The sequence below is a fragment of the Lontra canadensis genome, unplaced genomic scaffold (genome assembly GCF_010015895.1).
Source record: "Lontra canadensis isolate GAN:19392208 unplaced genomic scaffold, GSC_riverotter_1.0 scaffold14, whole genome shotgun sequence".
In the NCBI taxonomy this organism is placed as follows: domain Eukaryota; kingdom Metazoa; phylum Chordata; class Mammalia; order Carnivora; family Mustelidae; genus Lontra; species Lontra canadensis.
The window spans coordinates 13,249,380-13,393,558 of NW_022631008.1; the positions used below are offsets into that span (position 1 = coordinate 13,249,380).

General features: G+C 35.4%; 2 protein-coding genes across 3 annotated transcripts; both read left to right on the forward strand.

Annotated features, from left to right (window-relative positions):
* The first annotated feature begins 15,463 nt into the window (after positions 1 to 15,463).
* Positions 15,464 to 96,054, forward strand: MANEA (mannosidase endo-alpha). 2 transcript variants are annotated; one of them, XM_032858148.1, is made up of 5 exons: positions 15,464 to 15,639; positions 29,154 to 29,732; positions 67,371 to 67,480; positions 94,492 to 94,568; positions 95,323 to 96,054. In XM_032858148.1, the coding sequence occupies exons 2-5, from the start codon at positions 29,192 to 29,194 to the stop codon at positions 95,978 to 95,980; spliced, it is 1,386 nt and encodes a 461-aa protein (XP_032714039.1). In that variant the 5' UTR covers positions 15,464 to 15,639; positions 29,154 to 29,191; the 3' UTR covers positions 95,981 to 96,054. The 2 variants fall into 2 exon arrangements, with proteins under 2 accessions (XP_032714039.1, XP_032714040.1); XM_032858149.1 differs by having other exon boundaries at positions 15,539 to 15,639; positions 29,515 to 29,732.
* An 18,560-nt stretch (positions 96,055 to 114,614) lies between these two features.
* Positions 114,615 to 115,342, forward strand: LOC116868097 (ubiquitin-conjugating enzyme E2 N-like). The gene has a single exon (XM_032858151.1). The coding sequence runs from the start codon at positions 114,647 to 114,649 to the stop codon at positions 115,103 to 115,105; it is 459 nt and encodes a 152-aa protein (XP_032714042.1). The 5' UTR covers positions 114,615 to 114,646; the 3' UTR covers positions 115,106 to 115,342.
* Positions 115,343 to 144,179: the final 28,837 nt, after the last annotated feature.

Sequence of the window (144,179 nt, forward strand, 5' to 3'; positions counted from 1 at the left end):
ATGTCCTTGCCTGAACTGGATATTATCAGTCATTTTAATGCCATGTCGCTTGTCCTTTGCAGAAATGAACATTGCTTTTGTGACCATTGAGTGCTATTATTTTTACTTTGTCTGAATCTCACATGGATTCTAGTGTGACATATAAGAAGCCCACACATGATTTTATAAGACTAGCCTCTTCACCTAATATATTTTCTTAGTGTCTATGAGGAATTAGCAGGATAAAATTCATTATTAACTCAGAAAATATTTAGACAACTTTGAATAAAATGTCCATACCCCCTGACTCCCAAAGCTTTGTGTTTGGACTTAACTGAAAGGTACCTAACTGTCTACATTCAATCAGATACTTTATGTACCTCAGTTCATGATGTTTTCAGCACTTACCAGATTCCAATGTCACTCTCCAGTCTCTTCCTACCACCACAACCCTTTTCACCCCAAGTTCTGAGAGTATTAATTCCTAAATAACTTAAAAATAAACATAGGAAGTGTCTTGGTATATTTTCTGAATGCACAACAGCTTATATGCAGTGAGATTAAGGTAAGTCTTTAATCAGTGGGGAATTCATAAAAAAAATAGAATAGCTCAGACAAAGAGTAGACATGCTTTATCAGAGAAGAGTTTCATAAGAAACCTATTTCAAATTATACTTGCTTTGGGAGGTTGGGAAGATGGCAGAGTAGGAGGACCCTAAGTTCACCTCGTCCCATGGATACAACTAGATAACTCTTACATCAGTGTAAATAATCAGAAAATGGCCCAACAACGGGTAGAATAAACTATACAACTAAAAGAAGAGAAGAAGCCATATCAGAGAAAGTAGGAAAGTTGAAGACATTGTTTGGGAGTAAAGAGAACCATGGCTGTCTGTGAAGGGTAGGGAGCTACCCCACAAGATTTGGAGAAGGATGGGAAAACAGACTATCATACTCAGGAGTCCACATAGGGAAAACAAATCCCTATAATATTTGGCTTTGAAAGTGAGGGGACCTAATCTTGTGAGTTCTTACAACCAGTGAGACTTAAAGTCTAGAATTTTAAAAATCAGAGGGTCTGGCTCTGAGAAAGCCCTGAGGGTATTAGAATGATAAGCATTAGGTGTTATACTCAACTAATGAATCATTGAACATTATATCAAAAACTAATGATGTACTATACCTTGGCTAATTGAATTTAAATTAAAAAATGAAAGTTAATTAATTAATTAAAAAAAAAAGTGGAGTCCTCAACTTTAAAGAGACAGCATGACAAATAGCCTGCAGGGATATAGCCTGGAAACAGCACTTGGAAAAATGCCACGGCCAGAGGGGAGGGAAGTACCCATCCTAGAGCTTTGCCTAGGAGGTGGGGATCATGGGAAGACCTTGCAGGAACAAAGGAGCTGGCAGGTGTCTTTCCTACCCCAACCACCCATCATGAATACATAGCCACCTGCGAGAACCAGTGTAGATTCCACACTTTTTACCTAACTTGCTTATTCCAACCCCCACCCAAATCTTGCTTCAGGGAGTCCATCCTTCCAAGCCATGCTTGCCTCAATTCTGGCGATATGGGCCCCATTCCCTAGAAGACTGGTGCACCCTCACCAATACCTCATCTCCCAGCCTGTGCCTTTCATGGGACCTCAGTTCCAGTAACAGTAGCAGCAGCAGGGCAGGTCTCATTTTGTAAGCTGGCCAGTGCACACCATCTTAAAATGCACCCCACCCAGCCAGAGACCAAGCACTGTGCACAACAGGCAGAGACAGCCTCTGCAGACAATCGGACTGAAGGGAAAAGTGGCCAGAACTTAATAGTAGGGCACATGTAACATATGGAGGAGACTCTTCTGGAAGCACAGGCTCTGGCGAACAGGGGACACTGTTCTTCAGGGCACTAGGGGACCTCTTCTTCATAAGGTTATTATTTTTAAGAGCAGGAGATGTAATTGAGTTTCCTAACATGCATAAACAGATACATAGAGTTAGACAAAATGAGGAGAAAGAGAAATGTCTTGCAAATGAAAGAACAGGACCAACCACCGTAAGAGACCTCAGGAAACAGAGATAAGTAATATGCCAGATAGAGAATTTAAAGTAATGATCATGAGGATACTCACTGGGCTTGAGAAAAGAGTGGAAGACATCAGTGAGACCCTTAATAATGAGTAAAAAAAAGAGCCAATCAGAGATGAGACACAATAAATTAATTTAGAAATACACTTGATAGAATAAATAGGCAAGAAGAAGCAGAGGAACGGATTAGTGACCTGGAAGACAGAGTAATGGGAAGTAATCAAGCTGAGCATAAGGAGAAGAAAGAATTATGCAGAATGAGAATGGACTTACAGAACTCAGTGTCTCCACCAAGCATAATGACATTTGCATTATAGGGATCCCAGAAGATGAAAAGAGAAAAAAGGGGACAGATAATTTATTTAAAGAAAAATAGCTGAAAAATTCCCTAATCTGGAAAAGGAAACAGACATCAAGATTCAGGAGGCACAGAAATCCACCAACACAATCAACCCAAGGAGATACACACCATAACACATAGTAATTAAAATGGCAAAAAGTAGTGATAAAGGAAAAAAAAAAAAGCCTATAAAGCAACAAGAGAAAAGAAGATAGTTATATATAAGAAAATCCCATGAAGCTATCAGAGAGTTTTGGCAGTAACTTTGCAGCCAAGAAGAGAATGGTATGATATGATCGAAGTGCTGAAAGGAAAAAAACTGCATCCAAGAATACTCTATACATCAAGACTATCATTTAAAATAAAAAGAGAAATAAAGAGTTTCTCAAACAAAAACAAAAGGAGTTCATGACCATTAAAGCAGCCCTACAAGAAATGTTAAAGGGGACTCTTTAAGTGGAAAGGAAAGATCATAAGTGAGAGTATAAAAAGTTGGAAGCACAAAACCAGTAAAAATAAGTGTATCTGTAAAAATCAGTCAAGGGATTCAGAAAATTTAAAAAAAATATAAAATATGACACCATGTACCTAAAATGGGGGAGGTGGAGGAGTTAAGAATGAATTCAAATTTAAGTGACCATCAACTTCATATAGACTGCTATATTTAGAAGATGTTATATACAAACCTAATTGTAACCACAAAACAAAAACAAGTAACACATATGCAAAGAATAAAGAAAAAGGTATTCAGGCCTACCACTAAAGAAAGCCAACAAACCATGAAAGAGAGAAAGAGAAGAAAGAATCAGAGGAAAACTAAAAATAACCATAAAATTAAAAAGTAAAAAATGGCAATAAATATGTATTTATCAATAATTACTATGAATATAAATGGACTAAATGCTCCAATCAAAAATCATAGGGTGACAGTAAATAAAAAAACAAGACTCATCTATATGTTGCCTACAAGAGACTCATTTCAGACCTAAAAACATGTGCAGATTGAAAATGAGGGACTAGAGAGACATTTATCATGCAAATGAATTTCAAAAGAAAGCTAGAGTGGCAAAACTTCTATCAGACAAAATAGACTTTAAAACAAAGTTTGTAACAAGAAACAAAGAAGTACACTAATCATTCAGGGGACAATGCAACAAGAGGTTATAACAATTGCAAATATTTATGCACCCAACATGGAAGCACCAAATACATAAAATGGTTAATAACAAATATAAATGAGGTAATCTATAGTAATACAATAATAGTAGGGGACTTTAACACCCAAATTATATCAATGGAAAAATCATCCAAACAGAAGATCAACAAAGAATCAGTGACTTTGAATGACATACTGGATCAGATACACTTAACAGGTATAAATTCAGAACATTCCATCCTTAAACAGTAGAATACACATTCTTTTCAACTGCACATGGTGCATTCTCCAGAATAGACAACATATTAGGCCACAACACAAGTCTCAACAAATTAAAAAAGATATAACTCATACCATACAACTTTTTTGACCACAGTGGCATGAAACTAGAAATCATCCACCCAGAAAAAAATCTGGAAAGAGCATAAATATAAGGAGGTTAACTAACATGCTACCAAACAATGAATGGGTCAAACAAGAAATCAAAGAAGAAATAAAATAAAATACATGGAAACAAATGAAAATGAAAACACAACAATCCAAAATCTTCGAAATTACAAAAGCATTTGTAAGAGGAGAGTTTATAGCAATGTAGGCCTACCTCAAAAAGCAAGAAAAATCTCAAATAAACAACCTAACCTTACACCTATAGGAGCTGGAAAAAGAACAAACAAACCAAAATGCAGCAAAAGGGAGGAAATAATAAAGATTAAAGCAGAAATAAATGATATAGAAACAAAAAACAAAAAGAACAGATCAGTGAAACCAGGAGCTTGTTCTTTGAAAAGATCAACAAAATTGATAAACATCTAGCCAGACACATGAAAGAGAGAGAGAGACAGGATTCAAACAAAGTCACAAATGAAAGAGGAGAAATGACAACTCCACCACAGAAATACAAACAATTGTAAGAGAATATTGTAAAAAACTATATGCTAACAAATTGGAAAACCTAGAAGAAATGCATAAATTCCTAGCATATAACCTACCAAAACTGAAGCAAGAAGAAATAGAAAATTTGAAAAGAACGATTAACAGCAATGAAATTGAATCAATAATAAAAAAACTCCCAACAAACAAAAGTCCAGGGCCAGAGGGCTTCACAGGTGAATTCTACCAAACATTTAAAGAGTTACTACCTATTCTTCTCATACTATTCCAAGAAAATAGAAGGAAAACTTCCAAATTCATTCTTTGAGGTCAGTATTACCCTGAAACCAAAGCCAGTTAAAGACACCACCAAATAAATAAATAAATAAACGCATATAAAATAAAAAAAAGAGAGATAAATACATGCCAATATGTTTGATGAACATAGATGTGAAAATCCTCAATAGAAGACTAGCAGAAAAATCCAACAATACATTAAAAAAAAATCATTCATTACAATCAAGTGGGATTTATTCCTGTGATGCAAAGGTGATTTAATCTTCATCAATCAATCAATAGAATGTGTCACATCAATAGGAAAAAGGATAAAACCCATATGATTATTTCAATAGATGCGGAAAAAGCATTTGACAAAGTACAACATCCATTCATGATAAAAACCCTCAACAAAGTAGGTTTACAGGGAACGTATCTCAAATAATAAAGGCCATATATGAAAAACCCATAGCTAGCATTATCCTCAGTGGATATCCTCTGATTTTCCCAGCTTGCAGCTTTTCCCCTAAGGTGGGAACAAGGCAAGGACGTTCACTCTTACAACTTTTATTTAACATAGTACTGGAAGTCCAAGCCACAGCACTTAGACAAAAAGAAATAAAAAAGCATTCAAATTAATAAGGTAGTAGTAAAACTTTAACTATCTGCACATGACATTTTACTATGTATAGAAAGCCCTAAATACCAAAAGACTACTGCAACTGATAAATGAATTCAGTAATGTTTCAGGATATAAAAATAATGTGCAGAAATCTATCACATTCCATATATTAATAATGGATCAGCAGGAAGAAATTAAGAAAACAATCCCATTTAACTGATAGAAGCAGCCCAAGTGTTCATTGATAGAGGAATGGATAAAGAAAGTATGATGTGTGTGTGTGTGTTTGTGTGCACGCGGGCACTTGTGTGTGTGCAATGGAATATTATTCAGTCATAAAAAATGAAATCTTGCCACCTGCAACAACATGCGTGGAGCTAAAGAGTGTAATGCTGAGTGTAATGCTAAATGAAATAAGTTAGAGAAAGACATATACCACATAATTTCACTAATATGTGGGATTTAAGAAACAAATGAGCAAAAGAGAATAAAAGAAAAGAAGAGAAACCAGGAAACAGACTTAACTACAGAACTGATGGTTACCAGAGTAGTGATGGGTAGGAGGATGGGTAAACTAAGTGAAGGTATAATTAAGAGTATAGATTAAAAGTATATTTTAAGAGGTATATTTATATATATATATAAATACATATATTTAAGGTATAGATTAAGAGTATTATGATGAGTGCTGAGTAATGTATAGAATTGTTGACTTACTATATTGTACACCTGAAACTAATATAACACTATTAACTATAATAGATTTTAAAATAAAAACTTAATAATAAAATATTTAAAAAGCCAAAATTACACCTGCTTCAGCTGCTTGCCAAGTTTCCCCAGATTCCTCTCAGATTCTCCTTATATTATTTTTTTTTAAGATTTTGTTTATTTATTTGAGAGAGTGAGTGAGGGAGAAAGAGAAAGAGCAGGGGGAGGGGCAGAAGCAGACTCCCGGCTGAGCAGGGAGCCTAGCCACAGAGGGCTGGATCCTGGGACTCTGGGATCATGACCTGAGCCAAAGGCAGATGCTTAACTGATTGAGCCACCCAGGTGACCCAAAATTAAGTGTGGAGTTCTCCTTAGATTTTTGTTGTGTTTTGAAGTGTTTCAACTTTAACATTTTGAATGACTATATAAACTCACTTTTGTATAATGCACAGTACTAAAAAAGTACAAAATGTTTACCATAAACACATGGTCATGAAACTCAGTACCCACAATGGTTGCGTCATTAACTCAACTAAGCACTTTTGTTCATTTCACTTTTTCTTGAAAGCTTGTGGCACATTACAGCTGCTCTACATCTTGAACTGGTTCAGGTTGCTCAGCACATATACAGCAACTATCCTCAAGAAGGTTGTAAAAATCTTCTTGTTTCTTTGAACAGTTTTCAGTGGCTCTTCTAAAACTGCCTGTTGTCTAATGGGTTGTTGCTGTTATTAATTGTATTGTTGCCTTTGTTGTTTGGCTTCAAATTCGCTTTGTTTTTGACACTTGAAAGTATTCTCTCTCTCTCTCTCTCTCTTTCTCTGCTTTGTTATATATTAAAACCAAATAGTTTGGAATTACATTTTGCTCAGTATTTTTATGTATTTGGGAAGGGGGCTATGAACATTGGTTGGTTTACCCAGTACTGTGTTCATCAGAAACTTGATATTTAAAGTAAGCTGATAGGAGAAATTAGAGCTTTCCTTTTCCTCTTGATACTGACTTCTCAGGCTAAATTGACGGGAAAATAGAGTATTTTCTGCACTGGCAACTCAGTTCTTTATTCTGGCTACAAAGTCACAGAGAATTTTTAAAGAAGTCAAATACTTCTCTCTAAAAAAACTTGGAAAGAAAATTAGAAGCATATTTGTATATTTTTAGGGCTTTCTTGTGGAAGAGGGATTATAGTATTTTCTGTGGCTCCTAAAACCTAGGATCAATGTATGGAAGGGATAGGCTTAGTTTTGGCTTAGTTTGAGGGAAACTTTGTAGCAAGTTATTCTGACTTTGTGGGCATCAGTTGCCTATTTTTGGTTGTTGCCAAGCAAACTATAGTAACCATGTGTTTGGAGTGTTGTAGAAGACATTGTTCTACTAAGAGAAATGCTGTCCTGCTGAACATTAATATCCTGTCACACTCTAAAATTCTATGAGTTGCCATAACTCCAACAAAGCCCCAGTAGATGCAAGCCTGAATTAATCTAAGGGGAGCCAATGAACCCAAACAAGGTACCTCCAGTCAGAATTTTCAGAACTACAAAGCTGCCACAGTAAGAGCTCAAGGGAAAAGAAATCTCAGGCTTAGAGACAAAAATACCCCCAGGGAGAATGAGGAAGATAACAATCATCTGGGGTGCTTGGACACATATAGGAGAGAATCAAAACTGAACCAGAAATGTTGGAGAAAAATTTGGGAGAGACCAATATATTCTGTTTCTTGGTAAACCCAATCTAAAATTTCCTTATCTTGTTTTTTTAAATGGACTAAATATCATTGACACTCACTTGAAAAATATTTTTTAAAGTCAATATTTTCTCATTCTTTTGATATTTTCTTTTATACTTTTCCTGAACAAGTTGTATAAAATAGAAAAATTAATATTGCAAAATAAAGATATTTCATACCTTAGAACAAGTTCTAAACATATAAAAGCAGTTAAAATATATGCGTAAAACTATTTCTAATCTTTCTGGGAGCACATTATATTTTTCTAATGAATCATAAAATATTAAGAGAGTATTTAGAAAATATATGTGTATTTCTTTTCTCTGTTATGAAATCATAAATGGTAATTTGGTAAATTCTGCTTTTATTGTTGCATTTTTTTTTATTCTAAAAGATGATTAAGCATCCTACTCAGAGAATTTATTTTGAAAGAAGCAGGAACATAAAAATGTTACCACCAAGTTATCACATACATGAATGAACATGCATACACACACAGATGCACAGTACTTGATTCCTTATTTAGTCAATAAAGATTGAATTTCTGGCCATTAGACACATTCAATTAAAGAAACATATTTGAAGACTTGCTATGCGAAAGTCATTGGGCCAGGTGCTATAAAAATATAAGGATGAATGAAGGAAAGCCCACCTTCGGGAACACAAACTCTTGAAAATATAGACATCTACAAATATAATTGAAGTAGCCCATACAGTGGTAAATGGATAATTATTATAAACCACACAATGTGTGTCTCTGTATTTTCTAGATACCAAGCTCCTAGAAGGCAGACGTTTCTTCTGAGCTGATGTATTCTGACAGTAGGCAGCCCCCCAAAATTGTTAATAAATGCATAACCAAAACCAATTATAAAATTAACATATTGAGCAATCTCAACAAAACAAAACTTCCAAAACAACCAGAATAATATTTGATGAATGAAAAACCCAGTTCAGGTTAGTGACAATTAGTGACAATTCTCTCACATCCAAAAAAACATTTTAATGTCCACAATAAAAAGAAGAGTAAATGGTACATCTACCGTTTTTCTTTTCACACACTATTTTTAGACCAACCTGCTGTCTCGTAATTAATGTAACATTTACTGAAGCCCTACTGTTCATTGCTTTATTTATTCAACACATTTTTTGAGCGCCATGTTAGTTTCCTTTAGTTGCTGGAAGCAATTAGTATAGACTTGGTAGGTTAAAAAAGCATTCATTTATTTTCTTGCAGTTCCGGAATTCCGAAGGCTGAAGTTAATTTCACTGGGCTGAAATCAAGGTGTTAGCTTGGTTGGTAGCTCTCCCTTTTGAGGCTTAGGGGAGAATTTGTTGTTTTGCCTTTTCTAGCTTCTAGAGCTGCATTCCTTTCCTTCCTTTTCTTGCAGCCCCTTCCCCAATCTTTAAAGTTGGCAACATAGCATTTTGCTTCAGCTGCCACGTTGCCTTCTTTTTCAAATTTCCCTTTCCCTGCCTCTGATCAGGACATTTGTGATGATAGTTAGGGCCCACGCAGACAGTCTTCATCTCAAGATACTTAATCATATCTGCAAAGTCTCTTTTGCCATGTAAAGTAACATTCACATTTTCAGAAGATTTGGAGTTAGTTCTCTTAGGGGACCATCGCTCATCCTACCACATGCACCTACTTACATGCTGGATATAGGAGACCCAGCAGTGAATTAGACATCTTTGTATCTGTGCTCATGGATCTTGACATTATGTGAGGTAAAAAAGATGTACAAGGCACAGACCTGTTTTTTAATTGGGTTCTCTAATAGAGGGATATTTTATCAGAGAATAAGTACATGTTCTTTCCTTTACACTTTTAGCAAGAGAAACTGCTAGCAGCTACTTAGAATAAGAAGCCACAGAAAATCACCTTGCAGCACACTGTTGAGAAAAATTACTTGTGTTCTGTCTTATATAAATAGAGGATGAGTGGGCTCATCTATCTTAAGCAATAACAGACTTTTTTTTTTTTTTTTTAGTAACTTTGCAAACTGCTCTCTTTTTTTTTTTAATGTTAGGAGATGATGGTTTTGTGGCAGAAGAAAGGTTAGGTCAATTTGGTTAAGGAATCTATGTTTCATTCAGGAAAGGAAAAAACAAAATAAAACAAAACCTAATGCCTTAGAAGATAACTATAAAATCTGAACTTCAGGTAGTACAAAATTTGGGAGTTGACTAATTAGGCATAAAATTAATGCTTGATCCCAATACATGAAACTTCCTTCCCTCAAAACACTGACGGGCTATGTATCAACCTGTGGAGTAGTTGCCCCACTCAGGAAGTGCCATATCCTTCTGCTGGCCCAAGTTTCAATTAAAGACAAGCATCTGTCTCACTGCCCCATGGAACAGGGTCTTGCCAGGAGAGATGGCCCATATCCAGTCAACAGTGCATTTAATCTACCAGCACCAATTAGCCAGAGGTTAATGTTCTGCCACCTCTATGTGGAACAGTAATGACACTGGAATTCTCCCCCATCTCCATCACTTGCAGTGCCATGACCTGGCCCAGTGCTTCAATCAGAAATGAAAAGAGCTTTGGTCAAAGGGACTTGGCCTGTTTAGTTGGTTTCTCAGTCTGCTTAAGGCCGCTATAACAAAATATGTTAACCAGATGATTTATAAACATGAAGCATTTATTTCTCCCAGTTCTGGAGGCTGGAAGTTCAAGGTTAGGGTGCTAGCATGGTCAGGTGAAAGCCCTCTTTTGGGTCATAGATTTCTTATTTTATCCTCAGATGGCAGAAAAGAAACAGGGTCTCTCTGGATCCTCTTTTCTAAAGGCACTATACCATTCATGATGGCTCTGCTTTCATAACCTAATCACCTCAAAAGTCCCCACCTCTAAAAGTCTCCACCTCCTGGTACCATCACCCGAGTAGTTTTATTTCAACATATTTTGAAGGGATGCAAACATTGAGACTGTAGCAGTTGAGAATTACCTACATTGAGTTTAATACTAGGGTGTGAATAAATCCTAAATCAGTCTCTACTAATTAGTAAAGAAGGCACCTTAGCCCCTATGGCCACTACAAGGTCAGAGAATTTACACAGCTCTGAGTTAGAGACATGACCTGCCAACACCAGTTTCTTCTTTGACCCATGTCACAAGTAATTAATTTATGTACGATAGAGTTAGACTGGATTCTTTGTTGTCAAGACTGGTAGGTACTCAAGAACTCTGGGTACACGTGGTGAAAAATCAGAGCAGTAAGGTGATGGGTAAGAGTTTGTATTTCTGAATTATCTGCTGCTATCAGCTGGTAGAGGCTTTGGTGTTATATTCAGGGGATTTCTTGGGAGTTACAGTCTTTGCATCCCAAGTGATGTCAAGAGATAGCCTAGTTACATCTTTATATAGGAAAATATGATGTAAAGAATGGTATGACAATTTAATTAATGAAGAAATTATTGCTGTTCTATCATATTGTCTATAATGTAATAGTGATTCATGTATGTATGTAGTAATAATTACATTGTACATATTACAATAGCATTAGAGAAGGCAGACTTGACATGGACATTGAAACATAATGTAGTAGATAACTGAACTTTTGTTTTGAGATTTACTGTATTTGTTTGTTTGTTTGTTGGCTATAGAATCCAAAAATCCTGGTTTGGGAGGAAAACCATAGCGTGTGTCTTGTACCTGACTTCTCATTATGGAAGCCGAAAGAACTGACTTCCATTTTAAGGAAGCTAAGGAGATACAGACATATAACTTGGGCTTAGCTCATCAAATTTTTCCAACCAAAGATTTGAATCTTGAAGAACTAAGGCAAACAATACAGGCAGAATGGAGAGATTCTTCATGGTGGTGTCACAAACATTGAGAGCTCAGTGCACACTTGAAATTATCAGTGCCTTAATCCGTACCATTGCATGAGGCTGTCATCGCAGTTGTCCGGCCCTTCTGTGTTCCCACCCATTGCCTTATTTACTAGACTTCACCTTTCTGCTATTCTCTGTAACCTTTCACATAAGGTCTATTTGTGCTTCAGTGTGCCAAATTCAGTTTCTATTGCTTGCAAAAAAGAACTCTAACTTGAATGGAGGGGGAATAGACAGGAAGTGAGAAGATATGTCAGGTAAGTGGAGTGATGAACAAAGATATGAAATGACATAATATGTCTAGAAAATTCTAATGAAACTGCAGGAACTGGATGGGAGAAAAGACAAAGTATTCAGATGACAGTAAGGACAGTTCTAGGACTAGAGCAAACAATACATATCAGAAAGTAGGATTATATAATAATGAGTAAGTAACCTCTTAGTCTTTTATTCTTTTATCCCCTGAATAAATTGTTTGTTGCATTCTTGTTATGTCAACAACTTTTGCTGACTCTGAACATATAAAAAGGGCAAAATCCGTGCCATCAAGGAGACACTAATCTTTTACAGTGCAGTAGGGAATTTCAGGACACAATTCCTTTTTTGCTTTAATTTAAACATTTAGGTAACTTTCTCTCTCATGACAATTATTGTCACCAATTTACCAATTTTAAAAATTGACAGAAATAGAAATTCTAAAGTAAGATTTCAGTATTATAGAATCCTAATAAATCAAAGTAAAAGAGTACCAGTCCTGAGGGCCTAGTTTTTTTCCTGCATTTTTTGAAATAATCATTATTCCTGACTCTAATATGTTTATGGAAGTTATTAATAAATATTCTGATGTTGAATGAAAGAAAGGGTATTTTATTTTATATCAGTGTATGCCTACTTCTTAAAAACTGTTTGATTATGCCTGCCAGCATAAATAAATTAGGGTAAATAGATTCTCATTGAATGATTTTTTTCTAACCATCAGATTCAATGCAAAATGGTATTTATAAATTGGATTGGGATTGCATCTAATGCTCCATCCTATAACTCTGACTGTTCTGTTGGTCCCTTCCTAATGGCAAGAAATATTGAAATATCACTAACAGAGACAATGTCGTCATTGTCCAAAGTGTTTTTGTGTGGATTTCTTGATTATTGGGAGGTATGGGAATGATGTTTTGTTGTAATGATCACAAATATTTTTACACACTAAATCCTGACATTTTTCAAATATAGGATGGCTATAATTTGTGGCAAATTCAACTGTCTATTTTTTACATGTATTTCAACTAAAAACTAGCACTGAAGGAATATGCCATTCATCTAATAGAGGGATTCCCAGAAGGAAAAAAGTGGGAGCTGCATATAAATTGATTTTATGTAGTAAATGGACATTTCAAATATGTTACATCAGGGTGGTCACTGAGCTCCCAAAGGGGAGAAAAAAAAAAATCCAAACAGGGAAGAATGGGGAAAAAATACAAATTTTGTTCATCGAATTCTTGTTGAGAACTGTTCTAATGCATTAAACTAATAGTAGCCTTTGTGTTCTCCTAATTACTTATTATAATAGTCTCTACCCCACAAGATCCTTGGGGTTGATCTTGTCTTACTACTAGCAAAACCGTTTCCATTTCTTTTTTGGCATTAGCAATAAAGATCCTTCTCCTTATTTCCCAGGCCCGTGGATAAAATAATCAATAAAGTCAAATTCATTCCACTCAATATCCAAATAGGGTTTTTTATGGATCTTGGCTGAATCATCCTAAAGTTTATATGAAAGAACAAACAGCCAAGAGTAATTAAGGCAATTTTTTTAAATAAAGATTTTTATTTGTTTATTTGACAGACAGAGATCACAAGTAGGCAGAGAGGCAGGCAGAGAGAGGAGGAAGCAGGCTCCCCGCTGAGCAGAGAGCCCTATTTGGGGCTTGATCCCAGCAGAAAGGCAGAGGTTTTAACCCACTGAGCCACCCAGGCGCCCCTAATTAAGGAAATTTTAGAGAAGAATCATAAGAGGGGCGCCTGGGTGGCTCAGTGGGTTAAGCCTCTGCCTTTGGCTCACATCATGATCTCAGGGTCCTGGGATTGAGCCCCAAATTGGGCTCTCTGGTCAGCAGGGAGCCTGCTTCCCCCTCTCTCTCTGCCTGCCTCTCTGCCTACTTAGGATCTCACTCTCTGTCAAATAAATAAATAAAATCTTAAAAAAAAAGAATCATAAGAAAGAGGGTCTTGCTGAATTTTTCAATATGCAGAGTTGAGTGCATATAACCAACAAGAGAAGTACTTAAACTTTAAAAATATATAAAGGTTATCTATAAATTAATTTCCAAAAACAACAAAGCCTATAACATACTCATTATTTTATTTATACTTTTCTGTGTGTAAAAATATTTCATAATTAAACTTTAAAGCTTTTAGAAAATAAACAAGAATATCCTATGGTTTCAGGTTTGAAGACTGTTACAAACAAGAAAGCAAAATGGATGAAATTATAATGTAAAAATTTGTTACAACTAGCAGTACTTAAAATATACAGCTTTTGGTTATCAAAAGATACCATAGAAAGTTAAAGGACAATCCATAAACTAAAAGAAGCTATTTGAAACACATAACCAACAAGAGATAAGTATTTAAGCTTTAAAAATATATAAAGATCATCTACAAATTAATTTCCAAAAGCAACAAGCCTATAAAAAGTGAGTTAAAATTGAGAACAGGCATTGCACAGAAAACCAAATAGCCACTAAGCATTTATAAAGATACACAAGCTCATTGGCAAGGGGATTAATGTAAATTAAAGGAGCAAATTAAGAGTTGCTATTGGCAGACAAAAATTTTAAAATCTAACAATAACAGGTGTTATGGTGATGTGCCCGCCTATGTGAAATGTATCTGTGTATAGATGAATCTCAAAACACAAATGTGTAGTGAAGAAAAGAAATTGGAGGGGAAAATGCTGTGTGACTCATTATAAAAAATAAGGATAACATATTTTTAGGGAATCATACATATATAACTATGTTCAAAATGCAAGAAAATAAGTAATACAAAATTTAGCATAATGGTTATTTCTGTCTGGGAGCGAGATGGAGAAGACTTTTGAGAAGGCTTCAAAAATACTGGTATTCTCCATCTTCAGCTCCGTAGTGAGTACGAGGGTATTCTTTTTATTATTCTTTAAAATGTGCACATACAGGATACATTCATATATGCATATTTCACAACTAAAATTTCTACTAAAAATCTAGTGTGATTTTAAGGACGCCCTTACAAAATTGTTCACATCAGCAAGTTCTAGGCTGTGAGCCAGGATTTCCTTGTTACTATGTAACCAAACAAAACAATTCTCTTGGCTTCTCAGGCTGATGTAAAATGGAATCCTTCAGCAGAAACCCCTATTTCTAAAGTTCTTGTTCTTTATACCTGTCTCATTGTTCTCAATTATTTCTATAATCCACTACAAAGGTGATTTTATATATTTGCTAATTAAATGTCATCTTTATCAGGGCCTTCAAAAAAAGTTCCAGTTTTTTCAAAAAAGATAAAACTCGTCCTTAAAGAGTTTGAAAACAACCCGCGGACTCGAGTTAAAGCAACTTCGTAAAGCCTCCCATCAAAACCAGCTGTCCTTTTTAGTGAGAGCTTCCCAGAGGAACTTCAGAACAGTTTCTAAGAGAGGGGTGGGTCACCTCTAATCAGAGAGAGAGTCTGGGAGTCCCGCCAGAGTCGGCTCCGCCCCTTTTCTCTGCGCGGGACACCCGGGAAAACTCTCCCTTCCTTCATTCACGCCCCTCTTCACGCTCGCAGATAAAGGGAGCCCGGGCCCGTAAAGCCAGCGCCATGCCCCCTTCCAGAGTCCGGCGTCAGGCCCCGCCCACCGGAGGCTGCAGGAACGCTCTGCGCGCGCCTTTTGGGAGGCGGGGCTGGATGGGTTCGCTGCGGTGAGGCCGCAGGGTGTCGGCTTCCGCTCTCCCTCTGCTTTCAACCCCCACGGCTCTGGCTGAAGCCTCTGCCTGTGGCCGGAATCCCAGACCCTGGTGAGTAGCTGGAGAATTCAGGGCACCGCAGACGCCGCTGCGGCGAATTCGGAACCCACCTCCCAGCGCCTGCGCGCCTGTCCCCTAGCCAATGTGCTTGCAGCTTCTGCAGATGGCCTTTGACCCCGCGCCCCTTGGGCGGGCGAGAGGCGGCGAGCTGCGTTTTGGGGACCCGGGGGTCCCCCCACCCCCGTAACTGTTAGCTCTCTGGGTTAGTTTTACTGCTAGCTTTTAGAGAGCCTGCGGGCTTTGTGTCGGCAGCTTCTTCGCGGCGGAACCTCCCGTCGTCTCCTCAGTTTTCCCTCCTCTCCCCAGCAAGTTGGGAATTCCGGGAGTGACGGAAGACGTTCAGTGCCCCGTCCTTTTTGTATCCAAACTGTATTTGCGCCTTGAGTCTGCGGGGAGAGGCGGGAGGATCGAGGCCTCCAGCGCTTGGGTTGTCGCTGGAGGGTCGCGGCCGCCTGCCTCCCGGCGCCTTTGGGCCTCTGGCGAGGAGAGTAGGGATGGGGAAGCCACCCCAGAGATGGTTTTTCCCATTCATTTGTCAACGTGTTTGGCTCTATCAGCATTGACATTTATCTTTTGCTAAGTTTCAGGATACAGCTGTGCCGGACGAATTTCTTTTTCCATTCCACAGGAGCAAACTGAAATTCAGGCATTTGTGATGGTTTTCGTTTTATATATTGTTAAGACCCTATGGATGAATGTTAAGAGAAAACGGGGAACTATTTAAAGATGAGTAAAACAAGGGAGGATAATATAGGACTTCAAAAAAGACAAATAGGACGTGAATGAGTTGTTTATGTTAAAGTATTTTCAATAGTAGTTTAAGAGAAAAATACAAAATAAAATCCAGGTTGGTTAATACTGTCGCATTACAGAGTATTTTCATGACAATGTCGTTTTTCCTCTTTTTAGGCTATATGTAAACTTAGAAAAAAACAATGGGGCGCACTCTTGTAGACTTTGAGGCTCTGTGCATAAAACATTAACAGACTAATTTCTGGTAGTCACGTGATTAAATACTGTGTGTAAGATCGAAAATAAACTGTCCTCAGATTAAAGTTAAGTTGCAGTTTATGAGTAGGTAACAGATTTTCTAAGCCCATTCTATTTAAATGAAAACATGACACGTGTCAGCAGTTTTCATCTGCTTAAAAAAAAAAAAAAATATCTAAACCTAATTTGTGTGGTAGAGTTTTAGAGCCAAACTTGTTTTGCTTCTTGCTGGTGCTTAACCTCAGAGTGTTACTTAGCCTTTCACTAAGCCCTCTGAAAACTACCTCTGTTACATCTATCATCTGTAAAATGTTGTTAAAAAAAAGTTTTACTTATTAAGTTGTTTCAAAGACTAAAATGGAAGGATAAGATTATGTGGAACTGAATTTCCGTTAGCCAGAGGGTGTAAATGTTTACACTAAAACCACCTGAGCAAGGAAACCTTGGTATAGAAACTGATTTTGAAAGTTCCAGGTGTATCTTCTATTAATAGTTGTCTATCTGTAATGGCTTCTTAGAAAATAAAATTAGAAAACAATACTAAAAAACACTCTTAAGTCTGTATAATTTAGTAATAGGTAACTAAAAGGTGAAATCTTTTGACGTTTCTAACTGGATTGACAGCAGATACTTTCTGAAATAAGTTGATGTCACAATGCTCTGGATCTTTTAGACCTCTTAAGTCAAAAACTAGCATTTCGAAGATTAAAAGCATAAAACACAAAAGTAGAAACCATAGAGTTTCAAGAGAACCTATTAGGTATAACTTCTGTGTGTTATGTAATGTCAGCTGCCCTTTGAAGAAAACAGGTCTTCAATAGCCAATTCCTTGAGTAGGTTCCTATTTTGGGAATCCATACATCTGCAATTAACTTATAATTTTATTTTCTCAGGTGATTTCTGAATCTTCTTTTGTTGAAGACAAATAGTTTCTCCATTCCTTTCTTCTTAGATAATTAGAACTGCTAGCTTCTCAACAGTCATTATGGTTTTGCTATCTTGAAGATAATTTTTATTAAAATGAATTTTTAAAATTATTGGATGTTTCTTGCTATATAATATGTTCAGTATAGATTGTAAAAAGGTCAACCATCTGTATAGTCAGTAGAATCTATACATATACATACTGCCCAAATATATACTAATGTCAAAAACAAAAGGGCCTGAAATTAAATTGTTCAAGCTGAACACTTAATGGCCACTATGTATAAGATGTGTGGAGCTCTTCTGCAGTGTAAATACAAGAACTCCATTTTTTGACCTCAAGGAGCAATCCAGTAGTGGATCTAATGCATGTAAGTAAATAGCATAATGCAGTATGTAAAGAAATGCCACTTTAGTAAGTAGGCAAAGCTGTAACAATAGAATGTATGAGAAAATGAATACTTTTCACTCTGGAATCAATAGGGAAGGTATCAAGAAGAGGCAACATTCCAGCTTTGTCTTGAGGGATGAGTAGCATTTTAAAAGTTAGCCATGTAGAGAATAGACTTTTAGATAGAATTAACGATGTTATTAATTGCTTGCCAAATGCCCATCTTTAATAATCATCATAATATTCATTTTTATTCAATGTTACTCTAAACAGGAAATGATTCTAAAAGTTTTATAATAATTTATGCTCAAATATCTGTGAATTAGAAAATAACTCATTGTATAGATGAGAAAAGCAGAGAAAGATGAGGTCATTTGAATAGGCAAAATAGCTTTAAAAGGCACTGCCTTTAACCACAGTGCTCAGGCTTTAAGTTGCGGTGACTTACTGTTAATAGAGATGTGGAGCTTGGGATAGAGCCAGTGAATCATCTATAATGATGTAATAAGTGAACATTCTAAGTGAGTGAATTAAGTAATTAAAAAAGAGGGACCAACTTAAACTCCCATTTATAGGCAAGAGTGGGGTGGTGGGGCACTTGGGTGACTCAGCTGGTTAAGCAACTGCCTTTGGCTCAGGTCATGATCCTGGGATTTTGGATGAGTCCCTTATCAGGCTCCGGGCTCCATGGGGAGTCTGCTTCTCCCTCTGGCCATATCCCCAGCCCCCACTCATGCTCTCTCTAACTGTCCCTCTATCAAATAAATAAATTAAAATCTTAAAAAGCAAAGGTGGGGTGGCGGGACAAGGCAGTTTCTTCACCTTTATTTTTAAATCTAATTGATATTTACCATATGAATAAAATATTATCTTTTTACACTTTCATGTACATTATCTTGCATGATTCACAGAATAGCTTTGTCAGAAAACACAATAGGTAATATGTTCATTCGTTCTTTTTTTTAAAGAGGTAAACATGGCTGATTTGGGACTTTGGTTTTTAGATTGCAAGGCCAATATTTTGTTCTATATCTTGACTCTTCCACACATTTTAGCACTCACGCTCTCAAAAAGCAAGGTCTTTCTACTTTTTATATCCTATAGTCATTGCTCCTGTTCTCAGTGTCTTGACAATGTTCATTACTATTATTTCCTAAACTTTTCTTATGAAGTGTTACGTTCTAATTTTAGAAGGTAGAGTAGGAAAATAATCACTATATTTTATCACCTAGAGGCAATCATTTTACATGTGTTAGGGCTTTTCTTTGTGTATTTTTAATGTAGTTGAGATCTTGTTATATCCAGGATTCCTTTTTTTTTTTTTTTTCTTTTTCTATTTTTTACTTCACGGCTCGTCAAATTTCTTTTTCTTTAAGGGAAGGATTTGTTTTCATCTTGATATTTTGGAATTTTCAGGACAAGAAATGATAGAGGCAGGCCAAAATTGTTGTATCATCTCTTTATTCTTCTCTGTAGGGCTGCCACACTCCATACATTAGAATTTTACTCCCTGCAGTCCTGTATTACAGAGCTTGAAGGATGGTATTAATTGGCACTTCCCAGAAATGAGCATTAGGTTACCAGCTTATGTCCTCCAATTTGCTGGTAGGATTGGGATTGATTCTTTCTTTCTTTCTTTCTTTCTTTCTTTTTTGCTTTCTTTCTTTCTTGAATTTTCAAATTTATACTTCTAGAAATGTTTCAAAAACAGTACAAACAACTCAGTTACTGTTTATTTTTCTTGTATATTCACCAAATGGTAATATTTTACTATATTTGCTTTATCATTATACACATGTACACACGTTTTACATTATATATAGTTATATACATTACATGTAATATGTATGTGCATATGTATGAGTGTCTAATACATTGTCTGATGTTTCCTCATGTTTAGATCCAAGTTAAATTTTGACAAATACTATAGCAGTGATTCTGTTTCCTTCTTGGGTCGTCTTCAAAGTTCATTTTGATCACTTGTTTAAAGTGTTGTCTGATAGGTTTTGCACTGAGTTACTGTTGTTTCCTTTGTATTAATTAGGTGTCTTTTGGGGAGATTGTTTGGTAATATATGGGTATCCTGTTTCTCATCAAACTTTTATTTCCTCATTTAATATCCGTAGATGATTTTTGACTACTACGGTTGTTATGGTAGTTTCCAAATAGTGATATTCCATTAGTCCATCTAAATTTATTAGTTGGCATTCTAATATGAGTCTTCTTTATTCCTTTTATTTTTGCATTAAAAAGAAGTATGAAAAAATACCTGTATGGATTCATTAATTCTTATTTTAATACCTATTATTTATGACTCCTTCTGTTATTGCTGAAATTGTTCGGGATTTAGCCAGTGGTTGCCCCTTCAGGCTGGCTCCTGTATCCAGTGGACATGTCCCCGACACCTTCTGAGTACTTCTTACTTTCTGATAAGATGATCAAGGCTCATTTTGTACTTTCCCAGCCACAGTCTGGGAATCAGCATTTCTCTAAGGAACTTGGTTCTTCTAAGCAGAGAAGGATATTTAAAAACCAATATCTTGGACCAGATGTGTTCCTTGCTGCTGGGGTTTCTTTGATTCTATACTCTTAGTGTACAGAACTAGGAAATAATATGAATATATTAATGTGTATATACACACAAACACACCCCTGTTTACTGATAAAAGCCACACATTCATACAGATACTAATTACAATCTGACAACACGAGTTTCATTCTAGCCTCCCACTTTTTACATAGCTTTTTGTCCGTGAAAATCCTGAGCCCCAGTTTCCAGCATACATTTGCTTACGTGTAGAATACACATTAAGGATTACAGGACACCCGGGTGGCTCAGTCAGTTAAGCGTCATCTGTCTTTGGCCCAGGTCATGATCCTAGGGTCCTGTGATCTAGTCCCACATTGGTCTTCTTGCTCAGCGGGGAGCCTGCTTCTCCTTCAGCCTGCCACTCTCCCTGCTTGTGCTCTCTCTCTCTGACAAATAAAATCTTAAAAAAAAAAAAAATTTGCTAACATGTACCATTGCAAAAACAGCTTACTGACTGGAATTTAACATTTAATGCTTGTTTTTTGAGTATGTGAAATATGACAGGGCTCAAAAAGCCAAAGCTGTACAAAAAGGTAGACTCCCTTCTGTTCTCCAACCCTTCTACCCATTCTCTTCCTCCCACATTCTCTGTCCTCTTTGTTTTTACCCCCATACATAATCAACCTCCTTAAGATTCTTGTTTATTCTTCCTGTGTTTTTGTGCACTTGAGAAAATATTTTTTGAGACAATGTATATTTTATTTGTACTTTCCTTCTTTCACATATCAGTATATCCAGAAAATCAATTTATGTAATTTCAAAGAGCTGTTCCTCCTTTTATTTAGCTTAACATCCCAGTATTTTATAATTAAAGTGCTATATATGGATTTATGTGCTATTTATGTGCTTTTTATTTTTAAGGTAATTTCCATGAAGTAGGACTTCTGAGTCCAAGGATAAATGGATGTGTAATTTTGTTAGCTATTGCCAAATTTACAAAAAGACTACCAATTTGCATTCAGCTAGCGATGTTTGGAAGTACTTGTTTTCCCGTCTTCTTACCAACAAGATATATTTTTGTTTTTGTTTTCTTAGTCTCCTAGATAAGGAATGATATCTTTATGTAGTTTTATTCTGCATTATTTTATAGATTTATTTTAGAGGGGGAAGGGGCAGAGAGAATCTCAAATAAGCTCCATCTCCCAACCCTGAGACTGTCCATTGGAGCCAAAAATCAAGAGTTGAATACTTAGCTGACTGAGCCACCCAGGAACAGCTTTAATTTGCATTTTTAAAAATTTTGAGTGAGGTAGAAGAACTTGCCAGTATTTTCACTGTTAATAGTGTTTTGTTAATAGTGTTTTCAGATATGCATATCTTTAAATTTATGTAGCTAATTTGCCTTTTCATTTATTGCATATGACTTTTGAGTCATTGTTATAGTCTTCCATTACACTCTGGTTATAAGGGAATTCAGATGGAATTCCTTAGTCATTTCAACATGCATTATTTTTTGGGAGACTGTGGAGGAAATAGGGGAGGATTGTTTAAAACTCCTGATTTTAAAATAGCAGAAAAGCTAATAACATAAGTAGAAAATAGAAAGTGGCAGGATCTTGTTAAAACCCATGACTTTAAATTCAGTATCCATGCATGTAAGTGAGTAAGATTAATCAGAAATAGTTGAGATATTTACAAAGACTTAAAACCAGGTTTGAAGATTTTACTGATTGGATTAAGATAATCTTCCTCTACCCTAACAGTCCTCAAGAAGCAAACACAGGTTTTCTCTGGAAAAAAATAATGTATAGAGCTTAATTGTCTCTAAAAATTTTCATTACAATGGCTGACATTCAATTAAAAAAAAAATGTCCAGCATGCCTAAAAAGTGACCAGATGTTGAGAAAGAACAAAAACAGGCAAAAGAAGCAGAATCCCTAAGATCCAATTAGGGTTAATAGAGGTGGACTTTAAATAAGTGGAATTAACATATTCAGAGAATTAGAAATTGGAAAATTTTAGCAGAGAACTGATGGCTTTGAAAAGAGTTAAATGAAAATTCTAAGAGTAAAATAACATTAGATCACAGCTAAAGAGAATTAGGAAACTGGAAGAGTTCAGAAGTACTCAGACTGAGACATGGAGAGATGAGGGAAATTTTAAAATGTTTAAAAAACAGTGAAATTCTAACGAGTAATGTATTCCAACAGGAGAAATGAATGAGAAAGCAATAATGGGCAAAAGCAGTATTTGAAGAGATTGTGGTCAAGAATTTTACAAAGCTAAGGAAAGATATCATCCCACAGACTGAAGAAGCATGTTGGGCCCATAAGCAGGATAAATACTAAGAAAACCATATTCCATAGCAAAACTGCTAAAAGCCAAAGATGAGAAAAATAATAAAAGGAGTCAGAGAAAAAGAAAACATTCTTAAAGTCTTTAAAAAGTTAAGGAAAAGAACCAGAAAACAATAGTTGTTTTCAACAGAAACAAAGGCAGAAGATAATGGGTTGTGCTGAAAGAAAATTGCCAATATAGAAGTCTATAGATCCATGTTACGGTGAAGGCAAAATATATTTTCAAACAAATTAACATGGAATTTATTAGCAGCGGGCTGATACTAAAAGCCTTATTAAAGGGAGTAATTTCTTCACCATAAGGAAAATTGTTTTGAATGGAAGTAGGGGGATGCAGGAGGAAGTGAAGAGCAAAGGAAAGGGTAAATGCAATGAACATTGACTGTGTAAAACAATATTCCATCTGGTGGGGTTTAAGATTTGTGTAAAAAGTAAAGTACACCAAACAGGAGCACAAAATTGGGGGAGGGATAAAGGAAATAAAGTCTTCTAAGTGTGCTTTTATTGTTGAGGCATAGTAAAGTTCTAATTCATCCTGGATTTTGATGAGAATGTATGCTGTAATCAAAGATAAAAATAAAAGCAAAGAATGTAAATGTAAAATTAGCAAATAGGGAAAAATAAAAAGGTAAGAGAAAAAATGAAACTTGAAAGGAGGCCAAAAGAAAAAGCAAGGGTGTAAGAAGTAGATTTAAATATCTATATTTGCAGAATTGTAAATGTACTGCATACTACAATTACTGGACAGTCTGTCAGATTAGATTAAAAACAGCAACAATAATAAAGTGATGTCCTATTTGAAAAAAGCTAACTAAGGTGACAAAAAATGATGAAAATGATACTCTGGTCCAGCATGAACCAAATGAAATCCATTATAGCTATATTAATATTGGAGTCGAATGTAAGACAAAACCCATCAGTGGAGAAGGAAAGGACATTTCATTGTAAAGTAAGATTCAATACTTTAGGAAAACAGTCTGCAAATTTGTCTCTACATAACATTAAAATTATGCAAATTATAGGTATAAATACGGTAATGGGGGATTTTTAACACAGAAGATGAGTGAGGATATGAAAAATATAAACAAAACGGTTAGCATATTTGGTGTGCCTGGGTGGCTCAATGGGTTAAGCCTCTGCCTTCAGCTCAGGTCATGATCTCAGGGTTCTAGGATGAAGACCCACATCAGGCTCTCTGCTCAGCAGGGAGCCTGCTTCCCCCTCTCTGCCTGTCTCTCTGCCTACTTGTGTCTCTCTCTCTGTGTTAAATTAATAAATAAAATCTTTAAAAAAAAATGGTTAGCATATTTGGTTTGGTAGACACAAGTAGATTCCTGTAACCACTATCTATGGAATATGTATCCTTTTGAAGTGTATATGGGACACTTAACAGAACTGGCCATTGGTTAAGCCTTAAAGCAAGTCTCAACATATTTCAAAGGACTGAAATCATACAGGGGATGTTTTCAGTGGATTCACACTATAAATCAGCAACAAAAAAAATCTAGAAAGTCTCCCAAATATAACACACTTATAGTCATCGGATGAACAATAATGGAAATTTGAGTATATTTTGAGCTAACTGGTCATAAAAATACAGGGTACAAAACTCATAAGATACTGCTAAAGATGTGATGGCAAGAGCAGTGGTATAGTGTTTGAATCATTCTGAGATCCTAAAAACAGACCATTAAATAGTAAAATCAAAACAAATAACCTGTAACAAAACTGAAATAACAGATTATCCCCATAGACCTCAAGGTATGAGTGGAAGGGGACAGCTCACTCACAGCTATAAGACTTCTAACTCCGTTTGTGCTGGAAGAAGGAGAAGAAAGCAATAGTGCATCTGCTTCAATTGATAACACGGATAAATATAGATGTTCTATTTATGGAATATATTAAATATATAGATATTAATTTGAAAGGAGGATAGCCCAGTCTGAATAATAGCTGCAAGGGGGGAAGGGGAACTTTGAAATCTTCTATCCAAAGAGGCTAGAGCATCTTGGTTTTCAGGACAAACCCCATATGCAAGGGTAACTTCCGGAAATAACTTTCAAATTGAGCAGAATAACAAAATAGAAGCCAAGAAATAAAAACATCCAGAAAAATGTGGGAATGGAAGAAAACCCAGCTGATCTCAGATAAAACTCAAGGCCATAGAAAGATTTCACAAAAACAGTAGAAGTTCACTAGAACATTAGGTTGGAAAAACTACCATGATAAAACACTCCTAAAAATTGAGAGAAAATTATTTCATGTAATATTCAGTAACAGAAAAAGATCAGTCAAATCTCATACAAAGTCCTTATAGGCAAAAAGTTTGAACATACTTGTAAACACTGAAGGCATGCCAGAGAGGCATGTTTACAAAATGTGACAACTGTAACCTGATATTTAGATAGAAATATAATAGTTACAAGATATGAATAAGCACATTACAACTAAGAAAAGTCAGAAATGAGCTAATTATTTCATAAATGACTACAAGATAACAGATCAGGCCTTATAAGAGGGTAAAGAAACTTAGAAAATGCAGTTTAAGAAGTTGAGCAAAATTCAAAAAATTAAGATTTTCTATAGAAGAAAAAAGAGTGAAGCAGAACAAATATTATAATTGGAAACATTTGCTGACAAAAGTTGATGCCAGGAGGTTAGTTAATTTCTTATTGGGAACATAAGGGAGTTCCTGTATGATTGTATGAAGTACTATTGACTCTTAAGTGGTGGAGGTTAGGGATGCTGACTCCTGTGCAGTTGGAAATCTGCATATAACTTTTGACTCTGGAAAAATTTAACAACCAATTACCCACTGTTGACTGGAAGCCTTCCTGGTAACAAACAGTTCATTAACATATGCTTTGTATGTCCTACATATTATATTCTTAAAGTAAGCTAGAGAAAAGAAATGGTATTAAAATAATAAGAAAGAGAAAATGCATTTTTAGTACTGTGCCATATTTATCAGAAAAAAAATCCACATATAAATGAATCTGCACGGTTCAAACCCACATTGTTGAAGGGTCAACTATATAAGACCTAGTTATTTGAAGATAATAAAGGAAATTCGTGACATAACAGTGGTTATGATGAAAAATGAAAATGAAATTCTGAGGTTAGAAAAGTGAACATATTAAGTATGATAACAGGAAGTTAAGTGGTCTTGAGTGTTTATTTGAAATTTGTGGCCATGAATTCATAGTGAAAAATCAGCATGGTTGCATGTTTTTGTCCAATGTATAGTTCCGTAGTTCTGAATCAAAGTCAAGACACACGTATTTATTTGAAGTTTTACCAGGTATGTATCAAGAAAGGAGAGAAGTGAGGAATTAAAATGTTGGATGATAAGCTGTGTCACTAGAGACAAAACATGAAGAACAGGAGAAATAGCAGAAATAGTGGACTCAGTGGATAAGACATCTCAATAAGATCAAGAAGTTGCCAGAATGAGTTCTATTAAACTAGAGGGGTTCAAAGCACAAAAGGTTATGTTTGGAAAATGGGGGGGAGAAGTAAAGATTTTGGAGTAGTATAAAAGACTGGATCCAGAGAGGAGTATGATACCTGAGTTGGTGAAGTCGGGGTGGAAGAACAATCTCTAGAAATGAGGCAAATAATTGGGAGGCTAAACTGCTGGATGGATCATCTATGTTTGTAGAGTCACTGGAAATCGTGATGTGGGAAAAGAGTATGTTAAAATTATTATGAATGGGAGATTATTAGATTGAGAAAATGGTAAAGTTTGATGTCTTGAATATTTTTTATAAGTGCTCCATCCTAATCTGAACTCATTATGGCACTGTTTTGTTACAAGTCTTCAGTGGTCCCCTATTTACCAGAAAACTCCTCTTTCTCTGGTATAGGATGGTTCTAGCATGGCACTATAGCTTTATTTTTCCTCCTCATCGTGTTTTCTTAGCTGTAGCCTGCAGAGGTTTTTTTGTTTCACGATGTGTCTTTCACGTCCAGTAAATATATCTTTGGGCACACTTTCTCTAACACTATGGCCATCTTTTTCCTTTCCTTTTCCATCAGCCTATGCATATTATACTCATTCTTCTAAGATCTTACTATTTTTTTTCCTAAAGCATTTTCTTCAACTTATGTAAGGCATTTTATTGCTTTATATATGCCTTTCACTTCTCTGTTGGCACCTTTCTTTGAATTACCGTTACTTGCATGTGTCTTCTGCCTTCCTCATGGACTCTTAAGCACCTTGAACATAAGAACTATGTCTAACTAAATCTGTCTAATCAGTCTATTTCATGTGGCGCTTAGCATACTAGTTTTTCCACAGTTGAGTTGCTCAATTAAGTTGAGTTATACATCTTTTTAGTTTTCTAGACTTTTTGTTGATATTTCAACCAAATGAAATTTTTGCTCAAAAACAGCAGTAAGGACTTAATTGTTTCTCATCTTAGAGTCAGCTACGTCTATTTTCATAATGCTTGTTTTAGTTTATGTGTAATGTTATTGATTGGTTGCATGAGATACTTAAATGAATTTAGTTTGTTGGTGTGGTCACAATGTATCCATTTAATAATAAAATATAATAACTTTTGGAGGGACTCCCTAAACTAGAGTCTTAGGAGCGATAGAGAAAGGGTTACTTTGTATTTCCAAAGTGTAAGGAGAATACTTGACATGAAAACATTTTCATCAAATCAGTGGATTAATACAGTTTTAAGACAAAATTCTCCAGACCTATCTACCTATCCCTTTCCATTTTCATGGTTTTTTTTATGAGAGTGGAAGAACTGATGTTTTGGAATGCAGGGATGGGAAAGAGGTGAGACATCAAGTAAGTGTCAGAGAAGGTTTAATTTAATTGTTGTTCCACAATATTTTTGTATATTTTACGTATATCTAATTATATCTAATTATACATATTTATAGCATATCTATATGTAAAACATATAATCTATGTAGAAGGCTAATATGCATATTAATAATGTGTGTATGTCTATGCATATATATGTATGTATGTTTATATGGATATACCATATCTACTTAAATAAAATGTTGAAGCTGGCAAAACAAAATTAAAATTGGTTAGATATGTTTATGTTTTGGAAAAACTACGAAGAAAGGTAAGAGGATGGTAAATACAAAAATCAAGTTCTCCTTAAGGCGAAGGGGCAGGGCTGGTGATTGGCAAGGGGCACAAGAGATGGAAATGGGCATTTAACCTGGCAATTTCCTTTTTGAATGTTTATGTGTTTCAACCTAGACATGTCTTTCATATTAATCTTTAGGTGTAATGTATTTTGCAATTAAACAAGGTTAACTTTCAGAGGAATCTGTGGTTTTAGTCTTAAAAAGAAATATGCTTGCTCATCTTAGTATTTCTTGCATGTATGCATAATGATGTAGCAATTTGTAGAAAGTCTGTGTGTGTGTGTGTGTGTGTGTGTGTGTGTGTGTGAGAGAGACAGAATTACTTACTGGTTAGATTAAGTGTTATTTATCTGTCTTTTCTATTAGGACTAGTTTATTGTAACAATTCTTTAGAATAACAACAGCATGGTTTATTATAAAAAGTCATATTTTATAAATAAAGTTAATGTCAGTTTTTCCCCAAATACCTTTCTAGTAAGAAATTTGTACATAAGGACATTTTATTCATACGTATGTGTATATACCTATGTACATATACACACATTATACACACATGTGTATAGTTATTGAAACATAGAAATACAAACACAGTCCCATTTTAAAAGTTTTAAGTCCATGTTTATAACTTTTGATCAATAAGGTGTTCATAGTTATAAAGCAATGTATTTTTAAATTAGGAACCTCTCACTTGTGATCAGTCTTTATCTTTCTTTTCATTTCAGAAATGTCATAAAATGTGATTACTCTCTTCTTGTGCAGTCATTATTTTAGTTAAAAGTTTGTTGAAAATCCATTTAATGACTAGGCTTTTAATCTATTCATAAGTATTTCCTTTTTTAAACTATGAGCCTTTAATTTTATATTTGGAAAATTTTAGTCCACTTGCATAGAATACTCCTTCCCTATATTCAGCATACACGAAATCTGTTCAAGTGATGCAAAATACTTTCTTAAATAAAATTTCTAAGATGTTTATCTGACAAAATATAATTGTGAGACTTCCAAATAAATACCACCATTTAGTCTAGCCATATATAGATTTGTAGACATCAGTATTTGATGATACAACTAATATATTGCACTTTTAAAACTTTTCAATGTAATGAACCTTATGGATTTTAGTTTTCATTCAAATACATTGGGAAATACTGTCAATACCATTTACTAATTACCATTTTTCAATAAATTACAGCTAAACATTTACCATTTTGGAGTGTAAAGTATGTCATCATGGCAAAGTTTCGAAGAAGGACTTGCATCATTTTGTCACTTTTTATTCTATTTATTTTCTCCCTAATGATGGGTTTAAAAATGCTGAGACCAAATAAAGCTACTTTTGGAGATCCTTTCGGACTTGAACTTCTTCCACTACTTCATCAACAAACTCGCTTAGGGAAAAGCTTCGATTCCCAAAACAATGACAAAATCAACCGTGAAACAAGTAACAAGAATTTAAAAAGTGTTGAAATCACTATGAAACCTTCCAAAGCCTCTGAACCTTACCTGGAAGAGCTACAACCTCTGAATTATTATTTACATGTATTTTATTATAGCTGGTATGGAAATCCACAATTTGATGGTAAATATATACATTGGAACCATCCAGTCCTGAAGCATTGGGACCCTAGATTAACCAAGAATTATCCACAAGGGAAGCACAGTCCCCCGGATGACATTGGCTCCAGCTTTTACCCTGAGTTGGGAATTTACAGCTCTCGGGATCCTTCTGTCATTGAAACTCACATGAAACAAATGTACTCAGCTTCAATTGGTAATTATTTTTATGTGTGTGTGTTTAGATATATGATCTGTGTGTGTGTGTGTGTAAATGTAGAACATTTAAGTTACTAATTACTCTTCACATTGTTATTAATTATAATCTTAAACTTATAAACTCTAAATTAAGCTGCATGTATGTACTTACACATCCAGGAAACCACCTTTTAATAGTATTTGCATTGTATAATTTATAATTTTTGGAACATTTCTGGATATATTTTTATTGATTTCTAATTTAACATTAGAAATTTAAGAATTGAATTAGAAATTAGAATGGAATTAGAAATTCAATTAGAGTAGAATTGAAATAGAAATAGACTTAGATTTGAATTGTGACCTACATAAGATACGTTGGATTCTCCCACTTCAAGTATACAGCTCAGTGATGTTTCTGTAAGGTATACACCTGTTTAAACATTAGCCCAACATGAAGTAAAATATTCTATAGCCCAGAAACTTTCGTCATGCTTCCCTCTTGCACCTTCATATTCTTCCCCAGGAAACTGTGAATCTAATTTCTCTCACTGTAGTAGAATAGTTGTTAATGCTCTCTTACTGTGTGAAAGTAGAATCATCTAGTGTGTGTGTAGGTGGGCAGAGGGGTCTTTTGCTCGGCACATCATTCTTAAGTTTACCCATGTTGTTAACTATGTCAGTAATTGAGTTATAATTATTGCTGAGTAGTAATCCCCCATTGTATGATTATAGCAATTTGTTTCCACATTCATCTTGATGAACATTTGGACGGTTTCAGATTTTTGGCATGTAGTATATCATTTGGTCTTGTTTTTCTGTTTTTTAAAACTTGTCTAATCTCTGCTTTTTAAATCTGTGCTTATTTATATTTAATAGAATAATGATATGGTTTATTTTAAATGTTTGTTTGCTGTTTTCTATTTATACTATCCTATTCTTTTTTCTTCTTTTTCTGCCTTCTTTTTTATAGGATATGTTTATCCCATTTTTTTCTTCTGACTTACTATATATTCGTTTTATTTTATGATTGCTCTAAAATTTACAGTATGCACTTTAACTTAACTGATCAGAAGTCTCTGGTTATTTTTGTTCCCTTTTTCCCTCAACTTTGTCTTCCTTCTAACTTCTGGCACTCCAACTGCACACATTTACATAGATTTACATACATTATCCCACAGGTAATTAATAAAAAAAATATATAATTGGGTACCTGAGAATTCTTCAAATTATTAACCTACCCTTTAAAATAAAAAATGTCTCTGCTATGTTTCCTCTCTTATTAGTGTCCCTAATACTAGGGCCACAAGAATAAATTGGGTGTTCTCATATTTTTATAGCTGTAAAAAGGGACAAACTCATTATTGAGCTGATAGGTATATAGAGATGTACAAGGCATTTCATGAACAAAACAATGTAGAATTCTGTGAATCTACATCAGGTATGCAAGATGACTTGTTTTTCTTCTGTAATTATTTTTTCCAATAATTTAAGAAAATTTAATTTATGTATATACTTATAGCTCCAGTTTCTATGTTCTATGATATAAAATATGACATGAAATAGGATTGGTAAATTCAGAGAGCATTGACTACAGTCTCAGTTTACAATTTACTTTTGGGTAGAGGACCTTTCAGATGTCTTTACTATTTTGTACAAAGAATTTCTATCACATTTAAGGCTTTTTTATTACAAGGTTGGCTTGTTTGTGACTTCTGTGCTTGACAAAAAATGGATATCCATGGTAGTTTGATATTTTTTTTTTTTTTAAAGCAAACCGAGCTTTATGCAATGAGTATTCACCCCACCCCAACCCCAAGACCCCCAGGTATTTTATCTGAAGAAGTAATATGAAAATGACATCCTTGGTATGTTATTATTTGTGATTAGGAAGAAAACTTTCAGTTCATATGTAGTTTTATGCCTGTCTTATGTTTATGAAGACCATTCTCCCTATATATTATTTTACTATGGCATAATATGTGTGAACATGAATTATTTGAAAACATTGTCAACAATACAATTATTTTAATTTTAAATGTTTACTGTTTCGCTATTGATCAAATATTTCTTTTGGTAGGTGTCATGGGAAAAATAAATCCTTTGATAGAAATAAAAGTGACATTGTAATCAATCTGTATGTTATTTTATCAGTTAAGTATTGAATTACATAATTTGTATTGAAAATTGACATTTAACATTCTGTAAATTAAAGGTATATAGTGTAGTAATTTGATATATATCAATGGTTCCATTTGATTACCATCGTAGCCATTAGCGAGTCCTTCTATCGCATCTCATAATTATTATTTCTTCTAGTGGTGGAAAAAAATGAAGATCTAGTCTCCTAGCAAGTGAATGTTTTTAATACAGTTTTGTTGTCTATAATCACTGTACTATGTATGAGATTTCCACATCTTATTTATGTATTAGTATCATATGTGTACCTTAAACAACCTCTCTCCCATTTCCCTACTCCTGAGCCTGTGGTAACCACCATTTCACTCTGTTTTGTTTGCATTTCATACAAGCTATCTGACAGTATTTGTCTATGTCTAACTTAGCATAATGTTCTCAAGATATGTCCATGTTGTTGCAGCTTGCAGGATTTCGCTACTTTTTCTGGTGGAAGAGTATTCCATTTTATATATGTATATGTATCACACTTTATACACACTTATATATATGTGCATGTGTGTGTATGCACGTGTGCATCTATCTATATCTGTCCATCTATCTGTTTTTATCACCATGTCTTTGTCCATTTACTCATTGATGGACACATTTTGGCTGTCGTGTAATGCTGCAGTTACACAGGAATACATATATCTCTTTGATAAAGTGTTAATTTCTTTTGGATTTATACCCAGAGTTGCAACTCTCGGATTATACAGTAGTTCTGTTTTTAATTTTGGGGGGAGCAGGACCTCTATACTCTTCTCCATAGTGGCTGAACCAATTTACATTCCCACCAACAGTGCACAGGGGTTACCTTTTCTATACATCCTTGCCATCACTTAACTATCTTGTTTTCTCGATGATATCTGTTATAACATGTATGAAGAGCTATTTCACTGTAGTTTTGATTTATATTTCCTTGATGGCTAATGATGTTGAACACCTTTCATGCCAACAGTGGCAAGTCTTCTTTGGAAAAGTGCCTCTTAAGTTCTTCTGCTCATTTTTTAAGTGGATAATTTGTGGGGATTTGTTCATTATTGAGTTACAGGAATTATATGTATATAATTATAGGTATTAACCCATTATCTGTTAAATGGTTTACAAATAACTTATTTGCCTTTTAATTTCTTAATTGTTCCTTTTGCATTGTAGAAGCTTTCAAGTTTGATGTAGTCCCACATGTTAATTTTTTCTTACTTGGGCTTTGGGTGTCCTATCCAAATGTTTAAGTCTGATCCATTTCTAGGTGATTTTTGTGTGTGGTGTAAGATAGTCCCAATTTTCTATTTCTGCATTTGGTTATCCTGTGTTCCTAGCATCATTTGTTGAAGAGATATCCTTTCTCCATTGAATATTAATATTCTTTGCTCCCTTATTCTTTATTAGTTGACTATATATGTGGGGGGTTAATTCTAAGTACTCTATTTTATTCTGTTGATCTAAGTACCTATTTTTATACCAGGATCCTACTGTATAATTAGTATGGCTTCATAGTATAATTTGAAATCAGTAAATATGGCTCCAGTTTTGTTTTTCTTTGTTATCATTGCTTTTTCTCTACAGGGGTCTTTTGTGGCTCCATACAAATTCGAGGATTGTTTTTTTTTATTACTATGAAAAATACTATAGGAATTTCTTTTTTTTTTCTTTTTTTGGCTTAAATAATGGAGGGTTTTTAAAATATATTTTTATTTTACATTCAGTTGATTAACATAGGTTATTATTAGTTTCAGAGGTGGAGTTCAGTGATTCATCAGTCTCATAAAGCACCTGGTGCTCATTACATCCTGTCACCTCCTTAATGTCCATCACTGAGTTACCCCATCCCCCCAGCCCTCTCCCCTCCAGCAATCCTCAGTTTTTCTCCTATGATTAAGAGTCTCTTATAGATCACCTTGCTCTGTGGAGTTCTTTCTTTCTCTCTTTCATTTTATTTATTTGTCAGAGAGCACATGTACAAGCAGGGGGAGCAGCAGGCGGAGAAGCAGGCTTCTCACTGAGCATGCAGCCTGACATGGGATTTGATCCCAGGACCCTAGAATCATGACCTAAGCCGAAGGAAGACACTGAACCAACTGAGCCACCCAGGTATCCCACCCTCTGTGATATCATCTTGCTTTATTTTCCCTTCCTTCACTAATGTTCCTCTATTTTGTTTTTTTAAATACCACATATGAGTGAAATCATATAGTAGTTGTCTTTCTCTGATTGACTTATTTCAGTCAGCATAATACCCTCCAGTTCCATCCACGTCGATGTAAATGATAAGTATTCATCCTTTCTGATGACTAATATTCCATTGTATAAAAATATATACCATATCTTCTTGGGACACCTGGGTGGCTCAGTCGTTAAGCATCTGCCTTCAGCTCAGATCATGATCCGAGGGTCCTGGGATCGAGCCCTGTATCAGGCACCCTGCTTGGTGGGAGGCCTGCTTCTTTCTCTCCCACTCCCCACTGCTGTGTTCCCTCTATCGCTGTGTTTCTCTCTGTCAAATAAATAAATAATACCTTAAAATACACACACACACACACACACAACACACACACACACACACACACACACACACACTCTATCTTCTTTATCCATTCATCTGTCTATGGACATCTCACCTCGTTCTACAGTTTGCCTGTTGTGGATATTGCTGCTATAAACTGTGGGATGTGGGTGTCCCTTTGAGTCAATACATTTGTATCGTTGGGGTAAATACCTAGTAGTGCAATTGATGGGTCCATAGGGTAGCTCTATTTTCAACTTTTTGAGGAACCTCCATACTGTTTTCCAGAATGACTACAGCAGCTTGTATTTTCACCAAGAGTATGAAAGGGATCCCCTTTCTCCATATCTTTGCCAATGCCCGTCATTTCCTGACGTGTTAATTTTAGTCATTCTGAATGGTGTGAGGTGGTATCTCACCTCACACCATTGTGGTTTTGATTTGTATTTCTTGGTTGCCAAGTGATGTTGAGCATTTTTCCATGTGTCTGTGGCCATCTGGATGTCTTCTTTGGAGAAATGTCTGTTCATGTCTTCTGCCCATTTCTTGATTGGATTAATTATTCTTTGGGTGTTGAGATTGAGAAGTTCTTTATAGAACTTTAATAAGGCATTTGCAAAAATCTTCTATTCTGTCAGTTGTCTTTTGGCTTTGTTGACTGTTTTCCTTTGCTGTGCAAAAGCTTTTTATCTAGGTGAAGTCCCAATAGTTCATTCTTGCCTTTGTTTTCCTTGACTTTGGAGACGTGTCTGGCAAGAAGTTGCTGTGGCCAAGGTTAAAGTGGTTGGTTCCTGTGTTCTCTTCTAGGATGTTGATGGTTTCCTGTCTCACATTGAGGTCTTTCATCTATTTTGAGTCTGTTTTTGTGGGTGGGATAAGGAAATGGTCCAATTTCATTCTTCCATGTAGCTGTCCAATTTTCCCAACACCATTTGTTGAAAAGACTGTCTTTTTTCCATTGGAAATTATTTCCTGCTTTGTTGAAGATTAGTTGATCATAAAGTTGATGGTCCATTTCTGGTTTCTGTGTTCTCTTCCATGGATCTGTGTGTCTGTTTTTGTGCCAGTACCCTATCAACTTGATGATTACAGCTTTGTAATAGAACTTGAAGCCCGGAATTATGATGCCACCAGCTTTGGTTTCCTTTTTGAACATTCCTTTGGCTTTTCTGCTTCCATACAAATTTTAGGATTATTTGTTCCAGCTCTCTGAAAAAAAGTTGATGGTATTTTGATAGGGATTGCATTAAATGTGCAGATTGCTCTAGGTAGCGTAGACTTTTTAACAATATTTGTTCTTCCAATCCATGAGCATGAACGTTTTTCCATTTATGTCTTCCTCAGTTTCGTTTATGAGTGTTCTATAGTGTTCTGAGTACAGATCCTTTACCTCTTTGGTTCGGCTCATTTCTAGGTATCTTATGGTTTTGGGTGCAATTGTAAATGGGATCAATTCTTTAATTTCTGTTTCTTCTGTCTTGCTGTTGGTGTATAGAAATGCAACTGATTTCTGTGCATTGATTTTATATCTGCCACTTTACTGAATTCTTATATGTGTTCTAACAATTTTGGGACAGAGTCTCTTGGGCTTGCCACATAGAGTATCATGTCATCTGAGAAGAGTGAGAGTTTGACCTCTTTGCTAGTGTGGATGCCTTTTATTTCTTTTTGTTGTCTGATTGTTGAGGCCAGGACTTCTGGTACTATGTTGGGCAACAGTGGTGAGAGTGCATACCTGTTGTGTTCCTGACCTTAGGGGAAAAGCTCACAGTTTTTCCCCATTGAGAATGATATTCACAGTGGGCTTTTTGTATACTGCTTTTATGATATTGAGGTATATTACCCCTATCTCTACACTACAAAGAGTTTTAATCAAAAAAGGGTGCTGAGGCACCTGTGTGGTTCAATCAGTTAAGCATCTGCCTGGGGCTCAGGTCATGATCTCACGTTCCTGGAATTAAGCCGGGTGTCACTCTCTGCCTAGCGGGGAGCATGCTTCTCCCTTTCCCTCTGCCCCTGCTTGTTCTCCCTCTTCTCTCTTTCAAATATAATCTTTAAAAAAAAAAAAAAAAAAGCTGTACTTTGTTAAATGCTTCTTCCGCATGTATTGAGGGGATCATGTGGTTCTTGGCCTTTTATTAATGTATTTTATTCACGTTGATTTGAGGACGTTGAACCACCTTTGCTGCTCAGAAATAAATCCCACTTGGTTGTGGTGAATACTCTTTTTAATGTATTGTTGGATCCTATTGGCTAGTATCTTCATGAGAGTTTTTGCATACATGTTCATTAGGGATATTGGTCTATAATTCTCTTTTTTTGATGGGGTCTTTGTCTGGTTTGGGGATTAAGATAATGTTATCCTCATAGAATGAGATTGGAAAGTTTCCTTCCATTTCTGTTTTTTGAAACATTTTCAGAATTATAATTATTCTTTAAATGTTTGGTAGAATTCCCCAGGGAAGCCATCTGGCCCTGGGCTCTTTTTATTGGGAGATTTTTGATTATTGCTTCAATTTCCTTGCTGGTTATGGGTCTGTTCAGGTTTTCTCTTTCTTCCTGGTTCAGTTTTGGTAGTTTGTATGTCTCTAGGCATGCATCCATTTCTTCCAGATTGCCTAATTCGTTTGCGTATAGTTGCTCAGAATGTTTTTATAATTCCTAGTATTTCTTTGATGTTGGTTGTGATCCTCTTTTCTTTCATTCATGATTTTTATTTGGATCCTTTATTTATTTGGGATTTTTCTCTTTTCTTTTTGATAAGTCTGGCCAGGGATTTATCAATCTTATTCTTTCAAAAAACCAGCTCCTAGTTTTGTCGATCTGTACTGTTGTTTTTTATTTCATTGATTTCTGCTCTACTCTTAATTCACTTCTACTGGGTTTAGGCTTTATTTGCTGCTTTTTCTCCAATTCCTTCAGGTGTAAGGTTAGGCTGTGTAGTTGAAAGGCTTATATTGCTATGTACTTCGCTTTTAGGACTGGTTTTGCTGCATCCCAAAGACTTTGAACAGTTGTGTTTTTGTTTTCATTTGTATCCATAATTTTTTTTTAACTACTTCTTTAATTTTCTGGTTGACCCATTCATTCTTTAGTAGGATCCTCTTTAGCCCCCCATGTATTTGAGTTCTTTCGAAATTTCCTCTTGTGATTTGAGATCAACTTTGAAAGCATTGTAGTCTGAGAATATGCAGTTAATGGTCCCAGTAATTTAGTACCAGTTGAGACCTGATTTGTGGCCTAGTATGTGATCTATTGTTCCATATACACTTGTGAAAAATATGTATTCTGTTCTTTTAAGATGGAATGTTCTGAATACATCTGTGAGGTCCATCTTGTCCCATGTGTCATTCAAAACCCTTGTTTCCTTGTTGATCTGCTTAGGTGATCTGTCCATTGCATTGAGTGGCATGTTAAAGACACCTCTTGTCATTTTTGTTTTTGTTATTAATTCATTTATATTATTTTGTTATCAGTTGGGTTTTTTGTTGTTGTCATTTGTTGCTATTCGTTTATGTAGTTGGCTGTTCCCAAGTTAGGGGCATAAATATTTACATTTGTTAGATTTTGTTGTATAGACCCTTTAATCATGATATAGTATTCTTCCTCATCTCTTATTACAGTGTTTAGCTTAAAATCTAATTTGTCTGCTATAAGGATTGTCACCCCAGCTTTATTTTGACATCCATTAGCATGATAAATGATTTTTCACCCCCTCTCTTTCAATCTGGTGTTGTCTTTGGGTCCAAAATGAGTTGTTTGCAGACAGCATACTGATGGGTCTTGCTTTTTTATCCAGTCTGATGCCCAGTGTCTTTTGATTGGGGTATTTAGCCCATTTTAATTCAGAGTAACTATTGAAAGATATGAATTTAATGCCATTGTTGTACCTGTAAATTCAGTTTCTGTGTATAATCTCTGTTCCTTTCTGGTCTGTGTTACCTTTGAGTTCTCTGTTTGCTTAAGGATCCCCTTTAATATTTCCTGCAGGGCTGGTTTAGTGATCACAAATTCTGTTTCTGTTTGTTCTGGAAGCTCTTTATGTCTCCTTCTATTCTGAATGACAACCTTTCTGGATAAAGTATTCTTGACTGTATTTTTTTTTTTTTTCCTGATTTAGCACCCTTAATAGTATCATACCATACCTTTCTTGCCTTCCAGGTTTATGTGGATAGGTCTGCTGCCAGTCTAATGTTTCTATCCTTGAACATTACTGACCTCTTGTCCTGAGCTGCTTTCAGCATTTTCTCTTTGTCTCTGAGTTTTACAAGTTTTACTATTATATGTCAGGGTGTTGACCTATTTTTTGGGGGGGATGGGGGACTCCTCTGTGCCTCCTAGACTTGAATGCCTGTTTCCTTCCTCAGATTAGGGATGTTCTCAGCTATAATTTGCTCCAGTATACCTTCTGCCACCCCTCCCTCTTTCCTCTTCTTTTGGGATCCCAATTATTCTAAGTGTTTTGTCTTAGGGTTTCACTTCTCTCTCGAATTCTCCCCTTTGTGATCTGGTAGTTTATCTCTCTTTTTCTCAGCTTCTTTATTTTCCATCATTTGGTGTTCTATATCACTAATTTTCTCTTCTTCCTCATTACTCCCAGGAGTTAGAGCCTCAAATTTTTTTTCTGAAGATTTTATTTGAGAGAGAAAACACAAGCACGGGGAGGGGCAGAGGGAGAGTGAGAATCAGGCTCCCTACTGATGAGGGAGCCACATGCAGCACTCGATCCTAGGACGCTGGGATCATGACCTGAGCTGAAGGCAGACGCTTAACCAACTGAGCCACCCAGGCATGCAGAGTCTCATTTTTTTTTTTATCATATCTCATTAGTAGCCCCTTTTTTTTTTTTAATTTCAACCTCATTAGATTTTATTATTTTTTTTATTTCTCCAGAAAGGGATTCTCTAGTGTTTCCTATGCTTTTTAAAGTCCATATAGTATCTTTATAATCAGAATAATAATTCTGATCATTCCGTCACCTTACATCCACAGTGATTAGGTCCTTGGAAGTCAGTATTGCCTCTTATTCTCTTTTTCGAGGGGTTTTCCCATCCTGTCATTTTGTCCAGAGAAGACTAGGTGAAAGAACAAAATCATAAAAAAAGCAACAATGACCTCAGAGAATTAAACTAAACTCAGAGACCAGAAATCAACAAGGAAAAAAAAATATATGTAATCAGACACTTGAACAAAACCAAGCAATACACTAGATACACTAAATCCTGATTGTATTTTGGTCTGTTAGAAAACTAGGTACCAAAACTGTATAGAAAAAAAAAAAAAAACTATGTATATATGCAAAAATGAATACTATTGGAAAGATAGAATGTAACTGCAAAAATAAAAATTAAAAGAGTTAAAAATATAATCAGGTGAACGGAAAAGAGCAATACACTTGATTCTGGGTGTATTTTGGTCTCTTTTTTAGAAGAAATTACATCTCAAAATTGTAGAGCAAGAAAAACGTACATACAAAAACAATATAATAAAGAATAAAATAAATAAAAACAAAAATTTAAAAAAGACTTAAAAGACTTGATAAAAGAAATTAGTTGAAAAGGAAAATGAATTAAAATTGAAAGACTAAAGAATCATGAGAAAAATACCCCAAATTCTACATACTATTTTCTCCTAGTGTTGGAATTTTGCATTTCTGTGTGATCAGTAAACTTTCTCTTAGCCAGATATTCTTGCTGATCTTCTGGGGGAGGGACCTCTTGCACTGATTCTCAGGTGTCTTTGCCCCTGGTGTAATTGCATTGCTGTTGCCAGCGGGCTGGGCTCTCTATAGGTGGTTTTGGATTTCTCTATGTGGCTTTTGTTCCCTGAAGGCTTTCTGCCTTTAGAGGATAAAAATAGAAATGGCAGTGTCCTGATCTCCAGAGTTGAAAGATCTTGGACCTCCACTCCTCTGTGCATTCTCTGGAAAAAGCAGTTAGTCACTTTTATCTCCCTGTTTTCTGTCAGCACTCTGTGCTCGCCCAGCCTGTAACCAAGTGTTTTGATCTCAGGCATACTGCCACCCAGTGTGGAGTCTCCAGACCCTGCAGTACAGTTCGCACCTGTGCTGCTTTTCCCAGGGGATGCAAAAGGGTCTTGCTTCTGCCACTTGCCAGGCCTTGATTGGAGAGTGGTTGCCTTATCAGCTGTGCTGTCGTTTATGGGAACACCCAGCTGAAAGCCCACTCCTGGGCTCACTGATTGCAGCTGGCATCCCTGCTCAAATGCCTGTGAGCTCTGCTACATTCATACATTCATGCACACCCCTTCTTTCTGTGACCCTGGAGGTTCTGAGACCACACGGTCCCAGCTAGGATTCTGCCTGCTTTGCCACCTAAGCGCCTTTCAGGTGGGGACGTTCCTCACTGGAGAAGACTTCTGAAAGTTCCGATTTTGCACTCTGCTGCTATAGCACTTTCTGGTAGTCGGCTTTCAGAGTGTCCCTCCCCCATGGTTTATCTTCCAACATATCGCCTCAGAGTCACTTCTCCACGCCTCCTACCTTGCCAAAAGTGAACACATTTCTATTTGTAGAATTGCAGCAATTCTTTTCTTGGACCTCCGGTTGAATTTGCCAGTGTTCAGAATGATTTGATAGCTATCTAGCTGAATTCCAGGAACCAGATGAAACGAGGGTCCCCTACTCCTTTGCTGTCGTCTCTAGTCCCCCACCATCTGCTATAGGAATTTTCATAATGATTGTGTTGAATATATAAATGGCTTTGATAACATGGACATTTTAAAAATTTATTTGAGAGAGAGTGAGCACAAGAGGGGAGAGGGAGAAGCAGACTCCCTCCTGAGCGGAGAGCCTGACTCAGGGCTCGACCCCAGGATCCTGAGATCATGACCTGGGATGAAGGCAGATGCTTTACTAACTGAGCCACCAGGCACTCTGATAACATGGACATTTTAACAATATTAACTCTTCACATCCTTGACATGGGATATCCTTCCATTTATTTATGTCATCTTCAGTTTATTTTAGCAGAGTCTTATAGTTCTCATAGGTCTTTAACTTGGTTAAATTTATTATTAGGTATCATTATTTTTGATGCTATTGTGAATGGTGGTTTTCTTTAGTTTTTTTTCCCCCCCCAGATGTTTTATGGTTAATGTATAGAAAACAACTGATTTCTGTGTTTTGATCTTATACCCTGCAACTTTATTGTATTCATTGACTAGACCCAATAGTTTTTTATTTCAGTCTTTGGGATTTTCAACATATAAAATCATATCATCTGTAAAGAACAACAGTTTTAATTCTTCCTTTCCTATTTGGATGATTTTTTTTGTCCTGCCTGATTGTATTAGCTAGGACTTCCAGTACTATGTTAAATAAGACTGGTGACAGTGGGCACCTTTGTATTATACTTGATCTTAGAGGAAGAGCTTTCTGTTTCTCTTCATTGAGTATGATGTTACTGTGGGTTTGTTGTATATTACTTTCATTATGTTGAGGTATGTTCTTTCTATACTCAATCTGTCGAGGGATTTTATCATGAAAGAATGTTGTATTTTATCAAATGTCTTTTTTAAACATCTTTTGAGATGATATATTTTTTATTTTTCATTCTATTAAGCTGGTGTATCACAATTATTGATTTATATATGTTGAACCATACTTGAATCCTAGGAATAGGAATAAGTACTACTTGGTGTATAATCCTTTCAGTGAATTCTTGAATTTGGTTTGCTAATATTTTGTTTAGAATTATTACATCTGTATCCATCAAGGATATTGGTCTCTAACTTTCTATTCTTGTAGGGTCATTATCTTGTTTTGGTGTCAGAGTGTTGCCTGCCTCATATAGAAGCTTTGGAAGTGTTTCCTTCTCTCCATCTTTTTGGAAAAGTTTGAGAATTGGCTTTAATTCTTCCTTAAACATTGATATAATTCACCAGGGAAGGGATCTGGTCTGCATAGCTCAGTGTTGGGAGGTTTTTGATTATTGACTTACTCTCTTTACATGTTATCATTTTGTTCAGATTCTGTATTTATTCCTGGTTCAGTCTCAGAAGATTATAGGATTGTAGGAAATTATTCATTTCTTCTATGTTCTGTAATTTGCTCACATATACTTGTTTATAGTAGTCTCTTATGAGCCTATCTATTTCTATAGTCAATTATAATTTCCTCTCATCCATTTGATTTTATTTATTTGAGTTTTCTTTCTTACTTAGTACTCTTGATAAAGTGTTGTCAAATTTATCTTTCAAAAAAACCAACTTTGTGTTGACTTTTTCTGTTGTTTTTCTGGTCTCTTACACATTTTCCCCCCCAACTCTGATATTTATTATTTCCTTCCTTCTGCTAACTCTGAGCTTTCTTTGTTCTTCTACTTCTTTGAGGTGTAAAGTTATGTTTATTTGCAATCTTTCTCATTTCTTAATATATGCATTTATTGCTATAACCTTCTAGAAATGTTGTGTAGCATCCCATTTGTTTTGGTATGTTGTGTTTCCATTTTCATTTGAAGATACTGATTCCCTTTTTAATCTGTTGTTTCACTTATTGGTTGTTAAGGAGTTTCTTTGATTTCCATGTATTTGTAGATTTTCTAGCTATTTTTTTGATGTAAGGATAGCTATCCCTACTTCCTTTTGGTTTCCATTTGCATATATTTCGTTTTTATCCCTTCACTTTGAGTGTTCTGTGCATCCTTAAACCTGAAATGGATCTTTTATTGGTACCACATAGCTGGATCTTGTTTTTTATTCACTTTGCCACTGTGTGTTTTTTGATTGGTGAATTCAATTCATTTATATTTAGGGCAATTATTAATATGTAAGGACTTACTAATGTCATCTTATTAATTGCTTTCTGGTTTTATTTTACCCTGTTTCTGCAACCTTTATAAATTTGTTATTTTCCATGATGGTATGTCAGTCAGCAGCGCCCCCCCCCCCTTTTTTTTTTGTCTTTTGTAGATCTGCTCTAGGTTTTGGTCTTGTGGCTACTACTGCGCTTACGTAAAACACTGTATAAAAACATCCATTTTAGGCTGAGAACAGCTTATCTTTGATTGCCTATAAAGTCTTCACCATTTTACTTTTTCCTTTTATACAACTGACATTACAGTATATCTACATTTTGTTGTATATTTAACTGCTAGTAGCTATAGTTATTTTTCCAACTTTCTATGAACCTTTGTACTATAGTTTAGTTAATAAATACATCATTACTAATATAGAGTTAGAGTTTTCTATGTGTGACTGTATTATTTTCACTTTTACCAGTGTGTTGTGTACTTTCATATGTTTTTATGAGTCTGATAAGCCTGTTTTCATTTCAGCTTAAAGAACTTCTTTCAGTATTTCTTGCAAGACAGATCTAGTAATGGTGAGCTCTTTCACATTTTGTGTGTTTGAGAAAGCTTTTACTTGTCCTTCATATCTGAGGGTGAACTCTTGGATAAAGTATTCTTAGCTGGCCATTTTTATCCTTCAGTTCTTTGAATATGTCATTCCACTCCACTGGCATGTAGAATTTCTTCAAAGAAATCCACTGATACCCTAATGGTTTTTCTATTGTAGGTTACATTATTTTTTTTCCTGTGTCTTTTCTTGTTGACCTTAATTTCTTTTAGCAGTGTTTTGAACTTTCCATTGTACAAGCCTGTCAAATCCTTGGTTAATTCCCAAGTATTTTATTCCTTTTGATGCTATCATATTGGAATTATTTTTGCAATATCCTTTTCAGAACATTCATTGGTAGTATAGAAATGCAACTGATTTTTCCATGTTCTCTTTGTATCCTACTACTTTGTTGAAGTTATTTATTCGTTTTATTCATTAATTAATTAATTCATTTATTTATTTATTTTGTGGGGGGCCTTGAGAGTCTTCCATATATAAAATCATTTCACTTGCACACAGATAATTTTACTACTTTCTTTACACCTTGAGTGTCTTTTCCCTTCCTTATAGCTCTGGCTAGATCCTTCTGCACTATGTGTTTTGTTTTTTGTTTTTGTTTTTATGTTATGCTTTTCTTTTCCTCCAAATTTTTGTTTAAGTTCTAGTTATTTCACATATACTGTAATACTGGATTCAGGAGTAGAATTTAGTAATTTATCACTTACATACAACATCCCATGTTCATCACAATATGTGACCTCCTTAATACCTATCAACCATTTAGCCCATCCCCTGCCTCACTCTCTCCATCAACCCTATTTTTTCTGTATAACTAAGAACCTCTATAATTCTCTAAAATTAAGTTTTTCCCCCCCCTTCCCATATGTTCATCTCTTTTGTTTCTTGAAATTCCACATAGGAGTGAAATTATATGGTATTTGTCTTTTTTCTGACTCATTTATTTCACTTAGCTTAATACAGTCTAGCTTCATCTACATCATTGCAAATGGCAAGGTTTCTCCACCACCACCCCCCCTTTTTTTGGATGGCTCAGTAGTTTCAGTGCTATGTTAAATGGAAGTGGTAAAAGTAGCCATCCTGCCTTGGTCTTGATTCTCTAGGAAAAACTTTGAATCTCACTGTTGGCTATTCACTGTGGGTTTTGTTTTTTTTTTTGTTGGTGTTTTGTTTTTTTTGTTAAATATATAGCTTTTGTTGTGGTAGTGCCCTTCTATTCTTAGTGTTTGGGTATTTTTATCATGGAAGAGTTGAATTTTGTCATATGCTTTTTCTGCATCAATTGAGATAATTTTTCCTCCTTCATGCTGTTAATGTGTTACATTACATTTATTGATTTCCACATATTGGGGAATGCAATGAATCCTTGCATTCGTGGTATAATCCTTTTATTATACTGCTGAATTTGTTTTAGTAATAACAGTTCTTTCTTATGTTATGGGTTGGTGTCCTGACTAACCCATAGTTAGTTAAAAATATCATAAGTCAAAAATACATTTGATGTGCCTAACTTAACAAATATAGCTTTGTCTAGCCTGCCTTAAATGTGCTTAGGACTCTAACATTTGCCAGCAGTTGGGTAAAACCATCTAATATGAAGCCTCTTTTATATTTAAGTGTTAAAAACCTCATGTAATTTACTGAATACTATATTGAAAGTGAAAAACAAAGTAGTTGTATGGGTACAAAATGATTCTAAGTATTTTGGTTGTTCACCTTCATGATCTCATGGTTGACCAGGAGCTGTGTTTCCTGCTGCTGCCCATCATCACGAGGATGCATTGTACCACATATTGCTAGACCAGGAAAAGATCAAAATTCAAAATATGGTTTCTACTGAATGCCTGCCACTTTCACACTGTCATAAAGTTGAAAAATCTTAAGTTGAACCATCTTACATCTGGTATCTGTATTTTGCTGAGGAATTTTTACATCAATGTTCATTTGGGATAGTAGTCTAATTTTCTTGTGTCTTTGCTTTTGTAGTAAGATAATGCTGACCTCACAAAATGAATTAGAAAGTACTCCCTCCTCTTTAATTTTTTGGAATAGTTTGAGAGGAATTTAGTTCTTCTTTAGGTATTTCATAGAATTCACCTATGAAGCCACTGGGTGCAGGGCTTTTTTCTTTGTTGGGAGATTTTTGATTATTGATTCACTTTCCTTACTAATATATGTAAGGTATAAGTCTACACTGTTTATTTCTTGATGGTTGAGTCTTGGTAGCTTTTGGGCTTCTAGGAATTTGGACATTTTAATATGGCTATCCAATTTTTTTTGCCATATATTTGTTCATAGTACTCTCTGATAATTGTTATTTCTGTTTTTAGATTTTCATTTCTGATTTTAGTAATTTGTATCTTTTCTCCTGTTTTCTCAGCTCATCTTGCTAAAGGTTTGTTTATTTTGATGATTTCATCAAAGAACCAACTTTTGTTTACACTGATTTTCTTTTTTTTAATTTCCTATTTCATTTATTTCAGCTCTATTCTTTGTTTCCTTCCTTCTGCGAGCCTTAGGATTAGTTTTTTTGGTTTTTGTTTTGTTTTGTTTTTAATTCTAGTTCTTTAAGTTGTAAAGGTATGTGGTGGTTTTGAGATCATTCTCATCTTTTATTTTTATTTTAAGATTTTATTTATTTATTTGATGGAGAGAGAGGGATCACAAGTAGGCAGAGAGGCAGGCAGAGAGAAGGGGGAAGCAGGCTTCCCGCTGAGCAGAGAGTCTGATGTGGGACTCGATCCCAGGACCCTGAGATCATGACCTGAGCCGAAGGTAGAGGCTTAACCACTGAGCCACCCAGGAGCCCCATTCTCATCTTTTAACTGTAAGTATTTATAGCTGTCAGCTTATCCCCATAGCACCACCTTGTCCATATCCCAGATTTTATATGTCATGTTTTTGTTTTATTCTTTTCTAAGCATTTAGAAAACACTTAGCTTATGATTTTTTCTTTAATCTATTGGTTGTTTAATCCTTTTGGCCTTAATATAGTGACTTAGGAGGATTTATTTTCAAGTGTTGACTTTTATTCATTCTTGGAATAAACTCCATTTGTTGCTCATTTGTTGTTTATATAGTACAAAATCCTATTTGCTAATTTTTAAAAAAGATTGTGTCCATGTTCAGCTGGTGCATCATTCTATAGTTTTTCTTTCCGTGAAATATATTTGTTTTTCTGTTATTAAAGTAGTGTGTCAGGGCACCTAGGTAGCTCAGTCAGTTAGGCATTCAACTCTTGATTTCAGTTCAGGTCCTTATCTTAGGGTCGTGAGGTCAAGCCCCACATCAGGGTCCATGATTAGTGCAGAGTCTGCTTGAGATTCTCCATTTATCAAGGCCCTTTTCCTTGCTCATGTGTACAAGTGCTTTCTTTTCTCTCTTCCCCTAATAAATAAATAAAATCTTAAAAAATAAAAATATAAAAATAAAGTGCTACTATTTGGCCTCATAAAACTAGTTAAGAAAACTTACTACTTGTTTTCTGGAAAAGGTTGGGTAGAGATGGTAGTATTACCTATTATGTATTTGATAGAAATCACCATTGAAACCATCTTGGCCTGGTGGTTTCATTGTTTAATTATAAATTCAAGCTCATTAATAGGACTATTCAGGTTATCTATTTCTTCTTGAATGATTTTGGTCCTTTTCTATTTTTTAAAGAACTGATCAATGTCATATTTTTCAGTTTTATGTATGAAGAGTTGTTTGTGTTATCCCTTTATTAAGATTTAAAGTATATGGGGTCTGTATATTCTGTATGTTTTACCTCTTTATCCATGCTTTTGATAGTTTCTTTTTATGATAGTTTTTTTTTTCTCTGTCAATATATTTAATTAAAATTTTTTACCCTTTCAAGAAATCAACACTTGGTTTCATAATCTGGAAAAAGGTTCTTTGTTGTGCTGCTCTGGGATTATCTTATAAATGTGAGTTAAAGTTCTTGATAGTATAGTTCAGGTCTTCTGTATGCTTGCCAGTCATCTTGTCTATCACTTATTGATAAAGCAATGTTGATGTATAATTTTGGATTTATCTATTTCCCCTTTCAGGTCTGCCATTTTTCTATATTTTAAAGGCCTTTTGTTAAGTACATAAGCACTTAGGACTGTTATATCATTTGTATAGAGTCCTTTATTATTATGAAATACTCCTTTTTTTAGTGCTGGGAATATTCATTTTCTAAAGTCTACTTTGTCTGACATTAATATAACAATTCCAGCATTTTTTGATTAGTGTTTGGTAAATCTTTTCCCATTCTTTTTGACCTGTCTTCATACTTAAGTTGTGTTCAAGGAAATCAGTCTGTGGTCAGGTCTTGCTTTTATAAAAATCCATTTTGAAAATTCTGTCCTTAAAAGGATATGCTTAGACTGTTTGTACTCGGTGTGACTAGTAATATGATTATATTGATTGAAATCTGTCCTTTTAGCCACTTGCTATTTATTCCATTTCTTTGTTCCTTCGCCCCCCTGCCCCCCCGTGCTCTTTTGGATTAATTGAATAATTTTTATGATTCATTTGCCCTCCAATATTAGCTTATTTTTTTCCTTTTTTTAGTTGTTTACATAAGACTTACCAAATATACCTTTTTATCATCAGTCCACTTGCAAATAATATATACTTTGTATGTAGTATAAGGACCTTACCACAATATATTCCCAATTCTTACCTATTATATCTTTTGCTGTTGTTATAATTGTCACAGAAGATCCTATACATTATTACTATTCTTTTTCTTGTAGATCAGAGGTTGGCTAACATCTTCTTTAAAGAACCAGCAATATTTTTGGTTTTATGGACCACATTGTCTCTGCAACCACTCAAGTCTGCCATTATACTGTAAAAGTAACCATATATAAACAAATGTATAGAAGACATAAAAGGCAAGGTTTGGCTTATGGGCCGTAGTTTGTTGATAACAGCTTTAAACAATCATTCATCTTATAAAGTATTGAAAAGACAAATATTAATTTTCTCTTTATTAGATTTTGCATGTTCCGTAAAGCTGGTCTGCTTGCAATGAATTCTTTCAAATATTGTTTATATTATTTCTTTTTAATGATGATTCCTCTGCTATAGAATTCTCAGTGGGCAGATTTTGGAGGTTTTAGTTTCCTTTTGGGACTTTAAAAATGTTACTCCATTGTCTTCTATCATGGTTTATGATGGGAAGTGTACTGTAACTTTTACAAATCATTGCATAACTTTACTTTCCTGTATGTTTCTGTCATTTTGCACTGATTTTAAACTGTTTTCTCTGTTTTTGATTTTTATCAGTTTAAACGTGTATGTGTTAGTTTTCGTATTTTTCTTTCTTGGAATGCTCTGAGCTTCTTGAATTTGTTGTTTTGTGTCTGTCATCAACTTTAGATAATTCATAGCAATTTTTTTAAAATTTTTTATAAACATATAATGTATTAGTAGCCCAAGGGGTACAGGTCTGTGAATCGCCAGGTTTACACACTTCACAGCACTCACCATAGCACATACTCTTCCCAATAACCATAACCCCAACACCCTCTCCCTTACCCCCCTCCCCCTGGCCCCCCTCAGTTTGCTTTGTGAGATTAAGGGTCTCTTATGGTTTGTCTCCCTCCCGATCCCATCTTGTTTCATTTATTCTTTTCCTACCCCCCCCAAGCCCCCCACATTGCATCTCCTTCCTCATATCAGGGAGATCATATGATAGTTGTCTTTCTCTGATTGACTTATTTCGCTAAGCATAATTCTCTCTAGTTCCATCCACATCATCGCAAATGGCAAGATTTCATTTCTTTTGATGGCTACATAGTATTCCATTATATATATATCACGTCTTCTTTATCCATTCATCTGTTGATGGACATCTAGGTTCTTTCCATAGTTTGGCTATTGTGGACATTGCTGCTATAAACATTCGGGTGCACGTGCCCCTTCGGATCACTACGTTTGTATCTTTAGGGTAAATACCCAGTAGTGCAATTGCTAGGTCATAGGGTAGCTCTATTTTCAACATTTTGAGAAACCTCCATGCTGTTTTCCAGAGTGGTTGCACCAGCTTGCATTCCCACCAACAGTGTAGGAGGGTTCCCCTTTCTCCGCATCCTCGCCAGTATCTGTCATTTCCTGACTTGTTAATTTTAGCCATTCTGACTGGTGTAAGGTGGTATCTCATTGTGGTTTTGATTTGTATTTCCCTGATGCCGAGTGATGTGGAGCACTTTTTCATGTGTCTATTGGCCATCTGGATGTCTTCTTTGCAGAAATGTCTGTTCATGTCCTCTGCCCATTTCTTGATTGGATTATTTGTTCTTTGGGTGTTGAGTTTGATAAGCTCTTTATAGATTTTGGATACTAGCCCTTTATTGGATATGTCATTTGCAAATATCTTCTCCCATTCTGTCAGTTGTCTTTTGGTTTTGTTAACTGTTTCCTTTGCTGTGCAAAAGGTTTTGATCTTGATGAAGTCCCAATAGTTCATTTTTGCCCTTGCTTTGCCTGCCTTTGGCGATGTTCCTAGGGAGAAGTTATTGCAGCTGAGGTCGAAGAGGTTGCTGCCTGTGTTCTCCTCAAGGATTTTGATGGATTCCTTTCTCACATTGAGGTCCTTCATCCATTTTGAGTCTATTTTCATGTGTGGTGTAAGGAAATGGTCCAATTTCCTTTTTCTGCATGTGGCTATCCAATTTTCCCAACACCATTTGTTGAAGAGGCTGTCTTTTTTCCATTGGACATTCTTTCCTGCTTTGTCGAAGATTAGTTGACCATAGAGTTGAGGGTCTATTTCTGGGCTCTCTATTCTGTTCCATTGATCTATGTGTCTGTTTTTGTGCCAGTACCATACTGTCTTGATGATGACAGCTTTGTAATAGAGCTTGAAGTCTGGAATTGTGATGCCACCACATTTGACTTTTTTTTTTTTTTTTTCGATATTCCTTTGGCTATTCGAGGTATTTTCTGGTTCCATATAAATTTTAGGATTATTTGTTCCATTTCTTTGAAAAAAATGGATGGAATTTTGATAGGGATTGCATTAAATGTGTAGATTGCTTTTGGTAGCATAGACATTTTCACAGTATTTGTTCTTCCAAGCCATGAGCATGGAACATTTTTCCATTTCCTTTCATTTTTTTTTTTTTTAAGATTTTATTTATTTATTTTGACAGAGATCACAAGTAGGCAGAGAGGCAGGCAGAGAGAGAAGGGAAAGCAGGCTCCCTGCTTAGCAGAAAGCCCCATGCGGGGCTTGATTCCAGGATCCTGGGATCCTGACTTGAGCTGAAGGCAGAGGCTTTAACCCACTGAGCCACCCAGGTGCCCCCATTTTTCCACTTCTTTGCGTCTTCCTCAATTTCTTTCATGAGTACTTTATAGTTTTCTGAGTATAGATTCTTTGTCTCTTTGCTTAGGTTTATTCCTAGGTATCATAAGGTTTTGTGTGTAATTGTAAATGGGATTGACTCCTTAATTTCTCTTTCTTTTGTCTTGTTGGTGGTGTAGAGAAATGCAACTGATTTCTCTGCATTGATTTTATATCCTGACACTTTACTAAATTCCTGTACAAGTTCTGGCAGTTTTGGAGTGGAGTCTTTTGGGTTTTCCACATATAGTATCATATCATCTGCAAAGAGTGATAGTTTGACTTCTTCTTTGCCAATTTGGATGCCTTTAATTTCTTTTTGTTGTCTGATTGCTGAGGCTAGGACTTCTAGTACTATGTTGAATAGCAGTGGTGATAACGGACATCCCTGGCGTGTTCCTGACCTTAGCGGAAAAGCTTTCAGTTTTTCTCCATTGAGAATGATATTTGCGGTGGGTTTTTCATAGATGGCTTTGAGAATAATGAGCTATGTGCCCTCTATCCCTGCACTTCGAAGAGTTTTGATCAGGAAGGGATGCTGTACTTTGTCAAATGCTTTTTAAGCATCTATTGAGAGTATCATAGGGTTCTTGTTTTTTTTTTTTTTTTAATTAATGTATTGTATCACATTGATTGATTTGCGGATGTTGAACCAACCTTGCATCCCTGGCATAAATCCCACTTGGTCGTGGTGAATAATCCTTTTGGAGCCTATTGGCTAGTATTTTGGTGAGAATTTTCGCATCTGTGTTCATCAAGGATATTGGTTTGTCATTCTCTTTTTTGATGGGATCCTTCTCTGGTTTTGGGATCAAGTGATGCTAGCCTCATAATATGAGTTTGGAAGTTTTCCTTCCATTTCTATTTTTTGGAACAGTTTCAGGAGAGTAGGAATTAGTTCTTCTTTAAATGTTTGGTAGAATTCCCGCGGGAAACCATCTGGCCCTGGGCTTTTGTTTGTTTGGAGATTTTTGATGACTGTTTCAATCTCCTTACTGGATATGGGTCTGTTCAGGTTTTCTATTTCTTCCTGTTTCAGTTGTGGTAGTTTGTATGTCTCTAGAAATGTATCCATTTCTTCCAGATTGTCAAATTTGTTGTCATAGAGTTGCTCATATGTTTTTATAATTGTTTGCATTTCTTTGGTGTTGCTTGTGGTCTCTCTTCTTTCATTCATGACTTTATTTATTTGGGTCATTTCTCTTTTCTTTTTGATAAATCTGCCCAGGGATTTATCAATCTTATTAATTCTTTCAAAGAACCAGCTCCTAGTTTCATTGATTTGTTCTATTGTTTTTTTGTGTGTGTGTGTTGTTGTTTGTTTTTGGCTTTTTTTTGTTTGTTTCTATTTCACTGATGTCTGCTGTGATCTTTATTATTTCTCTTCTCCTGCTGGGTTTAGGCTTTCTTTGTTGTTCTTTCTAAAGCTCCTTTATATGTAGGGTTAGGTTGTGTATTTGAGACCTTTCTTGTTTCTTGAGAAATGCTTGTATCACTATATATTTTCCTCTCAGGACTGCCTTTGCTGTGTCCCACAGATTTTGAATTATTGTGTTTTCATTATCATTTGTTAACATCAATTTTTTCAATTCTTCTCTAATTTCCTGGTTGACCCATTCATTCTTTAAAAGGATGCTGTTTAGTCTCCATGTATTTGGGTTCTTTCCAAATTTCCTCTTGTGATTGATTTCTAGCTTCAGAGCATTGTGGTCTGAAAATATGCAAGGAATGATCCCAGTCTTTTGATATAGGTTGAGACCTGATTTATGATGCAGGATGTGATCTATTCTGGAGAATGTTCCATGTGCAGTAGAGAAGAATGTGTATTCTGTTGCTTTGGGATGGGATGTTCTGAATATATCTGTGATGTCCATCTGGTCCAGTGTGTCATTTAAGGCCTTTATTTCCTTGTTGATCTTTTGCTTGAATGATCTGTCCATTTCAGTGCAGGGAGTGTTAGAGTCCCCTACGATTATTGTATTATTGTTGATGTGTTTCTTTGATTTTGTTATTAATTGGTTTATATAGTTGGTTGCTCCCACGTTAGGGGCATAGATATTTAAAATTGTTAGATCTTCTTGTTGGAAAGACCCTTTGAGTATGATATAGTGTCCTTCCTCATATCTTATTATAGTCTTTGGCTTAAAATCTAATTGATCTGATACAAGGATTGCCACCCCAGCTTTCTTTTGATGTCCATTAGCATGGTAAATTGTTTTCCACCCCCTCACTTAAAACTGGAGGTGTCTTTGGGTCTAAAATGAGTTTCCTACTGGCAGCATATTGATGGGTTTTGTAATTTTCATCCATTCTGATACTCTGTGTCTTTTTATTGGGGGCATTTAGCCCATTAACATTCAGGGTAACTATTGAGAGATATGAATTTAGTGCCATTGTATTGCCTGTAAGGTGACTGTACTGTATATTGTCTCTGTTTCTTTCTGATCTAGTACTTTTAGGGTCTGTCTTTGCTTAGAGGACCCCTTTCAATATTTCATGTAGAGCTGGTTTGGTGTTTGCAAATTCTTTCAGTTTTTGTTTGTCCTGGAAGCTTTTAATCTCTCCTTCTATTTTCAATGATAGCCTAACTGGATATAGTATTCTTGGCTGCATGTTTTTTCGTTTAGTACTCTGAATATATCATGCCAGCTCTTTCTGGCCTGCCAGGTCTCTGTGGATAAGTCCGCTGCCAATCTAATATTTTTACCATTGTATGTTACAAACTTCTTGTCCTGTGCTGCTTTCAGGATTTTCTCTTTGTTGCTAAGACTTGTATATTTTACTATTAGATGTCGGGGTATGGACCTATTCTTATTGATTGTGAGTGGGGTTCTCTGCACCTCCTGGATTTTGATGCTTGTTCCCGTTGCCATATTACGAAAATTATGTACAATAATTCGCTCCAATATACCTTCTGCTCCCCTCTTTCTTCTTCTTCTGGAATCCCAATTATTCTAATATTTTTCGTCTTATGGTATCACTTATTTCTCAAATTCTCCCCTCGTGGTGCAGTAGTTGTTTGTCTCGCTTTTGCTTAGCTTCTTTATTTTCTGTCATTTGGTCTTCTATATCACTAATTCTTTCTTCTGCCTCATTTATTCTAGCAGTAAGAACCTCCATTTTTGATTGCACCTCATTAATATTTTTTTTTTATTTCATCTTGGTTAGATTTTATTTCTCTTATTTCTCCAGAAAGGGCTTTAATTTCTCCGATCAGGGTTTCTCTAATATCTTCCATGCCTTTTTCGAGCCTAGCTAGAACCTTGAGAATCGTCATTCTGAACTCTAGATCTGACATATTACCAGTGTCCATATTGATTAGGTCCCTAGCCTTTGGTACTGCCTTTTTCTTTTTTTGTGGCGAGTTTTTCTGCCATGTCATTTTGTCCAGGTAAGAATATATGAAGGAGCAAATAAAATACTAAAAGGGTGGCAAAGACCCCAGGAAAATGTGCATAACGAAATCAGAAGAGATTCCAAATCGTGGGGGTGAGAAAGGGGGTAAAAAGTTCAGGAAAAAAAAATATATTAAAAAGAATATATGTACGTTAGACTGGTGACTAGAACAGGGTCACCCACTTAATTTTGGGAGTATTGTGGTCTCTTAGAAGAAACTTCCTCCCAAATTTTTAAAGAATGAAAAACATATATAAGGGTAAACATAGTCGAGGGATGGAATATGAGTATAGAGATGAAAAGTTTTTTTTTTGTTTTTGTTTTTGTTTTTTATTTCTAAAAAAGGAGTTGATAAAGTAAGTGGGTTGGGAGAATAAAGAAAAAGAAAGTGGAGAGAATTTGCTCAGGCTGGAGACTTGAACAAGCCCAGTGCTACATTTCGGGTGTATTTTGATCTATTAGAAGAAGTTGTACCCCAAATTTTTTAGAATAAATAACCCTATGTGTATACAAAAAATAAAGTTCGATACAATGAAGGATAAAATGTAACTATAATAATGAAGGTTCACAAAAGATTTTTTTTATGAAAGGTATTAAGATAAACTAGTTTAAAAACGTTAAAAGACGAAAGGGTAAAAGTTTAAAAAAATTTAGCAGAAGAAAAAAAATAAAATTAAAAAAAAATTAATTAACTTTGCAAGACTAAAGATTCATGTGGAGAAAGCCATGAATTCCATGCTTTGCTTTCTCCTCCTCTGGAATTTCGGTGTTCTCCTTGGTAAGTGAACTTGGTCTTGGCTGGATTTCTTTTTGATCTTCTGGGGGAGGGGCCTGTTGTAGTGATTCTCAAGTGTCTTTGTCCCAGGCGGAATTGCACCACCCTTACCAGGGTCCGGGCTGAGTAATCTGCTCGGGTTCGCTTTCAGGAGCTTTTGTTCCCTGAATGCTTTCCGTAGAGTTCTGGAGGATGGGAATGAAAATGGTAGCCTCCCAGTCTCTGGCCTGGAGGAGCCGAGAGCTTGGGGCCCCACTCCTCAGTTCGCCCTCAGAGAAAAGCACTCTGTCACTCCCGTCTCCCTGACCTCCGCCCACGCTTGGAGAAAAGCACTCAATCACTCGCATCTTCCTAGCCTCTGGCTGCACTCCAAGCTCACCCAGCCTGTGACCAAGCATCTCTGTCTCTGGCACACAGCTATGCCTGGAGTCTTCAAACCCCGCAGATGCCTGAGCTCTTCCAGGGAGGGTCTCCCCTCCTTGTGGCGACCCCACTCACAGAGCAGTGGCCTGTGCCACGGATTAGGGTTCAAAGTAACCCTGAGTTGAGAGCTCACTCCTCGGCTCTGTCTCTGTAGCTGGCTTCCCCAATCTAATACCTGCAAGCTCTGTGACACTCAGACACCCCCAATCCTTCTGTGACCCCACGGGACCTGGGGCCACGTTGTCCCCGCATGGGCTTCACCCCGGTTTAGCCTCTGGAGTGATGTCCCTCAGTGAAGCAGACTTTTAAAATCCTGATTTTTGCTCCGTTGCTCCGCTGCTTGATGGGAGCTGGCCCCTCCCACGAAGTCTAGCTTCCCATCGCTTTGGATTCACTTCTCCGCCAGTCCTATCTTTCAGAAAATGGTCAATTTTCTGTTTCTAGAATTGTTGCTCTTCTTCTCTTCGATCTCCTGTTGGATTTGTAGGTGTTTGGAATGGTTTTCTAAGCTATCTAGCTGATCTCCTACTACCTGATGTCGTCTCAGCCTGCTACTTCTGTCATCTCGACTCCTCCCTCCAGCAATTATTTTGACACATATACCTTCTACCTCTTCTGAGTTTTTAATTACATGTATGATAGAATATTGATGTTTATCCTAGCGCTGTTGGATGTTGGATATTTTGTTTTAATCTTATTCTATTTTAATTTTTGTAATTTTTTATGACTTACTTGAAGATACCTCTTTTCCTCAGCTCAGTTCAGTCTGTTCATGAGTCTGTTGAAGGTATTCTTCATCTTTTAACATTTTTCATTTCCAGTATTTCTACTTGATTCTTTTTATTGAAGTATAATTAACATACAATGTTGTATTTGTTTAAGATTTACAAAATATTGGTTCAATGTATCATATATTACTTAGTGCTACCGTAAGTGTGGTCACCATCTGTCACTTTAAAATGTTATTAGAATATTATTGACATTCCCTATGCTATATCTTCCATCTCTGTGACTTACTTATTCCTTAACTTTAAGTTTGCACTTCTTAATACCTCTTATCCATTTCAACTATCCCCCACATTCCTCCCATCAGGCAACCACCAATTTATTCTCTATATTTATGGGTCTGTTTCTGCTTTGTTTGTTGTTCATTTATTTTTTTTTAGGTTCCACATATAACTGACGTCCCATGGTATTTGACTGCCTGACTTATTTCATTTCACATAATACCCTCTAGGTCCATCCATATTGTTGCAAATGGTGAGATCTCATTTTTTTTATGGCTGGATAATATTCCATTTTGTGTTATACATATATACACACACCATATCTTCTTTAGCAGTTTATCTGTTGATGGACACTTGGTCTGCCTCTGTATTTTGGCTATTGTAAATAATGCTGCAATAAACATAGGGGTGCATATATCTTCTTAAATTAGTGTTTTTGTTTTCTGTGCATAAATACCCAGTAGTAGGATTTCTGGGTCATTTCTGGATATTTTTTAAGATTTAGAAGGAGGAACAGACTCCTGACTGAGCAGGGAGCCTAATGTGGGACTCAGTCCCAGGACCCTGAGATCGTGACCTGAGCTGAAGTCAGAGGCTTAACAGACTGAACCACCCAGGTACCCTGACCATATGGTATCTCTGTTTTTAATTTTTTGAGGAACCTCCTTACTTTTTTCCACAGTGGCTGTACCAATTTACAGTCTCATCAGTGTGCACAAGGGTTCCTTTTTTTCCCACATCCTTGCCAAGACTTATATCTCGTTGTTTTGATTCTAGCCATACTGTCAGATGTAAGGTGTTTTGACTGGCATTTCCCTGATGATTAGTGAGTTGAACATCTTTTCATGTGTCTAATGGTCATCTGTGTGTCTTCTTAGGAAAAAATATTCAAGTCTTCTGCTCAATTTAAAAAAAAATTTTTTTCAGGTTTTGTTTTGTTTTTGGTGGTGCTGGTGTTGTATATGTGATTTACAGATATCTTTTGTTCAGTAGGTTGCCTTTTCATTTTGCTTATGGTTTCCTTTGCTGTGCAAAAGCTTTTTATTTTGATATAGTCCCAGTAGTTTATTTTTGCTTTTGTTTCCCTTGCCAAGGGAGACATAACTAGAAAAATTTTGCTAGGGACAACGTCAAAGAGATTGCTATTTTCTTTTAGGGAGAGATATAGTTGCAGGTCTCACATATAGGTCTTTAATCCTTTTTGAGTTTATTTTTTTGTATAATATGAGAAAGCATCCAGTTTCATTACTTTACATGTAGCTGTCTAGCTTTACCAGCACAATTTATTGCAAAGTCTTTCTTTTTACAGTTGTATGTCCTTGCCACATTTGTTATAGACTAATTGACCATATAAACAGGGGTTTAGTTCTGGGCTCTCTATTCAATCCCATTCATTTATGTGTCTCATTTTTGGCCAATACCATACTGTTTTGATTACCACAGCTTTGTGTAGTATATTTTGAAATCTGGGATTGTGATACCTTCAACTTAATTCTACTTTCACAGGATTGCTTTGGCCCCTTGAGGTCTTATGGTTCTATACAAATTTTAGGATTACTTGTTTCAGTTCTGTGAAAAATGCTGTTGGTGTTTTGATAGAGTTTGCATTGAGTCTGTAGATTGCTTTGGTTAATACGGACATTTCACTTTCTTTTTTTCTTTTTCTTTCTTTTTTTTTTTTTTAAAGATTTTATTTATTTATTTGACAGAGAGAGATGCAGCAAGAGAGAAAACACAAGCGAGGGACTGGGAGAGGGAGAAGCAGGCTCCCTGCTGAATAGGGAGCCTGATGCATGGCTCGATCCCAGGACCCTGAGATCATGACCCAAGCTGAAGACAGACACTTAACTGACTGAGCCACCTAGATGCTCCTGGACATTTCAAAAATATTAATTCTTCCAAACCATGAACACGGAATACCTGTCCATTTATTTGTGTCCTCTTTAATTTTTTTCATCCGTGTTTTATAGTTTCAGAGTACAGGTTTTTCACCGCCTTAGTTAAGTTTATTCTTAGATTTTTTAATTATTTTTGGTGTTATTGGAAACAAAATTAGTTTCTTAATTTCTCTTTCTGCTACATTGTCATCGATATATAGATATGCAACAGGTTTCTATATATTATTCTTCTATCTTGCAACTTTACTGAATTATTTATTCTTAGTAATCACATCATATAATCATATGCAAATTCATATTTTATTTATGTATATTTTTGCGTCATATGCAAATAGTGATTGTTTTACTTCTTCCTTGCCAATTTTAATACCTTTTATTTCTTCTCTGGTTACTGCACCTAGGACTTCAGTACTATTCTGAATAAAAATTGTGAGGGTGAACATCCTTATTTCATTCTTGATAGAGGAAAGACTTCAGTTTTTTGCCATTGAGTGGGATATTAACTGTGGGTTTTAATATGTGGCCTTTATTAGGTTATGTTACCTCTAAACTCACTTTGTTGAGAGTTTATCGTGAATGAGTGTATTATTATGTCACTTGCTATTTCTGCATCCATTGAGCTGATCATATGATTTTTATCATTTCTCTTAGTGTGATGTATCACATTGATTGTTTTGTGCATATTGAAACACCCTTGCATCCCTAGAATAAATCCTACTTGATTGTGGTGAATGATCCTTTTAATACATTGCTGAATTCTGTTTGCTGGTATTTTGTTGAGTATTTTGCATCTATGGTCATCAGAGATATTAGCTTCCAGTTTTATTTCTGTGTATTGTCTTTTTCCAGTTTTGGTATCAAGATAATGCTGGCCTCGTAGAATGAATCTGGAAGTTTTACATCTTCTGTGTTGAGGAATACTTTGAGAAAAATAAGTAATAAATCTTCTTTAAATGTTTGGTAGAATTCACATGTGAATCCATTGGGTATGGACATTTTTTTTTTTTTTTCATAGAGTGCTAATGGTGGGAGGGGCAGAGATAGAGGAGAAATGTTAAGCAGGCTCCATGCCCAGAGAAGAACCCAATGTAGGCTTGATCTCTTGATCCTGAGATCATGACCTCTGCCAAAATCAAGTTGGGTGCTTAACTGACTGAGCCACCTATGCCCCCCTTGTCCCAATTTGTTGGTATGTAATTTTTCATTATATTCTCTTATAAATCTTTACATTTCTGAGGGATTGGTGGTTATTTCTCCCTCATTTCTGATTTCATTTCTTTGAGTCCTCTCTTTCTTGGTGAGTCTGGCTAAAAGTTTATCAATTTTGTTTATCTGTTAAAGGAACTAGTTTCTGGTTTCTTTGATCTTTTTTCTGTTTTTCTTTTTGTCTCTATTTTACCTATTTCTGCTCTAAACTTGTAATTTCCTTCCTTCTACTGTTTTTTTTTTGCCTATTTTTGTTCTTTTTCTAGCTCTATTAAGTGTGTGTTTAGTTATTTATTTGAGATTTTTTTGTTTGTTTCTTGAGATAGGCCTGTATTGCCATAAACTTCTCAGAACTGCTTTTGCTGTGTCCCAAATATTTTGAACTGGTGTATTTTCATTTTCACTTTTCTCTGTGTACTTTTTGATTTCCCCTTTGATTTCATTGTTGACTCATTCACTGTTTTGTAGCATGTTGTTTAGCTTCCACGTGTTTATGTTCTTTCCAGATTTTTCTCTGGTAATTGATTTCTAGTTTCATACTATTATGATCAAAAGAAGATTTTAATCTTCTTAAATATATTGAGATTTGTTTTGTGTGATATGTCTTAGAGAATGTTTTATGTGCATTTGAAAAGAACATATTTTTGTTTTGTATAGAATGAATGTTCTTTATATATGTTAATTCCCATCTGCTTTAATGTGTCATTCAGAGCTACTTTTTCCTCATTGATTTTCTGTCTTGATTATCTATCCATTGATATAAGTGAAATGTTAAAGACCTTTACTATTATTGTAAGACTTTCAGTTTCTCCGTCTATTAATGTTTGCCTTATATATTTAGGTGCTTCTATTTTGGATGCATAGATATTTACAGTCATTATATCTTCTTGTTAAGTTGATCTCTTTATCATTATGTAATGCCCTTGTCTCTTGCTACAGTCTTTGTTTTAAGTTTTTTTTGTCTTACAATAGTATTGCTACCACAGCTTTCTTTTATTCTTTTCTCTCTCTCTTTTTTTTTTTTTTTTTTTTCATGATGTATGTTTTTCCAGCTCTCCTTCACTTTCAGTGTGTGCATATCTTTAGGTCTGAAGTGAATCTGTTGTGGGCAGAATATTGATGGGTCTTGTTCTGTTATCCATTCAGTAGCCCTGTGTTTTTTATTTAGTCCAGTTGACATTTAAATTATTGATAGGCATATACTTATTACCATTTTGTTAATATTTTGTTGTTTTAGTTTTTTTCTGTATCCTCTCTTAATTTAGTTTGATGGCCTTCCATAGTGTTAGTCTTGGATTTTGTGTGTGTGTGTGTGTGTGTGTGTGTGTGTGTTACAGATTTTTTATTTGGTTTCCATTAGTTCGTATATAACATGCATACCCGTCTATGTTAATGGTTGGTTAAATTCAAACACATTCTGAAAGCACTAAAGTTTTACTCCCCCTTTGTTTTATATATATTTTGTCATATATCTTTTTATTTTGTATATGTGTTGAATGATTTTTATAAATATAACTGACTTTACTGCTTCTGTGTCTTAACCTCCATACTGGCTTTATAAGTGAATCATCTAATACCTTTACTGTATGTGTGCTTTTACCTGTGAAATGTTTTTCTTTATAATAGTTCTACCTGTAATTATGTTCTCTTCTTCCGATTTGAATAACTCTGTTTATCATGTAAGCCTGGTTTAGTGGTGATGCACTCCTTTAACTATCGTTTGGAAAACTACCTCTTGTTCTATTCTGAATAACCTTTTTGGATCTTCTTGGTTGCAAGTATGTTTTTCCCTTTCATCCCTTTGAATATATCATGCCACTTGTTTCTGGCCAGCACAGTTTCTGCTGAGAAATCAACTGATAGCCTTATGGCATTTCCTTTGTATATAACTGTTTTCTTTTGTTGATTTTAAAATTCTCTGTCATTACTCTTTGACATTTTCCTTATGTGTCTTGGTGTGGACCTTGGGTTCATCTTGTTGGGGGCTCTGTGGGCTTTTTGGATGTGGTATCTCTTTCCTTCCCCACATTATGGAAGTGTTCAGCTTTATTTTTTTTCAAATTTTCTCCTCCCTTCTCTCTTTCCTGTTCCTATTACCTCTAATAGGAAATGTTATTTCACTTGGTAATGAGTTTCCTTAATCTATTCTTGCTGTTTTATTAATCTCTTTTCTCTTTTTTGTTTGGTTTAGTTTGCCTTCCATTGTCCTGTCTTCCAGATTACTGATCTATTCTGCATCCTCTAACCTGTTGATTCTCTCTAATGTATTTTTTTTTAAATCTTAGCAGTTGAGTTCTTTATCTCTGTTTTTTTTTTAGATTTTATTTATTTACTTATTTATTTGACAGAGAAAGAGTGCAAACAAGCAGAGAGAGTGGGAGAGGAAGAAGCAGGCTCCCCACCAAGCAAGGAGCCTGATGTGGGACTCAATCCCAGGACCCTGTGATCCTGACCTGAGCCGAAGGCAGATGCCCAGCTGACATCCCTTACTGGTTCTTTTTTACATATTTCTTTGTTGGAAGTTCTGAGTTCATCTACTCTATTGTCAATTCCAGTGATTATCCTTATGCCCATTACTTTGAATTGAATTCTCTATCAGGCATATTTTCTTATCTTAGTTTCATTGAACTCTTTTGATGTGATTTGTCTTGTTCTTTCACTTGGAACATATTTCTCCATCTTCTCGTTTTGTCTAACTCTCTGTTTGTGTCCATATATTAGGGAGGTCAGCTATGTCTCTTGGTCTTAAAAGTAGTGCTTTCTGTAGAAGTCCTGTGGTACCCTGTCAGTACCCCCTTGGTCACCAGAAACAGGTACTCCTGGGGTGTCTCCTCTGCATGCTATGTGTGCCCTAATGTTGTGACTGAACTGCATTTGCCTTCAGCCCAGACAACTGCAGTGACCTGCTTTGCCTACTTTGGGCAAACAAGGCAGAATTTGTACAATTGAGAAGTCTGAGGCCTCAGAAGTCTCATAGGTTGGTGGGGTCAGTAGTCAGGCTCTCTGAACTTAGCCTGCCACAGCTGTGGGATATCAAATAGCAAACCTTACTTTTTGCTCAGCCAGTGAAGAATCTTTGATGCAGGAACTGTGGGCATTCTGTTGTATGGGATTATCTTCCCCCTCCCCAGGGTAGGCACCATTTTTGAGTGGTGCTGGTCCCTAGTGGGGCTACTTGCAGGTTATTGGGGGGGGGGGGGCAGGACCACTTTGGTGGGATGCTTGCCAATGCAGGAGGGTTGGATCAGCAGGTCTGTAGGTAAATAGTGATAGCACGATAGGTAGCGTTATGCTGGCTCCTGCAAGTGTCTGGCTATCTAGCATTGGGGAGGGGAAGAGAAATGGCACCCACCAGTACTATTGTTTCTAGAGAAGTTCATAATGATGCCTACCCCTCAAACATATGTTCTGAGATTAGTAAGTAACTCTCCTTCATGTATACCACAGGCACTTTTCAAACTGCTACTATTATGCTTTGGTTCTGGTTGATTTTTTTTTTTTATTCTGTCTTTTTAAATGCAGGACTGTTTCCTATCATTGTCTGACTCTCCTGAAGTTAAGCCTAGCTGATTTTCAAAATAAGTGGAGTTAAGTTTTGCTGATACTAAAAACTCCTGAAGTTAATGCCCATTGGTTTTCAAGGCCAGATGTTATGGCGACTCATCTTCCTAGGGCATTTCCCAGTGTTCTGTTTGCCTGGTGTGAGGTTTAATCCTCTCCCTTCTCTTTGCTAGTATGAGTACTGTTTGTGGTTAATCTCACCCTGTGTTTTGATTCCCAACTGTGGCTCCACCACTCCTACCTTTTTGATGTGACTCCCTGTGTATGATTAACTGCGGAAGGTCTTTTCTGTCAGTCTTCAGATCATTTTCAGAGCTAGTTACATAAATGTAGCTATTATCTCACTGGTGTGTCCATGGGAGGAGGTGAGCTTGGGGTCACCCTACTTTATCTTCCCTGAACTATTTGATTCTTAAAATTTTCATGTCTGCTGAAACTTCCCACCTGATGATCGACATATAATGGCTATCATTCACCATTAGATCTTTTAGTGTTTTAATCACAGTAATTTTATATTCCTTGTCTAATTATTTCAGCATCTGATTCATATCAGAGTCTGCTTCTGTCGCCTGTATTGCCTCTTGACAGTTTTTTTTTTTTTCTTGCTTTTTTATATGCCTTATATTTTTTGTTGACCATGGGTTATCTTGTGTAGTGATAATATCATTTTATATCTGGAACCGGGCTTGCCTTTCTGCTAAATCTTTAGTTTGAAGTAATGTTTGATATGTTTAAAGGAAACAGTAAGTTACGTACCTGAATATAAGGGAAGCTATCGTAAGTTCTGTGGAGTTAAATGTATCCTAATTTATTTGCCATTATCTTTTCATTATCATCTTTGTAATTACTTTTGGGGGTCTTATTCTATGTAAGTCATTCTCTATACTTTTTAAAACACACTTTTAGGGAATGAACTGAACTTATCCACATTTTACAAATGGAAATTTAAATTAAACATAAACATCTATCAAATAATAGAATGGAAACTTGAGTCTCTAGGTCTGTCTGACTTCATATCTTATGTTCTTAACTATTATCCTCTTTAGATTCATCATGTGCCCACACACACACACACACACACACACACACAAGAGTGGGTATCACTTATATTGAAGGCCCTGTGATGTGTGCTGTGGAGGAACAACATGATTGATAGACATCTGCATTTAATAAAATGTTAGGGGTGCCTGGGTGGCTCAGTCATTTACGTGCTTGATCTTGGTTTCAGTTCAGGTTGTACTCTCATGAGTCATGAGATCGAGTCCCTTGTTGGGCTCTGAGCTTAGTGGGGAGTCTACTTGAAGATTCACTCCCTCTGTCCTTCCCTCCAACTTGTGCACACTGTCTTGTGCTCTCTAAAGTAAATAAATAAGTAGTTTTTAAGATAACAAAATGAAATGCTACTATTCTGAGAAAAGACCTCAAAGAATATCCCTTTTCACTACACAAGTGAGATAGTAGAAATATGCAGTAATCTTACTTATAAATGATATTTAGTTTGTGTTAGAGAAACTTCTGGTTACTGTGATGATTCATAACCATTGTAAGTGGTCCAGTCTTCCTCCTGAGGAGGACCATCACTGACTTGTTTCCCAGGCCATTACTTATTCAGAACTCAGGAGTGATATAGTCCAAAAGATACTGTACAAGGAAAAATTAGATTGTGGAGCACAGTATGGAGATAGAATTAGACATTTGGAAATGATAATTTGATACAATAAAAAGCTGAAACTATGAAGAACAAAGAACATTTTCTTCAAGCCTTAGAGTATAACTTCAGTGAGAATAAGGAGGAAGAAAAATCAGTAGATAAAAATGAAATGATTAGCGTATTATGAGAATCAGCAATCTAGCAATACTGTCCAGTAGAACTTAGTGTGATAATGAAAATGTTCTTTATCTGTGTTGTTCAATACAGTAGAAAACACTACTCACTGTAAAGCTAGAGAATTTCCCAAGCGCTGTCAACCTGGGACTTTATCCACTGTTTTTGATGGTTGGTTTACTTCTGCCAATTATGTTTTGGGAAGATTGTCTTCCTTGCTCATTTCATGTTTTTTGCCTCAATTTGGACAGCTAATCCCTAACTCTTCAGCTCTTTGGCTAAGAAGTTTTTTGTAATCCATATTTTAATATTTTTTTCATGGAAATGTTGGTCTGTGTGACCTAATCTATTGCTAGAAACAGGAATCTTTTGTTTTGAATTTCATGGAAGAATGATATGCTTACAATTTTCATAGGCTTCATGGCATAATCTTTCTTTTATATGTCCTTTCTTTACTATTTTGTCTCAACGTTTTTTTTTTGGTAGGATTTTTACCTAAGTTATATTGAGTTTTTTTTGTTGTTGTTGTTGTTTTACTGTGGCTCTCCATTGGTACTGTTCTTTTTATAAGCTAGACTCTTAGGCAGCTTAGATGTTTGATCAACTGTTTCCACTTTTCTTACCGTCATTTTTCTCTATATAATAGACTCCCTTCATGGCTAATCATAAGCTTCTCTAAAGCACTTTATGTATTATAGATGCTTTTTCTACTTCTCATGTTCTTATTGCTATCTTATTTTCAGAGTGGATAGAGGACATAGACATCTTTTTTCGAAAGTTCTGTTTTGTTTCTCTAGATGGGGCTGTTCTGTACATGGCAGGTTGACTGTAAAGTTTAAGTATTATAATTTAGTTCTCTGCCAGTTTCTAACCTTGTAGTTCCTATATTTCCACATGCTTCTGTTTTCGTACCATTGTATTTTTGTCCATGCCTTAAAAAGTCTGTTGGTTGATATAGAAATAAGCAGCTTTTTCTATTGGTCTCTCATTTCTTCATATATAAGTGAGGCTTTGATAGTTGATTTCAAATATGCCTTCAAAGTAAGTTTTGTTGTTTTTTTTTTTTTCCCCCTGTGGGCTTATGTTTCTAAAACTTATTTTGTAATGTGTCATTTCAAAAGTAAGTACTACAAGGAGAAACTATTTTTTTTTCTTGAATCTTCATAATTGCCCCAGATTAGGAGCATCCATGGTATGTTCCAGTAAGTGAATGGATAAATTGTCGTACATCCATGCAATGAGTTATCATGCAGCAGTAAAAAGAATGATCTATAAATATACAAAAAGATATAAATGAGCCTTTATTATGTATTGCTAAGTGTAAGAAGCCAGTCTGAAAAAGTTACTGGTAGGATTCCACCTAGATAGCATTGTGGAAAAGACAAAACAATAGAGATACTGAAAAGATCAATTATTATCCAGGGGATTGAGAGAGGAGTGAGAGAGGAGGGATAAATAGATGGATTTCAGTGGGTTCTGAGGTCTGTAAAACTAATCTGCATGATACTGAATGGTGGGCACATATGCTTTTGTCAGAAGCCGTACAGTTGTACATCACAAAGAGTGAGCCCTCATCTAAATTGTGGGCTATGGTTAATAATGATACATCAATATTGGTTCATCACATGTAACAAATACACTCATATATATATGTACATATATACATACATATATGTATGCATATATGTATACACACACACATATATATAATGTTGATGTGCCAGTATTGATTCATCACATATAACAAATTATATATATATATGTGTGTGTGTGTGTGTGTGTATCGTATAAATGCAAGATATTAATAACAAGAACTGTATGTGGGTTGGGGAGCAGGTATGTAAGAGGAGAATATATGGAAACTGTACTTTCTGTGCAATTTTTCTGTAAACCTAATCTGGAAAGTAAAACCTATTAACTTAAATATATTCATACTTGATAAAGAATTCATAAATATAACAATATAAAGTAATCAAATAACCATAGATCCTATCGAGTAAAGTAATAAAACAACTTATGAGGATGCGTTTCTTTTTTGCTGTTAACAATTTGGTCTTATTCTGCCTCCTTAATTTTTTCTTCTTTTTTTTTTTTTTTTTTTTTTAAGAATATCTCCAATTACTCCCACTTCTGTATTTATTTTTCTTTTTGGTCTTTTCTTTTAGGTGTACTAGCCCTATCATGGTACCCACCTGGTACAAATGATGAGAATGGAGAAAATACTGATGACTTGGTACCAACTATTTTGGATAAAGCTCATAAATATAATTTGAAGGTATTTCATTTTATTTTTTTGAGATATCGTAGACATATTACATTAGTTTCAGGTGTTCAACATAATGATTTGGTGTGTTTATTTTGTGAAGTGATCATCACAATAAGTCTAGTTAATATTCATTACGCAATTACCAATTTTTTCCTGTGTTAAGAATTTTTAGATCTGTTCTCTTAGTGGCTTTCAAATGCATCATACAATATTAACTGTAGTGACTATGCTGTACATTATATACCTAGTTTTTTTTGTTTTTTTTTTTTTATGACTGGAAGTTGTACCTTTTAACCATCTTCACCCATTTCACCCCTTCCCCACCCCCACCTCAGACAACCATACATCTGTTATCTATATCTATGAGGTGTTTGTTTTTTTTTTCAATTCCACATGTAAGTGAGATCATAGGATATTTGTCTTTGCCAGGCTTATTTCACATAACATAATGTCCTCAAGGTCCATCTATGTTGTAGCAAATGGTGAGATTTCCTTCTTTTTGTGGCACAATAATATTTGCCGTCTGTATAGGCCACATTTTATTTTTCCATCCATTAACGGACATTTAGGTTATTTCCAGTTCTTGGCTATTGTGAATGAGGCACACCTCATTTTGTTGCATTTAGATTTTGTGCTTTGCACATACTGCATTTTTAAAAAAATTGCAGTTTTGGGACAAAACTTCATATAGCAAATATACTGGCATTTTTCCAACAGCATTTGCTTCATGTTCTGTGTCACATTTTGGTAATTCGTACAGTATTGCAAACTTTTTCATTATGTATCTTAAGGCAGTCTGTGATGAGTGATTATGACTTGCTGAAAGATCAAATGATGGCTAGCATTTTTTAGAAATAAAGTGTCTTTTAATTAAGATACATAGTGTTTTAGACATAATGCTATTACAAACTTAACAGACTACAGCATAGTGTAAGATGAACTTTGAATGCACTGGGAAGCCAAAAAATTCATTTGACTCACTTTTTTGCAATATTCACTTTATTGTGTGGTCTGGAACCGAACCTGTAATGTCTGAGGTACACTTGTAATTGTGAAGTAAACATCAGTATTTTTTTGAACTTGTTTTGTTTTCTTTGGATAAATAACCGAAGGGGAACTGCTGGATCATATGTAGTTTATTGTTTGTTTGTTTTTGTTTTGTTTTGTTTTTTCAGTGTTCCAAAAATCATTGCTTATGCACCACACCCAGTGCTCCATGCAATACGTGCCCTCGGTAATACCCACCACGAGGCTCACCCAAACCCCCATGCCCGTCTCCTCCAAAACCCTCAGTTTGTTTCTCAGAGTCCGCAGTCTCATGGTTTGTCTCCCCCTATGTGGTTTTGTTTTTAATTCTTTAAAGTACTTCCATAGTGTTTTCCATAGTGGCTGCATCAATTTATATTCCCACCAACAGTGCACAAGGGTTCTCTTTTCTCCCCATCCTCTCCAACACTTGTTATTTCTTGAAGATTGATTTATTTTGGAGAGAAAGGGAGGGCCTGTGTGTCCATGGGTGGGGCTAGGGGCAGAGGGAGAGAAGGAGCATCTCAACTCCACGTGGAGCATAGATCCTTCTGGGGGACTTGATCCCATGATCCTGAGATCATGATTGGACAGAAACCAAAAGCTGGATGTGCGACTGACTGAGCAACCCATGTGCTCCCAACACTGGTTATTTCTTGTCTTTTGATAATAGCTATCCTAGTAGGTGTGAGGTGTATCTCATTGTGGTTTGATTTGCATTTCCCTGATAATGAGTGAGGATGAGCATGTCTTCGGGTACCTGTTGGCCATCCAGATATCTTCTTAGGAAAAATATTCTGAACTTCTGCCCCTTTTAAAATTAGATTGTATGCTTTTTAAAATTGATTTTGGATATTAACTCCTTATCAGATATATGATATGCAGATATTTTCTCCTATTTCCTAGGTTGCCTTTCACATTGTTGTGCAGAAGCTTTTTAGTTTGATGTAGTCCCACTTGTTTATTTTTGCTTTTGTAGCCTTTGCCTTTTGGTGTCAAATCCAAAAAATTATCACTAATACCTTTGTCAAGGAGTTTATCACCAATGTTGTATTCCAAAAGTTTTATACTTTCTAGACTTATGTTTAAGATTTTAATCCATTTAAGTTAATTTTGTATATGGTGTGATTTAGTGGTTCAGTTACATTTTTTTGCATGTAGCTGTCCAGTTTTCGAAACACAATTTGTTGAAGAGATTGGCCTTTCCCCATTGTGTATATATATTCTTGGCTCTGTTGTTGAAGATTAATTGATGATATCTACATGATTTTTTTTTTTTTTTGGTTGGGGGGAGTGGCTTTCTATTCTGTATGTTCCATTGATCTGCTTCTGGTTTTGTTTTTTTGTTTGTGTTTTTGCAAGTACCATACTGTTTTGATTACTGTACCTTTGTTATACAATTTGAAGTTAGGGACCTTGATACTTCCAGGTTTCTTTTTCCTTTCTCAAAATTGCTTTGGTTCTCATGGTTCCCTACAAGTTTTAGGAATATTTGTTCCATTTCTGTTGAAAATGTCATTGGAATAGTCATAGGGATTGTATTGAATCTATATGTTGCTTTGTGTAGTATGGATATTTTAACAATATTAGTTCTTTTAGTTTATGAGCATAGAGTATCTTTCCATTTGTGTTTTCTTCATTTTGTTTTCATTAATGTCTTATACTTGTCAGTGTCAAGATCTGTCCCTTTTTTTTTTTTTTTTTTTTAATCTGACAGAGAGAGAGAGATCACAAGTAGGCAGAGAGGCAGGCAGAGAGAGGTTGCGGAAGCAGGCTTCCCGCTAAGCAGAGAGCCCAATGCAGGGCTTGATCCCAGAACTCTGGGATCATGACCTGAGCCAAAGGCAGAGGCTTAACCCACTGAGCCACCCAGATGCCCCAAGATCTGTCCCTTCTTAGTAAAATTTATTCTTTGGTATTTTATTGTTTTTGATGCAGTTGTAAGTGGGATTTTCTTAATTTCTCTTTTAGCTCATTATTAGTGAATAGAAATGCCAACATTTTTATGTACTGGTCTTGTTGTATTTATATACTGGTTTTGTTGTATTCTTTACTAAATTTTGCATTTGTATTGTATAAATAGTAAATTCTATATTCTAATGGCTTTTTGATGAAGTTTTAGACTTTTTTATATCATCTGCAAATAAAGACAGTTGTTTCCTTTCTAATTTGCATTCATTTCTTTTTCTTGTGTTGTTGCTCTGGCTGGGAATTTGAACAGTATACTAAATAAAAGTGGTGAGAATAGGCATCCTTGTCTTGCTTGTGATCTTACAGGAAAATACATTCAGTATTTCTCCTTTGGCTGTGATGTTAGGTGGAGGCTTGTTATATATAGCCTTTCCTATTTTGAGATACATTTACTCTAGATCCACTTTGTTGATAATTTTATCATAAATGGATATTGAATCTTGTTGAATGCTTTTTTTTAATATTTTATTTATTTATTTGACAGAGATCACAAGTAGGCAGAGAGGCAGGTAGAGAGAGGAGGAAGCAGGCTCCCCACTGAGCAGAGAGCCCGATGCGGGGCTCAATCCTAGGACCCTGGGATCATGACCTGAGCTACCCAGGCGCCCTGAATGCTTTTTTTATCTATTGAGATGGTATCCTTTTTATTCTTAATTAATGTTGTGTTTCACATTGACTGATTTGCTGATGTTAAACCATTCTTGTGTTCCTGGAATAAATCCCATTTAATCATGGTGTATGATCTTTTTAATGTATTGAATTCAGTTTATTAATATTTTGTTGAAGGTTTTTGCTTCTGTGTCCATCATGATTGTGGACTGCTGCATTGATAGTGGGGTTTATGGTTAGATTGTGTCTCAGCCTGTCCTATCCATTTCAACTTTTTTTTCTTTTCCTTGTTAGCCTAATGTACAGAAGTAATTCAGCTACTTTTTGGATTTCTTACAGAGGAAATTGTTTTGCACATAGTTGTAGGTTCGGTATATCCATGGGAGGATGAGTTAAGGATCCTCCTATGTCACCATCTTGAACTGGACCCTCTGAAGATATTTAATTTTATTATCAAGTTACTTATAAGTTAATTCTTTTGGACATGAGGATATTAGTTTTTGGAATACTTTTATTAAAATATTTGCAAATATAAATGAGAATCTTTTCTAATACTCTATTTTTCCATAAAAAATTTCTATCATGAATTCCAAACTTGTGTACATTATAATTTATTAAAGATCTCTTACTATTTTATATACATATATTACACTCATTTACTTATTGTTTGCTTAGTGGAAAATAATTGAAGTGTTCTTTTATGAAGATAATATAGTGATTAGATTTTTAAATATCTTAGATATCAAATATGTATTGAAAACAAGAGTTATTAACCATGTGAATTTAAGTATAAAGTAATTGAAAAAGAAACTGCCACTCTAAAAATTTGTCAAAATCTGATATTTACTCAAGCTGCATTTAACACATACACCCCCCCCCACACACACACATGTATACACACCTATTTATGTACATATAAGAAAGATACTGGTGAAATTCTGAAAACATCTATAAGACCAAGTATATCCTTTTATTTATTTATTTATTTATTTTAATTTTCTTTATTTGTCAGATAGAGGGAGAGAGTATGCAAGCAGGGGGAGCAGCAGGTAGAGGGAGAAGCAGGCTTCCTGCTGAGGAAGGAGCCTGATACAGGAACTTAATCCCAGGACCCTTGGATCATGACCTGAGCAGATGCTTAACTGACTGAGCCACCCAGGTGTCCCAGACCAAGTATATTCTACCCATATATTAAAGTGTGTTAAAATGGGGGAAATATTTTCACGGTGTAAGATTTTATTTCTTTTGGAAATTAATGAATCATGGAAACAAATAGAAATGATGATTAAAAGGATTGCAGTAGCACTCCAAAGGAAAATTTTATGCTAAATAGCAAGAGAATAAGCATTGTTTTTTTTTCACACTTTTCAAAAACTGGTTATGTAGAAGGTGGCAACATTAATCATAATAAATTCACAAGAACTATAATATAATCATAGATTCTGCATTCCTTGGCCATATTCAGTATAACTAAATATTTAAGGCCATATGAAACATCTAAAAGACATCAAATTAAAAAAAAATAATTGTAAGATTCTAATTAAAATAACACTTAAAAAGAAAAATCAAGAGTGAAATTTAAGATGATAAAAAATAAATAGCACTGACAAAATTACTGCATTATTAATACTATAGTGGGATAGCGATAATAAGCTAAAAGGGGAAGGAGAAATTAATAAGGATGAAGTAAGCAATTAAATAGAATATAAAACCTTCAAATCAATAGCCTGTGTAAATCTATCATTTTTTCACTTACAAAACAGCAAAGTCACTGGTGAGATTAAAAAAGGAAAAAAAAAATAGGTATATACCATACAGAAGAGAGTTTAGATTTTATATTACCATATTTAAAATCTATAAGAAATGGGCCATTTTCTTAGAAAATACAAAAAAATAAATTTATGTACAGAAAGAAGTTTAAATAATCTGAGTTGACTTGTATCCTAGAAAAAAAAATTTTTAAGTTTATTGAACATGTCTTTCCAGAGCATCAAATTTCACCTGGCACTTCTAGTCAACCTTTGAAGAAACAGCAGATTCTTATGGTACTGAAATACAATGGCAAGTTTATTCATTATTTATTGTTGTATAACAAATTACCCTAAAATTCTGCAGTTTAAAGGAACAAATTTGTATTATCTCATCCATTGTCTGAAAGTTGAGAATCTGAAAGTGTCTTAATCTGGTGGGTCTGGTCAGTCTGGTCAGACTTTCCTAAGAGGTTATAGTCAAATCTGTTTACTGGAACTACAGTTATCTAAAGGTTGTAGGATCCTTCCAAGTACGTGGTCCATTCTCATGTACCAGTTCACAGGGCCTCAATTCCTTTCAGCTATTGGAATGGGAGTTTTGGTTCTTTTAAGCCTCTGCATAGAGCTACCTGAGTCTCCTTAAGACATGGCAGCTACTTTCCCCATAGTGAATGATCTGAGAGAGTCCAGTGGAGACGCTGCAGTGTTTTCTTGACCTCATCTTAGATGTGACTATCACTTTTGCCATATTCTCTTGTTTTACCTATTGGTTAAACCAACCAAACAAGTATAGCATGAGATTTATAGACTGGGCACCTGGATGGCTCAGTCAGTTAAGCATCTGCCGTCAGCATGGTTCATGATCTCAGAGTCCTGGGATCAAGCCCCGAGTCAGGCTCCCTGTTCCCAGGGCGGGGGTTGGGGGGGGAGTATGTCTGCCCTTATCCCCCACTTGTGCACACTCCCTCTCTCTTATAAATAAGTAAATAATCCTAAAAAAAAAAAAAAGATTTATAGACTGATCTTACTAATGAAAATATGTGCAAAATTTCTAAAGAAAACTTAGATAAGTGTTCATTAGCGAGAATCTAAGAATGGTTTCAAGAGTATAAAATCTGAATGCAAATCTCTGTATTCAGTCCTGGCTCAACCACTTAGAACTATGTGACTCTTGTGCCTCAGTTTTCTCATTTCTCAAGTGGAAGAAGTAAGAAAATGTACTTTACAGAGTGTTTATAAACATTATATGAGGTAATCCATGAAAAGTACTCAGTGTCTGGCACATAGTTAGCACTATATTGTTAAGTAAATTAAATTTAATTATTTGCTGGAGATAAAATAACAGGTACTGAAATTTCAAGGAAATAAAAACTCATTAATAAATCTGTTGTGAGTTCTTTAACTTGATAGATGAGGTCTTTTACTAACTTATATCAAACACCATCTTTTTTTTTTTTTTTTTAAGATTTATTTATTCGAGAGAGAGAGTATAAGCGGGGTGGTGGGTGCAGAGGGAGAAGCTGATCAGGGAGCCCTCTGGCTAGATCCCAGGACCCTGAGATCATGACCTGAGCCAAAGGCAGACGCTTAACCCACTGAGTCACCCAGGCGCCCCTCAAACACCATCCTTAATGGAAAAGCAGTGGTATCATGCTCATTAAACCAAAATCTGTAAATGTCTTCTGTCATCAGTATTACTTAATACTGTTACAGAGATTCTTTTTTTTTTTTTTAATTTTATATATTTATTTGACAGAGAGAACACAAGCAGGGAGAAAGGCAGGGGTAGAAGCAGACTCCCCACTGAGTAAGGAGCCCAATGCCGAGCTGGATCCCCGAAGGATCCCAGGATCATGACCCTAGCCAAAGGCAGACACTTAACTGACTGAGCCACTCAGGCACCCCTGTTCCAGAGTTTCTGAACTAAAAAATACAAAAAGAAAAAATGTTCTAAGTAAAATTACTATTCTTTGCAAATGGAAAATAACTATCAAACTCATGAAAAGCATCTAAAAACTTGTATGTAATGAGACCAGTAAAGTGGTTGAAACCAAAGAATATATGAGTCAATAGGATTCCTGTATTAACAGGAGGAAAAAAATGGAAAAAATGTACACTGGAAATAGGATAGCAGTAGACTTATGAGAAAATCTTTGGCATTTTATGAAAGGATATAAAAGACTTGCATAAACAGAGAAACATGAATTTAATGTGAAGATTCAAAATTGCCAAGTAGCCATTCTTTCATTTGTGTATGTGTGTATGTGTGTGTGTGTGTGTGTGTGTGTGTGTGTATATATATATATATATATATATTCTACTATTTATCCACTCATTTGAGAGAGAGCAAGCACAGGAGCATGAGTGGTGGGGAGTGGCAAAGGGAAAGGGAGAAGCAGGCTCCCCCTGAGCAGGAAGCCCGATTTAGGGCTCCATTGCAAAATCATGACCTGAACTGAAAGCAGATGTTTAACCAACTGAGCCACCCAGGCTCCCCCTGTATTTTATATTTTAATATAATTTATAAATTTAATGTAATCCCAATGAAAAATTCTGATGAGATTTTAAATACAGAATTTAACCACCTAATTCTAAAGTTTATAAATAAATTGGAAAAAAAATAAGAATTTTAGGGGTGCCTGTGTGGCTCAGTCCATTAAGCATCTGACTTCAACTCAGGTCATGATCTCAGGGTCATCCTGAGATTAGCCCCCTGTTGGACTCTGGGCTCAGTGGGAGTCTGCCTTTCCCTCTTCCTGTCCCTTTGCCCCTCCCCCGCTCATGCTTGCCCACAAGGCACTCTCTCTCTAAAAAACACTTTTTAAAAAAAAAAATATTTTATTATATGACAGAGAGAGAGAGCAGCAGAGGGAGAGGGAGATACAGACTCCCTGCTGAGCAGGGGCTTGATATGGGACCTGTTCCCAGGACCTCAGGACCATGACCTGAGCAGAAGACAGAATCTTAACCAACTGAGCAACCCAGGCACCCTTTTAAAAAATTTTTTAAAAGATTTTATTTATTTAAAACATAAAATCTTAAAAAAAAAAGACTTTAAAAATGTTAATGAAGGGAAAACTTGTTTTTCCAAATAATGAAATGTACTGTCAAATGGCAGGTATTAAGAGTATGTATACAGAAAGAGATCAATGAAACATAATAGCCCCAAAATAAAGCACTTTATATGAGATTCGATTATATAATTCAGGAATCATTTAGAATGAAGTGTAAAAGGAATGTTTATTAATAACCTTGTCTTTATGATACTGATTTAGCTTTTTATATTATCTGTTCTACTGTTCTTGTCCTTAAGCAATAATTTTCATGTCTAATAACTCTTAGACTGTGTAATTTTCTTCATGTTTATTCCTGTTTTTTAAGGTAGTGTGTTAACAAATCTTAATGAAAATGGGAATCAGAGTATCTTTTCACTTAGAGACTATTTATTCTGAATTCTCAGGTTGTTACAACTAAAAAAATCACAGAGGTTTTTTATTTGCTCTGAAATGTCTTGAAATTTATATATCCTAATGGAAGACAGGCTGGTTTGTCCAGTACATGTAAGTTAAATGAGGTCTCTAAGAGATGATGTGGACCACTGTTGAAATATTTATTTCCAAATAAAAGTCTGAAAGATCAGTTTTAATACTTCTTTTGCAGCTTAAGGATTCAGTAGTTTATGAGGGAGTAGAACTGGAACCCTAGGGAAACAGTTTCAGCTAAGTAGGCAAGTTCTTCCCCCCCCCCCCCTCCCAATGCTGTCTATAAAGCCTTCTTTTTCTAGTTTATAATCCTAAAGCTCTTAAGGCAGCAACATCTCCTAAATTAGCTGACTGGAAAGAGCTGTCATTTGCCATGTCTCCTAGTACCATTCAGTAAGCTCTCATTGGCACTTGAAATTGGCAAATATGCAGACCTTGCAAATACTGGCACCAGGTCTGAAACTGGATAATATGATTTATCTTCCACAAAACAAGTCCAAAGGCCATTCTTCTGTCCATGTAGTTCTAGGTTCTGTAATTCTGGGAGATGAGAGGGAAGAGGCCTTCAAAACTCAAAGCTGGCTTTTTTACTATGTACTTTTAAGAGTTTAAAGGTAAAGTGAGGATGTTCTGATACATGAGGATAGGTTTGGTTTTCTTCTCTTTAAAGCTTCCTTTAAACAGAATGTGGCAAAGATAATCTGTTTGGCAGTATACTTGGTCTCTCTGTGCTTCAGCTTTTATACCTAATGATCAGAAACATTCGGAACCAGACAGGCTAATATTTTACGAAATTTTTAGGATAATTTCTTGGCCTTATTTCTGGGGAGCAACTATGCAGTGCTTACAAAAATAGACCAGGAACCAGGAGACTGGAGTTAATCTCAGCTTTGGAATTATATATTAGTTACTTCATCATCTTGTCTTATCGTCCTCATTTATAAAATGACAGGATGAAGCCATAAGATGGTTTTATTTATTGAGTTTTTGTGTGATTTCTGTAGTGTTGTTGAGCAGATATTTCTTATAATTAGATAGAGTGTAATATATCCTGTTTTTATAAAGAATGGAAACTTTGCCTGCTAATACAAAGAAAAGTTAATGCTTAAAGAATGACAATAACTTACTAAAATTAAAGTTCTAAGGCAATCATAGAAGTGATGAATAACATTATGAGTTCTGTGATAATAAACTGGGGCCTACAATGTTCATAACTTACCACACCTGAAATTTTAAGAGTAAAATAAGTGGGTTTATTAGTAACAACTCTTTTTGCCCTTGCTAATTTTCAGCACAAGGAAATATCTCCCCCTTTCCACAATTTGGTTAGCCTAGAGTTGCTTAGCCTCTTCCTGTCAAAACAGCAGCCCTTCAGTTTATCATTTAAAAAAAAAAAAATTCTAATAGTTTTTTTAAGATATTCAAATAGTTTTAATGTATTAGTTCTATTCAATCTTGATTGATAAAATTAATCATTGTTTCCTCAGGTTTGTTTACTCTTCCCTTTCTACTTTTTGAGCTGAGAATGTTTTTCCTTTATTCTCACACTTTTTTTTTGGTTTAGCAATAGAGAGTTTATTAAGAAATGAGTTTGTCTCACAGTTAAGCTTTTGTCATATCTAATTAGTTTTGCTGACATAATGGTTTAACTAGTATTAGTCACTAAGTACTTTGTAATTGCAATTTTTATTTATTAACTTCAAGAGTTACTTTAGGTGAGTGCTTTTAAGTCAAATGAGCAAGAATAACAGATGTTTGACACTTTGGTTACTTGTTTTGCTTTATCTTTGGCAAACGTGGATTAATTAATTTCTTGAGGGGGGCAGAGTAAATGAGTAAAGCAAAATATAAATTATGAGTTTTCAAAGAGATTTAGATATCTGCTCTTTGATAGATTTGTTAGCGTATTCATTGGAACAAGGGCTGTTGTAGTACTTTTTAACCATAATAAAAATCAGAGGTGAATCTTTTCCACCAAATCTTTGCCTTCCTGCTGTATCTTTATAAACCCAGCAGTGAGAGACTCTTGTGGGTGGCTCAGTAGGTTGAGCATCAGACTCTTGATTTGGCTCAGGTCATGATCTCAGGGTCTTGAGATTGAGCCTTCTGTGGGGCTCCCCACTCAGTGGGGAGTCTGTTGCTCTCCTTCCCTTCTCTCTGTCCCTTACCACCCATTTGTATGCTCTCTCTAAAAATAAATAAATAAATAAATAAATAAATAAATAAATATCACAGCACAGCAGTGAAACAGTGTTTGAGTGAGATACATTTTGGTAGGTTGTGTAATTGTTTAGTCAATATTCCTTTTTTCCTTCCCTTCCATGGAACAGAGTAGATGTACTTCCTGACCCACTGAAGTTCACCTTGGCTTTATGGCTTGCTTTGGCTAATAAGATGTGAAGAAACATAATATATACCATGTCTGAGCATAAACACTGTATGTGCTTCCATGGTTGTATTCCTTTTCTCTTCTGTGAGAACAGCATGCCCCAGGTGCTCTTTCTTCCTAGGACCCAGAATGGTAGGCACATGGAGCAGATCTGAACCTGATCCACAGTCTGGAGCAGCGCCATCATAGCCAGTCCATATAACTATGTGCAACAAACAAATGTTTGTCTTGGAAAGGGCTGTTAATTATATAACATCATCACATCACAGTCTGACTGAACTGAACCATCTATCTAGGTAAAAGAAAATCAGGAGGATCCAGTGAAAGAACCAACTTAGCCACTGATAGTCTGGCATTTTAATAAATGTAGTATTTTAAAATAGCAAGTGTTTTTCGATGTTGTATATAAGTCACATTTCTCACACTGTTAGTTCACCAGCATCCATTATTTATTTGGCCTATGACTCCAGAGCCATGGGCCAAATAAATAAAAAGAAAATTGTGTTTTTCAGGCTCATGCAGATTTTTGGCTATGTTAAAAGTTGCATGGAGTTAGTTTGTGTGTATGTGTGGTTTTTTTTTTAAGATTATTTTTCAGCTCCATTTGAAAGATGTTATACTATCAGTGATCTCCTTTTCCCCCCTTTTTCCCTTCCTTAAGTTATAGGATGAACTTGTGGTGAAAAGTTGGTAAATTGGGTATATAATAATGGAAGACATAGAATTTAATTTGACTATTAACCACTTTTGCATGAAATCTTTCACTTGGAAGCATTCAGGCCCTGCTACCTGGCAAGTACTGTTCCAGATGCTGGTAATATTAAGAGTAATGTAATTTCTCTGTATCTTAAGGGACTTTGCAGTTTGCTGGAGGTCAGAGACAAACACAAGTAATAGCAGGAAGAGAAAAGTACTAAGTATATAGCACTATATAGGTGTAGGAAGACCTCATTTGTATTCCAGGGGAAAGTGAAAGGTATAGGGGAATGGAGGAGTTGAAGGAGGAAAGCCTGATCTGATTTTTAGCTCCTTTGTTAGGCTATAACCAGCATATAAATTGTAAATTAAGGTTTACAATGCACTGATAAATTTATACTTCAGAATGATTGCCATTGTAGCACTAGGTAATACCTCTATCATATGTCACGTAAATATAGTCTCTTGTAGTGATGGGAACAATTGAGATCTAGTCTTTTAGCAAGTTTAATGTTTATAATAGAGTTTTGTTGTGTATAACCACGGTCCTGTGTGTGTTAGATCTCCATGGTTTTTAATCTACTAGTTGTAGGTATATGCCCTTAAACAAGCTCACTCCCATTTCTCCAGCCCAGACCCTAGCAACACCATTCTGCTGGTTTTGTTCTGTCTTGTTTTTGCATTCATTTTCTTTTAGATTCTACATATAAGAGATACCCTAAATTGTCTGTTTCTGACCTGTCTCACTTATCTTAATGACCTCAAGGTCCACCCATGTTGTCACACACAGTAGGATTTCTTTTTTTCTCATGGCTGAATAGCATTCCATTGTGTATATATACCACAGTTTCCTTATCCATTCATCCATTGGCCACTTACATTGTTTCCATATATAGTCTATTGTAAATAATGCTAGAAGGAACATGACGGTGAAGATATCTTCTGGGATAATGATTTCATTTCCTTTGAATAAATACTCTGAAGTGAGAGTTCTGTATTATAATACTGCTATTTTTAATTGTTTGAGGAACATTTATACTGCTTTCTACAGTAGTTGCACCAGTTTACATTCCCACTAATAGTACACAAGAAGGGTTCTTTTTCTCCACAGCCTAATCAACACTTCTTTTTGATGCTAGCACTTCACATCTGTTATCATGGCTATCTTTTTTTTTTTTTTTCATTTTCTTCTTTTATTATAACAGTAGTACACGCTTGTAAAAATTTCAAAAAATTTAGAAAAGTATGAAAAATAATGTAAAAGTCATTGGAGTTTCCACTATGTAGAGATATCCACTGTTAAGTTCTGAAGAATATCTTCCTAGATTTTTCAATATTCAGGGAGCCAGGATATATTACATATATACTATACCATATACAATATGTAATATTTATTTGCATTTCCCTGATGATTAGTGATACTGAGCACCTTTTCATGTACCTATTAGCCATTTGATATCTTATTTGGAAAAAATGTCTATTCTTCCTCTCTGCATTTTTTAATCATATTTTTTAATTGACTTGTATGAATTCTTTATAAATTTTGCATATTAACTCCTTATCCAATACATGGTTTGCAAGTATTTCCTACCATTCCATAGCTGTCTTTTCATTTATTTTTTATCTTTTTCAGTGTAGGAGATTTTAAGTTTTATTTAGTCCCACTTACTGATTTTTTTTTTCTTTTGTCATTTGTACTTTTGGTGTCATATACAAAATATCATGTCAAGACCAGTGTCAAGGAGGTTCTTACCCATGTTTTTTTCCTAAGAGTTTTGCCGTTTCAGCTCTTAGGTTTAAGTCTTCAAGTCCCTCTCAAGGCAATTTTTGTGAGTTGTATAAGTGAGTGGTCCAATTTTCTTTTTCTACGTGTGGTTATACAGTTTTCTCAGCATGATTTGTTGGAAGAGACTATCCTTTCCTCACCGGTTTTTCATGACCCCCTTATCAAATACTAGTTGACCTTATATACAGGGGCTTATATCTGGGCTCTTTATTTTGTTCCATGGGTCCATGTGTCTATCTTATGTCAGCACCAAAGTTTAATTACCATAGCTTTGTAGTATAGTTCGAAATTAGGAAGTGTGATGCCTCTAGTTTTATTGTCCTTTCCCATGATTGTTTTATCTATTAGGGATCTTCCGTGGTTCCAAACAAATTTGAGGATTGTTTTTTCTGTTTCTGTGAAAAATTATGTTGGATTTGGATAGGGATTACATTGAATCTACAGACTTCTTTGGGTAGCATGAACATTTTAACAATATTATCTCTTGCAGCTCTGAACAGATGTTTTTCCATTTGGTTATGTTGTCTTCAATTTCTTTTAGCAAAATTTTGTAGTTTTTATTATACAGATCTTTTACTCTCTTGGTTAAGTTTATTCCTCTGTATTTAGTATTGTTTTGGTACATTTGTGAATGAGACAGATTATTTTTTTCCTTTTCAGATGTATGTTAGTGTATAGAATGCAAATGATTTCTGTGTATTGGTTTTAATTTGTGCACTTTATTGAATTCACTGATTAGATCCTATACTTTGAGTCTTCAGGATTTTCAATATATAAGGTCCTATCATCTGCAAATAATGACAATTTTACTTATTTCTCTCCTATTTGGATACTTTATATATGTTCATTTTGCCTGACTGCTCTAGCTAGGACTTGCATGGCTATTTTGAATAAGAGTGGTAAGGTGAGCGTACATGTCTTGTTTCTGTTTCCCTGAGTATAATGTTAGCTATGGGTCTGTTGTATTTTGCCTTTATTATCATTAGATATGTTCTTTTTGCCTCTCTTTTCATAGGATCTATAGTTTTCCATTCATCCCTATAGCATCATTATCTAGCTTTGGTATCAGAATAATTCTGGCCTCATAGAATTAGTTTAGAAGTGTTCCCTCCTCTTGTAGTTCTCAGAAAAAAATTGGAAAGTACTGGCACTAATTCTTTAAATATTTGACAGAATTGCCCAGTTAAATGAGACATCTGTGATCATAGGGTATCAGTTGTCAGGAAGTTTTTGATAATGATTCAAATCACCTTACTTGTTACTGTTCAGACTTCCTATTTCTATATCTCTAGGAAATTATCCATTTCTTCTAGGTTATCTAATTTGTTGACATATAATTATTCATAGTACTATCTTATGATCCTATTTATTTTGGTAGTGTCTGTTGTTATTTCGTTTTGAATCTTCTGTCTCATACTCTGTCCCACTTAAGAGTTGTAAATTCTGTTAATCTTTAAAAAAAAGCAGGATCTTAGTTTCATTGATCTTTTCTATAGCTTTTCTGGTTTCCATTTACCTTTGCTCTGATCTTTATTCTTTCCCTCCTTATGCTAATTCTGAGCTTAGTTTGTACTTTTTCTAGTTCCTTGAGGTGTAAAGTTAAGGCTGTTTATGATTTTCTTATTTCTTATATGTGCATTCATTCATCATTTGTCTCAGAACTAGTTTTGGAGCATGCCATTGGTTTTTGTTTTTTCTTTTTGTTTGTTTTCTTGTGTTTTTTTTTTTTTGTTTTTTTTGTTTTTTTTTAATATTTTATTTATTTATTTGACAGAGAGAGAGATCACAAGTAGGCAGAGAGGCAGGCGGGGGTGGGGAGCAGGCTCCCCGCTGAACAGAGAGCCCGATACGGGGCTCAATCCCAGGACCCTGAGATCATAACCTGAGCTGAAGGCAGAGGCCTAACCCACTGAGCCACCCAGGCACCCCTCCATTGGTTTTTGTATGTTGTGTTCCCATTTTCATTTGAGATATTCTTTGATTTCCTTTTTTTTTAATTGGGTATAATTTGCATGTGACATTGTATTAGTTTCAGGTGTATAATATAAAGATTTTATATTTATATATATTGTGGAATGATTACCACAATAAGTTTAGTTAACATCTGCTACCATATGTAATACTAAAGTTTTCTTGTGACTAAAAACTTTAAAGAGCTACTCTCTTAGCAAATTTCAGATGTACAGTATAGTATTAGGAACTGTAGTCACCATGCTGTACATTACATCCCCATGACTGACATTTTTTATAAATGGAAATTTGTACATTTTGAATACCTTTGCTCACATCCCTCAACTCCCACCCTTTGCCTTTGTATCTGTGAGCTTGGATTGTTCCACATTTGAGATCAAACAGCATTTCTTTTTCTGACTTATTTTACTTAGCATAATTACCTGAAGGTTTTCCATGTTGTCACAAATGGCAAAATTTTACTTCTTAATTCTTTTATTATGGCTGAATAATATTCTGGTGTGTGTGTGTGTGTGTGTGTGTGTGTGTGTATACACTTACATACTGCTACTTCTTATTCATCCTTCACTGGACATTTAGATTGTTCTGTTGTCTTTCTGTAAATAATGCAGCTTAGTAATCTTTTGTTGATGATTTTTGCATCTGTGTTCATCATGAATGTTGGCCTGTAATTTTCTTTTCTTGCGGTATCCTTGTCTGGTTTGGATATCAGGATAACGCTAACCTTGTAAAATTAGTTTGGAAGAGTTCACTCCTCTTCTATATTTTGGAAGAGTAAAAATTTCTATAAATTCCTTGGATACTTGGTAGAATTCACCAATGACGTATTCTGTCCTGGACTTTTGTTTATTGGAAGTTTTTGATTACTGACTCAATCCCCTTCCAGTAACTGGTTTGTTCAGATTCTCTCTTTCATCATGATGCAGTCTGAGGAGGTTGTATATTTCTAGAAACTTATCCATTTTTCTAGGTTGTTCAGTTTGTCGGCATATAATTGTTCATCAGTTTTTTATGATCCTTTTTATTTCTGTGGTTTATTTGTAACATCTCTTTCATTTCTGATTTTCTTTTTTTCCTTGGGGAATCTAAAGGTTTAAAGGTTTCTCAATTTTGTTTATATTTTCAAAGAAACAGCTCTTGTTTGCTTTTCTTTTGTCATTTTTTTTCCATTTTTTTCTATTGTCATTTTAATCTCTATTTCCTATATAAAACTCCAAACTTTGTTATATATATATTTTCATATATAGCTCCGAACTTTTTTTCCCCCTAGTTCCTTTACACATAAAGTTAGGTTGTTCTTATTTCTGAAGGTAGGCATTTATTACTATGAACTTCTCTCTTAAGTTTTTGTATTTTTTATTTCTATTTTCATTGTCTCATTTTTTTTATGTTCAGTTAGCCACTGTATAGTATATATTACTAGTTTTTTATATAGTGTTCAGTGACTCATTAGTTGCATATAACACCCAGTACTCATTACAATATTTGCCCTCCTTAATACCCATCACCCTGTTACCACATCCCTCCACCACCCTCCCCTCTGAAACCCTCAGTTTTTTTCCCAGGCTCCATAGTTTGTCATGGTTCATGTCCCTCTCTGATTGCACCCACTTCAGATTTCCCTCCCTTACCCTCTGGTCCTCCATGCTATTGTTTATGTTCCACATATGAGTGAAACTATATGATAATTGTCTTTCTCTGCTTGACTTATTTCACTTAACATAATCCCCATCCAGTTCCATCAATGTCAGTGCAAATAGTGGGTATTCATCCTTTCTGATGTCTGTGTAATATTCCATTGTATATGTGGACCACATCTTATTTATCCATCTGTCTGTTGAAGGTCATCTCAACTCCTTCCACAGTTTGGCTATTGTGGACGTTGCTGTTATGAACATTGGGGTGAATGACCCCTTCTTTTCACTACCTCTGTATCTTTAGGGTAAATACCTAATAGTACAATTGCTGGGTCATAGGGTAGCTCTATTTTTAACATCTTGAGGAACCTCCACACTGCTTTCCAGAGTGGCTATACCAGCTTGCATTCCCACCAACATGTAAGAGGGTTCCCACATCGTTGGCTACATTGTTGTTCCTGTTTTGTTCATTTTAGCTATTCTGACTGATGGGAGGTGGTATTTCATTGTGGTTTTGATACGTATTTCCCTAATGGCTAGTGATGTTGAACATTTTTTCATGTGTCTGTTAGCCATTTGTATGTCTTCTTTGGACAAGTGTCTGTTCATGTCTTCTGACCATTTTTTGACTTGATTATTTTGTTCTGTTTTGTTTTTTTCTTTTTTAAGATTTTATTTATTTATCTGACCGAGATCACAAGTAGGAAGAGAAGCAGGAAGAGGGCAGGAGGGAAGCAGCTCCCAGCTGAGCAGAGCACCTGATGTGGGGTTCGATCTCAGGACCCTGAGATTGTTACCTGAGCTGAAGCAGAGGCTTAACCCACTGAGCCACCCAGGCACCCCTTGATTATTTGTTTTTTGGGTATTGACTTTGAGAAGTTATTTATAGATTTTGGATATCAGCCCTTTATTTGTAATGTCATTTGCAAAAATCTTCGCCCATTCCATGGGTTGCCTCTTAGTTTTGTTGACTTCCCTTTGTTGTACAGAAGCTTTTTATCTGATGAAGTCCCAAAAGTTCATTTCTGTTTTTGTTTCCCTTGCCTTTGGAGATGTGACTTGAAAGAAGTTGCTGTGGCTGAGGAATTTTTAAATTTCTCTTTTAATTTCTTCTTTGATATATTGGTTGTTCAGTATCATGTTGTTTAATCTCCACTTTATAAATTTCCCAGTTTTCTTATAATTATATTCTGGTTTCATCAAGCATCTTGTCTGACCATATGGTATATGATTTTAATCTAACTATATTTGTTAAGACTTGTTTTGTGGCCTAATATATGACCTATCCTGGAGAATGACTATGCACTTTAAGAAGGACACCTGGGTACCTCAGATGGTTGAGCCTCTGCCTTCAGCTCAGGTCATGATCTCCAGGTCCTGGGATTGAGCCCACGTCAGGCTTTGTGCTCACCGGGGTGTCTGCTTCTCCCTCTGCCTCTGCCTTTTGCCGTGCTTATACTTTCTCTCTGTTTCTGTCTCAAATGAATAAATAAAACCCTTAAAAAAAAAAAAAAAGTGCAGTCTGTTGCATTGAATGAAATTCTCTGTAAATATCTGTTAAGTTCATCTGTTCTGACATGTTAAGGCCTATAATTCCTTTTACTCTCTGAATGATTTATCCATTGACTTATGTGGGTATTTAAGTCCTCTACTATTATTGTATTGCTTTTCCTCCCTTTAGGTGTTTTAACATTTGCTTTATATATTTAGATGCTCCAGTGTTAAGTGCATAAATATTTACAAATGCTATATCTTCTTATTGGATTGACCCTTTTATCATTATGTAATCCCCTTTTTTATCTCTGATAATCTTTGTTTTCAAGGCCTATTTTGTGGGACATACATATAGCTACTCCAGCTTTCTCTTGATTTCCATTTGCATTTGTATGGAATAACTTTTTCCATCCCTTAACTTTCAGACTGCATTTTTTTTTTTTTAGAATCTATAGTTTTTTCTTAACTTTATTTTACTTTTTCAGTGTTCCAAGATTCATTGTTTATGCATCACACCCAGTACTCCATGCAATACATGCCCTCCTTAATACCCATATTCTTATATCTAAATACTCTTGTATAGGTACCATATGGATGGGTCTTGTTTTTGTTTATTTATTTTAATCCATTTAGTCTGCCTTTTGATTAGAGAATTTAGTCCATTTACATTTAAAGTAATTTAATGGTTACATACTTCTTGCTGTTTTATTGTTTTCTGGCTGTTTGGGGGTTCCTGTTTCTTTTGTCTTCTTTTGTTCTCTTCCTCTTTGGTTTGATGGCTTTCTAGTGGTGTGCCTAGATTCATTTCTCATTATTTTGTGTGTGCACTTATCCACTGTAGGTTTTTGCTTTGTGATTACCATGAGGTTTACATTTAACAAGTTATGTTTGTAACAGTTTGTTTTAAGTCGTTAAGTTTGAATGCATTCTAAAGCTGTACAATTTTACTCTCCTTAGACCTCTTTTATATTTTTGGTGTCACAATTTACATCTTTTTTTGTATATATACTTTAATTATTGTAGTTATTTTTACTGTTTTTATTTGTTAACCTTCGTGCTAGCTTTGTGATTAATTCACTACCCTATTTACCAGTGAAATTTTTACTTTTACAAGTTACTATTTAGCACCCTTTCTTTCCTACTTAAAACATCCCCTTTAACATTTCTTGTAAGGCAGGTTTATGGTGATGAACTCCTTTGGTTTTTGCTTGTGTGGAAAACTCTTTATCTCTTCTGAATTCTGAATGATAACTTTGCCCAGGATCAGTGTTCTTGGTTGTGACACTTTCTTCTGGTTAGCTTAGGTTTTGCTGAAAAATTTGCTGTTAGTCTTATGGAGGTTCCCTTGTATAGTAACAAGTGTTTTTCTCTTACTGTTTTTAAGATTCTCTCCTCGTCCTTAACTTTTGACACTTTAATCACATTTTAATACATTTAATAATCTCTAATTGTGAGTCTTTCTGGGTTCATCTTTTTAGGAATTCTCTGAGTTTCCTGAGTGTTTTCCTCCCTCAGGTTAGGGTAATTTTCAATTATTATTTCTCCAGGTAAGTTTTCTGCCCCCTTCTCTCTCTCTTTTCCTTCTGGGACCTGTACCATGCAAATGTTAGTTTGCTTAATGTTTTTCTATAAGTTCCTTAATCTAGCTTTACTGTTTTTTCCTGGTTTCTTTGTTTGGGTTTTTTTTTTTTTTATTTGTTTGTTTGTTTGGTTTGGTTTTTTCTGCTCTGATTGGTAAGTTTCTATGACCTGTGTTTGACCCTCTCTTTTCTTTCTTTTTATCAAACCCATCTGATGTATTTTCCAGTTCAGCTATTTTATTCTTTAGCACTGACTTCTGTTTGGCACTTTCTTATATTCCCTACCCCTTTGTTGAAGTTCTCACTCTTTAAATCCATTCTTCAGAGTTTGAGGGACATATTCATGATCATTACTTTCAACTCCTTATCAGGTAAGTTACGATCTCTGTTTACTATATCACTTGATTCTGTGTTGGTTTTTACACACTAGATGCAACAACCACCTCTCCCAGTCTTCAGTGGCTAACCAGTCTTCAATGGCTAGCCTGGTGCAGGAGATGAACATTAACATTCAACCCTGTCCTAGCTTTTGGTTGTCTCTCAATCTTTTGTGTTTGTCCAAGCATCCTATATTATTTTTAACAGATCCCTGTAGTTGGTGTGTTCCAATAACTAGTTAGTTACCCACAGTCGGGGAGGGTCTCAGTTAGCACCTAGATTCAGGCTGATTAGAGGCCAGACCCTTGGGCAGTAACTTTAAGAATGCAGATATATTTGTGGTTCCACCAGACTGTAGATAAGACTCACTGACCATGAGAGCCAGAGGTGGTGTCTGCATGGCAGTTATGAAAATTAGGGCACCAATTTGGTTGGTTATTGTTTTTTGTTTTGTTTTGTTTTAGATTTTATTTATTTGTTAGAGCATAAGCAGGGAGAGTGGCAGGTAGAGGGAAAAGCAGGCTCCCTGCTGAGCAAGAAGCCCGACACAGGACTCAATCCCAGGACTCTGGAATCATGCCTGAGCCAAAGGTAGATGCATAACTGACTGAGCCACCCAGGCGTCTCAAATGTGTGTTTAATTAGAAGCCTGCCTCAGAATGCAGCTCTCATATAAACCAATAGGCCTCTTTCACAAAAGACTGAGCTCCTAGTTCACTTTACCTCTTGCTGTGCCCTAGGGGTGGTAGCTTGGTAGCTATTTAAGAACTCTTTCTCTGTTGGTTACAGACCTATGGGATTTATGAGCATAAACTCCACTGGACACCAGAGCCAAGTGATATAGAGGTATCCCCCTGAAGTAGCTGTGAAAAATCAAGGCATCAGCCAAGAATATAAGTTCCTTTCTTAAAGATAATGGCAAGCTCCAGCAAGGTAGATGGAGAATGTAAATATTGCATTCACTGGCTTCTGTTCAGTGAGAGCAATTCTGTGGATATCTATAAATGTGCCAAACTAGAAGCCTCAGGTCAGACCCTCAGGTCGGAGCCCCTGGACAAGAAAATAGGCCTCTCTCTTAGATTGGGAGTGGGTTTTGGTCTGCAAGCTGTACTCTGCCCTAATAGTGTTAGTCTGTCAAACTACCTCTTTGATTGTTCCAGTTCTGTGAGACCCAGGAACACAAGCTCTCATTCTCTAGAGCCAGCTAATCAAGGGTGTTTTCTGAAAGGCAGCTACAAAAACTGGGTCACCTGGTACAAAAACCATGATACCAGGTATAGATAAAATCTCCAGGAGATACTGGTGCTCTAGAGCATAACCGAGAGAGATTAGGAAGATGGTACTCACCAGCTTTCTTCCCCAGAGAGTCCTCCTCTAGGCCCCTGCCCTTCAGACCAATGCTCTAACATTAGCAAGTAAGTCTCTTTCACATGAAACCTGGCACCTGCAAAGGATGGCTTCCATGCCAGGCCCTGGGGCAGGTGAGTCTGCACATGAGCCTTTTAAGAGTCATTTTTCAGTTTCCTATAGCCCCAGTCAATCTGATAGGTGTAAACCCTGTAGGTCTTCAAAGCCAGATGTTCTGGAGTCTCATCTCTCAGGTGCCAGTCTTAAATGTTAGGATGCCCAGTGTGGGATCAAACAATTTGCTTCTCAGGGAGAGACTCCAACTGCTGAACCCCCTTCTGATTGGGTCTGTTGTGGGGATTTGTGGTGAGATTATCTCAGTCTTTCCTACCCACTTTGATCTGCTTTGCCTCTTGTTTACCAGACATGAAGAGCTCACTCTGCCAAGTTTTAGGGTTTTTTTCTGGAGGAAATTGTTCCATAGATAGGTATTGATTCAGTGTGCTGTGTGAGGTAAGTTGAAGGATCTTCTTCTGTCACTATCTTGAATTGGAACTGGTTTTTTTGTTTTTTTGTTTTTTGTTTTTTGTTTTTCTATTAGAGTTATATTTATTTCAACAAAATTATCAAGTAAAACTACAAAGAAAAATATTTGACACAGAGACACAATTTTGTAGAGAGGAAGTTTAGCACTAATTGATATGATAAATTACATCTTTTGATATTTGGGGGGAAACTATTACCAGAAGAATCACTAAAATACAGCATCATGTGCCACAGCACATGAAAACATTCCCATAAAAATTAAAGATTTTCATTTGAACACTTATTTTTTCATCCCTCTTTGAATTTATATTCTGAAACTTGATGTTTTATTGCAGTTTCCACTTGCATAGAGTATCTTTCCCATCACTGCAGGTCTCATATGTAGCTTTAACACTGAAGTATATCTCCTATTGGCACCCGGTAGTTGGGTCTTACTTTTTGTCCAGCCAGCCGGTGTGCCTTTTGATTGGTGAATTCATTCCACTTCCATTTAGAGTAATTACTAATATGTAAAGACTTACTAATGCCATCTTAATTGCTTTCTTGTTTTGTATTTCCATTATTTATTTTTCCCTCACTTTCTAGGCAGGAGCCTTTGTAAATTGGTTATTCTTCCTGGTGGTATGCTCTGTTTCCCCCTTCTTTGTCAATCTGCTGTAGGTTTTTGTCTTGTAGTTACTGTGGGGCTTACATAAAATTTCTTAAAGATAAGTTATTCTCAGCCTGAAATTGTTTTATGTCTCATTACATAGGTCTTTTTTTTTTTAAATATGTAGTATATTATTTGCCCCAGGGGTACAGGTTTGTGAATCTTCAGGCTTAAACACTTCACAGCACTCACCATATCACATACCTTCCCCAATGTCCATAATCCAACTGCCCTCTCTACACCCCCCTTCTCCCAGCAACCCTCAGTTTGTTTCGTGAGATTAAGAGTCTCTTATGATTTGTCTCCCTCCCGATCCCATCTTGTTTTATTTTTTCCTTCCCTACCCCTCAAAACTCCCTGCCTCTCAAATTCCTCATATCATGGAGATCATATGATAATTGTCTTTCTCTGATTGACTTATTTCACTCAGCATAATACCCTCTAGTTCCATCTACATCATTGCAAATGGCATGATTTCATTTCTTTTGATGGCTGCATAGTATTCCATTGTATATAAATACCATATCTTGATGTTAGTTACAATTTAGATCTTTTTTTTTAGTTTCATTAACAACTTACTGTAACTGTAGTTATTTTTCTCACTGTTCCTTTAACTTTTATACTGTTGATGAAGAGCTGACATACCATCCTAATTTAGAATTAGTTTTCTAAGTCCAAAAGGAATATTTTTACCTTTACCTAGTGTGTTGTGTATTTTCGTGTTTTCATGTCGCTGGTCAGCCTGTCGTCGTTTTAGATAAGAACCTCTTATTTTATTGCTTGCAGGCAGGGCTAGTGGTGAATTTTTTCAGATTCAGTTGCTCTGGGAAAGCCTTTATTTCTTCTTTGTATCTGAAGGAAAACTTTGCCAGATTAAGTATTGTTGGCTGACAATTTTATATCTTTCAACACTTCAAATATGTCATTATACTCTCTACAGGCCTGTAGAGGTTCTGCAGATAAATCTGATAGTGTAATGGGAATTTCTGTGTAGGTTACATTTTTTTTTCTTTTTTAACTTGGATGCCTTTAAAATTCTTTATTATGGATTTATGACAATTTATGTCTTATAAAGGTCATTTTGTTTTAAGATAAAAGGGTAATCTATGGGATGCCTGGGTGGCCCAGTTGGTTAAGCATCTGCCTTCAGCTCAGGTCATGATCCCAGGGTCCTAGGATAGTCCCATGTTGGGCTTCTTGCTCAACTGGGAGCCTGCTTCTCCCTCTCCTGCTCTCTTTGCTTGTGCTTTAATAAATAATTTTTTAAAGACTTTATTTGTTACTTATTTGATGCAGAGAGAGAGACCACAAGTAGGTCAGAGAGGCAGGCAGAGGGACAGGGGGAAGCAGGCTCCCCGCTGAGCAGAGAGCCTGATACGGGGCTCCATCCCAGGACCCTGAGATCATGACCTGAGCCGAAGGCAGAGGCCCACCCCACTGAGCCACCCAGGTGCCCCAAGGATATATTTCTGTAATGACTTACCATTAAGAGAGACAATGGTTGCTGACCCTACTCTCCAGGATCATCAGATGTTCATTTTAGAAAGTATACTCAGGATGGAGAAGAGCTGGAAAGGTCAAAAGTGTAGAAGCATGAAATGGGGGAACATTTATGACTCTTATGAAGTTACTTTAATATTGGTCTAAGAGAAACATTAACTAGATTATATCATAATTAAACCTACAAAACGATTTTATTATAATTAAGAAGTTTGAAATAGGAGAGAAAATGAAGATATTGTATATTTATCAATAATGGCTTTTTCTTATCTGTACTTTACAAAAGAAGGAAAGGATGTCATTTATATTTTGACATATGGTACCCTTTATATATATAAAATGGAAGCTTAGAAAATATAACATCCCCTCTAAAGGGAGAATTACCCAAGGTAACATTATATAAGAACAAGAAAATACCTATACCCTTGCCATTCTGCTTTCACTTGATGTTAAGAAGCAAATCCTAGAGTTACTGAAAACTGTGACTGTGCTAACAATACTTAAATATACAGAATTGAATTTGACCTTATTTTGTTACTGATAAAACTTCCTTTTAATAAAATGAGATTTCAATAATATACAAAGTGGGGAATATTTTCACTAAATGCTCTCTGACTTTAAAATTCTATGGCTAGTAAAATCCATTTTATTATTCATTATTCATAGTATTCTTGTTATTTATTCATTTTACTTTAATTGGGTAATTGACAACAAAAGCATTTCAAAGATTGATTTGTTTTAGAGAGAGAGAGCATGAGAGGGAGGGGCACAGGGAGAGCGAGAGAGAATCCCAAGCATCTCAGAATCTCAAGTATCTGTGACAGATACTTGAGCGGCAACCCAAGCCCGATGCCACCATGCTGAGATCACGACTGAGCTAAAACCAGGAGTGGGATGTTCAGTCAAGTCAGCTGTGCCACCCAGTGGCCCCAAAACAAAGGCATTTTATATTGCAGTAGCATAGAAGTTTCTAATTCCTTACATGTTTCAAAGAGACTAAGCCCTAAAATTAGAGTAACGTCAAGTTGTTTATTAGGTAGTCATAAAGATGTTTAAGAGCTACTGGTAAGTCAGTTAAAGTTAGTAATAAAAGTGAAAAATCTCCTATTTGATTTACACATCTAAGTGACAATCTACACTATTAGTATCATACAAAATGGTTTTACTAGCCATAATCAGTTTCTCTTGATTTATGTATAACTTTTTTTTTTAAACTAAAAATGAATCTTCTTTGCAGAGTATTTAGAAAATACTTTTGGTTACTGCTTTCTGCAATTATGGTAGAGATCTATAAACCATATCAATAACAAGCGTTCATAGTACTAGTGGATATTTTTCCAGTAATTTTGTGATAAATTCTTCGAGTAATAGTACACATTAAACGTATATTATTTTGTGAAATGGTGTTTTAATGGTAGAGGACTTTGCTATCTGACTCTCGGTTTCTGCTCAGGTCATGATCTCATGATCATGGTTGGTGGGATCCAGCCCCCAGGCAGCCTCCTAGTTTGGCAAGGAGTCTGCTTGAGATTTTCTTTCTCTGCCTCTCCCCACACTGGTACATGCTCATTCTCTCTTAAATAAATCTTTAAAAAAAAAAAAATTGCTATTGGTCACACCTGGGAAAAGAATCCAGATTTTTCTGGACCATGTTCTTTTCATAGAAACATGTCTGGATGTAGAATATATCCCTATTTTATAAAAAATAAACATACAGGACACAAAACAAACTGAGGGTTGATGGGGGGAGGGGGGGTGGGAGAGGGGGGGTGGGGTTATGGACATTGGGGAGGGTATGTGCTATGGTGAGTGCTGTGAAGTGTGTAAACCTGGCGATTCACAGACCTGTACCCCTGGGGATAAAAATATATGTTTATAAAAAATAAAATTAAAAAAAAAAAACGTACAGGAAGAAGTATTGCATGGTCTTCAAACTTTTGAGTTCTGAATTCTGATTGCTTATTTTGCCTCCAGCAGTCTGCCTCACTTAGTAAGTACGTTAGGGGGTTGTGAGAATATAAACTGATAGGCATATTTTTTTCACAGTAACAATGTTGACTAAGAGCTTTCTCTGCTAGAATTCCCTGTTAATAATGTTTATATTCAATAAGTATTCATCTTAAATTATTAAAAATATGAAGTACACTTTCATTTTTACTTTTACATCATAGATAATTTTTTCTAATCTCTTTTTTTGTTTTGTTTTAGGTCACTTTTCACATTGAACCATACAGCAATCGAGATGATCAAAACATGTACAAAAATGTCAAATATATTATAGACAAGTGAGTTTCTTCTGTGTTTATAATTACTGTTTTATGATCCAATGATAGCAAGTACATTTAAATTGTATTTGAGATTTGAATGACTTATGGTCTGATATGTTAAAATTAAATTTTGTAGTGAATACTCATTTTGAGGAACATTTCTGAAATTCCTTATAATTCACTTTCTGTATAGATTATTTACTGTTTATATGTTTATTAAGCTATTTATGATTTGCTGGCTGACATTTTAAATTGGTATTCTTTAAATCATGAATACAGATTATCTTTTTAAAAGAAGGTTCAAATTATGAAATGTGAACTGCTTTATATCTATGGACCCACATCCAATTTTTTTATTTAGTCTGATTATAAGGAAAAAATTAATACAGCTTCATTTTGTTCAAGGATTTTACTGGTAAGAACCTGTGACTGATACTATACTCGTAAAAGGAAACTTGTCAGCAGGAATATCAGTTGACATATTCATATAGAAAATGGGCTTTTTATGGTGTTGGTCATCATTTGTAAACCTCAATATAAGATAATTTCTTGTTAGGAAAAATGAGATACTTGATACATCAAGACATTACCTATCTGCAAAATTGAAAATGCATTTTTAATGATTATCCTTAATATGACTGATTCCCCAAAGAAAGTGAACAATATGCTTAAACTGTGCTGATTACCTTCATTTTCAATATAGAAACAGTTATTGTCTGTGGAAAATGAGTTACAGATATTCACTTCACTTTTACATATTTTTGTATTCTAGATATGGAAATCATCCAGCCTTTTATAGGTACAAGACTAAGACTGGCAATGCTCTTCCTATGTTTTATATCTATGATTCCTATATCACAAAGCCTGAAAAATGGGCCAATTTGTTAACCATCACAGGGTCTCGGAGCGTCCGCAATTCTCCTTATGATGGACTGTTTATTGCACTTCTAGTAGAAAGCAAACATAGATATGATATTCTTCAAGGAGGTTTTGATGGAATTTACACATATTTTGCCACAAATGGCTTTACTTATGGCTCATCGTATGAGAACTGGGCGAGGCTAAAATTTTTCTGTGACCAGTTCAACCTACTGTTTATCCCAAGTGTGGGCCCAGGATATATAGATACCAGCATCCGCCCATGGAACGCTCAAAACACTCGGAACCGAATCAGCGGGAAGTACTATGAAACTGCTCTGGGGGCTGCACTCCATGCTCACCCCAGTGTGATTTCTATCACCTCTTTCAATGAGTGGCATGAAGGAACTCAGATTGAAAAAGCCATTCCCAAAAGAACCAGTAATACCGTGTACCTGGATTACCGGCCTCATAAACCAAGTCTTTATCTAGAACTGACTCGCAAGTGGTCTGAAAAATACAGTAAGGAAAGAGCAACTTATGCATCAGATCAGAAGCTGCCTCTTTCTTAATGCATTAAGTACCTTTTGTTTTAAGTGTGTACTGATTGGCAGTTATCCCCATAATAAAAAGAATTTGCACTTTTAAAAAAAAATTGTGATATCATCATTGCCACCCTTCACAATGCTGCACTGAAAAAATATCTGAGAGAAAAACTGTGCAAATAACATTCCCTGTGGCATAATTTGCTACAAATTTTTATCTCACACAAAACTGTATTACATAAATAATTAGTGCACAATTAAATCCTTCTTGTATTCTGGGCCCAAAGAAATAGATTGCGTATATTGGGTATGTCTAGTGAAGAAAATAGGACCTAAAAGATCATGTACATGTTTCATTTAGACTTTTTTCCCAATGATTCAGTCATCCAGAGTGTTCACTAACACAATAAAGTCTGCAATAAAAATTCTTAAGGAAAATAAAATCACAACTTTAGCCTTACTGTGAATCACATTGTGTTAGGAAGGCCTCCTTTCTATAGCACAATATACATCATCCTTTGAGGATTTTTTGATTACTTATAACATGCTAGGTGTTTGGCATGCCTAGTATGCCTGCTTTACAATGCTAAATTCCAGATTTTAGAAGCTATGGTAAGTTCCTTCATGCTTCTGTATTAAGAAAACATAGTTGGTTCACAATTATGAAGATAGAATGCCCAAAATACCAGTTTTTGGATAACCTGTTGATCTTTAACTTGTTATTCTATTCATGTTTTTAATCAGAGACCAACTGTTAGTAAGAAAGAAAAAAGTTGATACTATCATTGGATTTCCTTCTTAATATTTAAGCTGTTTTTACCAAAGTAGGGAACATTTACTTAGCATTTTAGGAACATGGAAATGAAAATTCTCTTATATCTTAAACTCATTCCTGAAGTTTGACTTGTAAGTTTAATACTTAATGATGGCAATAATCTAATTTAAAAGACAATATATCCCCATGTAAAAACATATTTCATGGTATCTACCAGATTCAATACTTGTGATCAGTTGATTGTCCTGTTGTGACAAATTAATCCACATATATGCTGAAAATGGATCTCTTTAATAGATTATATGTTATCCTTCAGTTCTTATAGTTAACTAGAACTCTAAAATATATATATACTATTACAAGAATATTATTTCTTAATTTACTAAAGAGAAACAATACTGAACAATAATAGATATAAATCTCCAGGTTTTAGAGATATTCAGAAATAAAGTAACTGTAGAATTTATCATAACATAGCCCAAATGAAATTTATTTTAGCCAGTGATTTTCAAGTAAAATATCTTTTCTTTGAAAAAAGGCATGACTAATGTTAAACTTATTTATAAATTAAGAATTTGCCATTTCTCAGAGAATGATCCGGTCATGAGAAATTTGAGCAATAGTAGTAACTTACTTTCTAGAGGAAATTACAAGAATAAATCACTATAATGATATAACCAAGGCTTTCATAGGAACATTAACACAGATACGACCTGTGGATTTTTTTTCTTATATCCATGTAGCTACTATATGTTATCACAGGAATAAACTCTAAATGTATCATGCCTAATAATCACTTATACCATATTTTATTAAATTTAGAGATATTACTACAGAGGAATTTTTGTCATTGCTTATACTGTATATTTTAACCTACTGTGACAGAAAATTTTATGAAATAGTTCGAGATTAAGAGAAAGTGTATAAAAACAAAGTCAACAAATACTCAATGTGAATACTACCACTTTCTGTCTTGCTTCCACTGCAGACCTAGATAATCTACTACAGCACTCTTTACCTCTGAGCTTTGTTGTGGTTCCCAACACATTACTCCCAACCAGCCAGTAAGGATCAGATTTCAAAGTAAAACGGATTTTTTTCTCAAGGGAGGAATGTTTGGAATCTGACCTCATAAGAGTTTAAGAATTTATAACTATATGAAAACCCTGTGTCTTTTTGCCTGTTTTAAAAAACAGGAGGAATTATCTCTAATTTCATAAGTCTTCCTCAGGTATTCATTACAGCTGCCTTTATCATTTGACTTATAACACAGTTTAAATCATTATGATCACAAGTAAAAGCAAAGAACTGATTGCCTAATTTAAACTATCTAGGTGTGACCTCAGTAAACTATTAAACAGTGTAATATATGCAACGCATGAATCACAATTCTTTTATGGTTTAATCAGTCTATTTTGACTGTATTGAAAATAATTGTTTTATTATTCTCCTTAAGGACTAATATTGTCAAAAACTGCTGTTATTAATGTTTAAGTTGTATGTTAACTTTTTTTCTGTTTTAAAAGTAAAAGACTTTTGTTATATGGAGTAATTAACTTTCATTTAATAAAAGTGTACATGAAATAGTGTATCTTAGGTATAAAAATGTGTCCCTTTCTATTTATGAAATATTTAATTTCTGATTAGCAGATGAAAAGTAGTATTCATTCATAACTATATATTTTCTCTATTTGAGATATGCAGCACTTACAAAGTCTGTATCTTTAACTGTATATACATTTTTAAATCTGTAAATTTGTTAAACACACAAACACAAAAAGTTTTGGGGGTAGCGGGTAGAGGTGTCATTTTTTATTCTTTGGGCATGATCCTATGTTAGCTCTAACTCTTTTGGGAAATCTTACCCAAACAAACCACCAGAGAATCTATCAAGTTTATAACCATGCACTTTTTCATACTGACCAGTTAAAGATGACGGTTCCTGAATTCTATAGTGTCTACAGAAACAGCTCTTAAAAGTCTATATCTAAATTTTGAATCAAGGTAGAACACCCTCATGCCCCACAGTATAGAAGCAATACTTTATGACCAGCAAAATTCCAGTTATTTTTTATAAATATCTATAATTTCAAAATGAAAAATGGACCTAACCACAAGCAAAAAAGTTTATTCATTCAGGTAAAATTCTATACTGGCTTTGCTATATATCCACATAAAGTCTAAATGTTATTGTATGCTTCCTATAAGATTATCATTCTTGAGAATTCAAGTGCTACATTGCTTAATTATTTTAGAGATTCATTGTAGTCCAATCAAAGAACTTAGTAGTAGTTCTCTTATATTTCATCAATGACGAGGGGAACATTTTTCAATGTGGTTAGTTTTTGTTGTTGTTATTGTTACGTAATTTATGATATAAAAAGAAAAAAAGAAGTAGTAAATGGCCACAGATCTAAAATTTAGTGACGTTAAAACATAGTAGCACTATTTTGGATGTTCTAGACTTCATTTAAAAGCATCTTATATGTTTTAAGTTTCTCAATTTACATAAAATTAACCATAAATTCAATCAAAGTTAAAGAGCCTTTTAGAAAAGACCCCATGAAATGAATATTTTATGACATAAGGAAATGGTGTACTATGGTATATGATTTGTATCATCATGCCTTGTTTTTGATTTTTTGAAAGAATTGGTTAATCTGAGCAAAGATTGTTGTAAACATGAAATAAAGTGACACTTTAGCTAATTACATTTAAAATACATTAATTATATTTATGTTCATGCATAAAAGTATGAGTCAGTTTTACAAAAGCCATTATGAAAACACTATTAATTTGGTAATGTCTAATGTAATATGATCTTTACCCTGATTTTGAAACAAATACAAAAGAGAAAAATAGAAGAAATTCACTTGTAATAAATGCAATAAAGTTTAGAAATGTATATATTTAAACACAGTCACCTAAGGGTAGTATGTCAGAATGTTTTTTGGATGTAGTAAGTTTGTATTTACTGAATGCTGCCATTCTACGTATTGTTTTTTAATTACTTAGATTCTTTAGTCATGTGGCAGTCTATTAAGCCATTCATATTAAAATAGCACAGTCTAATCTCTGGCTTCATGTAAAAAGCTAACTGCAAGGCTGCTAAATTCTTCCTTGAAAATTTGGTGTTATATTTAATTCAAGTACATTACTGGAAATCATGCTCTTGACTTTTTAGCTGTCTCGTAAAAAAAAAAAATGTTGACAATCATTTTATGAATAGCAGCTGAGCTTAAATTCTATTTTTCCTCATGAGTATTATGTATTCTTAGCTAAAGACTTAATATAATCCCCAAATAAAATATTCTTTTAATGTATAATATTTCATTGTTTTCTTTTTAGTTTAGTCATTCTTATGTAGAGTGTAGGTAATGCTTTCTCTTTTTAAAATGTGTACTCATTTGAAAACAGGATTTAAAGTATTTTTTCCATAAAAAGAATTTAAAAGTATATGAACAATGAAAGATGGGAATCTAGAAAGAATATACATCTATATACATGCTAGCATATATAGCTGACTGCATATTTGGTATTGAGCTTCTGAGTAGTTAATACAAGATGTTATATGGTTTTGTTTTGTTTTGTTGGCCAGGAAAGGAGCATCTCCTTTACAAGGTAAACCGTATGTTGTCGTCACAATTTAAAATAAAAGGTAAAACATAGGGAATATAGTCAGTGGTACTGTGTATAATGTTGTATGCTGACAGATGGTAGCTACACTTACGGTGAGCACAACATAACATATAGAGTTGTTGAGTCACTATGTTGTACACCTCAAAATAATGTAACAAGTATCAACTATATAAAAAAAAAACTTTAAAAATTTTTTCCAATTGCCATTAAACCTATGGTTTAAAAAAATAAAAATGTAAAAACCTATAGGAACCTGTCAGATAATGTACTATAAATAAATGCAGCAGGTTTAAGACCATAGAGAGTCCTAGGTACTGTGGACCACTTTCAACTAAAGGGAGTAGTTGCTAATCAGCTCTCAATTCATTTTGTAGGTATGGGTCACTAAAATGAGGAAGTATGTATGCCCATATGTGTATAAATTTTTTCTAATTACAGCATGTTGGCAAATGCCAGAAAAGATTTTTAAAATATTTGCTTGGTGGGGTCACTAATTTGTGACCTCTGATAGAATATAAAATTATTGAGAACATTTTTCATAACATTACACTCAAGGGGATTTCATATGACTAGTTATTGTGATGATTATTGGATAAGTTCTAAGTATATAACAAAACTCAATGAAAGTGAATCCATGTATGATAATTTTTCCCTGATCTTATAGGAAATCAGAAATAAAACACCCCAACAATGAGGTACATGTCTCTTAGCCAGGACCAATATGCCAAGACCAAATTTCATTTATTATTTATCCTCATTTGGCTTTTTGAATAGCTGATTTGAATTAATTTTATTTACTGAGAAGGACCAATGCTTTCATTCTTTTGCCTATTCGATATAGATCCATGTTTGGAGCCTGGAAAGTAAGTAGAAAACACCATAATTGCCTTTAAGTATAGCCTCCATTTCTGTAACCTATTTTCTGCCTTTTTGATGCCTGTTATTCAACCTTTCTTCCTTACTCTCAACTTACCTGCCTTTCATATCTGTTTTGTTTCAAAGAGGATATTAGTGATTTGTTAGAATATATAACATGTGACAAAAAAGTCTCAGTTGAATTGGAACAAGAATAGGAATACACATTGAACCCAGCATTAACAGGAAAACAATATTATGCTAAATACACTGCTATACTGGTGATAACAAATTTAAGCTTTTGAGTAGCCAATATGAAAAAAAAAATCTAATTATCTACATATTGTGTGATACTCATAGAGTAAGATACAAATTTCTCAAGAAAAGTATAGCTGTCTTAAGGATCTCCACTCTTCCCACATTTATTCAAATGAGTACTGAAAATCTAGCCACAACAATCAACAAAAAATAAAAGGCATCTAAATTGGTTAAGAAAGAAAAACTATTTACAGGTGACATGATACAAAACACAGAAAACCTACAGGCTCCCCTAAAAAACTACTAGAAACACGTGAATTCAGTAAAGGTGCAGGACACAAACATATAGAAATCTGTCATCTTTCTATATGTTAATGACAAGAGAGAAATTAAAACAATCCATTTCAACCATATTAAAAAAAAAAATACCTTGGAATAAACTTAACCAAAGAGATGAAAGATCTGTATTCTGAAAACTAAAACACTGATGAGAGAAATTGAAGGTAACACAAACAAATGGAAAGATATCCCATACTCCTGAATTGGAATAATATTGCTAAAATGTCCATACTACCCAAAGCAATCTACAGATCAATGAAATCTCTATCAAAATGACAACAGCATTTTTCACAGAACTAGAATAATATTGAGAAATATATGGGACCACAAAAAAACCCAAATAGCAAAATCAATCTTGAAAGAACAAAACTTTCCCAGATATCAAAATATACTACAAAACTAGTAACCAAGACAGTATGGCACTGGCACAAAAACAGACATATAGATCTATGGAACAGAATAGAAAGTTCCGATATAAACCCATACTTATATGGTCAATTAATTATGACAAAGGCAAGATTACAATGGAAAAAAAAAAGTTTCTTCAATAAACAGTACTGGGAAAACTAGGCCACTTTCTTACACAATACACAAAAGTAAAATGGATTAAAGACCTAATCATGATGACCTAAAAGCAGAATACTTCTAGAACAAAATAGGTAGTATTTCTTTGACCTCAACTGTAGCAACATATTTGTGGATATGTCTCCTTAGGCAAGGGAAATGAAAAATTAAAATACTGGACTATGCCAAAATAAAAAGTTTTTGCACAGCAGAGGAAACCAGCAAAATGAAATGGCTCGCTATTGAATGGGAGAAGGTATTTGTAATATCCAATAAGGGATTAATATCCAAAATACAAAATCCAAACATACAACTCAACCTCAATAAAAAAAATCTGATTTAAAAAATGGGCCAAGGACATGAATAGACATTTTCTCAAAGAAGATATACAGATGACCAGCAGAAACATGAAAAGATGCTCAACATCACTAATCACCAGGAAATGCTAACCCAACTCACAATGACACATCACCTTACACCTATCAGAATGGTTAGAATTAAAAAAAAAAAAAAATGTTGTCAAGGATGCAGAGAAAAAGGGAACCCTCATGAACTGTTGGTGGGAATGTAAGTTGGTACAGCCACTGTGGGAGTTTTGTAAAACATTAAAAATTGAAACACCATATGATTCAGTAATTCCACTACTGGGTATTTGCCCACAGAAATGAAAACACTAATTTGAAAAGATATTTGCATCCTTGTTTATTTGGCATTATTTACAGTAGCCAAGATAAGGAAGCAACCAAAGTGTCTATCTATGGGTAAAAAAGATGTGGGAAATATATACAAGGTAATATTACTCAGCCATAAAAAGAATGAGATCTTGCCATTTGCAATGACATGGATGGACATACAGGGTATTACGCTAAGTGAAATAAGTCAGATAGACAAAAGACAAATACCATACAGTTTCACTTTTATGTGGAATTAAAAAAAAATAAAAATGAACAAGTCAAACAGAAACTGACACATAAATAAAACTGTTGGTTCCAGAAGGGAGAGGGGTGGGGGTATGAGCAAAATGGGTGAAGGGGAGTGGTTTGGAAAGACAGGCTTCTAGTTATGGGATAAAGAAATCACACGGATGAAAGGTACATAATAAGTATAGTCAATGGTATTATAATAGTATTGTATGGTGAAAGATGGTAGCTATGCTTGTGGTAAACCTAGCATAATGTATAGATTTGTCAAATCATTATGCTGTACACCTGAAACTAATGTAATGCGTGTCAACTATTTAAATATACACACACACACATATATATATTATATATATCTTAGTATTAAGAGAAGTTTCTTTTTGAGAGTTCTCAGAAAGAAGATACTGTATGAATAATGTCTTTATATCAACACCTTCCTTATAATATGCCAAGGCCAAATTTCATAAGGCTTTTTCTTATAAATATCTCTAGAATATGTGATTGCAGTATCATGCTAAAGCACAATCACTAAAAGCATTTATATATTTATCCATCCATCCACCCACCCACTCAGCCATCCATTTATCTTAAAAAGTGAATAGTCCATGTATGTATCTTTCAAGTAATTCTTCCCACAATTTTTTGAATATTCACTAATATTTCTTGAATTTTTGCCAGAGAGTGTAATGGTAAAGGGGATACACATGAGTAAGACACTAGCTTCCTGCTTTCAAAATACTTAAAGTTTTTAACAAAGCATTATGGTTTAGGTGATGCACTTTACATTTTTTGATCCCTCATAATCAATCAGCTGTATACATAACAGAAGTTTTCTTATAAATAATCAAAATGAAAGGCTGAGTGAAGTATATATTGGTTTCAGAAGGGAGGGAAAATGAAATTATGTAGCTCACAATTTTATACAGAAAAACATTTGTATTTGCTGAATTGGTAGTACATTAGCCATAGATCACCATTTATTCACAAAAAAGGAGACCAAAATGTTTACTGATAACTCATCTGCCTGGTTTCCAGATCTTTAAAATGAAGGCATTGGATTGGAAATAACTAGGATTGCTATTTAGAACTATTACTATTTTTGTGTTATCAATAGCATCAAAACCAAAACAAAAAATGAAAAGTCTGCATTTCTACAGACATAAAAACTATCTGAAAAAGAAGATTTAATAAAATCATACAAACCTTAAAATTATCATCTGCCATCCACTCTGGATTTTATTACTCTTTCTGTTTTATTAACTTTTGCCTTTCAAATAACATTGTTATAGATATTAAATATGTTAATACAAATAAATTGTCTAAAATCATTCCAAAACATGCTAATGTTCAATAAATGTTGGCCATCCCTGTCATTTTTATGCTCAAAATAAGAACCAAATTGTCCATCAGTGAGTGAAAGGACAAATGAATTTTGGTACATTCATAAAATATTGTTAAGCAATGAAAAATAATAGAACACTGATACACATGGATAAATGTGTATTTATACCACACGGATAAATCCCAGTACATTGTGCTAAGTGAAGGAAGTCATCTGCCAAGGATTATAGGTATCCCCTGCTTATCCGAAAGCAGAACATGCCTATGAAACCTTTGTGAGCTAAAATCATATAAAGCAAAGAAGTAATTACCATTTCACAAAAGTGAAAATCCTCTACAAATTTCTTTTGGTTTGAGAAAATAGATGCTAGTGTAGGTCTTTCCTAAAAGAAAAGTGGCATAAAGCCAACTTTTTGGTAGCAGAGGAAGCCTGTATATATTTTATTTTACTTCTATGATATTCTGAAAAAAGCAAAATAGATTGGTGGTCCCTAAGGTCTAGGAGTTGGGGACAGGGGCTTCATTACAAAGGAACAGCACAAGACATTTGCTTACTAAACAGCACTATACATTTCCCAAAATTCACAGAGCTATGTAACTCCTCTCCACTCAACATATACAGTAAAAACACAACAACAACAACAAAAACAGATGAATTGTCTGTATATTAGTATTTTTTAAGCCTACAGTGTGGTACTACTACACAGTCATACAAATGACTAAAATTAAAAAGACAGTGCTAAAATACTCATACTTTTATGGTGCTAATATATTTCCCCAACTTTCAAAAATTGTCAATTTCTTTTAAAGTTAAACATATCTTTACACTATGGCCAACATTGTCACTTTCACTAGTTAGTAGAATTTCTCTTCTCTCCTCATTTTCTCTTCCCTATCTCAATTCATAACACTGTCATTCAAACCATAAAACCAAAAGCATGGAGTCATTCTTTGCCTTAACACACTCTCTCAGTGCCCTAAACCACATCAGCCAGTTAAGTACTGCTACATTTTTTCTCTAGATATTCCCTAAATATTTATGCTATTTTCCATCTGAATAACTTCTGGCCATACCTAGGACGTCATCATTTTTCACTCAGCCTTTTAGATCTTCTCAACTAGTTTATGTACCTATAGTTTGCCTAATACAAGTCAATATCTAGACCCAGAATCTAGGTCATTCTCTTGGCTTCAAATCCTTTAAGTGACTGCCAATTTCCTGTAGAATAAAGCATAAACTTCACAAGGCATATAAGATGTACCATTACTGTTCTATGCTTATAGCAACAGGCTCATCTCCTGGTTCATTTTCTCCTTCAAACTTTTTGCTACGATAATATTTTACTTCAATGGGGTTCCCAAACACAACTTGCTATTTCAGAACCCCATGAAGATGTGTGTGTGTGTGTGTGATGTCTTTTTCATTACTTCTCATTTATTTACTCCTCCTTGAAAAAGAATGAGAATGGAACAAAAAAGCAAAGGAAGAAAGGAAGCAAATATTTTTAACTGGTATCTAATGTATATCAAACTCTCTGTTAAAGTGTTATACATGTTATTTCATATAATATTCATCCAACATAGAGGTAGCTTTTATTTTATAGTTAAATAAACTATATTACAGAACTTGCCAATGCCCCACAACTGAGTAGAGATGTGTCTGAACAAACTATGTCATTCTACTATGGGGCCAGCTTATCTAGAAGTTTTCCCTATGCCCGACAATTTCCCTGCTCTCACACAGGTTAAGGAACTCTGAGTATACTTCTATCCTAGTGCTTACTACTTTGTATTGAGATAAGTTTCATCAGTGAATATATTTCTGGGGGTGGGAAATATTTTGGTTTCACTTTTTTAAGAATATAAATATATCACATACAGAAAAGAGAACATTAAAGATAATTATATTATTTTTTAAAGGCAGTCATGGGCCCAACACTAAATTTAATGAAATGTAGCATTCTTCATAACTTTGAAACCTCAGGGTATATATCTTATCCACCTTTACACTTTCAGTATCTGACACAGAGTAGATGCAAATTAAATATTTGTTGAAGACAGGTTTATATGAAGCTTTGCATATACAAAATGATGTGTTACACAAAGTTTTCTGTTCATGGACATTTATTGTTATCTTATTCCTTTTGAGCTACTGGCAAGAAAATTGTAGATGTGTTTCATGATATGATGGTTATAACTAAGTAATATTGGCAAATATAATTTCATTTTAAATCTTCATTAATTAAAACATTAAAAATAAAATTATAGTTGTATTTCATAAGTTTGGGGTTTTTTTCTGACACTTTTATACAAAGTAAATTTCAGAGAAGTTCTGTAATGCAAACAAAAACAAAAAATCCTCCATTGCTTACATAAAAGTAAAGCTATTTTGTTGATTAAACACATTAGTGGCAGAAATTCTAGAAGTGTCCCAATTAAACAGACTTGTAATCAGTCATTTACTCTAACAGTATAATGTTTGAGATAGTCATAGCTTCTGAGCTATTTGCATAATCCCTGTGCTCTTTCCACTAAATGTTTTGCTAAATTTAACGCAGCTATTAAAAGAGAACATGCACCAGAAATTTTTTAAAAAGTAAATATTGACATGCTTTTCAATCAATATTAAGATTTAGAAAACTATGTGTTGAATATTAACCTCATTTCTCCATTAATCATAATTCCTCATAGGTCATTCAATCTTAAGAAAGACAGCAGAATCAAAAAAAAAAAAAAGTAGAACCAATTCTTTTCTTGCTATTTGTGATAAAGTCCCATTAATACCATTCAGAATATTAAGTAATTGACAAAAGTATGATGATTGGGTTGAATAAGCCATTATCCAAGGAAACTACATGCTGGAGAAATCTTGAAAATATTAGTCAAAAGTACACATTCTTAGATATAGATCATCCTTTTCTCCCATTTCTTGAAACCTCCACCACTTTCTCTGTCCAATTTGTGATCTCGCTTCTTACTTAATTAAGAATGTTAATGTCCAATGAGCCATGCTATTCTATAATGCCCTTCCCATAAGAGTTAGCAGGGTCTATTATTTATTTCTAACAGAGTACAGCACAGTTAATGGGTTATCATCCCTGCAATTATTGTATGGCAAAGATGAAGGAATATTGAGGATACAATTGAAATACCTATTCAATTGATTTTAAGTTAATCAAATGGTAATTAATCCTTTGTGGTTTGGTCAAGTGAGACCTTTTTTTAAAAAAGTCCAAAGATTAGAGATAAGACGTTAGAGATACTCTCTAACTGACAAGAAGCAAACCACATCTTCAAGATGAGTCATGAGTCAACATCTTCAAGGAAATGAATTCCCCCAGCAGCCACATGAGCTGAGAAGAGGACTCAGCTTTACATTTTCCTCAACACCAGCTAGCACCTTAGGTACAGCCCTAAGAGATCCTAGAGCTGAGAATCCAGATAGGCCGTGCCATGTATCCTGACTCACAGAAACTGAGGGATAATAAAATATTTGTTGTTTTAAGCTGCTGAATTTGTGATCATTTGTTACATAGCAATGGAAAACTAACACACAATTAAAAGAACATGTGCCTAAGCTGTTACCACCGCATGCACTCTCCTTCATGCCTCTGTGCTCACAAACTGTGTCAGCCTTTCCTTTAATTATGAGTAAACCATCCTTTTTTTTTCATCTAGGGCCAATTTCTCCCTCTGGGTTCTAAATCTTGTTTCTTCTTGTGTGCTCAAAGGCATGACTCTGACAGTAGTACCCTCTTACTTGAACATCATTAAATCTCCCCTCTCTACTGACTCATTTCATCAGCTAACAGGATCTGTTTTCTTCTAACTTCAAAAAACATACTGCCTCTATGGTATCCCCTCCAAGAAGCAAAAATCCCAGTCTAGTCCTAAGAAAAAAAAAAAAATCAGACATATTCAAATTGACGGGCTTTCTGCAAAATACGTAACCAATACTCCACAAAACTGTCGACCTCATGAAATAAGGAAAGTTTGTCTGTTATAGGCCAGCAGAGACTAAGGCAACATGGCAACTAAATGCAAATGGTTTCTGGGACTGGACCCTGAAACAGGAAAAAGACGTTAAGGGAACAACTACTGAACTCTGAATAAAAGTCTGAAGTAATCAGTGTGAGTTTCCTAGTTTTAACAAATATACCATGGTGGTCCCTTACCTTCTTCAGGTTTTGCTCAGGTTAGTGAAGACTTTCCAGTGAGGCCTCCTTTGACTAGTCTATTTTAGTTTAGATTACACCCACAATTTTCACTGAACACACATATACAGTGTACTCACTTTTAGATAATGTAGAAATAAAATGAAGGTAATATCTCCATCCCCAAGGAATTCACAGGTTAGAAGCAAAAGAATAATTTCTTCACAAGATAATTATCATTTCTGTTTGGCAGTGTCCCTTAACTCTTAGGATAAAAAATCTGTCCTTGGTATTTGAGGAACAACCTTTCCCTATTCTATGTGGTCCTGATGGGCTTATTAGTCCCTGTACCTTTGGGTTGGCTATATGGTATAAACTAGCAAATGAATCTTCTCCATTTGCTACAGTGAGTGCTCCAGGGCCAGGCATTTGAACCAAGCTCAGTTATGCTCTAATGATAGAGACTTAGAGCACTCCTTAGATAAATTTTGTCCCACGTGGAAATCTTCAGTCTGAGAAAAAATATATACAAAAGGAAGCAAGAGATGGAGAAAAAGAGCCTTGATAACAACATTTGGAACCCTCAAATTATACCCTAAACTGTGTTTGCCTTTCAACTCCATTCCATTAGTCATAAACCTTTCTTTTTGATTAAGCGAATTTTAGTTAGATTTCATTCATGGGACTGGAAGACTTCTGATTAATACAACTGCATATACTGTTGTAACTCTCAACAGAGAGGTACATAAGGGAAGGCATCAGAAAGCATGAGTTGATCCTCTGAAAGACTAAGGAAACATTCACAGAGGAGTCACTCTCCAGTTTTAAACCCCAAGAACTCAGCATATTGGCTCACCAAGACAATAATACCTTATTGAATTTCTGAGTTCTTACTATGAGTCAAACATTCTCTTAAGTGTATCACATATGTTATGAAATGGACTCTGTTGTCATCATCAGTCTCTTAATGGAGGGAGAAAACAATAATTTGCTCCAGTTTACATCTGATAACTGAAACATCACCAAATTCCATCATATGCACACTTTAGGAAAACAGGTTTTATGATATATAACTTTTGAAATGTTTGACATGTTCTGAGAACTCATTAAACAAATATCCAAAAACTTTATTTTTTGTGCATTCGATTTCCTATAAAGAGTATAATTTGAGTCCTGAAACCACCTGACTTTGGCATAATTAAAATGAACAATATTCTAAGGACCAATGGGTAAAACAGAAATGGGGCTTAAGCAGATAACTAAGTTTATTGACCAGTGGTCTACTACCTAGTGGGTGGCTGACCCCTGAGTGGAGCAGTTATTTCTAAGCATATACAATTATGAAAACTTCTTATCGAAATCAAGTATGTCTCCTAGTGTGGCTGAACCAGAGTCAGGTAGAGCTGATGACAACTGCTTGGATGAGTTAGTGGGTGTTCTCTCCATGAGTGCAACTTAGTCAAGAAAAAAGAAAAAAGAGTTTGAGACAATTAAGTGTGATAGTTTTAAGATGCTTTATTTCTGAATAAAGCATGATTTTTTTTTACAAAGAATATGTTAATTTCTATAAGGAACAGTGGCAAATATTTTGAGGATGCATGAATAATCCTGTAAGAACTGAGAGTTTTGAGAGAACTTCAGATTTCTTTTATTTGCTCACAAAATCTGGTAACATCTAACACCAATTAATGTAGAATTTTCTACATACTGCAGCTTCTTGAACTTTTTCTCTTATGACTATTCCTCTTATAAAACTATTTTAAGCCTAATATGTAAATTATGCATGATTTATTTATTTAATCATTATATATGTTTACATAGAAGAAAAAATAAATATTATTTAAATTATGTTGATTTTGTTGCCCCAAGCAAGCATGCCCTCTTTAGCTTCAACAATGACATTATTTCTTAATACACTACATTTATAATACAGCCCCAAATTTTTCTGCCCATGTTAAAAGGGATCTTTACTGATGAATATTAAATTATTTCAGTAGTGAGGAAGACTGAATAACAAAACCATATACAGAGATCTTTTGTTTAAATTTGTGTTGTTTTATCATTAAAATCCACATAAAATTAGCTATTTTATAAAGTTTCATTCTATAATTTATAATATTGAAAAATAAAAAAATAAGAAAATATATTTATGCAAGCATGACTAGTAATTAAGAACCCAATATTTTATATATTTTCTCAATGTCAGCTGCCACAGGCTTATATTTGGAAATGTTCATGGTTATTATAGTATTTGATAATTATATGAAATCACATTTAATAACAGATATTTTCAGATATATTCACTTAAATTTATTCTTAGATTTCTTACATTACATAGGTATGAATATAATTAAAATTCCACACTGTTATGGTTAAGTGACACCTGAATTCACTTAAAATGGTTTTATTCTATTTTATTTCATTTAAATTTTTTATTGACATATAGCTGATACACAATATAATATTAGTTTCAAGTGTTTTAACTTTGGTTTAACTAACGTAATTTAAATACTTTAGAATACGATGGAGGTTAAATCTAGTTACCATCTGTTACCAGTTATTATATTATTAACTATATTCCCTATGCTGTACTTTACATGACTTATTTATAACTAGAAGTTTATACATTTTAATCCCCTTTGCCTATTTCACTCATTCCCCATCCCCCCCAAACATCAGTCTATTCCCTTCATCTGTGAGTCCTGTTGTGTTCCTTTTGTTTTCTTAGGTTTTACATAAAAGTGAAATAATAGAGTGTCTTTCTCTGACATATTTCACTTAGCATAACACCTTCTAGGTTCCTGTCATAGTAAATGGCAAGATTCCATTGTTTCTTATGGCTGAGTAATATCCCAGTTTATATGTGTGTGTGTGTGTGTGTGTTTGTTTCACATCTTCTTTCTTTATTCATCTATCTATGGACTATGGGTATATCCATATCTTAGCTATTGCTGCAGTGAACATAGGGGTGCATATATTTGAATTACTGTTTTTGTTTTCTTCAAATCAATACCCAGGGGTGGAATTACTAGATCTTATAGTTCTATTTTCAAATTTTGAGGAACCTCCATTCTGTTTTCAGTAGTGGCTGCACCAGTTTACATTCCCATCAACATTACACAAGGGTTCCCTTTTCTCCACATTTTCAAACATTCACTTCATTCAAATGATATCTGATATTCTGCAGGTGTGATTATAATGCCATGCAGATTGATCTCAGTAATCTCTTTACCATTAGTGAAACACCCAAAACTTTTCTTTAATTAAGGTATCTTTCACTAATTGACAACTGTTCTATTGTTGTTCAGCATTATGGCATTATATATTATTAAGAGAGCTGAGAAAATATTGATTTTCTTTAATGATGCCCTCCAACATTTCAGTCTTTTTGACTTTTTACCTTTTGTAGGCATTAATCCAAGAGTTCATAAGCAGAAATATTTCTTCCTTATTGTTCACTGATTTCCAAGAACCCCAGAGAAATGTGTTTTTAGTCACCATTTATAAGCATCATGCTTTCTTAATGCTAATTGCTATGCTTTAAGAAATATTTTCAACTATGAATTTGAGAAACCTATTTTACCTAACTAGCTTCAAGTAAGCCAACAATTTATAGTGACATTTTCACTAAAATCTTGATAATCAACTTGGAAATATACTTAAATGTACTTCATTTTCAAAGTTTTAAAAAAATTTCTCTAAGGCCTCCTTTTTTCTTATTTTCTCTTCACTTCTCTCTTGCTTTCTGTCTTTCCCCCCTTCCTTCTTCCTTCCCTCTCCATTGCTTTTTTTTCCTTCCTTCCTTCCTTTCTAAAAACAACAACAACAACAAAAACAACAGCAACAACTAAGTGCTAGAGATTACATTCTTCCAGGCCAGATTTTTTTCTTTTTTTTTTATAGGTAGAACTATTGGGATAAATATGATGCCATACATTTTTGAATTCTCTTTTCAATTTTTAAATCTAAATATCAAAGTAATTTTTGCATGTTATAATCTGCTTTAAGCTTTGTGGACTTTGAAAATAAGTTTTAGGGTTAATGGTCTATCATATTTTTCATAAATTACAAACTCTAAATTAGGTAATAGTTGAACTTCCATTACTTTCCCTACATATATTTTGATTAGAGCATGTTGGTTCATCTTAGATGAGGATGCTATTTATGACTAATTATTTTTGAATATCCACTATGTTTTAAGTTTATTGTCCTGTTAACCTTCAAAATATCCTTGTAGGGTAAAGGAGCTAACTTTAGCTCTAGTTTTAGTTTCCTCATCTGTAAAATGCAAGTAGTAACACTTACCTCCTGGAGTTATATGCTATTAGTTGAGGGAAATGATTCACAGTAACCTACTCAGGGTTCTAGAGCTAATAAGTATAAGATCAGGATTTAAACCTAGACATGTTCAACTCTATTTGCTTCATTGTGCTATACTGAAAGTGAACTGTTTCTGGAAAGAACCCCTTCTCCTAATTCTTGCATTGCTCTCCATTGGATCAGGAATTGCAAGGGGTGGGGAGGAAACAACATAGTTTCTCTTTTACTTTCACTATGACCATGACTTCCCATCCTTCAATCCTCCAAACTTTACTTTGAATCAGTTCCAAGATGGGTCTATAATTAGACTTAATCCATATCTCCATAAGATACTATCAACACAATAAGATTGAGTCCACCTGATAAAAAATCCATAGCCTATATCCCTTCCCAATTTACCTGCACATGGGACTAAACATTTTTTCATCTGACTCAAGTTCCCATTCTTCCCCGTGGTCCACAGACTCTAACACAACCTCAGTTATCCTAACTTACTGGTACACAAGTTCTTGTGTAATCTCTTCCTCTTGAGTGTGTGGAAAGGGTCTGGGACTTGCTTCTGACCAGTAGAATACTACAAATTGATGATGTTCACATCTGTGGTTATGATATGAGATTATGATTTCTGCTTTGCTAGAAGCAGAAATCTCCCTTGCTGGCTTTGATAAAGCAAGCAGCCTTACTTGGAAAGTTGACATGAAAAAGAGCTGAAGGGAATCAGCTGACGGAAGCAAGAAACTAAGCAAGAAATAAGGTCCTTAATCCATCAGTCTGCAAGTATTTGAATCCTGCCAAAAGCTACATGATTATGAAAGTGAATCTTTCCCTAGTAAAGTCTTAAGAACATGCTTTGGCTGACACCTTGATTGCAGTCTTTTAGAGGACCAGATAAACTAAGCTTGGACTCGTGACCCACAGAAAATAGAAAATGATAAATCTGCTTTGTTTTAAAGCAAGAAAAAATATCCAGTTGAAAAAAATACAATCTCTTCAATAAATGGTGCTGGGAAAATTGAACAGCTATGTATAGAAAAATGAAACTTGACCATTCTCTTACACCATACACAAAGATAAACTCAAAATGGATGAAAGACCTCAATTTGAGAAAGGAATCCATCAAAATCCTAGAGGAGAACATAGGTAGTAACCTCTTTGACATCAGCCACAGCAACTTCTTTCAAGACATGTCTCCAAAGGCAAGGGAAACAAAAGCGAAAATGAACTTTTGGGACTTCATCAAGATCAAAAGCTTCTGCACAGCAAAGGAAACAGTCAACAAAACAAACAGGCAGCCCGCAGAATGGAAGAAGATATTTGCAAAAGACACTATAGACAAAGGGCCGATATCTAAGATCTATAAAGAACCCTTCAAACTCAACACCCAAAAAACAGATAATCATGTCAAAAAATGGGCAGAAGACATGAACAGACACTTCTCCAAAGAAGACATACAAATGGCTAGCAGACACATGAAAAAATGTTCATCATCGAGAGTCGAGACCAGAGGCCGAAGTCGGGATCTGACAAGATGGCCGGGCTGCCCCGCAGGATTATCAAGGAAACCCAGCGTTTGCTGGCAGAACCAGTTCCTGGCATTAAAGCAGAACCAGATGAGAGCAACGCCCGTTATTTTCATGTGGTCATTGCTGGCCCTCAGGATTCCCCCTTTGAGGGAGGGACTTTTAAGCTTGAACTATTCCTACCAGAAGAATACCCGATGGCAGCCCCTAAAGTATGTTTCATGACCAAAATTTATCATCCTAATGTAGACAAGTTGGGAAGAATATGTTTAGATATTTTGAAAGATAAGTGGTCCCCAGCACTGCAGATCCGCACAGTTCTGCTATCGATCCAGGCTTTGTTAAGTGCTCCCAATCCGGATGATCCGTTAGCAAACGATGTAGCAGAGCAGTGGAAGACCAACGAGGCCCAAGCCATAGAAACAGCTAGAGCATGGACTAGGCTATATGCCATGAATAATATTTAAAATCGATCTGATCATCAAGTGTGCATCACTTATCCTGTTCTGCCAAGACTTCTTCCTTTTTTGTTTGCATTTAATGGACACAGTCTTAGAAACATTACAGAATAAAACCCAGACATCTTCAGTCCTTTGGTGATTAAATGCACATTAGCAAATCTATGTCTTGTCCTGATTCACTGTTGTAAAGCATGAGCAGAGGCTAGAAGTACCATCTGGATTGTTGTGAAACGTATAAAAGCAGCGGCCCTTCTCTGCTTTTATTCATTTCCCCCATCATGGTTAAGCACTGTGAATGAAGGTAGTTGTCAGGGTTAGCTGCAGGGGTGTGGGTGTTTTTCTTTAGGTTAAAAGCAGCTAACCAGTTCTTTAGAATATGCTCTCTAGCCAAGTCTAACTTTATTTAGACACTGTAGATGGACAAGCTTGATTGTTTGAACCAAAATGGGAACATTAAACAAACATCACAGCCCTCACTAATAACATTGTGACTTTGCTGTCAAGTGTAGAATCCTTCCTTCAAGAAAAAGCTTGTGACCATTTTGTATGGCTTGTCTGGAAACTTCTGTAAATCTTATGTTTTAGTAAAATATTTTTTGTTATTCTACTTTGCCTTTGTACAGTTTATTTTACTGTGTTTATTTCATTTTCCCAATGTGACAATCGTATTTAAAAATTAAAACTGATGGAACATTCTCTTTTGGTCTTTACCATCTGACAAGTTATCTGGCAAAAGGTGGATTTTGCCAGTTTCTTTTCACTGATGCAAACTTGTGTTAAGATACCACTGAATGGAGTATTTTTAAGCTGGCCCTGAGCATGCATAAAGCATCGGTATTTTTTTTTTTCCTTATCTCCTAGAAATCTGAATAAATGTGTTGGTGTTGTCTGATTAGGTAGATGATCATTGGTGTCTTGCCATGTACAGGAGAGTCACAGCAAAGCAGCATTGTGACTGACTTTGTGTAGGACTCACATGTTGTGCCACATTTGTTTGTATCTGGCATTTGGGATATGACCCTTTTCTTAGTTCTTGTCTGGAAACCATGTGTAACCACTGGTGTGTGCTATTAGGAAACACCAATCTGATAATCGTTTGGGGTTGCTAAAGCATTTATGAGTCTTCCTTATAGACCTGATGAGCAGATCTCAAGCAACCAGCTTGCCTAAGTGTCATCTGAAAGGTTTCTTCCTTTGAGTATCAGATCCTCAGTTAATGATTCTTTCATCCTTCAGTATTTGCTTTGGGAGCTCCTATTGTTTGATATTCAGTAATTTTTTTCTGCATTGACAGAGTTCCTCCCCTCAAAAAACTGTTCTTTCCCACCCTTCTCCGTATCAGATTCCCTATCCTTGTTCTTTGTAAGTCATCAGTGTAGCCAGTCCCAAGTATATAAATGTTAACCCCCTCCCCACACCCCCCTCACCCCCTGGGTTGGAACCTTTGTCTCTTGCAATTTAAGGTAATGGATATTGTAGCCCGTCTGAATTTCCCCCACTCTTGATTCTCATAACTTCTGGAGTTTCTTCAGAATGTGGTGTATTTTATTGTGCTCCTATGTAAGATGAAGAATTATCTATTAAAATTACATTTTCAACAACAACAAAAAAAATGTTCATCATCATTAGTAATCAGGGAAATTCAAATCAAAACCATGTTGAGATACCACCTTACAGCAGTTAGAACGGCAAAGATTAACAAGACAGGAAATAACAAATGTTGGAGAGGTGGTGGAGAAAGGGAACCCTCTTACACTGTTGATAGGAATGCAAGTTGGTGCAGCCACTTTGGAAAACAGTGTGGAGGTTCCTCAAAAAACTAAAAATAAAGCTACTCTATGACCCAGCAATTGCACTACTGGGTATTTATACCAAAGATAAAGATATAGTGAAAAGAAGGACTATATGTGCCCCAATATTCATAGCAGTAATGTCCACAATATCCAAACTGTGGAAAGAGCAAGATGCCCTTCAACAGACAAATGGATAAAGGAAATGTGGTCCATATATACAATGGAATATTACTCAGCCATCAGAAAGGATGAATACCCAACTTTGTGTCAACATGGGTGGGACTGGAGGAGATTATGCTGAGTGAAATAAGTCAAGCAGAGAAAGTCGATTATTATACAGTTTCAAGTACTTGTGGAACATAAGGAATAACATGGAGGACATTAGGAGAAGGAAAGGAAAAGTGAATTGAGGGAAATTAGAGAAAGAGGTGAACCATGAGGGACTGTGGACTCTGAGAAACAAACTGAGGGTTTTAGAGGGGAGGGGAGTGGGAGAATGGGTGAGTCTGGTGGTAGGTATTAAGGAGTACATGTATTGATGGAGCACTGGATGTGGTACATAAACAGTGAATTTTGGAACACTGAAAAAATAAAATTAAAAAAAAATAAACCTGCCTTGTTTTCAGCTGCTATGTATTTATGATATTGTTACAGGGCAATATGCAACTAATACACCCCTGAATTCCCCAAACTCTTTGTCTATGATCTCTGGAATTCATTGAAGAAATGGATCCTATCTGAAGAGAATTTCTACAACCATTAGCCAGTATTCCAATCTACCTACACCTCTCTTTGATTATTCAACTGTCCTTCCTGTTACAATGTAAAAAATTTTCATGTTCCTAAAACCATCTTTTGACCTGGGCATTTAATATAATTCCTTCTCACCTCAAAGACTTTGCTCCTCGAATTATTTCTTCCTTCTCCATCTTCCATTTATTTTCTCTATCTTTCAAATAGTTCTCATTTGCATAAAAGAATGTATAATATTCCCATCCTAAAACAACAACAAAACCTTCCCTTGACTTTCTTTCCCACCAGTTATAGCCATCTGTTCCTTCATATAGTAAATGTCTCAGGAGAATTGTTTATATTCTCTTACCTACTTCTTCCACTATTCTCTTGGATCCAATTAAATCTTTTTTTCCTACCACTTCACTAAAAATACTCTTATTAGGGTCTTTAATGACCTCCAAACTGCCAAATTTAAAAGACAATTTTCAATCTCCATCTTATTTAAATTCAGCAAGGACATAGTAGGTCACTTCCTTCTCCTTGAAGAAATTTCTTCCCTTAGTTTTGGTGACATCACCCACTTCTGTTTTCCCTTCTAATATTCATTGCTATTTTTCAATCTACCTTGCTGCATACTCATGGCCTTTCTCAACCACTGAAGATTACAAGGCTCTGGGCTCTGTACTTGTATGTCTTCTCTATCCACATTCTTTTTCCAAACTTGTCTCGTTCCATGGCTTTAAATCTCATGGATATGCATATCACTTCCAAAATTGTATCTATAAGCTCTGACTTCTCATCTGAATATTTTGGCTTATACAGCTAATCTGAATTTGGATTTCTAATAGGTAACTTAAATTTAACTTTTTAAAAACTGAACACAATTTCTTGCATCCCACAAACATTTGCTTTCCCAGCAAGTGACATCAGCATACTTTCTGCTCCTCGTGCCAAAATCCTTGCAATCAATCTTTACTTCTCATCCCACATTCTTTTTTTTTTTTTTTTTTTTAATGGAGAATATACCAGGGCTGCCTTTAAAATATGTCCCAAATATGAATCTTTCTCACTTCATTCACTAGGACCATTTTGGTCATAACCACCAACTTTCCTGACTGAAACTTCTCAACTTGTTTCTATTTTTGGAAGCAGAGAGTCTATCTCCTTCTTAGTACCTGAGTGATCCTTTTTACTATGTTAAGTTACATCATATTTCATAAAACCATCCAGTGACTCCTCTCAACCCTAGGAATAAAATCTAAAGTATTTAGTGGGTATTTAAACAGGCATGAACAAGCCCTGGCTTCTGTCCTGATCATCTTTTCCTCATTCTTCCTTTGCTCTCTCCATTCTAGCCACACAGACCTTTTTGTTGTCTCTACAGTGCTTTATGCAGATGTGTTCCTCAGGGTCCTCTTTTCTCTGTCTTTGCTGTTTCTTCTCCTTGAATGATCTTCCCCAAGATCATTGTAAATCTTCCTGTTACCCTCATTTCATTTTTGCCTCTGCCCAAAGGTCTCAAATTAATTCCCTTACTATACTATTTAGAATAACAGCAGTATCATTTTTTAGTCCCTTGTACTATGTCACTGTTCTTCAAGGCTCTGTTACCAAAAGACAGTATTATATAACTGTTCTTATGGTCTGTCATTCCTTCTGGAATTAAAGCTCCATGTCCTGGTAGGTTCTCTCTGTTTACTCACTATTGTATCTCAATGCATACAAATTCCTGGGGTTAAGTGAAGCATAAGCAAAGCAGCAAATCAAAGAAAAATTAAAATATTAAAATACTACCATTTGTTGGGTTATAGAAAAGACAGTTTTCCATTAAAATGTATATATTTTTATGAAGAATTTTCTGTTATGCAATAGATCCATCACCTAATGCTACAACTTATTTGTAGCTGTATATGTGGTTTTGATGATTTTATCACATTTCTGATAGGTTCATTTTTCTCTTCTGGAAAATAGGGGATCTTGTCTCCATTCTCCTTGTTCAACTATCATAGCCGTGTTTATCTAGGCTTTTAAGAAGTTCTCACTAACTGATCCTTTTCTGAAAACTTCACTGAGAAAAAAGAATTACTTAGGACATTTTATAACATTCATTACTTAATCAGTAATCCTCTACTTAGTTCTGGTCTTTCACAGATGGCAAGAACATTCAAAAGACCTTTCAAAACTTTTGAAAGACATTTTGTCTTAGCTGGCAATACCTCCTATCTCCTTCCAACTTACGTTTTAAGTGTGCCAACATACGTATGAATGTTTTTGAGACTATCACAAAGCTTTTCCTTTTTCTCATTTCTTTTTCATTATAAATATTACAAAAGAATCCTACTCCTTTATTCCAAGTCCTTATTTAACACGTTTCTCATACTGTGCCCATCCTCATAATAAAATTTTAACACACAGCCAATTTGTCATTTAGTGCGTAAGAACGGTGCTATATTTCCACAGGGATGAGTCTATGCCAAACTTTCATAGCCCCATTGTGTGTTACTGCAGAAGTATCCCTTCATAGTGTTCTTCCTTTTAAACAGCTTTCTTAAATTCCCTCCAAAATTGAAGATGAGAGTCTCATACTAATAATCCTTCATTTTCAATGCACTTGGACCTCTGACAAAATCCAACTTGGATGCACTATTAGAAAACTGTATACATACAACAAATATAACCTTAGGATGAGGTTTTAAATTTGCAAAAAACAATCACTCTGTGCCTTCAAATTAGCATTTCTTCTATCATCACTCTATTCCTCTTCTCCATTTAGAATGTGCTTCCTGCATTTGAGATTAAAATCTGGCTCTAAGAGTTTTTCTTAAAACTGCAAGTTGTTTCCATGGAAACACAGCATGACTTCTCAAATGTCAGCTTTCTCAAACTAGCACTTCCAGTTTTTGAAGGATCCCTCATTGAAATGTGACAATCTCTTTCACCTCTATGAAGTAAGTAGGAAATACTGGAACAAGAAGAGATATCGCGGGCATGTTATATCGTTAAATAGTATTTCCGCACCTAAAAATACAAATACAAATCAAATTAAAAATTGGTGTTTTAAGAATAATTACCCTCCTGCATACTAATAAAAAACCGGTAGCAGAGATACAAACACAGAAAGCCTATTTGTTTCCTTTTCCACAAAATATGTTAGAATGTCTGTGTCCTGCCTCTCTCACTGCTCTCAAATCAGTTTCACAAAGCAGAGGGGCTATTTCACATAGCATAGCCTCCTCCCTTATCTGGGAGCTCTTGCTCCTGGCCAACCATTAGGTTAAAACATAGAAAATGGACACTGACAAAGCTGAGAGAAAAGTGGGCGATTCAGCCTGTGAATTACACATACCAGGCAGGCCCCTGTGATGTGGGAAACAGAGGTAGGAGAAAAGTTATTAAATTTCCTTACTACCTAGAGCCCACTGACAAGTCCTTGAAACAGGAAGAGTGACATCCCTCTAGGTACTCAACTGCCTCCACCTTAATACTTTGCTAAGGGCAAAAGGAATCCTAAACTGACCCCCCCACACACACACACACCAACCAGGATTCTGTAAGTCTACTTTAACATATAAAAATTCCTTTGGAAACTTCCTTTACCTCTAAACCCTCCAAGATACATGCTGGCAATCATCCCCAAGCATATGGCCTACTGATATACATCTGAAGGGTCTCATGACTAAGATTTTATTAGATGGTGATAAGTGACCTTTTCTTAAAGGTCCTGGAAACCTTGCTTCCAAAATTCCTTAGAGACTTATGCTATCCCTGACCCCCTCCCAACTTGCAAGTATATAATGGGCCACTCTTCACAACCCCAGTTCAGCAGCACTTTCTGCCCATGGGTTCTATCCCCATGCTTTAATTAAACCACTATTTTGCACCAAAGATGTCTCAAGAATTCTTTCTTGGTTGTCAGCTCCAGACTCTACACCACTGAACCTCACTTATATTCTAAAACTTCATCACCTATGTGGCAGTAAGCATAGAAAGTGATGAGCTCAGTCTGGACTCCTGGTTTTCCCTGGATAATGCCACAGGGAGGAAGATCAAACATATGGATCCATATACATATGGATATCCTGTTATGAGCACAGCCATATGCTCTCCCCTGGGTCCCAGATCATTGAGTCCCTCCTCTCCTTCTGGTCACTGTGCTATTGTTTCAGATAGATCTCCCACAATCCTTGCCACTTCATTCTTCCAACACATCCCTTTATGACAATATTCTCAGAATGACAGGAGTAAATCACTGGTTCCCCCAATGTATATTTGGCTCTAACACCTAGGATTGCCACTGTAGGTCCCCCAGAGGACTTCTAGGGATATGAAAGTGTTGTTCAGGATTTCCCTCTGAATCAGTTCCAAAACAGGCAAGAATAAAGAATTCAGCATATTTGTGTCCCTGCAGTCAGAATTTAGCTAAAGAAATTGAGTAGAAAATTGAGACAATGAATCCAAATAACCACAACTAAAAGAGACTTTTAAATAAAAGTTCATTATAAGTTCTTATTTTAAGATCTTATCTTTGAATACCCCATACACCTGAAACTTACCTCTTGATTTCTTCACATTAAAGAAAGAAATGAATTGGTCGATAGCTTACAAAGTTTTCTTTCCGGGTATCAGTTGGTTGAAATTTGGCTGTTTAGTACATCAGTTATCCACAGAGTGGCTCTTCCTTCTCCTCCAACTGCTTTTCAACCCTCCACCCCTCTACTTCCCTCTCATCTTTCCAAATCTTTTTGGTAATTCATTGTCACCTTGCTTTAAAAAAAAAAAAAAAAGTCCCCTCCACGTTATCCTTTTATTCTGTTTTTGTGTTCATTTTTGGCCTTGTCTTTCATATTAAATGCATTCTTAAAGTGTCCGAATACCTTTGGCTGTCCAATTATATTTTAGAATAGATAATAACACACTGATAGGGAAATCTAAGTAAGATTGTATTGAACGTAGTTTTAATGAGGGATGTTCATCTGAACTATTTATTTATTGAGACGTTTGTGTCAACATCATTAAGTCTTTCTTCTTGATTAATCCAGAGTACTTAGAGAAGATTCTTTCTATCCTCTGACCTGGCTGCTAGCATTCTAGGGGCCAAGTGATGGAGGAAGTCTGAGGACTTAATCAATATATGCACTTTAATTTTCTCCCTCTTTTCTGTATGGACTTTAATTTTCAATTTGGTCTGCTCTTCCCCAGTTCAGAAACCCTTAGTTTGACTCAAGGCATGAAAAGAACTTCGATCACTCTCTGGATAGAGGAAGAGCCATTCCTAGTTAGAAACCTGAAAATGGTATGTGAAGATTTACAGATGTCTTAAAGAGATTTTCAATCAGCCTTGTAGAGTCCTAGTTTCTGCCCCATTTTCAGAAGTAACTAATAAAGAGAATTCTGGAGTCTTTTGAATGGTCACAGTGTAAATATAGTTGCTGTTCTGCTTTCCCTATCATTGGCTTAAGGTTCAGTTTTCTTGGGTATACAAAGTCAGTTGCTCCTTCTCCCTCAATTTTCCAGCTTCCAAATTTTGTTGCTATTATGTCTTCTCCCATTCTCATTGTTCTTGTCATTTTCTTGTAAGATTTTCTCTCCAAATCTTCAAATCTCCAAATATTATAAACATTCTTTTGGTGTCATTTAATGGGATTTTATGAAGAAGCAGAACATAATACATACATTCAACATGCCATTATTTGTGGTTTTAGCCTTTATTTTACTGCACTAGTAATCTACAATTTCCAATGTTATACTTGAAAAAGCCTATGCATATCAGATTCTTTCTCTTGTTTCACAGTTGAGAAACCTAACCCCAGGGAGATCAACTGGCCAATCAATAGAGTTTATCAGAGTGGATTTGGGATTTGAACATAGGCCTTTTAAAATATCAGTTCTAAGAATTTCAGAATTTTACAGCATGTAGACCCTAGAAATTATCTCATTAAAATCCTCATAGTTTGAACCAAATACCAGAGAAGATAAGAGACATGTAGTTGGTCAAACTGCCAGATAAAACTTTGGTCTTTTGACAACCAATCCATATTGTCACAAATTCTTTTCAGGATATTTTCTTCAGTTAGTAAAAAATAGATTTGGAATGGAAAATAGATGTGGCTCATGTTTTGGAAAGTACATGATATCTGTACTTTGGGGTTCTCATTGAGTCTCTAAACTTAGTAAGATTGGCTGAATCAATACTGGTGTTAGCCCTTAGCAAAGTTCTGATACAGTCTATTTCCATAGCAAGAAGACACTCAACTAGTTAGATTATTCAGAACCCACACAAATCATAATGTGGTAGAAGTGATTTCATATGATAGGTTTTAATACCAGAAATATTGTATCAGATATATGTAATGCAAACTAATGTAACAAAGATAAAGCAACTATTAGTGAAAATGTTCAATCATTGTGAAATGAGTAAACTAACTTCAGGCTCAGACATGAAGATAACAAAAATACAAAACTTTCTAAACTTTATACCATCACCATACTTGGGAAAACACACACACACACACACATGCATGCACACACACACACATCTCAATACATAAAAAGGAACTGCAAATAAGTGGGTAGGTTAATATTAGCTTCAGGAAATATTTACTGTCATAGTATAAAACTTAGAAAATAGGATTTTATAATGAAGTGCTAACTTTAATTATAGCAAAGAGATTAGCAGCATAATAATTAACATGTAAAGCATATGCAAATGGGCCATTATTATGTAAAAGTCAAGCTGAGGTTCAATGCTAAAAATCTGCATGTTTAGTGAAAACAAATAAAAAATTATGATTAAGTCACTGTAAACACAGAGTAGCTTCAGAAAATGTCCTAGAGGATTGTAGAAATGGCAGGAAAAGGAATAGGCTTGATGATTTTAATAACAGGAATAACTCTAGCTTCTGAATACAACATGTAAAACTGACCCAAGAAATAAAAAAATGACTTCGCAAATTGATTAAACCCTTAAGTTGGGATCTTCTAAGTACATCATTATTTCTGTCTAATTAACATTAGCCAATTGCAAGAGAGAGTTTCCTGTCCATTTATTAAATTTGCTTTATTCCAAGTGACTTGGAAATTATTTGTGCTGAAAAGAAAATGAAAATGTTAGGAGTCACCCAACCTGGGCCCTGCAGTAAGCCCTGGTCTTGGCACCATCTGAGACTCTAGAGAGATAACCAAGTCCAAACTATTGCGAGAGAGATGTGTTTTACCTATCTTGTTGTTCATTGAATAATCTGTTGGCACTTGCCAAAATATATGTCCTGCCTGAGCAGGACTGATTTTTCTTTCCTGGATCTGAGATCGAGGTGCTATTTAGCGTGAAGTACAAGCTAGTCAAAGAAAGCTTTCAGGACAATTCTAATTCCTTTCTTTCCTAGGGTCACTCTTTCTTTAGCCTCTATTACTGATTTGGTTGCTATTTGAAGAAGTCAAGACAGTTTTCCTTCCCTTTTCTTTTTCGTTCTTTCTTTCTTTCTTTCTTTCTTCCTTGTCACTCTACTCAGGAATTCTTATTTGTAATCCTTTTCAAAACTCCTACCAGGGAAACTTCCTGTGTCATTTCTAAGATCTGAATCTTGTTGCCCCATCCACCCAACTTGATATGTTAAAAACCTAAAGCCCCAAAATGATTGTATTAGGAGGTGGGGACACTGGGAGTTGCTTAGGTCATGCAGGTAGAGCCCTCATGAATGGATAGCATTCATATAAAAGAGTCCTCAGGGAGCTCCTTGCCATTCCATCAGAGGAAGACACAGCAAGAAGTTTGTGATCTGGAAGAGGGCCCTCACCTGACCATGCTGGCACTAAATTTCTGTTGGTTATAAGCTACTCAATCTGTGCTACTTTGTTATAGCAGCCCAAACTAAGATAGTTATCATAATAGTGGTGATTATGATTAGACAGTAACAAGTCTCTTACTAGCCTCTTACTAGTGCCAGGCACTGAGCTTTGGGCATTACATGTATGGTGGAATTACATCCTGAAATATTAATTAATAGAGCTATTTCCCCTACTTTTCTACCTTCTTCTTTCATATTTGTAACCCAGGGGCTATTTTCCTTTTGTCCATCTTACTTTAAAGGAAAAGAAAAATTAAGAGAAACTGCTAATCTAAGGGGGGAAACATAGTTTTCTTTGCAGAAACAGGCTTTTTCTTACATAAAATAGCCTGTCAAAAAGAGGGGAAAAAAAAAATGATGTGCCATCCATAACCTAAAGGAGAGACTGGATAGTTTGGAGAGACCTCTAAGATGGAACTGTGGTAGGTCATGCATTTCCCCTACCTCCACCAGTCTATGAATGGTAAACAACTTAATCTTCCACAGGTTGGATGCTTATAAGCTCTCTCTTAAAGAGATAGTAGGAAATTCAAACATTCTGATAGAAACAAAGCTGAAGAAAGAACCTCATCCCTGACCAAAGGAGCACCAGATTAAACCAGCATATATCCCTGTAAACACAGGTAACATTAGACTCCTTATCATGTATGTAATTAACATACTATATTCATTAGGAAACAGATTAAATAACGAGTGAGATCAACTGTTCAGTCATTTTTGGAGCTGGGATACAAGCCTATGCAGTTTGGCATCAGAGTTTTCATTTATCATAACATTCTACTGCTTCTAAATATTCACTGCAAAATAATTCAGAATAAGGATTTATCAATATAGTGATTCCCTTGCCTCTAAAAAGTATCCGTCTTCTCAGAGGATAATGCTGGGCTTCATTTTTTTCCCTGTTACATACTTATTTTCCTCATACAGAGATCTGGAAAAAGGGCATTTCTGACAATGAGAAATAACTTACCCATCCTTACGCAGCTGGGCTTTAGAATGTCAATATCACTTGCAGGTGTTCACATTTCAGATTTGTGGGAAACCTAATACAATTTAGATAAATGGGTTTTTAATTAACAAAAGCTGAATTCCAACCTAAGGGAGAGTACTTGAACCTTAGAATTAGCTGTATAATAAATCTAGTTTTTAAAATGTCAGCCATGCCCACCCGCCTGCATTTCTGATAACTGTGCTATGGTTTCCAAAGAGCTGTCTGTCAATTTGACCTCCTGGTATCAATTGCTGAAGTAAGATTTGCACAAGAACAAAGTACCTTTAGCTTATATAATCAAGTCAAGCTACTTTGTCTTTTCTTTACTATAACAATAACAATTTACTATTACTATAACAATTTATAGGACTGAGCCTCAAACATGACAATTAAAGATATAAGAGTCCATGTACAACACACCACTTCCTTCTACCCTTCCTCTTCACAATACATTCTCAAAAATTCAACCAAAGATTTCAGGAGCCCTCGAGTGCACCCAAGACCCAGAGAAGATCTGCACCCAGAAACATGAAACCTGAGTAATGGACTAGAACTCTAGGGTCCCATAGCACCAAGGTGGAGCTTGGTCTTGGCAGCCAACAGAGCTATCACATCTAAGGAAAATGTTGCCAAAGTTTTGGCATATCTAATAGAGGCCAGACCACTCCCAAAGACAACTTTTCTTTAATCCAGCTCATTCTCTCGTGACTGAGCATTTAACAAAAATGTCTTAGAAGATTCATCTTAACAAAAGTAACAACAACAACAACAAAACCAAAAAGATATTTTAATTGATGTGTATCTTACAGAAAAATGTATATCCCAAATGTAAAATGAAAAATTATAAAACTGCTAGAAGAAAATATATGAGAAACTCTAGGTGACCTTACATCTGGTGATTAGTTTTTGATGCAACACTAAAAGCATAAGCTATAAAAGACAAAACATGTAAGCTGGTCTTTAATAAAATGAAAAACTTGCAAAAGATACTATTAAGAGAATTAAAGACAAGCCAAAGACTAGGAGAAAATATTTGCAAAACACATATGATAAAGAACATATCAAAAATATACAAAGAACTTTTCAAACATAAAACTAAATTAAATCAATATATAATGAGTACAAGAGTGGAAAAAAATACCTCATCAAAAAAGATATAGTGATAGCAAATGAGGACCTGAAAGGATGCTAAACATTTAGGAAAAACATTTTATGTCATTAGGATAATACAAACTAAAGCTATAATGACATACCCCTATACATGTAAAAGAATAACTAAAATCCAAACAACTAATATTCCCAAGTGCTGGTGAGAATATATAGCAACAGAAACTCTCATTCATTACTGGAGGGAATAAAAAATGGTACAGTGACTTTGGAAGACACTTTGGCAGTTTCTTTCAAAGCCCATCATAATCTTGTGATTCAGCAATCAAACTCTTAGATATTTTCCCAAATAATTAAAAAATATATATATCCACACACACAAAAAAAACACACACAATTTTTTATAACAGCTTCATTTATAATCACCAAAGACTGGAAGCAACCAAGATGTCCTTCAACAGGTAAATTGATAAGCTGTTTTATAACCATACAAAGGAATACTACTCAGCAATAAAAAGGAACAAAGTATCAAGCCACACAAACACATGGATGGACATAAAATGCATATTACTAAAGGAAAGTGAGTTTCAAAGTCTACATATGTATACTTTCAATCATATAACATTATGGAAAGGGCAAAATTGCAAAGACTATAAAAAGATCAGTGGCTTCTAGGGGTTCAGTGGTTTTGGGGGAAGGAGAATTATAAGGGATGGGAATTTTGGGGAGAGGCAAAACTGTTTACTATGATACTGTAATGATGGGTATACAAAACTGTGTATTTGTAATAACCTATAGAACCGTATAGCAAAAAGAATGAAATTTTATGTATGTAAATTTTTAAGTCATTTGAAATATTTAAAAGATACCATACGATGGAATGGAAAGTAAAGGTATGAAATTTCATGAAAGAGGATGGAGTGAAAGGGACTGACTGAAGTAATTTTGGAAATGTGTGGAGTCTGTGAGACTAAAGGCAAAAGAAACTGCATGTAAGTACTATACCCTAGTTGATAAAACTGATTCACAGAGCATAACTGATTAACAATTCTGATAATGTTGTGCATGTATACTGCAATTGACCAATGAAATTCATGGCTTGCATACAGTGGGAGCCAGGTTTTTTATTATTGGAGTAGGAGGTTACATACAGTTATATAAGAACAAAAGCTAGAAGGATTCATGGAGTAATGGAATAGAGCTTTGTGAAGATTTAGGAAACATATCAACCAAAAGATAAGAAGGACTTTTTTGCTAAAAGTGTCCTTCATTACTACGGAACATTATGAAATAAAGACAAAGGAAAATGATAGGGCTGGTTTCTATGCTAAAATAATGTTTTTCATTCTTATATTAATTTGGCTATTCTGTAATTCCTTTTTCCTGGTGTCATATAATACAGCTTCAGATGATCCTCCCAAGATGCTTGGGCTTATGAAGTTCTTAAAATCCCCAAAAGTTCCCCATAAATCTATAGCTATAATTTGCTAGAAGAGATCCCTCCCAAAATTCAAATTACCAGAGTCTGCATCTGTTTTAAGTTGAAATTGATTTGTCTCATTGACTAAATGTTAGAGCACACATTTTACAAAGAAGTTTCTTATCTGGATTTGTGGACAACATGGATATGTATTCACTTTGTCTTCTACTTTTAAGGAATTTAAATGTTACTTTTCATCCAAGAAATGATTGAAAATCTATGATATGAAAATCACTGGGATAGATATCATGGTTGTGAAGATAAATAGCAGTTTTCACTTTAAAAATTGTTACAGCCAAGTACAGGGAGACATAATAAAGACAACATAGAAGACCCACTGTGATAGAGAAGGAAGTGATTGCTTTTCATTATCCCCAAGTAGATGGTCTTCCTCAAGGTATAGACCTAGAAACAGAGATAGAGAATATTGCTAGTAGGCAGGTAGTTTATTTTCAGAAATAGTTGCAGGGAAGAGGAGTGGCAGTTCAGGCTGAGGGGAATAGGGAAGAAGGGAAAGCCAACTCCAGAGTACATTCTTGAATTGGTCACTACTGATAGCTACTTGGCTAGATTCTCTCTTGACTTTCTATGGAGCCATGAAGGATATGTCCCAGAACTGCCTGTCTAAAGGACGAAAGAGGTCAGAACTTAATGACAATGACTCTCTCTCTATTCTATCAGTAGTGGCCTATTGGGACATTAATGCTCTCCTACTCCCAGGTTGCACATAAGTGTCCAGATTATTTCCCACAGGTGTCCTTTGTCAGAGAAGCTTGGGACAGAAAGTAAAAGATCACTTGTACAGCTAATGGAAAGTACTGCCAGGTCATATCTGTATGAGGCTCGTTGCTATGCAATGGCTAAAGTAAAAGGTAGACTGAAAGAATGTAAGAGGATGAGAAGGGGGGTAAGAATTTTTTTTTTTTTTTAATACAGAAAACCTTAACATGAGGTAGCACTTGAACTAGAATTCAGAGATATTATGCGATTTTATACACAAAGATTAAGAAGATATAATAAGATGAGGAAATTATTTAGAAACATATTTCCAACAGGAATCTGTTAGACAATTAGACAAATATATAAATTTGGGAGAGCAGAGAGTATGTTGGTAAAGGGATTATGATAGGTAAGTGTAGATACATCTCTTGGGTTGAAGAGTGAATGATCGTTAGTAGTAGGCTCTGGAACATAACTATCATTGTCCAGTGATGGAAGTCATTGGCCTGATCTGGTTATATGCTAACTCCTGGGTCCAGGAGAGCACTATGAAAGTCAGATGCATTATTATGGCAGAAAAGTAGTTCTCTGTAGGAGGGTGCTTTGGTTTCAAAATATATCCACAAATCATCTGATACTTCTCCTTTCAAGAGGTAAAGCTTAATTTCCCTGTCCTTAAATGTGGGCTGGATTTAATCACTTGATTCTGAAAAATAGAATATGGTGAACATGAAAGTCACAGACAGTCACACTTCCAAGATTAGATCATAAAAGTTATGTAGCTTTCTCCCTGTCATGAGAACACTAGAGCTTTCCAATGGCCCCTATGGTGAGGAATGGAGGCCTCTGGCTAACAGCCAGCAAAGAACTAAGACTTCTTGCCAACAGCCATGTGAGTGAGACTCCAAGTAAGTCCTTCAGCTCCGGCAAAATCCTCCAGATGACTGCAGCCTAGCTAAAATCTTGATGGCAACCTCATGAGAAATTTTAAGCCAGAAGCACTAATAAGGGCTTCCCAGTTCTTAATACACAGAGTGGTACAACAATAAATGGCTCTTGTTTTAGGAGCTAAGTTGGTATTTTGTTAAGAACTAAATTGGTAATTTGTTACTCAGTTATTAAAAACTAATATAGAGGGGTACCTGGGTGGCTCAGTAGGTTAAAGCCTCTGCCTTCAGCTCAGGTCATGATCCCAGGGTCCTGGTCTGGCTCTCTGCTCAGCAGGGAGCCTGCTTCCTCCTCTCTCTCTGCCTGCTTCTCTGTGATCTCCGTCTGTCAAATAAATAAATAAAATCTTAAAAAAAAAAAACTAATATAGAAATAATGTCAAGCGGACAAAAAAAAAAAATGCGTGACTGGTACAAATTATAAAGCCCAAATTTAGGATGAAGGTGATCGACAAAGAAAGAAAATGAAGCCATACAAGAGCTGAATGAAGTCTAGGTTTCTGTGAGAACAGTAACAAAGTAAGGTAGATAATTAATAGACATTAATAGAATCCTACCACATATCAAAAAATAGAGTATTAAATTTTTGTTTTTTCATCACTTAATGGATCATCCCAGAGTTACAGATTCTCAAGGATAACTCATATTACATAAGGGAGTCAGTTTCTGATTTCACCCCAGGAATACATAGATAATAGGGAAATGATAAAATATGAGCCCTACTTGGTTGGTTCTCTCAATTCAAAAGAAGTTAGTGGAAAGTCTGGAGGATATTGGTAGATAATAGATTCCAAATTCAAATCAATTTCACCTTAAATCTGAAGTTTCCCTTTTAAGTGTGGTGGATCTGATATTTTGAAATATATTAAGGCACCATTATTATTTTTTTTTTCTGTAATGGGTTTGTGATTGTCTTACTAGTCTATCAGAAGCAAGCAATCCCTTTCAGTTTATATGTGAAGAATAACAGTGCAGCAGGAATGCAAAGGATTAAAGAGTTAAAGCTGTACTCAGCTTATAGTATTCAGAATAGTATTTTGATGAAAAACAATTATCTAGTTATAAGTTTTTCTATAGAGACATGATTTTCTAAATTTTTTTAGTATATGAGCACTAAGCCTAATAGACTCCATTCATAGATTTTCTTTCATATTGCACAGAAGATATCTGCTTATGATGATTAGGTCATAAGTCTTACTCTCTTAAGGCAAATTAGGTAGTTTCAAGATCAAAACTACTTTCTTCACTCAGTATCAAAACTTTAAGGTGAGGGCTTTAAAAAATCCATTCTTATAAATTAGATTTTGGAAACACTGTAGCAAGTGGCATAATTCCATAGGAATTGTGATGGCAGCTACAAATCCCTGATAAAATGCTCTGGATCCACTGTGTTGATGTGGTATAGAAGTACTGGCTCAATGGTGATGGCCAGAGGCATGTTGACAGACTTGAAGCTGTGCATGCACATGGTCTTCTAGGCCTTTATTTGTTGTACTAATAAAGTACACACCTTGAGAAGAAAAGCAGTTGTGCAAAAGGGGGCAGGAGATGCCCTGCCAATCTTGCAGTTTCATGACAGAGCTGGTACATATTGGAAATTAGAGGCATAAGACAAGTATCTGTAGCCAGAAGTGGGTGCCTTCACGACACATACAGAGTGACATATGATTAGCCGTACTTCACTGGACCAGAGGGTTGACCAGTCTAAGGCCCTCCACAGCCAAGATCATAGAGGATACATGGGGCACTGTTAGAAGGTGGAGAAGGGACAGCAAAATATCCTCCAGACTGTGAAGTCACTTTGAGACCAAAAAATGAATCAAGCCACTCCATACTGTTTACATAGAGTTTTGTTCAGGATAACTTACAGATGGGTGGTTGGGTAGATAACAATCAGGGCATACACAGCTATTCTTCACAAAGTCTGGACCTAAATACCCAGATTTTATAGAGCAAGGGGCATTATGGTGAAGTCAAAGGGTAGTTATCTAAAGTAGAACCATCTGTGTGCCAGAGGGGATGAAACTATGTTCTATTAGTTATCCAAAGTTTAGGGAAGATCAGACCAAGCCTTCCTGAATTCTGGTCAAGCATACATTAACCTCCAAGGGGCCTAGAACACTTAGCCCCAAGGGAGGTCATCCCTGGGACATGAACAAGATGGAGTCAGTATTGTCAACCCTTCTACATATAACATGTGGGTTCCAGCCTGAATCTCTTCTGTTGACATGAGAGTGCATAAATGGGTGCCTTCTCTCAATAGGAAAAAGATAGTCATCTGAAAGAAAACCTTTTTATCTAAAGAAATGGAACTACTCAAAGAGTTATTTGATATTATTGACTCAAACTGAGATTATTAGACTAGGTAATTTTTTTTTTTCTTTTAGCTGCCCAAAGGAGGTGGAGGTTTCTGAGGAAGAACAAATCAGATATAAAAAATAATAGGTCTGTGCAACTTTTTTTTTCCTTTGAACTGCAATGGAACTGAATATGTTACCCTGCCAAATTTATCTCCTTGTGAGTGTGATTATGTACCAAATTTTTCTGATTCTAGGAAACCATAGATTAAAAAAATCTGCTCATCTATATGTATTTTAGTTACATTATTTTGTACTAAAATGAGAACAGGCAACATGGGCATGATTTAATTTTTGAACTAGAATCCTAGTACTATCATTATGTAGATATGACCTCATGAGTTTTCAGACTTGCTAACTGTGTTGTGATTTTATAACATTTACTGTGTCTATATTACATGAACACAAGAAACTATCTTTCTTAATGGGAGATGTCTGTAATTTTTTCCAGTTTAAATGTGTTTTTATGAGTGAATAGCATTATTTACCACTTCCCGAATGCATATCCACTGAGATAATTTATTTTTATGACAACAATTTCCATGCATGCGGCATGTTGTGTTTTCAGTTAGCCTGCACTTTCTGAGACATAGATAAATCAACTTTAACCCCTTTTTAAGGCCTATTTTTTGTGTGGCTTTTTTTTGTGTGTGGTTTTTTTTTTTTTTTAGTTTTTTTAATAGCTATTAAAGAATTCCTTAGAAACTAATTAGCTTTCCTAAGGCTGTGTACATTCAGCCTATTAAAATTTGCAACAAAAGTTTATAATGAAAACCACTCAGATAATTCAAAGATGAGGCACTGTTACAGAATGAAAATAACCCCTTAGCATCTAATGTGGTTTATTATGTGAGCAGGGCCACTAAGAGAGACAGAAAAAAAATAAGTGATTACTTCTGTTAATGTCAGCTGCCTGATAGTAGCTCATCTCTCACCCATTCTTTAGTAAAATTAAACTACTTTTCTTTATTTGCCAAATCCTTGAAACCCACAGTGTTATCATTGTTTCTTCTGAAGAGCATTCTATTCCTATGATTTCTCCAGCATTCTACCAAACACAATTTCCTATCTTTAAATACAATTCCTATCTTCAACATCCCATTCATTCTTACTAAATCTTCTCAACATCAGTGTTACATTAACTTCTGTTCTCTCCATCACTCCCTGCTTGTTCGCATTACCAGTAAGCTGGAGCTGTGCCACTTTTTAAAAAATTATTATTATAGTAACAGCACTTAACATGAAATCTGCCTTTTAAATTTTTAAGTGTACAGTAGGTACAATATTACAACAACAGGTAATGTGTTATATAGCAGATCTCTAGAATATAATCATCTCATATAATGGCAAATTTATGCCCAGTTGAAGAGCAACCTCCCATTTCCCATTCGTCCAACCTTTGACAACTATCATTCTACTCTCGGCTTCTTTGTGTTTGACCACTTTAGACATCTCATACAATTTGCTAAGTAAAATAAGCTAGTCAGAGAAAGACAAACACTTTTCATCTTTTTCAAGATGGACTAGCAACCTACTTTAATGGAGGTTGAGACGAACTGGCATATTCAACTTTTCTCTCCCATGACTTAAATATATTGCAAATTAAATCCCTTTAACCTCTTTTCTTTCTAATCTGTTTCCTTTCAAAGTCCTTCACAATTTTTTCTAGCAATCATATCTATTTTGTTGTGTATCATCAACTTCTCCCATTCAACTGAAAATGCTCAAATCTTCGCACTTGAAAAAAAAAATTGTTCTTCCAATCTCAAGCTGCAACATCTATGTCTTTGCTGCCATTCAACCATTCAGTCCAAAACAATTTACATTCTGTCCTCTATCCTTGTTACTCTATTCTATTTGTAAATTCCATAGCTTACATTTTGTAATCCCTTTATCCTTGGTCACACTATAATTAATTGTAGATATTCTTCAGTACGCCTTTCTTGAAATGCTTTTCTTTCTCCCTGTTATGCACTGATTGTGTTCCCTCAATATTGAGTCTTAGCCCCCAGTACCTCAGAATGTGTCTATATTTGAAGATAGAGCCTTTAAAGAAGTAATTAAGGGAAAATGAGGTGGTTAGAGTAGGCCTTAATCCAATCTGACTGGTATTCTTATAAGAAGAGGATATTAGGACATAGAGACACATCAGGGATCTTCCGTCACAGAGAAAAGGCCCTGAATGACACAGTGAAAAGGCAGTCACCTGCAAACCAAGGAGAGAGGCCTCAGAAGAATCCAAACTTGCTGATACCTGGCTCTTGGACTTGCCTCAAAAATGTTAAGAAAACAGGGGCACCTGGGTGGCTCAGTGGGTTAAAGCCTCTGCCTTTGGCTCAGGTCATGATCCCAGGGTCCTGGGATCGAGCCCCCCATCGGGCTCTCTGCTTAGCGGGGAGCCTCCTTCCTCCTTCTTTCTCTCTGCCTGCCTCTCTGCCTACTTGTGATCTCTGTCTGTCAAATAAATGAATAAAATCTTAAAAAAAATGTTAAGAAAACAGGTTTCTGTTTTCTGTTTCTGCTTAAACCACCCAGCCTATGGTATTTTTTTTATAGAAGGCTAAGGGTACTACACCTAATTATTGTGTGTGTGTGTGTGTGTGTGTGTGTGTGTACGCGCGCACGCACACATGTATTCTGCATACCTCCACCAATTTTCTGATAATAGCTAGGTGTCCTACTCAACTCAATTCTGACACTACCTTCCTAGAGATAGCATCATATTCCACAGGTTAAGGACTCAGTCTTACAAGAGTGCCCTGCTCCCCTATGCCCAATTCAGATTCCTGTTGTAAGTCCATGCTGTCATCTGAGTTTCTGACCCATTGGCTACAGATTGGAAAGTTCCATGACCCCCTCCTTGGGTTTGATTCACATGGTAGGGCAGCTCACAGAAGGTAGAGAAATACTTTACTTACTAGATAACAGATCATTACAAAGCAATATAATTCAGGGACAGACAGATGAGAGAGGTGCATAGAGCAAAGCATGGGGAAATCATGTGGAGCTACATGCTTTGCCACTGTCCCCGAATCTCCTCATGTTCACCAACATGAAAGGTCTTCAAACCCACCCTTTTAGGTTTTTATGGAGTTTTCGTTACATAGGCATCCTTGATTAAACCACTGGCCATTGGTAACTGAACTCTATCTCCAGCCCCTCTCCTGTCCCAGGATGTTTTTTGGGGAGTGGAAACGAAAGCTCTAATCCCCCCAAAAAAATAAAATAAAAATAAAAATAAAATGAAAAAAAAAAATTCCAATCCTCCAGTCACAGGTTGGTTCTCCTGTCAACCAACCTTCTTCCTCAGGTGTGTTCCAAAGCCACCTTATTACCATAACAAAAACACATTTATTGCTCCCATCACTTAGAGAAATCCTAAGGGTTTTAGGAGCTCTGCTGGAAGGTGTCAAAAAACATATACATAGTTCCTATTATGATCACAATATCACACTGCCCTAGCAGTGTGATAATTTACCTAATTTAGCATGTGATAATTTACCTAATTTTCCCACTAAACACTAGAAATCTCACTTCTCACCCTTCATCTATGTTGGCGAGCTTGTCTTCCATTTCCCTCATCCAAATTTCCAATTTACTTCAAATTTTCTCCTAAACTTTCTTTTATATTCTTTAATGTCAACTTCTTTATTAATTACCTTGTAAATGTCTCTGGTCAGCTCAAAGCAAATCACTTTAAATTCTACATATTCAATTTCAATAGCTCACATAAAATATGTCTCTTTATTCTGTTATCAGCTGCACAACTTCACCTCATTGCTACACCAGCACTTCCAGTTCAATATAAGCAAAATTAGAACCATTTCCACATGTTCAAGATATTGCATACTTTTTGTATCCTTGTCTATTATATACATGTTCCATATACTATTAATGGTGCCACCATTTTCCTTCCTTTTAATCCTTGAATCTCCAGTTTTTATTTTATCCCTCTACAGCATTTCTCAATTTCTTTCTTTCTATTTTTTTTTTTTTTCTTCCCCCATGTTGCCATCACTGGAGTTCAGGTCATGATTACTAATGGAAACATTCAGTCTCACTAGCTGAATTCAAGCCCTTTGTATTTTACCCCCCCCAAGAAAAAGAAGCACCGATGAGAGTCATGGTGAAGAACATTATGAGGCCATGGTGGTAAAAGCATTTGTCAGGAGGGTTAAAGTGGTTCAGAACTCTTGCTTTTATAAAATATATCCCTTTCCCTTTGGACTCATGTGTATATGTATCTTATGTTTATTTTCTATCTTTTTCCTCTTGTAAGAAGACAGTCATATCTCCACTTCCCTTTTTGTAAAGTTTGCCCCCACCCCCACATCTAACATTAGAAAATGAAGCAGGAACAAGAAGGGGCTCCATGAAGAGAAGCAATATAGGCTAAACTATGTAAAGGTTTTTTTTTGTTTGTTTGTTTGTTTTTTTACTATAGAATATATTCTCTACTGAATGTTCAGTAAGCTATCTCTGCTCTGGCTGGTCAGAATGCAAATATATTCAATCCCTTTAAAATTCTACTTGGTAATTTTTCCAGTGAATAGCTCCCAGAAGTTGGCCTATTCCAGTAATTGTTTTTTGATGGCCTCATAGAGTCTGATCACATGTGATAGTTCAAGCCTTGAAGACCAATGGAACCCCTGTGTAAATTTTAGTGCATATTTTTTTTTGTGTTGCTCCCTTGACTACAATACTGCCCTAAAAATTCCAGCTGCCTTAGCTTCCCGGATCCCTGCTTGCTAACTACTCATCTGAGCAAAAATATTGCCCTTACATAGAGTCTCTCTCCCTATTCCATAATCTGGAACATGCATCCAGGCAGAAAGCTGAAATGATTGTAAGGCTCGGCATGTTTTCTTCCTTCTTTAAGGACAGTCAGTTCTGGGTATGGCCTAATATCTGGAAACAATTGTTTTATATAGGTTATTTGTACATATTTATCTAGTTCTTTACATAGGAAGAGAGGGAGAGAGCACACACAAGGGGGGGTGCAGAGGGAGAAGGAGTAGTAGATTCCCCACTGAGCAGAGCCTGACATGGGGCTGGATCCCAGGACCCTGGGATCATGACCTGAGCCAAAGGCAGATGCTTAACTGACTAAGCCACCCAGGTATTTTTTTTTAATTGAAGCTCATATGATTTTTATTCCCACTTTACATATAATGAACCTAAGAGACAGATAATTAAGATAATTTGCCTCAAATCACATAGGTATTGAATACTGAGCCAGAATTGGATATCTGTGACAAGGCCTATTATCAATTGATGGTACTATGCCTCCCCTCATGGACAAATAGGATCTTTGAAATTCCTTCAGGCTTTAGAAAATCCAAATATTAACTGTGGTAGTGGTAGTAGCAGCATCAGCATCAACAATAATCATCATCATGGTGGGGGGGAAATAAAGGCAATATTTGTATACACATTGTAATATATCATTTACAAAGTAATTTCATGTTTCTCATTGATCATTACAACGCTTCCAAATTTCCTCACTTCTTTTTCATTATCATCTCCCTTGCTCCACTTGTGTTGGGAGAAAAAGCTGTAACCTTTGCTATGTTTCTAAGAGAAGGTGTGCATGCTCTAACTTTTGTGACAGGCGATGGTCAGGTGAAATGAGAAAGGGATGATCAATCAGTGAATAAAGATTTTTTACATTTTTTAAAACTACTCATTGGCATTACTTAAAAATCTTTAAAGTTTTTTTTTTTTATTTTTAAAGGTCCTTGTGTAGCTCAGCTGGAGAAAGTGAGAAAGAGAAAGTGACTCTTGATCTTGGAGTTGTGAGCTCAAGTCCCACATTAGGTATAGAGATAACTTAAAAATAAAATTTTTAGGGGTGACTGGGGTGGCTCAGTGGGTGAAGCCTCTGCCTTCAGCTCGGTTAATGATCCCAGGGTCCTGGGATCGAGTCTTGCATTGGGCTTTCTGCTTGGCGGGGAGCCTGCTTCCTCCTCTCTCTCTCTGCCTGTCTCTCTGCCTACTTGTGATTTCTCTCTGTCAAATAAGTAAATAAAATCTTAAAAATAAAATAAAATAAAATCTTTAAGAGAGAGAGAGAGAGGAGCAAGATGGCAGAGGAGTAGGAGACCTACATTTTTCTGGTCCCAGGAATTCAGCTAGGGAGTTATCAAACTATTCTGAACACCTACAAATGCAACAGGATATTAAAAAACAAAAACAAAAACAAAAACAAAAAACAGCAGTAATTCTAGGAACAAAAAAGCGACAAATTTATGGGAGGTAGGACATATGGAGAAGTGAATCTGAGGTGATATAGGAAAAGACAGACCGTGGGGGAAGGGGCTGGCTGCCGGCAAGCAGTAGAACAGCAGAGTGCAAAATTGGAACTATTAGAAGTCTGATCGACTGAGGGATGTCACTCCAGAGGTTAAGCAGGGTGTGGAGCCCTCGTAGGGAAAGTGTGGTCTCACAGGACCCACAGGGTCACAAAAAGATCAGGGGTGTCTGAGTCTGGCAGAGTTCCCAGGTATTGGAATAGGGAAGCCTGCTGCAGAGACAGAACCAAGGAGTAGGCTTTCAGCTCAGGGTTGCCATAAACCATAATTCCCAGCACAGTCAGACCACTGCTTTTTGAGCAGGGACCCCACAAGATGGTAAATCTGAGGAGAATCCCCCCCATCACCACCATTCTTCCACTGGGAGGAGCGGTGCAGGAGTGCACTGTAGAATCTGCTGGGTTTGGAGACTCCAAAAGCTGCTGTGCGCCAGAGACAAAAAATGCTCTGTCATGCACTGGGTGAGCATGGAGTGTGGCTGGAGACCAGGGAGAGAGGAGGGATTGACCTCTTTTCTCTGAGGGTGCACTGAGAGGGGACCTGAGCTCTCATCTCCTCTTGGTGGGAGATTAGGAGTCTGCTGTCTTCATTGTCCTACTCCAAAGCTATACAGAAAGCATTCGGGGAATGAAAGCTATTTAGAGCAAATCCAAGCAGATTACTTAGTCTGGCACCTGGCAAGACTGGTGCAAATCTGCCTCGGTGGTGCAAATCCACAAAGATGTTTGAGAACCACTGCAACAAACCCCTCCCCCAAGACGATCAGCAAGAACATTTAGCCAAGACCAAGTTCACCACCAATCAATGAGAATTAAGGAACTCCAGAGTGAGGGGAATGCAGCACATAGAATTCATGGCTTTTTTTCCCCATGATTCTTTAGTCATTCAAAGTTAATTTTTAAAATGTTTTTCTTATTCTATTTTTAAAATTTTTCCTCTTTCCTATTTTAACCTATTTTAACTATTTTATCTTATCAAAAAAAAATTTAAATCATTTTTTAAATTTTCAATGTCACAGTCATATTCTATCCCTTCATTGTATTTAACCTTATCTTTTGTATACATATAAGTTTTTCTTTCTTTAAAAGTTTGAGATACAATTTCTTCTAACAGATCAAAATAAACCCTAAATCTAGCATATGGCTCTGTTCTAGTCGCTCCAGCCTGATCACATTCTCTCTTTTTTTTTTCTCTTTTTCAACCAACTTCTTATCATATCAACTCCTTTTTTATAATCTTCTTTAATTTTCATCTTTATAATAATATTCTATCCCTTCATTGTGTTTACCCTTATTTTTGAATATATGTTTTTCATCTTTATAATAATATTCTAACCCTCCATTGTGTTTACCATTATTTTTGTATATATGTAAGTTTTTCTTTCTTTAAAATTTTGGGAGGCAGTTTCTTCTAGCAGACCAAAATTGGCCCAAAATCACATGTGTGGCTCTGTTCTATTCACCAATCTAATCATTATATATATACATATATATATATATGTATATTCCTCCTTTCTCCCCCTGGATTTGGGTCTCTTCTTATTTAGTTATTGTATATTTTTCTGGGGTCATTGCTACCCTTTTAGTATTTTGTTCTCTCATTCATCTATTTTTTTATGGATGAAAGGACAAGTTGGAAAAACTCACCTCAAAAATAAAGAACAAGAGGCAATACTGATGGCTAGAGACCTAATCAATATAGACATTAGTAAGTGGTCAGAACCAGAGTTCAGAATGATAATTATCAAGATGATAGTTGGGCTTGAAAAAAGCATGCAAGATACTACAGAGCCCCTTTCTGGATAAATAAAAACCCTTTCTGGAGAAATAATAAAAATTTTAAATCCAACCAGATCAAAATTTAAAAGCTATTAATGAGGTGCAATCAGAAATGGAGGCTCTTACTGCCAGGATAAGTGAAACAGAAGAGAGAATTAGTGATATAGCAGACCAAATGATAGAGAATAAAGATGCTGAGAAAAAGAGAGATAAACTACTCACCACAGGGGAAAATTCAAGAGATAAGTGATACCATAAGATGAAACAGTATTAGAATAATTGGAATCCCAGAAGAAGAAGAAACAGAGAGGAGGACAAAAGGTATATTGGAGCAAATTATAGCAGAAAACTTCCTTAATTTGTGGAAGGGAGCATGCATCAAAATCCAGGAGGCACAGAGAATTCCCCTCAAAATCAATAAAAATAGGTCACGAACCTATCATCTAATAGTAAAACTTACAAGTCTCAGTGACAAGGAGAAAATCCTGAAAGCAGCTTGGGACAAGAAGTCCATAACATACAATGGTAGAAATATTAGATTGGCAGCATACCTATCCACAGAGACCTGGCTTGCCTGAAAGGACAGTCATGATATATTCATAGCATGAAGTGACAAAAATACACAGCCAATAATACTACATCCAGCTCGGCTGTCGTTGAAAATAGAAGGAGAGATAAAAGCTTCCAGGACAAATAAAAACTAAAAGAATTTGCAAACACCCAACCAGCCCTACAAGATATATTGAAAGGGATCCTCTAAGCAAAGAGAGAGCTTAAAAGTAATAGGCCAGAAAGGAACAGAAATAATATACAGTAACAGTCACCTTATAGGCAATACAATGGCACTAAATTCATATCTTTCAAGAGTTACCCTGAATGAAAATGGGCTAAATGCTCCAATCAAAAGACACAGTGTATCAGAATAGATAAAAAAACAAGATCCATCAATATGTTGTCTACAAGAAACTCATTTTAGACCTAAAGAAACCTGCATATTTAAAGTAAGGGGATGGAAAACCATTTATGATGCTGATGATCATCAAAGGAAAGCTGGGGTGACAATCCTTATATCAGGTGAATTAGATTTTAAGTCAAAGACTATAATAAGAAATGAGGAAGGACACTATATCATATTTAAAGGGTCTGCCCAACAAGAATATCTACAATTGTAAATATCTATGCACCTAATATGGGAGCAGCCAATTATATAAACCAATTAATAACAAAATCAAAGAAACACACCGATAATAACACAATAATAGCAGGGTACTATAACACCGCCCTCACTGAAATGGACAGAACATCCAAGCAAAAGATCAACAAGGAAATAAAGGCTTTAAATGACACACTGGACCAGATGGACATCACAGATATATTCAGAACATTCCATCCCAAAGCAACAGAATACACATTCTTCTCTAGTACACACAGAACATTCTCCAGAATAGATCACATCCTGGGTCACAAATCAGGTCTCAACTGGTACCAAAAGACTGGGATCATTCCATGCACATTTTCAACCATAATGCTTTGAAACTAGAACTCAACCACAGAGGAAAGTTGGAAAGAACTCAAATACATGGAAGTTAAAGAGCGTCCTACTAAAGAATGAATGGGTCAACCAGGAAATTAAAGAAGAACTAAAAAAAAATCATGGAAACAAATGAAAATGAAAACACAACTGTTCAAAATCATTGGGATACAGCAAAGGCAGTCTTGATGGGAAAGTATATAGCAATACAAGCCTTTCTCAAGATAAAAGAAAGTCTCAAATACACAACCTAACCCTATACCTAAAGAAGGTGGAGAAACAATAGCAAATAAAGCCTAAACCCAGCAGGAGAAGAGAAATAATAAAGATCAAAGCAGAAATCAATGAAATAAAAAAAATAACAAAAGAACAGTAGAATAGGTCAACAAAACCAGAAGCTGGTTCTTTGAAAGAATTAATAAGATTGATAAATCCCTGGCCAGACTTAATCAAAAAGAAGAGAGAAATGACCCAAATTAATAAAATCATGAATGAAAGAGGAGAGGTCACAGCCAACACCAAAGAAATACAAACAATTATATGAGCAACTACACACCACCAAATTTGACAATCTGGAAGAAATGGATTCATTCCTAGAGATGTATAAACTACCAAAACTGAGCCAGAAAGAAATAGAAAACATGAACAGACCCATAACCAGTAAGGAGATTGAAGCAGTCATCAAAAATCTCCTGACAATCAAGAGCCCAGGGCCAGACAGCTTCCCAGGGGAATTCTACCAATCATTTAAATAAGAATTAATACCTATTCTCCTGAGACTGTTCCAAAAAACAGAAATGGAAGGAAAACTTCCAAACTCATTTTATGAGTCCAGCATTACTTTGATCCCCAAACCAGGCAAAGACCCCATCAAAAAGGGGAATTACAGACCAATACTTCTGATCAACATGGATGCAAAAATTCTCACCAAAATACTAGCCAATAGGAGTCAACAGTACTTTATTCACCACGACCAAGTGGGTTTTATTCCTGGGCTGCAACTTTGGTTCAACATTCACAAATCAATCAATATAATACAATACATTAATAAAAGAAAGAATAAGGACCATATGATACTCCCAATAGATGCTGAAAAAACATTTGAGAAAGTACAGCATCCTTTCTTGATCAAAATTCTTCACAGTGTAGGGTTAGAGAATAAATACCTCAATATCATAAAAGCCATCTATGAAAAACCCACAGCAAATATCATTCTCAATGGGGAAAAACTGAGAGCTTTCCCCCCAAGGTCAGTAACATGGCAGGGCTGTCCACTATAACCACTGCTATTCATCATAGTACTAGAAGTCCTAGCCTCAGCATTCAGACAACAAAAAGAAATAAAAGGCATCCAAATCAGCAAAGAAGAAGTCAAACTCTCACTCTTTGCAGACGATATGATGTTTTATGTGGAAAACCCAAAAGACTCCACTCCAAAACTGCTAGAACTCATACAGGAATTCAGTAAAGTATCAGGATATAAAAT

Bases quoted from the DNA above. Each gene is read 5' to 3' on its own strand.
- MANEA (XM_032858148.1), top strand. From the start codon at position 29,192: ATGGCAAAGTTTCGAAGAAGGACTTGCATCATTTTGTCACTTTTTATT. The intron at 29,733-67,370 runs GTAATTATTTTT...CTTTTCTTTTAG, and splicing joins AATGTACTCAGCTTCAATTG to GTGTACTAGCCCTATCATGG. The intron at 94,569-95,322 runs GTGAGTTTCTTC...TTTGTATTCTAG, and splicing joins GTCAAATATATTATAGACAA to ATATGGAAATCATCCAGCCT.
- LOC116868097 (XM_032858151.1), top strand. From the start codon at position 114,647: ATGGCCGGGCTGCCCCGCAGGATTATCAAGGAAACCCAGCGTTTGCTG.